Source organism: Stegostoma tigrinum, chromosome 5 (assembly GCF_030684315.1).
Source record: "Stegostoma tigrinum isolate sSteTig4 chromosome 5, sSteTig4.hap1, whole genome shotgun sequence".
NCBI lineage: Eukaryota > Metazoa > Chordata > Chondrichthyes > Orectolobiformes > Stegostomatidae > Stegostoma > Stegostoma tigrinum.
In genome coordinates this window covers 97,167,849-97,312,027 of record NC_081358.1, presented here as the reverse complement: position 1 = coordinate 97,312,027, position 144,179 = coordinate 97,167,849, and the positions used below count along the sequence as shown (strand labels likewise).

General features: G+C 40.4%; 1 protein-coding gene across 1 annotated transcript; it reads left to right on the top strand.

The window, feature by feature from the left end:
- The first annotated feature begins 103,197 nt into the window (after positions 1-103,197).
- wnt3a (wingless-type MMTV integration site family, member 3A) lies at positions 103,198-135,009 on the top strand. Its single transcript, XM_048529441.2, has 4 exons — positions 103,198-103,293; positions 129,427-129,668; positions 131,004-131,269; positions 132,299-135,009. The coding sequence occupies exons 2-4, from the start codon at positions 129,533-129,535 to the stop codon at positions 132,776-132,778; spliced, it is 882 nt and encodes a 293-aa protein (XP_048385398.1). The 5' UTR covers positions 103,198-103,293; positions 129,427-129,532; the 3' UTR covers positions 132,779-135,009.
- The last annotated feature ends 9,170 nt before the right edge of the window (positions 135,010-144,179 follow it).

Here is a 144,179-nt window from a genome sequence, read left to right as displayed (position 1 = left end):
AGCAATCCCCCCACAGTCCCACGGCACTTTACCCTGTAACCGGCGAAGGTGCAACACCTGCACATTTATCTCCTTCCTCCCCAGTAACCAAGGATCTAAACATATCTTCTGGGTGAAGCAACACTTCACCTGCATTTCCCAGAATCTAGTCTACTCTATTTGCTGCTCACAATGTAGTCTCTACACTGGGGAAACAAAGTGTAGGCTGGGTGACCGCTTTACAGAATATCTATGTTTTGCTCATAAAAAAGATCCTGAACTACCTATTGCCTGCCACTTTAATTCACCATTCTGGCCAATATCGCTGTCTCTGGCTTGCTGCAGTGTTCCAGTGAAGCTCAACGCAAACTGGAAGAACAACAGTGATAATGGGAACTGCAGATGCCGGAGAATCCAAGATAACAAAGTGTGAAGCTGGATGAACACAGCAGGCCAGGCAGCATCAGAGGAGCACAAAAGCTGACGTTTCAGAAGGGTCTAGGCCCGAAATGTCAGCTTTTGTGCTCCTGAGATGCTGCTTGGCCTGCTGTGTTCATCCAGCTCTACACTGGAAGAACAACATCTCATTTCCTGCTTGGGGACCCTGTAGTCTTCCGGACTCAATATCGAGCTCAATAATTTTAGGGCCTAACTCTTCAATGTCCTAGACCCCTACTCCACACACCAGGCCTTGCTACCTCATAGCCTGCCATTACACACTACCTATTGTTTGTCACTAACCGTCCCCATTAACAGCTCCTAGCCAGATCGTCATCAACTCCTTTGTCTATCCCTCTGCTCTTTTCTCTCTTTGGGCTCCGTCCTATCAGTTCTTTCTTTTTTTTCTATTAAGTTATGATTACTCACTTTGGACAGAAAAGATTAGGGGAAGGTTTAATAGAGGTGATAAAAATGATGAGCAGCCTCAATGCAACGGGCCGAGGAAAATTATTTACACTGGCAGAGTACCAATGAAAATATCAACTCATGAACTGCGATGAAGGGCTTTAAGAAAACAGTGAAGAGGATGCCTGCACAGAGCCCAATAAGAGGAGAAATTCCAGCAAAGTAGTTATGGTATCTACATCCACAAAGAGATCAGGAAGGTTGGCCCTGACTCTGGTATCTCCTCCAAGGCCATGAGCATAATAAACTTGTTCACCAACAATATTTTTGAGCGTATCACACCCTGTCTCACCCCTTACAAGCCCAGCATCATCAGCTTCTGGGAGATCAAAGCTGCTGTGAGCCTGCTGCTGCTGAGGGAGCTGGCCAAGCAAGCCACGTCCGAGGGGTCAAGGGTGATGACCATGTGCATCAGCTCCAAGTGAAATACCACACGGTACTGAAAACTAAAAACAATAATTAGCAATAAAATTCGGGAGGAGTTGTTAGGGGGAGACATTTTCTCATGCAATGAGTTGTTGTAGTATGCAATGCACTCTCTGAAAGTTTGGGAATGCAGTTTTAATAGGATCTTGCAAACGGGAACTGAATATATACTGAGAAAGGAAATAATTGCAGACGTTTGTGCGAAGTGAATATGGTCGGGAATAAAAACAGAAAGTGCCTGAGAAGTTCAGTGGGTCAGGCAGCATCTGAGGAAACAGATACAGAGGAATGAATCTTATAGGAGGCTGAGCAAAGTGGGCAATGGCAAGATTTGTGCAGAATTAGGCTAGAAGCCCAGAGAGCATCTCACTGTATCTTTTATATTTTTGCCAAATGGCAAGAAGAATATCTTGGAAGGCAGCAGTGAGTTGCCAATTAAGAAGGATTATAGCTTGTTAAACTCTGGCACAACTCACCATTGAAATATTGAGCCTACCAAATACAACAAAGAAACTAGACATAGAGAATTGTTGGCATGGAAGCCAGAGTGGGGCTTGGCCATTTCAGCTGTGACCAATCTCCTTGGTACTCAGCACCAAATAGCATCCATGGGCACCAACTACATGCACATTCATGGACATTGGCATTTAACATTTACCAGCTTGCCTGATCATTATTGCGCCTCTCTGATACACTTGCAGGCTATATAGGAAACACAGATTTACATTGCATGACATAGTAGCAACTAATATTGTAAGATTGCATGCAGGGACAGGCACCGAGCTCGTGGGTCAGACCAGGTTTTGTCTCACAGCAATCTTGCTCTCCTGAGACCAGCTCATTTACCACCAACCTGCTTGTTCACAGCATCCATACCTTGCCTTGTTTTGCCATGCCTATTACTGCATGGACACTTCTGAAGGAACTAAAGGCTATCAGTGCTGATGTATTAACGTGCTCTGTAATGCAGACACAAAAATAGTCATGGGATTCAAAATGTGAACATAAACTCAGTTTCTGTCTCTTCAGATGCTGCCAGGCCTGCTATACTTCTCCATCACCTTCTGTTTTAATTGCAGATTTCCAGCAGCCACAGTACTTTACTTTTATATGAATGGAGCAAATTGGATAGTTCTTTCAAAAAACTGGCACAGATATGACAGGCTGAATGGCATCCTCTGATACGTAAGATTAGATTATTTTGCATCTGTACCTGTGGTTTTGCTGCTTTCCTGCCAAGGCAATGATGGCTAACTAAGAGTATTCCAAGGCAATTCCCAATATTTTAAATATGTCGCTGACCAGTAATCCTGGACCTCTTGACTGGGCTTCATGGTAACATCAGCAGAGACCTGCAAAACATTTGTAGTACAGTTCACAATTCATATCATTTGTTGCACCAGCACTTTTTAAAATCCCCAACTCATACCATTTCATACTTCCCATGCCTTTCGTTGCATGCTTATCTTGTTCCCTGTCCTTCCATGATATTCAATCTGTAACTGAGTTTTCAAATAATGCCGCAGGATTTGTATTAAGTAAATGAGTGAAGGAAACTGCCTGAAACTGGGCATCATGTGTACAGCCAACTGCACATTCAGAGAATGGAACCTCTTTACGTAATGCTGGAGGGGTATATCTTTGTGCCTGCTCTTTCAGAATTTACAAGCAGACAGTAAAAGTGCAAGGAAATCCCAAGTGGGGAAATTTACTGGTATAAAAAAAGCAAGCATCTCTGGCATAGAAACTGAATTTCCTGAAAATGCACAGGAGGTCAGGCATTATCTTTGGAGGCAGAAACAAAGGTAACATTTCAGGTCTATGACCTTTCATGGTTATGTATTCCTTCATAGTCCAGGTTGCTAGATTTAGCAGATATTCTCCAATGTTCATCAGCAGGCAGAATTAGACATGCATTTGCAAATCCAAGGTATACAAGACTTTGAGTAGAATGCTGGAAATTGGAATTAGAATAATTAGATGGTTGTTTTTGACCAGTGCAGACTTGATGGGTCAAAGAGCCTATTTCCATGCCGCAGACCTCTATTGTTCTTTAGCACCACAATGTACTAATGACAGTTTGCTCAGCAGCAAGTTGTCAAAGCACCTTTGACAGCAATCTCACTACCTGGATCAACAAAAGGTATCAGGTTGAATGGTAACTTCCTTCCCTTCCCCAAACAGCGTTAGCAAATTAGTTGGGTCTACAGGTGAGCCTCATTACCGACTCTCAAGAGATTTGACCAAGGAGGTAAAGAACAGTTGTGTCCAATCACATCATCAGCCACTCGGTCTCTCCACAATGTGGGCCAACCCGTCCCCCTGTGGAGGGTAAGTTCAAACACAGGATCCCTCTCGGCCTCTTCCCAGCTGAGACAAGCTAACTCAGCAGAACTTGGGAAAATTAGTTTAAATGACTGAGAATATCAAAGTTCTTTCCTCATGAGCTCATTTGATCACATCAACTACAGCGGAATAGGAGGATGTTTCTGAAAAATCCACAGGTCTTTTCATTTGGAAAAAGAGTTATCAATGTTTTACTATGCTTTACATTCTGGAACGGTTATTGTGTGTTGGGGAAAGTCATGACAGTTACCCCTGACCTGATCTGATTTTTCATCCTTACAACAGACTATCCAGGAAGAGAGACTGAATTAAGATCAAGGGTGTGAATTCCAGTTGATTTTGTTGTATTCCTTAACCCTGGGATACTGAAACCAATCACTTCTCCCCTTCATTGTGAAGTATAAGAATAGCTGTCTCAGAAAAGAAAGACTTGGATTTATATAGCAACTTTCAGCATTTCAGGATGCCCCAAAGCATTTTATAATGAAGTGTTTTGACATGTAGTCCCAGCTGTCCATAAGACCAAAAGACATAAGAGCAGAAGCAGACTATAAAGCCCATCATTCTGCCCCACTATTCAATGAGATCATGGTTGATCTGGTAATTCTCAACTCCTCTTTCCTGTCTCTTCCCCATAATCCTTGATTCACTTACTGATTAAACACCCTTCTATCTCAGCCTTAAATATACTGAATGATGCAGTTTTGATAGCCAACTGCAAGTATTTCACATATTCACTAGCTTCTGAGTGAAGAAATTTCTCCTCATCTCGGTCTTCAATGTGTGACCTCTTATTATGTCCCTCTGGTGCTAAACTCTCATCTACCCTGTCAAGTCGCTAATAATCCTATATGTTGCAATAAGGTTACCTCTCAATCTTTTATATTCTGAAGACAAGGCCAAACCTACTCAACCTCTCCTCATAAGTCAGTCCCTTCATACCCGTTATTAACCTAGTGAGCCTACTTTAGACTGTCTCCAATGCAAGTGTATCTTTCCTTAGATAAGGGGTCCAAAGCAGTTCACAGTATTCCAGCTGTGGTGTGACTAGTACTTTGTACAGTTTCAGTTATACCACCACCCGAACCCCTCCAGCACCCCCAACCTTTTACATTCCACTCCCTTTGAAATGCAGGCTAACATTTCATTTGTCTTCCTGATCACTTGATGCACTTTAATTGCTAGCTTTCTTGTGATTTGTGGACAAGACTCCCAAATCCCTCTGTTCCATAGTTTTCTGCACTCTTCTTCCATTTAAATGATAACCAGCTCCTCTGTTCTCCCTGCCTAAGTGCATAACCTCACATTTTCCCACATGATATTTAATTTGTCAAGCTCTTTCCCATTTGCTTATCATATCTATATCCCTCTGCATGTTCTTTGTGTCATCCAAACGAATATGTTTGTGTCATCCACAAACTTGGCTTTATATAAATGATAGATAAGTGTCGATGCAGAACTGATCCCTGTGGCATACCTCTAGTTACAGTTTGCCATCTTGAAAATGTGCCCCTTAACCTAATTTATTGTCTTCTATTAGTTAACTGAAACTCTATCCATGCTAATATACTACCTCCAACACTATAGGCTCTTATTTTATTCAGTAGCCTAATGCGTGGTACCTTATTAAATTCTTTCTGATAATACAATTATAATGCATACATGGCATTCCCTTTATCTCTCCTGCTTGTTATTTCCTCAAAAAATGTAAATTTGACAGATATGATTTCCCCCACATGAAACCATGTTAACTCTGTTTAATCATATTATATTCTAAATGCTCTTTAATTCTCCTTCATAATAGACTCTCTTATTTTCCCAATAACAGATGTTAATTGAATTGGTATGTTGTAACCCTTTTTTATAGTCTCCTTCCCTTTTTAAATAAAGGTGTTACATTGAGCTTTCCGATTGTCTGAGACTTGTTTGGGATCTAAGGATTCCTGGAAAATTACTACCAGTTTATCCACTACCTTTGCATCTACTTCCCTTGATATCCTAGAATGTATCACATCAAGTTCATGGGACATATTGGTCTTGAAACTTATTAGCTTTCACAGCACATTTCTTGAGTGATAGTTATTGTGTTTATTTTCCTTCTTCCTCTAGCCCCTTGAATATTTAGTAATTTTGGAATGTATTAGTGCCTTCTACTGAAGACTATTGCAAAGTATTTATTCGACTCCTCTTGACTTGTGGGTACCCCATTATTATTTCCCCAGCCTTATTCTCTAAAGAGCCAATGTTCACTTTGTCTTCTCTCTTCCTCTTCATATATTTAAAGATGCTCTGGCTGACCAGCTTAATATTACTTGCAAGTTTACCCTCAAAGTTTATCTTCGGCCTTTCTTTTCGTCTTTTTTTTTTAATTATTAAAATATTCCCAAACCTTTGGCTCATCACAAGTCTTTATCAGATTGAGGATTTTTCTTTCAATTTGCTGTTATCCTTAACTTCCCTGCTGATCATAGCTGGCTGATCACTTACCTGCAATCCTTCTTCCTCGCTTGAATATTTTTGCAGTGAGCCATAAACTATTTTCTTGAAGGTTTTGCCATTGTTTCTCAACTGTCTTTGCTGTTAATAGGGCTTAGTTTGTCAGTTTGTTCATGTTCTGAAGAAGGGTCTAGGCCCAAAACGTCAGCTTTCCTGCTCCTCTGATGCTGCTTGGCCTGCTGTGTTCATCCAGCTCCACACCTTGTTATCTCAGATTGTTAGGCGACTGGTTTGCAATGCAAAATGGTATGGGTTCAGTTCCCTGATAGCAAAGTGTGGAGCTGGATGAACAAAGCAGGCCAAGCAGCATCTTAGGACCACAAAAGCTGATGTTTCGGGCCTAGACCCTTCATCAGAAAAAATTTTATGCTCCTAAGATGCTGCTTGGCCTGCTGTGTTCATCCAGCTCCACACTTTGTTATCTCGGATTCTCCAGCATCTGTAGTTCCCATTATCTCTGGGATAGGGTTAGGGTTAGGGTTCATAGCCCTCTTAGCATTTAGTGTCAAGACCCGCAATACTTCCAGTGTTTCAGTACTTCAGACTAGTGATTTAAGAAGAAGACTGACAATTCCTCAGGAGAACAAAAGATGAAGAATAAGTATCAGGCTTGCCAATTGCACCCACACTTATAAAAGGAATGATTAAAGAATAAAAACTGAAAAATCGCAGAAATACCAATATCTAGCACATTTAAAATAGGAGCAACATGATGTAATTCTTCACAAGCCCTTCGTCAGATAGAAAATTGACACCTAGACAAAAAGGGAGACTTTAGGGTTGGTGATGTCATCAAAGAGGTAGGTTTTAAGAAAAGCTTCAAAGGAGACAGAGGGACAGAAATGTTGAGGGAGAAAATTCTAGAATTTAGGTTCTGTTGAATGCGCTTTCAGTCATATCTTCTAAGTATGGGTATTGTTTAGGGGCTTGGTCTCACAATGTGGGAGTAGTGACCTTCTGGTCTAATGAGTAGAGTGCGGCTGAGTCATCTATGTATAGTTTATTGCATCTCTGCAAGTATTTACAGTTTACAGGAACAAGCTGTCTTTAATTACAGAGATTGTTAGGGAGGACTTGGTTTCAGATCTAACTTTTCCAAACGTCTTGATTATTCTTCCCACCAGTTCTCATTACATCAACTCAGTGGGTGATGTGTATAGTAATTGGTCTGTATTAACCCTTTCAGACCATAGGTAACAAGACCCAGGAGGCTGAAGGCATTGTCACTGCAGGGAGCAGCAAGAGTTTGAGGGATTTTAGATGATGATTGGTTCAAATGTCAATAACTGGTCTTCGCAGGAATTTGTGACAGAGGCAACATTCAGTGGGCCAGATGTGAACATGCCAAAATTGGCACAATGCTTTAACATATGGGTCCACTGTATTCACACAAGCAGGTGGTCTAGACATTTCATCCTATAGTCACAGTTATAGATGTTCAGCTCCTTATGCATGTTCCAAAATTTGGGTAGATTTTCTTTTTTAGTCACTCGTGTCCAGGCCAGCATTTATTTTCAATCCCCATTGGGAGTGACAGTTGCCTCTTGAACTAATATAGTTCATGTGCTGTAGGCAAACCCACAATGCCCTTAGGGAAAAATTCCAGGAGTTTTCCCAAACAGAACAGAAGGGAATACAATATATTTCCAAATCAGCATGTTCAGTGACAGGAGAGCAACTTGCAGGTAGTAGTGTTCCCATATCCCTGCTGCCCTTGACCTTCTAGATGGAAGAGATTTTGGGTTTTGAAGGTGCTGTCTAATGATATTTGGTGAATTTCTACAGTGCATCTTGTATGTAGTACACACTGCTGCTAGTGAGCATCAGAAGTGGATGGAGTGGATGTTTGTGAATGCAGCGCCAATCAAGCAGGCTGCTTTGTCTTGGATCGTGTGAAGCTTTTTGAGTTTTGTTGGAGCTGCACTCATCCAGTTAAGTGGGAGTATTCCATCACACTCCTTGTGTCTTGTACAGGCTTTAGGGTGTCAGGAGGTGAGTTACTCTCTGCAATATTCCTAGCCTCTTACCTGTTTTTGTAACCATTGTAATTATCTGGCAAATCCAGTTTAGCTTCTAGTCATTAACAATCCCCAGAAAGTTAATAGAGGAAGATTCATTTCTGGTAATACCATTGAAGGTCAAGGGTGATGGGTGGATGGCTTCTTTTTGCAGATGGTCATTACCTGGCATTTGTGTTATTTGCTACTCTTCAGTCCAAGCCTGGATAATGTCCTGGTCTTGCTGCACGTGAACATGGGCTGCTTCTGTATCTGAGAGTACTGAATGATGCTGAACATTGTGCAATCATCAGTAAACATGCCCACTTCTGACCTTATGATGAAAGGAAAGTCACTGATGAAGCTGCTGAAGATGGTTGGGCCTACGACAATACCCTGAGGAACTCCTGCAGAGATGTCTGAAGTTGAGGTGACTAACCTCTAACACCCACAACCATCTTCCTATGTGCCAGTTATGACTCCAACACTCCGTCAAATGTGGCCTTGATGTCAAGGTCCATCACTCTTATTTCATCAGACTATGGCTAATCTGTACTTTACTTCCATTATTTGGCTTTGATCCACCTTAAGTATTCATTGCATGAACCATTCAGAACAGTAGCAGTGTACTATCCATAAGATGCACTACAGCAGCTCAGGAAGTCTCCTCTATTAACTTTCTGGGGATTGTTAATGACTGGAAGCTGAACTTGATTTGCCAGATAATTACAGTGGCTACAAAAGCAGGTTAGAGGCTAGGAATATTGCAGAGAGTAACTCACCTCCTGACACCCTAAAGTCTGTACAAGAAGTAAGTCAGGAGTGTGGTGGAATATTCTCCACTTGACTGGCTGAGTGCACCTCCAGCAAAACTCAAGAAGCTTCACACAATCCAAAAGCAGCCCAATTGATTGACACTACATCCACTCCTTTCACTTCCAATGCTCAGGAGCGGCAGTGTGTACTATCTACAGAATGTACACACTACCAGTCATAGAGAGTCATAGAGTTATACAGCATGGAAACAGACCCTTTGGCCCAACTTGTCCATGCCGACCAGGTGTCCTAAACTGAACTAGTCCCATTTGCCTGCATTTGGTCCATATCCCTCTCAACCTTTCCTATCCATGCATCTGTCAAAATGTTTTTTAAATGTTGCAATTGTACCGGCCTCCACCACTTCCTCTGGCAGCTCAGCTCTGGGTGGCATGGTGGCTCAGTGTTTAGCCCTGTAGCCTCACAGCACCAGGGAACCCAGGTTTGATTCCAGCCTCAGGCGACTGTCTGGTGGAGTTTGCACATTCTCCCCGTGTCTGCGTGGGTTTCCTCCAGGTGCTCCGGTTTCCTCCCACAGTCCAAAGATGTGCAGGCTAGGTGGATTGGCCATGCTAAATTGCCCATAGTGTTCAGGGGGTGTGTGGGTTATAGGAGGATGGGTCTAGGTGGGATGCTTCAAGGGGCGGTGTGGACTTGTTGGGCCGAAGGTCCTGTTTCCACACTGTAGGGAATCTAATCTAATCTCATTCCATACATGGAACAACCCTCTGTGTGAAGAAGTTGCCCTTCAGGTCCCTTTTAAATGTTCCCCTCTGAAACCTATGCCCTCTAATTTTGGACTCTCCTACCCTGAGGAAGATACTTTGACTATTAACCCTATACATGGTCCTCATGATTCTATAAGGTCACCCTTCAGCCTCCGATGTTCCTTGGATAACAGCACCAATCTATTCCGCCTGTCCCTCTAGCTCAAACCCTCCAATCCCGGCAACATCCTTGTAAATCTCTTTTGCACCTTTTCCAGTTTAATAACATTCTTCCTGTAGCAGCCTGAACAGAATTGTAGCAGTACGTAAAAAGTGGCCTCCCCAATGTCTTGTACGGCTGTAACATGATGTCCCAACTCCTGTGCTCAACATTCTGAGCAATGAAGGCAAGCATGCAAAACACTTTGTTAATCACCCAGTCTACTGCTGATGCTACTTTCATGGATGCTACTCATCAAGCAACTATGTATCTCTCCTCTAGGACTCTCTGCTGTTCAACCACACTCTCTCCAGGGCCCTACCATTATCTGTGTGAGTCCCCTGTTCCTTACATCTTATTTTTCTGAATTAAACTTCATCTGCCACTCCTTGAACATTCAACACAAGAAGGAGAATTGAAGCAGGTACACAGGAACACCAATACCTGCATGTCACCCTTCAAGCTGAACACCACCCTGATTGGGGAAGTTTAACAATGAATCTTTATTATCACTAGGTCAAAATCCTCGAATTCATTTACCTGTACCAGATCAACTGCAGTGATTCAAAAGGTAGCTCACTACCAGCTTCTCAAGGATAATTAGTGGTGGATTTTTAAAATCTCACTCTGCCAATGCTGTCCACATCATAGGCCCGAAACGTCGGCTTTTGTGCTCCTAAGATGCTGCTTGGCCAGCTCCACGCTTTGTTATCTGAATTCTCCAGCATCTGCAGTTCCCATTATCTCTCTCGCATGACTGATTTTTTAAGAAAACTTCCTTCAGACCCTGAGTAACCATTGATGATCATCCTCAGTCCTAAAAGTTCCAACTGACCCACTGTGAACGGCCCTTGGTGGGAGAGAGTTCCAAGTTTCCGCTGTCATTTGAGTGAGTAAATGTTTCCCAATTTCCCTCATAAATACTAATTTTAAGATGAGGCTCTTTTGTTCTGAATTTTCCCTGCCAGAGGAAATAGCTTTCTCCATCTACCTAAACACCTTCTGACTCAGGGGTGAAAGTGCTGTGAGTGAGCCAAGCTGACACTTATCTGGAAGGTGCTAATGTGCTGAAAAGCTTGTCAGCTCACAGCTGCTGCTGACTTTAACTGACTTCAGGCCATGAACTGACGCTGTTGAGTGCACTGGGACCCATGGAACAGGACTAATTGGGAAAAATGTTATCCTTGGAGCCACATTATACATCGAGGGATGTTTTTCCTGGACGCTGCAATCAACATATTGAGTGTGAATGGGAAGTGATGTGCTGGATGGGAATGTTATGGTTAGGTCAAGTTGTATGTGGGGTTAAACGGACACTTGAAGTCATTCTCTGAGCACATTGCAGGTGTCCTGCCTCTCAACTTAACAGCGTCACAGATCAAGCAGAGAGCTCTCTTGCTTCACTCTAGCCTTTCAGTGTTCGCTCCAGTGGGTAGCACCCTCACTTCTAAATCAGATGATTGTCAGGGTTCATTTTCTTGAGACAATATTGAGACACAGCAATGAGCTAGTGCAGCACAGTCAAAGCTGTTGTCTTTGGGCCAAGTTGTTAAGGTAAAGTTCTGTCTCTCCTAGCAAGTGATTGTAAAAGACCTTATGGAATTTTTTTTGAAGAAGACCATGGGACTCCTTGACAAGGCTTGTTTTTCAACCGACATCATAGAGGAAGGGTCACCAGATCCGAAACGTTAACTGATTTCTCTTCACAGATGCTGCCAGATCTGCTGAGCTTTTCCAGCAAGTTCTATCTTTGTCACTAAAAACAGATTATCTCGTTATTATCTCATTACTGTTTGTGGGAGTTTGCTGTGCACAAACTGACTGATTTATTTCCGAAATTACAATAATGCTTCATTTCAAAAATATCTCATTGGTTATAATGTGCTGAGGTTGTGAAAGGCACTTTAAAAAGGCAAGTCTCTCTCTTAACATCCATTTGCAGAGAATCTTCATTCTCCAGTTGAACTAGAATACAAGAGCATTGAGATAGGAGAAGCATGCATAACTTTGAGCCTCCTCCATCACTCAATATCATCATGGCTGTTGCTGGGCTTCAAATCCACTGGCCCACCTGCTCCACATATCACTTGATTCCCAGAATGCCTGAAAATCTGTTAATGACTACTGTAATGGAATGCCTACAACTCTAGGATAGAAAATTCCAAAAAATCTTACAACTGTTTGATTGCAGCAATTTGTCTTTATCTCAGTCTCAAACAATTCCTCCTTTTCCTGAGACTGTATCTAGAATGGAAGAGTTCTGTCAGTATTTGTGTTAGGACATGTTGTAAGGACTATGACATTTTGTTTTGTGTTTTTAAAAACTGAGGACTGAAATCAGAAAGAAAAAGCCAGTGTTTGAATGAGCAGCTGCAGCTCTGAAAAGCATGGGACCTGACACAATTCAGGCATCATGTAAACAACTGCTTGAACAAGCAGTAAGCAGAAGTTGAGTTGAAATTGATTTGGAACCAAGAGGATGTACAGTTTTTTTCTGGCAACAAGAGTTGATTGGTCCATGGCCTAGTGACCAGTTATTAATATAACAGACCTTTTTGCCTGCCAATGACTGTGTGGTAGGCACTTGTAACTGAAGAACTTGGAGCGGGGAACATGTTACAGTGAGAGAGAGAGGTCATTAGGTCTTTCCTAGCAATGAAGTGATCTCTCTGTTCTCTGCAGTTGAAACTTGTTGTAAACCTGAAGAAAACCAGTTTATCATTCCTGCAAAAGTTGATGTCAGCTGTGACATTCAACTGATAGTTAAGTGGAGAAAAATTATTGAATCTTGGAACCCCTACAGTGTGGAACCAGGCTACTCAGCCCATCAAGTCCACACCTCCGAAGATCATCCCACCCAGATCCACCCTATTCCCTGTAGCCTTGCATTTCCCATGAATAATCCACCTATCCAGGACATTGCTGGATATTATGGACAATTTAGAATGGTCATCCGCCTAACTCGCATGTCTTTTGACAGACTTTATTCCCTCTAGCAGGGGATCTCCAGAACGAAAGAGCCTAAGGGAGCCAGCAACTTTATGTCTCTCATGAACGAGTGGAAGCAACCAGAGAAAAAAAAAACTGAAGAATGTGCTGACCAGCAGAAGAGTCAGAAAAATAATCTCAGCCTGGGAACAAAGACTATTGAGCAGCATTTCCAGTCTTTTATGCCTGTGCATAACCTACTTTATCCCATCTATTTCATATGTGTATAAGGAGATTAGAACTTTAACTAGTAGTGTGAAATGCTGACAGTTTGTAACTATTTACCTGTGGCTACTGCAAAATATTGTAATTTGTATTCTGTACAGAAACAAGACTTTCTATCAACCTGGGTCTGAAAATCATTGGAGAATTTGGTGAATTTCATTAAATCTTTAACTTCTGTGACAACTCTGGGAATAGCAGGTTTAATTTCCAGTGAGCTACACAGGTGAGTCATAACAAAATACTAAATGACAATATCTTATCAAGGGGACTCTATGTGAGGATTCCTATTGAAGTTCCAATTTAAGTACCTATTATAAGAAAAATCCCTTGGATTGAGGTGGTCTCATCTCACCCTTCTTTTAAAAAAGGGTATTGTTGGCATCAGGACCTTATCCATTCAGAGAGTCCCATCATTGCAATTCTTAAAGACTTCTCTTACACAGATCCTGATTGAAAGAGAGTGGGAAAGTTTTGAGCTTGATCCTTCGTCGGTGTTAAGCTAAATAGCCTCAGGCATTTCATTGCTCATGATGCTGCAACTGTCTCAGGGAAATTGGTCAGTGAATTCATTCATGTTCACTATTCTTTGGCGCACAAATGGAAAACCAATGATGTCATAAGACGACCAGTATCTGCTACTCAGAACTTCACCTGCTGTTACTACCTCAACTCGAATGAACTTGAAACGCTTTGTTCAGGGTCAGGCAGATGACAGCAAAGTGAGGTGGGGGTAGACAGTTACAGTGGGTTTTCTCCCCTGTGCTTTCCAGCATAACAAACCAAATACCAGCACACTCAGATCTGTTGCTGTATTGTCAGTTTTCGTTCTCTTTGCATGACTACAATAAATGTTCTGGTGGCCTCAGTGGATTTTGGTAATCCAATTTTAATCCATTCAGTTGATCGAGGGCAGAGTGACTTTTACAAACACATGCTTTAATTCGCACAAACCATCTGGGATGATTGCTAATGGGCTCTGTCAACAGTTTTGCCACAGCACGCCCCCCCCCCAACAAAGTGAGTCAGCGGAACCAAATGGGCTCATTCTGCCTGAATGTCCAGTTCACTGCACCTGTTCCCTCCAAAGCAGTGAAGATTTTTCTATGTGAAGCTTCTGCCACCTAGTGGCCTGGGTTAACATTCTGTAATACAACCGGAATCTGAGGAGCAGGAATCATAAGCATTTTGCTGAAGAAGGGTCTAGGCCCGAAATGTCAGCTTTCCTGCTCCTCTGATGCTGCTTGGCCTGCTGTGTTCATCCAGCTCTACACCTTGTTATCTCAGATTCTCCAGCATCTGCAGTTCCTACTATCTCAGAATCAAAAGCTGATGTTTTTAAGCATCTGGTCAAGCCCAGGTAGAATCAAAAGTACGTGGACTTCACTTTCCATTTAATATATTACAACTTCTCTGGAATTTCCTTTCCTAAGTGCCTTGGCTTTCTCATCATTTTTCCTGCATGCCAAAACATCAGAGAAATGTTTCTCTTTTACTTCAATATACTTCTATTTAAGAACACTTCTTAGAAAGGAAGATTAGAAATTTTTTAGGGGAGCAGTCACAGAGATATACCATAGTTTTAAGGGCAGGCTAGTTTAAAATTCATTTACTGCTCTAGGTAAAAAGTACAGGTCTCATTTAAATCCTGTCAGCCTGTTTCCTGTCAAGTCACAAATTCGCTGTCCAAGCTTTTTTTTTCCTAAAAATACCTCAAGACACATAAACATTTGTAAACTTGTATTGGTTTAAGTTATCAATCTTTCCTTCTTTCTGCCAGGTCAGGTCACAGCCGGAAACTTCCTTCAAATGTCCTGTTACGAATTGTCTGACTTGGTGACTGCAGCGGCTATTATTGTCCCTACCTCTCCTGGCATTCTTTGCCCCCTCCCCCCCCCCCCAACCCATTCCTCAAATTCGCCCTCCCCCTGCATTGCCCTCAATGTAACCCCACATGACCCACCAGCTTCTGCTCCCATTTGCTTGTCAGCACCATCATGGGACACAGCAAAGACATGGGACCACTCGGAGGTGCCTGACCTGAGGCATTCCGCCTTGCCAGGTAACCGTTAATGCTGGTGATTCTCTGACTAGCTCTTAAAACTTCAGAGGAAACCTCAAAGATTTCACACAAACACTGATGCAACTACAGTTACAAATTGCTGAGCATGAAGACTCCTTCCTTGACGGTATTCCAAGTGCACACCTTTAGACATAACAGAGAATTGTGTAATTTTCATTAATGACGACTTCTTTCACAGGATGTGGCTGTCTCTGGCTAAGCCAGTATTTACAGGCCATTCTTAATTGCCCTTGAGAAATTAGTGGTTAACCACATTCTTGAACCTCTGCAGTTTCTGTGGTGTAAGGACACCCACAGTGCTTCTCCTTTCTGACACCATCCAGAACCTACGCATCCACTATTTGTCGACTTCAGCTTTTCAACTGTGTCCAGAATTGGCTACAAGATAAAACTTCAAATTAATAGGATACACGCACCAGAAAAGTTACATCCACAAAGACGAGCCAAGACTTAACACAGAGGTGATGACCACTTCCCACTGTTTCAAATGCCAGGCGTGGGGTGGAGTTGGCGAACTCTCCTCCACTCAGCCTGGAAGCCAGGATAATATTTTACTTTGCTCAAGCAATTGCTTCCTGTAGTTCAGCGCCAGAATGCTACCAGGAGTGGCGCAGTGTCTGGAGCACATGTATCACTGGAGCTCCAGTGTGCTGCAAAGTGGGACACGTTTGCCACAATTCAGTCTCTAGCCAAGCTCTGAGGGAGACAGATCAAGAGGCTGGTCAGAGTTCTTATGTGGCTGGCAGCCCCTGCCTGTTTGATGGGAAGGAGAGGACCTTTCTGAGGCCAAGTGTTTCCAAGCCCTCCCTGAGCTTTGAGCTCTGGCAGCCTCCCCATGTGACCAGTTGCTTCTAAAATACCATCGGTGAAGTGACCCTGAGCACAGCAGCATACATACAAACACATGAATTCGGGTCAGGATTAGGCCATTCACCTCCTCAAGCCTGTTCCACCACTCAATAAGAAATGGCTGACCTGATTACAATCTCAAATCTCATTCTAGCTTATCCTGATAACCTAATTTAACCTCCAATATTTATCTCTCTGTCTTAATTGTATTCAACATTCCATCAGTTTTTCAGGAAGCAAGTTCCAAAGACTCTCAATATTCTGAGAGAAGGAAAGTATCATCTCATCTTTACTTTAACTGAACATTGTCTGATTAGGAATGGCCCGGTGGCTTGCACTGCTGCCTCACAATGCCAGGGACCCGGATTCAATTCCAACTTCAGGTAACTGTCTGTATGCAGTTTGCACATTCTTCCTGTGTCTGCATGGGTTTCATCCGCGTGCTCTGGTTTCCTCCCACAGTACAAAGATGATAGACGCGTGGTTATGGGATAGGGAACTGGGTCTGGGTGGGATGCTCTTTGGTGCCCTGTAGGGGTTCGATGCTTCTAAAATAATGACCCTTAGTTCTACTTTCTTCCATTAGAGGAAGTATCATCTTCACTTTTACCTGTAAGACCCATCAGGATATTAGATTGAGATTTTTATTGTCATTTTACCTGTTTCAATCAAGTCATCTCTTACTGCTCTATATTTCAGCAAAAGCAAATCTGGCCTTTCCAACCTGAAATAACTGTATAAGGACCACCCAGCTTGGAGTCAGTCCCCTGAACTGAGGAGATTCTGAATCCCCTGTTAATATCGGGCAGACAGAACTTCCTGATTGGCCCAGGTTAACAATCCCAATTAAGGATCTCATATTCAACAAGATCCTCCTATTTCCAATCACTTCACAACCTTTCCTCATAAGACAACCCACCCATTTCAGGTATTAATCTAGTAAACATTCTCTGGAATGCCTCCAATGCATTTACATCCTTCCTGAAATAATTTAATCAACACTGTACACAGTACTCCAAATGTGGTCTTACCAGACCCCTATAAAACTGATGCATAATCTCTCTATTTTTTCCTAATTACATGCTGAACCTGTATACTAACCTGTTATGACTGATTCATGAGTTCACCTAGATCCCTCTGTATTCTCAGCGCTCTGCAATCTCTAACCATTTAGATCATAGGCTTCTTTTTTAATTCTTTGTAGCAAAATGGATACTTGTGTTTTTTTTCCCTACATTATGTTCCATTCGCCACAACTTTGTCTACTCATTAAATCCTCTTCATAGCCTCCTAATGTCCTCCTTAAGTGTACATTAATTTGTTACTTTAGGGCTTCAGTGGACCCAGAGTGACCCTAGTCTCCATCTTCCCAATATCAGTGGGGATGGAAAGACGATGGTCATGATATCTCCACGACCCCAACTAATTTTATGATAACACTGTCACACCGGCATGCCACTGGCACCTAGTGGATGGAGCAGCTGAGGGGAGGAGATAAATGCTCAAAGAAACAAGAACAGGAAGACATGGATTTAAAATGATCTGCAAAAGAAGCAAGGGTGACACTTTTCTCACTCTTGCGTAGGTAGGACATGGAATGCACTGCCTAGAAGTCAAGGTAGATTTAACTGAAGTATTCAAGAAGGCATTGGATGATAATTTGGATGAAAATAATGTGCAAGCATATGGAGAAAAAGCAAGAGATTGGCACTAAGCAAAAATGCTCATCTGACAAACAATTCTTCAGAAAGGCCTAGGCCCGAAACATCAGCTGTCCTGCTCCTCCATTGCTGCTTGGCCTGCTGTATTCATCCAGCTCCACACTTTGTTATCTCAGATCCTCCAGCATCTGCAGCTCCTACTATGTCTGAACCGAATACTAACAGTCATTTTCAGCACCATGGGGCTAGGAAACCTCACAGGCAGAGGCAGTACACAGCTATTAAAAATATAATGCTTTGTTTCTAAAATGTTTCGAAGTACGACACAGTCACAGAGCAGCAAGAAGTCAAATAGCCACTCCAATAATTAATATTGTGAGGTAGAACAGTCCAAAATGGGAGAGAAACCAAAGGCATTCCTTGAGGAAACAGTGATCCAGGACTAGCTTTTCGAAAAAAGATATTTATGTCAATGGACTTCTCACTACTGTTAGACTTGATACTTAGGGGCAAGCATCACTAAATTATTAGATGATGTCCCATGGTTGAAGAACTCCTGGTTATAGTCAATAGCAGTGCAGCTACAGTAACTCCAAGATACAGCACTTAAGATTTAAAGAATGCTGCCAGAAACTCTCCAACACAAAAGATATTAAATATTGACAAATTTATTTTTACATCACAATCAACAATTCTCGTTCTTGAGTATGAATGCACGTTATGACCTCAATTTCCTTCAAAAGGCAGAAGCCATCAACCTAATTAAAGTCAATAAACCACTGGTCAGGTAACAGCCAGTCATAGAATAACAGGTCAAAGAACATTCGGTTAAGGAACAGCTGATCTTAGAGAAAAGAAAAGGACCTAGTAGAAGATTTCACAGGCTGCCTAGAATCATTATATAATCCAAACTGAAGACAGAGTATTTCAAGATTATCTATGATGGCAGAAGAAACTTGTTTCATAATATCTGGAAGTTAGAAGCCTGTGACTATACTAGATTGGCATGAATATTTTCCACTGTTATCAACAATGAAAATAATTCTGATTGCAAAAATCAACAAAGCTTGTGAGAAGAGTCAAGAAATTAGATAGCCTATGAGCAGTATATTCCACTTGAGTTAACTGACAAATATTTAATCAATGTAACTCAGAGTGCAAGAAATCTTGGTGAATAGTGATGATAGATTTAAGTCTGATGTCAGATGCTGAGAAGATATAGATTCTATTGGATCACTCTATTTCTTCATCTTGCCTGAAAGAACCCTCAGTGACAGACGTTATGTCAAACAAGAAACAATAGTTGACGGGGTAAATGAAATAACTACTCAAGGGCTAATATCCCATTACCAAGTCACCCTTTATTTACACATGCATAATACTTGGCACTGCTCTAGCTTCATCACAGCCAGCTCTCAGAGTAAGCAGAACTTGTGACACTCCTGTTGATATCTATCAGACAGGGCTCCCTGATTGGACCAGGTTAACAGCCCCAATTCGGGAACTCATATTCTATGAGGTTTACCTGGCTGACCTTGCTACAACAGTTTCACCAGTAATGCAATCATGACAGCAAATGATCAAGTTGAAGAGGCTATGCATTTCAACACAGATTTACCAGCAGATCAAATATAAAAATCTTCTCACACAGATTGATGATGCAGTGCATGTAACTCCGTAGAAACCACCACTGAGAAGGGATGACCAATACCCATAAATTCAAGACACCATAAAAATGCAATTGCCTGGTTCAGAGATCCAAGGTACTTCCAAAAAGAGAAAACTGTCTGGTACAGTGATCCAGGATATTACAAAGAAGGAAGTATTGTTTCAACAACCATCAGCCATCTGCTGTGAAGGAAATTTGTGACCTTAAAAGTTCACCAGATATTATAATGGAGCAATTATAAATTATTTGGTTGTTATCTCATTTCTATTTGTGGGACTTCATGATGTAAAAATTTTGTGTTCCTTTATAACAGTGACTACACTTTAAAAATTAATTCATTAGTTTATTTGTTTATCGCTTTAAGAGGTCCTGAAGTCATGAAAGGTGCTACAAAATTTAATTTTATTTACATTGAATCCAAGTCCTTTAACGCTTCAAGGTTCAAATTTTATCCTTACATTTAATTCCATGCAAGGCCTTGGTTTTGGTACTTTCTAAAAATATGCCCTTGGAATGGGTACGGAGAGTTGGCTGCAGGATTTAAGCACTATATTTTCATCCTCTGTCATTCAATGTAAGATTTCTTTAACCCTAACCCCAACACTTACCCAGCCAGTTGTCAGCAGTAACCTTGATGTAACCCCATGTTATCTCACCAAAGATCCTGTCATGGCTTGAGTAATGTCACCTGTGATGGTTTCATTTAAAAGCAGAGGAAAACTAGCAGCTACACCCTGTGAGTGAGTCAGAGGGATGATGTCATTTCCTCCGAAAGAGATGGGTACGTTATACAATTTCATTTAGGGCTGCATGTGGGGCTTATAAATTGCGGCTGTACTAGTGTGTGTGTGTGTGTGTATGTGTGTGTGTGTGTGTGTGAGAGAGTGTGAGTGTGAGAGAGTGTGAGTGAGTGCTTGTTTGTGTAGATACACTATATATATATATAGATATAGATATAGATGTATGTAAGTATGTTTTTAAAAATTCTTTTATGGGATGTGAGTGTCATTAGCAAGACCAACATTTATTGCCCAGTCCTAATTGTCCATGAGACAGTGGAACTGAGCTGCCATTTTGAACCATTGGAATACATGGGCTGTAGATGGAGCCAAGTGCTGTCAGGGAATGTTGTCTAAGGTAATGGCTCTGAAAGAGGAAATGTTGAAGCCACATTTAGCTCCACCCAATCTGATGAGGCCACACAACTATTGGTTGTAAAAGAGCAATCTAGCATGAGATTCCGCTGGAGACAGGTGTGTTGTCCCTGGATTCTGGTCTTTTTTGTTATAACCATTTCCAACTAGTCAATGTATCTTGCAATAAGCTATAATGTGTTACAAAGATGTCCCTTTTCTCATTGAGATTCAATAGTGGTTTTACCTTGACTGTTGCTAATTTATACAGGTCCTTAGATGTATCATAGGACCTCTTGTGATAAAAATTCTTTCTCTGGACCAGAAGATCTAAGTTCAACTCCCTCCTGCCCCATAGGTGTGTAAGTACATGAATGAATAACTTGATTTTAAAATATTTAAAGATTTGTTATGGAGCAGTGGTTGTGGCCCTCCCTCTGGGCTAGAAGGTCTAGGTTCAAGTCCACCTGCTTTGGAGATGTGTCATACCATGTCCAAGCATGCTGATTAAATATTTTCAGAAGTGGGTATTTATGGCTGCATTCCGCTCAAATCTCAAGATGTTAGTGGTTTGTACTAGAACAGAGTATGGGATGCGAGCTCCAGGCACCCAGTAACAGTGATGGAGTGGTGATACAAGGATGATGTATGGCTCGGAGGAGTGATGGTTTTGTCAAGCATTTACTTTCCCAGTCCTTACAGATAGTACAAATTGTGGTTTTAGAAACTTCTTTTGAAAGGAGCTTGGTAAGTTGCTGCAGCGCACCTTGTAGATGGTAGGCAATACTGATACTGCTCATTGCTGGAATAGGAACTGAACCTTAAAGGTCCAAGATTGGGTGACAATCAAGTGGGCTGGATGGTGTTGAGTTTTTTGAGTATAGTTAAAGCTACATTCATCCATCACACTTCTGAATTTTGTTTTGTAAATGGTAGCGAGGAAAGTCAGGAGGAGACATATTCTAGCACATACTAGCTACATTTGCTACTATTTACTATGTGTGGTCAACAAGGTCACTGGTGGAGAGGTCGGAGTTGGAGAACGATGCTGTTATCTGTCTTTCTGAGAGGCAACAGTATGCTCACGTTCCATGAAGCTACTGCCACTCTCCTCGTGATGGTGCCTCAGAAATCCAAGGAATCTTTTATGCAAAGACTATTGAACAGCTGTGGTGCAGCGCAATCACTTTACACTCTGTGATCCACAGGCATGAGGCCGGAGTCTGAACTGGCAATACAGTAAGCTAGCCTTCCATCAGAATTGTCTGACCTTCCAGTGCTACACTCAAATATTAGACGGATTCTGCCAGTGCTGAAAAGGAAGCTGCGAGGTCACCGATCAGAAGCTGCTTCAAAGCCAAATTTGCTAATGGAGTGATGAAACATTTCCGCTTTAAAAAGGATGGTTCCCAAGCTCTGTGTGAAGTCCTATGCCAAGGTGTGCCGGACACCTCTCCTGGACATTGCTCACAGACTTTGTGTAAGGCCTGCCAATACATTGGCATTTTAGGATATATACCAATTATATTTTTTTTAGCCCGGCTATCAATATTTATTCTGTTAATTGGCATCACAAATGCAGGAATGGATTGATTATCTGATTATTTCCACACTGCTGTTTGTGGGATTTTGCTATGTATATATTGGTTGCCGCAGTCCCTATATTCTAACAGTGACTACACTTCAAAAAGACTATGTTGACTGAAGAGTACTGTATGCAATCTGCCAATCATGTAAAGTACTACATGAATATCAGTCTTTATTTCTCTCCCACTCCAGCATAATAGATTTCCTCTCATTCTTATACTGCTATGGTGAGACTTGAATTTACATAATGACATTGCTGGTCCAGCACCATCACTGCTGCAATGTTACCTTTTCAGACGTTGGAGATAAAATGGGCATCTCATGGTATGTGAAGCACTTGATGATGTTTTTGAGAGCAAAAGCAATGCAGAAGCTTTGTTTTGTCTTCCAGTGCTAAACAGCTTAAACTATACCTTTCTGAGGCCCTGCCCGTCACCACCCCCACAGTCCATCACCATCCTCCTCTCTTTAATCTTGTATTCTGGCTGGTTTGCAAGTGATTTACATAATGTTATTAAAGAGTTTTCTTCTGCATGCTGTTTCATCAGGTGAGAGGGTTTATTGTCTGAAGTTTAGGTTGTGAATTGTGTGCCAAGTTTTTTTTTCCTGGATTCTTAGCCAAAAGCAATAGGATCAAACGTATCAGAAGACTTGTTTCGTTTAACAGCACACTTTTGAAGTCTCAAAAAATGCACTTCCTTTGTTCAGATCTCACCAGAGGCCAGTTTAAAACCCAATGTAAGAGGCTCTGCCAAGACCCCAGCTACACGTGGTGCTTCCACAGAACACTTGAGCCACCCCTGGGAGTTTGGTCGCCCTTCCTTAGGGCCGTAGGGACAGGGCTGGTTCTCAGAAGAGCTATGCAAAGTTTGAGGAACAATAGCTGGCCTTCTGGTGATGCGTGGTGGATCATTGTTCTGACCCTGTTTGACAAGAGGAAATATTGCCATGAGCACACTGTGGAAACCTGAGAAGAGGAAAATGGGGCTGAAAGCTCGGGTCAATGTTCTTACAGAGCAGTTGGCTGGATTCCTTCCTCGCACATTGTTTCTCTGTTTCACAATGTGCCTTTGCTCTAGTTTCAAGTTGATACCATTTCTTGTTTCTCATTGCTGCCCTGTCTCATTCATTCCAAGCTTCCAGAAGTTAGGGATGCTAATTTCGTTCAGCTCAGGAGGGCTCCCCTTCCACTCTACTGGTTGTAATGACCTTCACCTCAGCTTCATCAACCTGCCTTTGCTCCATATTCCCTTGATAACCTTAGCTCGTAAAAAATATCAATATTCTTATTTATGCTCAACTGAAGCTCCAAAGAGGAGAGATATTCCTTAAATGTTAAGACAGATTTACAATACCGTCAGATGAGCTAATATCTTTACTAACACAAACCTGGCCTTATGGGAGAAATCAATCTCTCCCTGAATGCCAAGAGCACTAATGGGAGAGACAGCAGGTTTTTACAATTTTATGCCTCTAAGTGTCCCCAGGGAATTGTGCAGATAGTCTAGGTGATCTAGTGCAGTAATGCGCTGTCAAATGCTGCATATGCCTCTTCAGCCGGACATAAATGATCCAATGTTTGATGAAGACTAGAGGAGTTATCTCTCATCATCTTGGCTCATATTTATCCCTCCAACATCACTAAACCAGATGATAAAGTCACTGCAGCATAGAGGATTTGTTTTTCCTGTACAAATTGGCTGTTGCAGTTCCTCCATTAATACAGGACCCAATCTTGCAAAGTACTCTGTAGGCTGTGATTTTAGATGCCCTGAACAAGTGAGTGCGAGTTGGTATATAAATGCAAGGCTTTGCTCCTTTATTCTTGCCATCGGCTTCAACATAAAGTTGAGACCACTGAGAACAAGGTACTCTCGCAACTACACAAGGAACAATCTGAAACGGTCACACTGGTAGAATGTGTACATCGCCACGTTCACAGTGGTATCATGTCTACATCGCATGGTCTCAACGGTATTAATGTGTACATCCCCACGAGGCCCTTTTAATACGTTCAATGATCTATCCTCCATAATGTGGAACAGGAACTTCAGACATTTGCTACCCTCTGGGAGAAGAAATTCCTTTGCATCTTAGTTTTAAATGAATGTCACCTTATTGTATGACTATGTTCCTTAGTTTGAGACTTCCCCACTAGCGAAAACATCTTCTTACTATCTACTCTGTCAAGTCCCCTTAGAATCCTATGTTTCAATAAGATCATCCTTCATTCATCTAAACTCCAATGAATAAAAGCATAACCTGTCCTTGATAAGTCAATGTCTGCATCTCAGAAGTCAGCTCAGTAAATCTCTTTAGAACTGCCTCCAACAGCAGTATATTCTTAAATATGGGGACAAAAACCGAACACAGGATTCCAGGTACAACCTCACTAATAACATGTACAGTTGTGACAAGATTTACATATTTTTTAAACTCCACCCCACCCCTTCATGCTACCACCCCCAACAAGGAAGATCAAAATTCCCTTTTCCTTCTTAATTATTTGCCGCAGCTGCGTGATAACTTTGTGTGTTTCAAGAACCTACAGGATACACAAGAACACACAAATTCCTCAGTTTTGGAGTCTCTCTGTTTTGGCACTTTTCTGGAGTCTCTCTCTATATAAATAATTGTTTACTTTTTGATTCTTGCTGTTAAAAAGACTTCACATTTTCCTTTGTTAAAGTCCATCTATCAATGTTTTGCCCACTTCCTCAACTTATCTGTGGCTCCTTTGTAAATTCACAATGTCCTCACCTCAACATATCTTCCCATTAATTTCTGTATCATCAGTAAATTTGGACACATTACTCTCTGCCTGGAAATGGTTCTGGGGTGGCAAGGGACATCAGAATAGTTGTTGAAATATTTTCATATTAGTGTCTGATCACCTCAACTGGTATTTTGACCTCCAAGTCAGGAAATAGGTTCAAACCTGTAGTGCCGAACTGAGGAGTGTTGGGATGTTCACTTTGATGTTATGACTCATAAGAACAGCAGCAAATTCTATGTGTGAACCTTCTTAAATCAACTTCAGAACATAATCAGCTTAATTGGCAGTATATCCCAAGGGTCAATTCTGTCTATAAAATCAATGGCACATTTTGGCTATGATTCCAGAATGGAAATCATGCCAGATGAGACTCTATGCAGATGACTCTGTAGTCACAGAAGCGTTACTGAAGCACCAAATAAGGTTCGCCTCCAGGAAAATCTAAATAATATCATTATGGGCTGATACTTCCGAATGAAGTTCAACAATTGCGAATTTGCAATATCATGCAAATCAATAATACTCTGTGCCTATCAGCACCCAAATACACATGCATGTTTCACCTCCCTCCACACCTCCATCACTTGAAGTTATTTAGGAAGCCACATCCAAAGTAATTTAAACTAGAATGTACAAAGCCAACAAACAGTTTCCAAAGGAGCCAAGGTGCTTAGATTTAAATAACAGAACTTTCATCACTTTTCACATACCATGAGGGGAGCATATTGTGTTAAATCCCACAGTCAGTATGTCTATATATCAACATCTTGGGGCATCCCACTGACCAGAAACTCAACTAGACTCACCACTTAAATGCAGTGCCCACAAAAACAGGTCAGACAGAGGCTAGGAATAATCTGGCAAGTAACTCATCTCTTGAACACCCCCTCCAAAAAAAAGCCTGTCCACCATCTGCAAGGCACAAGTTAGGAGCACAATGGAATACTCCCCACTTAGCTGGATGGGTGCAGTTCTAACAACATTCATAAAGCTTAACACTATCTAGGACAAAGCAGCTGGCTTGATTGGCACCACATCCACTCCCTCAACACTGATGGCCAGTCGCAGCAGTGTGTACTATCCAAAAGTGCGCTGTAGAAGTTCAGCAAAGATCATCAGACACCTTCCAAACCCATGACCACTTGCATCCAGAAGGACAAAGGAAGCAGATACAAGGGAACACCACTACCTGCAAGTTTCCCTCCAAGCCAAGCTGCCCTCCCTTCCAGTCTAACATGTCAGTAGAGTAGGGCTCCTGTGCTGGACCTTGTTTGTTTTTCTTTTCCTTTTCTTCTTTTTTTTCTCTTCTATCTCTTTTTACATGCCTTGACCTGAGCATGGACAACATCGGTGACGGTGAGAGTCCAGTGTATGGACCAGGAGCAGTCTCGAGCCAAGCCCAAAGCACTGAACTTGAGTGGACCCAGTGCAGAGGAGAGTGAACCTCCACTCACCTTTTCCGGAGCAAGCATAGGACCCGGGACCGGCGGCTGCTACATCCGTCGAGGCAACATCAGCAAGGTAGGCCCTGTGGAAAAAATGATGGCGCCTGAGGATAGGTGAGGCAAGGCATTTGATAAGGTTCCCCATGGCAGGCTCATTCATAAAGTCAGGAGGTATGGGATACAGGGAGATTTGGCTGTCTGGATTCAGAATTGGTTGGCTGACAGGAGGCAGAGAGTGACTGTAGATGGTAAGTATTCTACCTGGAGGTCAGTGCTGAGTGATGTCCTGCAGGGGTCTGTTCTTGGGCCTCTGCTCTTTGTAGCTTTTATAAATGACTTGGATGAGGAGGTTGTGGGGTGGGTTAGTATGTTTGCTGATGACACAAAGGTTGGAGGTGCCGTTGATAGTATCGAGGGCTATTGCAGGCTTCAGCTTAAATGCTGAATATAGGATTAAAGGCAGGATTCTCGGTAGTGTGGAGGAACAGCGGGATCTTGGTGTTCAAGTGCATAGCTCCCTCAAAGTTGCCACCCAAGTGGATAAGGTTGTTAAGAAAGCATATGATGTTTTGGCTTTCATTAACAGGGGGATCGAGTTTAAGAGCCGTGAGGTTATGCTGCAGCTCTACAAAACCCTGGTGAGACCACACTTCGAATACTGTGTCCAGTTCTGGTCACCCTATTATAGGAAAGATGTGGAGGCTTTGGAGAGGGTGCAAAGGAGGTTTACCAGGATGCTGCCTGGACTGGAGGGCTTGTCTTACGAGGAGAGGTTGACTGAGCTCAGAGTTTTCTCTCTGGAGAGAAGGAGGAAGAGAGGTGACCTGATTGAGGTGTACAAGGTAATGAGAGGCATTGATAGAGTTGATAGCCAGAGACTTTTCTCCAGGGCAGGATTAACTGCCACGAGGGGTCATAGTTTTAAGGTGTTAGGAGGAAGGTATAGAGGAGATGTCAGAGGGAGGTTCTTCACCCAGAGAGTTGTGAGCGCATGCAATAGTTTACCAGTGGTAGTCGTGGAAGCAGAGTCATTAGTGACATTTAAGCGACTGCTGGACATGCACATGGACAGCAGTGAATTGAGGGGAATGTAGGTTAGGTTATTTTATTTTTGGATTAGGAATATTCCACGGCACAACATCGTGGGCCGAAGGGCCTGTACTGTGCTGTACTTTTCTATGTTCTCTGTTCTATGTTCTATGTGACTTTGTCGTTGGTTGGGTCTAGCACTGGTGGTGGCAAAGCAGTGACGGAAGGCAACATTGATGAGGTCGGCCCAGCAGCAAGAGACATGACTCTGACGCTGGTTGATGAGCGCAGACAGCAGCAAGACAGCATCAGCTCAGTGGCCAAAATGGTGCCTTGGGATCAATGACATCAGCATTAGTGGTTCCAGTCTAGATAGTGGTGAGGTGCTAGCAGAGGAACAGCAGTGCCGGTGTCACTAACAGTGATTAGCTGGCCCAGGACTGACGAACTCTCTTCAAACTATATCTTTTTCTTTTTGTTCCTAATTCTTAAATTATTCAAAATGGTGCCATTGTGTTTTATTGTATTCTTACTGTAAAATACACATGACAATAAAATCAAAAACAAGACACTCACCATCCTGACTTGGAAATTTACCACTGTTCATTCACTATTGCTGGGTCAAAATCCTGGAATTCCCACCACAATGGCATTTGGGGCCAACCGTAGGAGGTGAATTGCAACAGTTCAGCAGCTCATCACCACCTTCTCAAGGGCAGCTAGGGACAGGCAAGAAATGCTTCCCAGCCAGTGACCCCCCACATCCAACCAAGATGGATGATTTAAAAAAATTAAAACTGGCAGCACAAAATGTGATCTTTTGACCAGTAATAACAGCAGCTGGGTTCATGCTAATATATTGCCCAGGGATGAATCAGGATAGTCACCGACTCCTAAATGCACATGAAGCATGCCTAATATATCAAGCCTAGAAGTGGACATAGTCTGTACATGTCCATTGTGTTCCATCCACTCATTAGATAACAGACATAACAAACCTATTCACAGAGCACAGGGTAGATTACATCATTGTGATGGATTACTTCTCCAAATTTCCCATTGTTTTGATTGTTTGGCAGCAAAAATGAGCATAACTATTACAGTCACGAAGAGCACTGTTCTCAGAAAATGATATCGAATTAGCTTTTCAAAATGGATAGGGTATGACAACAGCCTGCAATTCACTGGCAAACTGCAGCGAGATATGTGTAGTAACTGACCCATGTCATAATGTCATCCCACTTTTACGTAAACAGTCTATCAGAACTAATTGCATATACTAGTAAATCAATGGTCACTAAGTGTCAAGAAATAAAGCAAAACACTTGAATTGTACTGTTGTATTTTTATGGAACACCAGTGGAGAAAGAATTGCTGTCCCGAGCACACTCGTAGTTGTAAGGCAAGTGTGAGCAACCTTGTCCAGAAACCAACAGTCTAACGACTCACCTTCAAACATAGAGGAAAACACAATGGATACACAACAAGTGAGTGGATAGAGAACTACCGACACTCTGCACTGGGCAGTGAGTGAGTTAGAATTCCAAACACCAATACTTGGATACCAGCAAAGGTTTCTAGAATATACAACCAGCCCAGATTATGTAGTCATTACTGATCAGCCTCTACTCAAAGGGCTGCAAGTCAGCTCAGATCAATGTACATGCACAAACTGAACGAGGAGGAATTTTCTGAAGGTGATGATTGTGCAGTGACATTGAGTGACAGAAACCAGAAGCAGAACAACATGGTGTCAAATAAGGTGCAACAAACGAGTATACGTTCACAGATCAGGCCAAGCCTTCAAAGCATTACACTGAAGTTTCAAATGTTAGTGGTATAAACTCTGACACATAAACTGGTTTTACTTGCTTGTATAATTATTGAATTGACACACGTAACACCATGTACATTTGTTTGGGACAAGTTTTCATCTTTTCAGAAATGATATATTGTGTTGTAGCTCCCAATCAGTATGTCAGCATACCTATTAGAGACATGCTCATAGCATCATCACTGCAGCGATAGGAAATAACCCAATTTCACAAGGGTCATATACTCCATCTTAGCCCTGAATCATTTGAAGTATAACACTCTAAAAGAAACATAGTCCTGTGTTATAAACAAATAGCTGAATGTAAGCTGATACACTCATTTACCTGTGAACATAATGTTTGTACATTAGAGTTAGCTGCAATGTATGTTTGTCAGTTTCTTCAAAGCCATAAAATCCACACCCATGTTTTGTTATGAGGTATAAGATAAACATTTCCGATTAGGTAAAACACGCTGCTGGAAGCAAACTTACACCACAGCATAACCCCTTGAGACTCCTATGCTGCTAAAAACATCGCCCGCTTCGAGAAGGCTCAGTGCCATGTGTATCCCAAGGCAATTTCTTTTTGTCTGGAGACCACTATATGACTACTTCCAGTATTCCTGTCCTGCTGATGGACATGACATACCCAGGAGGATGCCTGGAACATTGTCTGTGAGATTCTATTCCCGAGAATGTTTAGAGATAATGGGAACTGCAGATGCTGGAGATTCCAAGATAATAAAATGTGAGGCTGGATGAACACAGCAGGCCAAGCAGCATCTCAGGAGCACAAAAGCTGACGTTTCGGGCCTAGACCCTTCATCAGAGAGCTCTCTGATGAAGGGTCTAGGCCCGAAACGTCAGCTTTTGTGCTCCTGAGATGCTGCTTGGCCTGCTGTGTTCATCCAGCCTCACATTTTATTATCTTAACCCGAGAATGTTTACTTTGTTTCACCTGTCTGTGGGTAACTCTCCCCTCTTTTTTTTACAACCCCCCTGATATTGGTAAGGAAAACTTTGCAGGCTTGATGGTACTATGTTTACAGCTGTCATTTCTAGTGCCTTCCTTGATGCTGGACAGTTTACCTGCTTTTATTCCTTTGTTCAGACTTCATAGTGTTTGGTTTTGAATGGCTTGGTGAGCCATTTCAGTGGGTAGTTAAAAGGCACTTGTTGTGGGTTTGGAGTCATTCATTCTTCATAGAGCTCCCTTCATTTTAGCATTCAATTGTTCCTTAAACAAAACTATGGGTCACAGTGTAAAAGTATAGGGTAGGCCATTTAAGACTGAGGTGAGGAGAAGTTTCTTCACCCATAGGGTGATGAGCATCTGGAATTGTCTGACACATAAACTGGTTGAGACCAAAATATTGACTGGTTTCAAGAAGGAATTAGATATAATTCTTAGGGCTAAGGGTATCAAAGAATATGGGGAGAAAGTAGGAGCAGGAACTGAGTTGGATGATCGGCCATGATCATGTTGAATGATGGGCTGAATGACCTGTTCCTATTTTCTATTCTATCTACATTCAAAATGTACTTTTAAAACCTACTTTCATTTAATGTGCCTAAATTAGGTGCCTAAATGATGCCTTAGACTTTAATTTGTACACTATGCTATTAACAGTTAAAGCCGAGCTGAAAGGAAGATGGCATGTATTAACAATGACCATGCATTAATATAGTACCTTTCACAAAGCCATAGAATAGTAAAACACTGAATGAAGCCATTCAGCGTATCAACACTGACTTCTTTCCAATTTTTCCATTTTTTTTCCTCTTTCAAGAATTCAATCCAAAATTACTTTGTGTCTGTATCTATTGGTAATGTATTGCAAACTCTTGTTACTATTGTAAAAAGGTGTTATGTCTTCAGGATTTCGCAAAGAACTTTGCAGCTATTAGGTACAAGTGAAATGGCCAAATATCGGCGAGGACATAGGCATTGGGAGAACTACATTACACATCTTCAAATAGTGCTGTATGATCTTTGACATGTAGCTGGGGAGACTAGGACAGCATTGATTTAATGTCTCATCTTCCAACAAAATGGGTCTCCCTTGTGCTGCATTGATATAGATTATTTATTCAGCTTTCTGAAATGGTTGATACGTTCTGACTCAGAGGCTGGATTGCTATCTATAAGAGTCAAAGTTAGTTAGCTCCAGGCAATGTTTCTTTTAGAAACAACAATTCCCCTGGGCAAATTCCCACTCGATCTATGCTAGCATTTGACGACATAATTCCCAAAACACTTGGGTGTAAATTACTGTTCGCAAAATTGCTATAAAAACGAATGCAGCTTTTGGCATCATTTTCTGCATGAGCCAGTTTCAAGAAATTATCTTTTTGATCATGGTAGAAGGGGTTTTGGGCAAGATAGGAAATTTTAAATGAAAATAACAATTTAGTGTAAAATTTAAATATAGAAGATTAGTGACTCCTGCCCACACCTCCATTCTTAAATTATGTGTAATTTAACATAAATCTCAAAGTTCAGATGCCTCCTACTGGTGATTCTCAGTCATTTGAATTTTCCTGAAACTAAATAGAATGAAGTTGTATTTATTGTAGTCTCTTCAAAACATCGTAAAATGCTTCACACAATTAATTACTTTGATGTTATGATGGTCTGGTATGCACCCCTGTAAAGATGATGGAAGCAGACTCAGTAGTAACTTTCAGAACAAAATTAGTTATATACTTGTTTAGGAAAATGTTACTTGCCATGTGGTAAGAGTGGGAAAATGACACTAAATTAATACTTCTTTCAAACAGCTGACATGGGAACAATATGCCAAATGGCCTGACTGAGTAAGATTTTGTGTTTCTGAGCAGAGATGCTTGGTAATCAGTAAGGGCTTGGCCTGTAGCTTTTTTTAATAGAGAATTTTCACAGGAAGAGCACAATGAGTACAGGTGATGGTCACATTCATCAAAAATTTCAGCAGATTTATCTAAAATGAGTCGCTGGGGGGCATGAAGGTTTGAGAATAGTCACTCCAGTCTTTAATTAATGACCAAGTAGGAGGTAGTAGGACCTCTCAAGTGTTTGGAATAAAGTTTGACTCCAGGCGATATGAAGTGCCATAGCGTCTGGTCGACTGTGGGTAAAGAACCTTTCTGTTGATTACCAGCTATCATTTTCCCCAACCAAACATCCACTCAGCTGGTAAATCTGCACTCATCCATGTTGAACACCACTTGCAGGAAGCACTGATGATGGCAAGAGTCCATCATGTAATCTGTTTGGGGATGTCCAACACACAGAGTAACTCAGCAGCATTATGATTGGTCAAGCTGGCTAAATCCTATAGAACATACCATCTAGACTGGGACTGCTAAAGTTGGTGTAGGTAGCAAAAAGAAAGAAAAATCTGCTTAAACTAGTACTCATCAATCATCTGTCACAGATCCATGGCAGAATAGGTAGGAGTGAGCACTATACAGTCATTACGAAGATGAAGTCCTGTTATGCTGTGTGGCATTATCGCCATGCTAAATGGGACAGATTTCAAACAGATCCAGCAAGTCAAACTTGGAATTTGTGAGTGGCTGTCAGACATTATCATCACTGAAACCTTTTGCTTCTATCAGGGGACTTACTGTTGATCAGAAACTGAACTTGGTCAGCCATATAAATACTGTGTCTACAAGAACAGTCAGAAACCAGGAATTCTAAAGCAAGTAAATAACCTTCTATCTCCCAATGTCTATCCACCATTTACAAGGTACAAGTCAGGAGAGTGATGAAATATTCTCCACTTCCCTGGATGGGTGAAGCTCTGACAAAACTCAAGAACTCTACTCCATTCATAACAACAGTCCACTTGATTGGCACCCCTATCTAACAGTTTCAACACTGACTGCCTTCACCACTGATACATACCATCTACAAGATCCATTGCAGAAATGCACCAAAGATCCTTAGACAAGAAAGTTCCAAACCTGAGGCCTCTACCACATAGTAGGACAAGAGCTAGACGTACATCCTGCCTGCGGTCTATTTTGCTGTTCCTCCACTGTCACAGGGTCAAAATTCTGGAACTCCTCTCCTGACAGTGTTGGGACTACCTCTACATCCACAGGACTGAAGCAGTTCAAAAAGATACCTCGCCACCGAATTCTCCAGGATATCTAGGGGTGCAGGTCTAGCCAGCAATTCCCATAATCCCGTGTACAAGTGTAGCACCTTTTGAAAATTGGTCAGAATGCTAGCCCAACTAGTGACACCTGCATCCCAGAAATGAATGAAACATATCTCCTCAGACCTGTCTGAAAAGCTACTTTCCCTTGGCCATGCGGGGGCATTGCAGTTCCATTGAATCAATTCAGTCTAGAAGCTTATAAAGAGTTTTGATGGGAGCAGAGAGTAAAGATGGAGGGTGAACTGATTCTGGGCTGGTTCAGAAAGGAGAGCTACTTCTATATAAAAAAGCTGTTTCTGTTTTGAATGTAATATTGATTGAGTGTCGAATTAAAGTTTTACAACTGCACCATAATTACATATGAGGCTCTAAGTAATGAATATACAACTGTTGAACAGGTCTGTGTCAAGCTCCTCATTTTATTTTTGTGAAGTCAGTTTATTTCAATTTTAAATTTGAAATAATATGATGACCATATCACTGACAATAAATTACAACACCAAATAAAACCACCGACTAAAGCCAAAGATAACTATACCACTCCTCATTATTTGGGTAGAAACTAAACCCTTTAATGAAAATTAAATGTTTCTTCCTCACCAGTTGAAATCAACACTAATCTTATAATTTAGCTCTCTACCTCCTTCTGCACCATTCTCTAACACTACATTTCAGTGTTTTTTTTAATTCATACTGTCTCTCTGATATCCTCCACTTTTTTACCTAGGATTATTCACCTTCTTATCCCCATAATAACTAACAAACCAGATCTCAGCTTTCATCCTAAGCGACCCTCACTTAGGCATTCTGCAATCACAATCTTTGATTTTATCCACTTTTGAAAAGTTCCACCAAATGTACTCCTTCAATCCATTTTCTGACATCCTTTCTTTCCCCCACACCATTCCGAAACATTAAGACACACTGTCATTCAAAGACACTTTCTCTCTTTTCAGATATTATGCTTTAAAAGAGCCTTAACAAAGTTATCAGCAATGTACTGTATTAAGTTCATTGCCGTTCGCAGATAGTTCACTAGAAGTAATTCCCATTCTTAGTGTCTTCCATTAGAACATAGAACAATACAGCACAGAACAGGACCTTCAGTCCTCGATGTTGCGCCGACCTGTGAACTAATCTAAGCCCCTCCCCGACACTATCCCATCATCATCCATATGCTTATCCAAGGACTGTTTAAATGCCCCTAATGTGGCTGAGTTAACTACATTGGCAGGCAGGGCGTTCCACACCCTTACCACTCCCTGAGTAAAGAACCTGCCTCTGACATCTGTCTTAAATCTATCACCCCTCAATTTGTAGCTATGCCCCCTTGTACAAGGTGAAGTCATCATCCTCGGAAAAAGACTCTCACTGTCCACCCTATCTAATCCTCTGATCATCTTGTATGTCTCTATTAAATCCCCCCTTAGCCTCCTTCTCTCCAATGAGAACAGAACCAAGTCCCTCAGCCTTTCTTCATAGGGCCTGCGCTCCGGACCAGGCAACATCCTGGTAAATCTCCTCTGCACCTTTTCCAATGCTTCCACACCATTCCTGTAATGGGGCGACCAGAAATGCACGCAATATTCCAAATGAGGCCGCACTAGCATTTTGTACAGTTGCAGCATGACATTATGGCTCCAGAACTCAATCCCTCTACCAATAAAACCTAACACACCATAAACCTTCCCAACAGCACTACCAACCTGGGTGGCAACTTTCAGAGATCTATGTACGTGGACACCAAGATCCCTCTGCACATCCACACTACCAAGAATCTTTCCATTGGCCCAATATTCTGCCTTCCTATTATTCCTCCCAAAGTGAATCACCTCACATTTATCCACATTGAACTCCATTTGCCACCTTTCAGCCCAATTTTGCAATTTATCCAAGTCTCCCTGCAACCTGCAACATTCTTCAACACTAAGATAATAAAGTGTGTAGCTGGATGAACACAGCAGGCCAAGCAGCATCTCAGGAGCACAAAAGCTGACGTTTCGGGCATAGACCCTTCATCAGAGGCCCGAAGCGTAAGCTTTTGTGTTCCTGAGATGCTGCTTGGCCTGCTGTGTTCATCCAGCTTCACACTTTATTATCTTGGATTCTCCAGCATCTGCAGTTCCCATTATCTCTGATACATTCTTCCACACTGTCCACCACTCCACGACTTTAGTGTTATCTGCAAACTTACTAACCCATCCACCTATGCCTGCATCCAAATCATTTATAAAAATTACAAACAGCAGTGGTCCCAAAACAGATCCTTGAGGCACACCACTAGTGACCTGACTCCAGGCTGAATATTTTCCATCAACCACCACTCGTTGCCTTCTAACAGAAAGCCAGTTTCTAATCCAAACTGTTAAATCTCCCTCAATGCCGTGCCTCTGTACTTTTTCCAATAGCCTACAATGTGGAACCTTATCAAAGACTTTACTGAAGTCCATGTACACCACGTCAACAGCCCTACCCTCATCCACATGCTTGGTCACCTTCTCAAAAAACTCAATGAGGTTTGTGAGACACGACCTGCCCTTGACGAATCCATGCTGACTATCTCCAATCAAATTGTTGCTTGCTAGATGATTATAAAAAATCCTTTCCAAAACCTTTCCTACAACAGATGTAAGGCTCACAGGTCTGTAATTACCTTGGTCGAACATTAGCATATGTTTGTAGGATTCACAAGCTGATAGTCAAGCTGCTTGGCCTCCTCATTTGGAATGTAACTGTCTTGACCATCAAGTCCTGGAGCGGGACTTAAACCTGGTGTTTTTGACCCCAAGACACTACCAAAAACCCAAGAAACACTTTTTTTTAAGTTAAAGGTGCAATAGGGGTCATTTAGTACAATTGTGGAATTGTTCATTCAATTAAATAATTACTTTTTTTTCATTTAAAATATATATATTTTATATCTATGTCAGCTGTGCAGTTACGTTATGCAAGCTGTAAAAATAAGAATCTTTTGAAATTTATGATGAATTTCATCATCGACAAAATACTGTAGGATTATGAACACTGTTTTAAGTGCCCGAAAGCATAATTTAACAAGAAGACAACAAATCCTAATCATAAGCAGAAAAATTATTAAATTGAAGCCACAGAAACAGAAGCCTGGAAATTTGACAACACAATGGCTGTTTTTGTTACAAGATAGACACATGATATGGTGGAGGCATATTAAGGCTCAATGTGTGTAGAAAGATGTTCTCTGCATCTCGTTGGATCAGACTGCGCAGTAATTGTCCAGGGCAAGTGCTTGCAGCATGGGTTAGTACCTGGGACAACTTGCAGCATGGGTTAGTACCTGGGACAGCTTGCAGCATGGGTTAGTACCTGGGACTACTTGCAGCATGGGTTAGTACCTGGGATTTCGATGTTGTGGCCATTTCGGAGACATGGATAGAGCAGGGACAGGAATGGTTGTTGCAGGTTCCGGGATTTAGATGTTTCAGAAAGAACAGAGAAGATGGTAAAAGGGGCAGAGGTGTGGCATTGTTGGTCAAGGACAGTATTACAGTTGCAGAAAGGATGTTTGGGGACTCGTCAACTGAGGTAGTATGGGCTGAGGTTAGAAAGAGGAAAGGAGAGGTCACCCTGTTGGGAGTTTTCTATAGGCCTCCAAATGGTTCCAGAGATGTAGAGGAAAGGATAGCAAAGATGATTCTCAATAGGAGTGAGAGGGACAGGGTAGGTGTCATGGGGGACTTCAACTTTCCAAATATTAACTGGGAACACGATAGTTCAAGTACTATAGATGGATCAGTTTTTGTCCAGTGTGTGCAGGAGGGCTTCCTGACACAGTATGTAGACAGGCCAACAAGGGGCGAAGCCACATTAGATTTGGTACTGGGTAATGAGCCCGGCCAGGAGTTAGATTTGGAAGTAGGTGAGCACTTTGGTGATAGCGATCACAATTCTGTTATGTTTACTTTAGTGATGGAAAGGGATAGGTGTATACCACTGGGCAAGAGTTATGGCTGGGGGAAAGGCAATTACAATGAGATTAGGCAAGATTTAGGGAGCATAGGATGGGGAAGGAAACTGCAGGGGATGGGCACATTAGAAATGTAAATTGCGGAGGAATGGAATTGTGGGAGATATAGCAGTTTGGATCGGAAATTGGCTTGCTGAAAGAAGACAGAGGGTGGTAGTTGATGGGAAATGTTCATCCTGGAGACCAGTTACTAGTGTTGTACCGCAAGGGTCGGTGTTGGGTCCACTGCTGTTTGTCATTTTTATAAATGACCTGGATGAGGGCGTAGAAGGATGGGTTAGTAAATTTGCAGACGACACTAAGGTTAGTGGGGTTGTGGATAGTGCCGAAGGATGCTGTAGGTTGCAGAGAGACATATATAAGCTGCAGAGCTGGGCTGAGAGGTGGCAAATGGAGTTTAATGCAGACAAGTGTGAGGTGATGCACTTTGGTAGGAGTAACTGGAAGGCAAAGTACTGGGCTAATGGTAAGATTCTTAGCAGTGTAGATGAGCAGAGCGATCTCGGTGTACATGTACACAGATCCTTGAAAGTTGCCACCCAGGTTGACAGGGCTGTTAAGAAGGCATACAGTGTTTTAGCTTTTATTAATAGAGGGATCGAGTTCCGGAACCAAGAGGTTATGGTGAAGCTGTACAAAACTCTGGTGCGGCCGCATTTGGAATATTGTGTACAATTCTGGTCACCGCATTATAAGAAGGATGTGGAAGCTTTGGAAAGGGTGCAGAGGAGTTTTACTAGGATGTTGCCTGGTATGGAGGGAAGGTCTTACAAGGAAAGGCTGAGGGACTTGAGGCTGTTTTCATTAGAGAGAAGAAGGTTGAGAGGTGACTTAATTGAAACATATAAAATAATCAGAGGGTTAGATAGGGTGGACAGAGAGAGCCTTTTTCCTAGGATGGTGACGGCGAGCACGAGGGGGCATAGCTTTAAATTGAGGGGTGACAGATATAGGACAGATATCAGAGGTAGTTTCTTTATTCAGAGAGTAGTAAGTGAATGGAAAGCTTTGCGTGCAATGGTAGTAGATTCGCCAACTTTAGGTACATTTAAGTCGTCATTGGATAAGCATATGAACGTACATGGAATAGTGTAGGTTAGATGGGCTTGAGATCGGTATGACAGGTCGGCACAACATCGAGGGCCAAAGGGCCTGTACTGTGCTGTAATGTTCTATTTTCTATGTTCTATGTTCTAAGTGTTCAGGCTTTGAATGTAATATTAAATCAGTCTGTCCAGAGCCTGGTTTGATACTTGATAAACTCAGCCAGAAACTCACATCAATGAAAAGTAAGACTGTTCCTTTTGTATCAACACTCTAGAACATAATGTTCCAGATTTCTGTACTGCTCCAACCTTTCATTCTAGTGGTTGGGATGTCATGTTGATGTTGTATTGGACACTGAGGAGGTCTCTTCTGGAATACTGTGTGCTGTTCTGGTTGCCCTGCTATTGGAAAGATCATATTAAATTGGAGACGGTTCAGAAAAGATTTACCAAGATGATGCCAGGAATGGAGAATTTTAGTTATAAAATAGGTTGGATAGACCGGAACCTTTTTCACTGTAGCGTAGGAGGTTGATTTGTGACCTTGTCAAGGTTTATAAAATCATGAAAGGAATAGTTAAGGTGAAGAACAGCGGCTTTTTCCCTAGGGTCGAGAAGTTCAAAACTAGGAGCATAGTTTTAATGTGAGATGAAAATGTTTTTAAAAATAACATAAAGGATAACTTTTTTACAGAGAGTGGTCATGCATGGAATGAACTGCCAGAGGAAGTGTGAATGCAGATACAGTTACAACAATTAAAAGGCATTTGAATTAATACATGAATAGGAAAGGTTTGGAGGGATGTGGGCCAAACAGAGGCAAGTGGGACTAGTTTAATTTGGGAACATGGTTGGCATGGACTAGTTGGATCAAAGGGTCTGTTTCCATGCTGTATCACTCTATGACTCTATGGCTGTATGCACTGCAGTGATGTTATGTGCCTTTTCACCTCCTATGCACAGGCTTTGTGATCCAGCTCAAGAGTTCACTGAAACCTTTTGATTTATTTTTATGTGAGGTTTAAAAATCCTTTTAGCTTTCAAGAATTTACCTTCTGATCAAAAGGAAATTAGCTTTGTTTTCTTAAAAAAAGACCTGAAAGAACTGCGGATGCTCTAAGTCAGAAACAAAAACAGAAGTTGCTGGAAAAACTCAGCAGGTCTGGCAGCATCTGTGGCGAGGAATCAGAGTTAATGTTTTGGGTTCAGTGACCCTTCCTCAGATGTATTGAGCTTTTCCAGAAACTTCAGCTTTGTTTTCTTGATGGTCAGTGCCCGATCTACAAATCCGCATACTTGTCAATACTTATAGAAATGGATGACACTCTCCCAATGTGCTTAGCTGTTGGCTGGTTCATCTTTTCCAAATATTTGCCACCCACAATTTTACGGTCCTTTAGGGATGGTCACCACTGTAACCATGCATGAATTTGCCTCCAACAGATCATTTTAACTGATGGGGCAATACCCACATTATTTCATGTAACAAAAGAAACTGGGCATGCATAGATTGGTATTGAAGAATCAAACAGTCATTTATTACAACTAGCTCTTATGTTCAAACATTACACTTCTGAGCCGCAGAAGTGTTGCCAATAACATAAACTATTATGTCACAGCACAGCAGAGCAGCATGCTTCCAGTAGAGTGACATGCTTCAAGGAACTGATGTTAAATAGCGTATGAGATCTTTATACTTTCAAGTCATATGCTTTGATACAGGTGATAATGTGATAAATATGTCTCGTGAAGATATTCTGACATGCTGCCTATGAGATCTCATTCACAATGCAGGACCAAAGTTTGTGGATACAGGACAAGTAAAGAAACAAAACAAGCCTCCACCAGAAATTTGAACTACAAAATCAGCTTCCATCCAAAAGATAAGAGACAAACAAGAGAGTTAAAGCAAAACCAGCAAAGAAATAGGCAAAACAATAGGGATGGTGATTATGTTCTGAAATTATTGAACAGTGAGAAAGACTGAAGTAAAATGGCAAATGTTAGATCTTCTGCATTTACATGGAATATTACCAATGGAAGGGGAAGGGGTTTGGGAGCTGACCCAAGGTATTGCAAAAGCGCTATCTGTTTTACAAGGTAATGGATATGAAAGGGCTAATATGTGACCTAAGGCAAAACTCTGCTCTGATTGGATTACACAGCCTGGAGCAGCAGATAGTTCAGAACAGCTAGAGCGAGTCGCTATTGCACTCTGGCATGGTCTTATGTAAATCTCTTCAGCCATAGTTAATATGTCTAAGAGTTAATGTAATCTGGATATATTTACTGAGATGTGATAAACTACATCCTGTTATCTAAGACAAGAGCCTCTTCTGCTCCGACTTATTAATAGTGTATCCTCCACTACACACTGTTGAACAGCTGTTAGGATTAGCATAAGAAGGAGGATCGGTGCCAGCACTTTATCCCAATCACCAGTGCTTGGCATCACAACATATTATAACAATGTAATAACGATGGTCTGTGCATCACTATTATAACATGCTTGCATTTGTTTGGATCAGAGGATGAGAAAACATCCAGAGGGTCTGAAGGGAAAGAAGGAACATTTTATTGAAGAAAGACTCAGTTAGTTAGGTAGCAGCTGAAAGAATGTAAAGGTACATCAATCGACAAAGACAAGTGGAAACATCAGCTAGAACTGAGGTAAAAGAAAGTGCAGAAAAAGCCAGCCTGGATGACAGATAATTATTTTTGGTAGTTAGGGAGCAGATCTGAGCGAGGAATCTGCCAAAGTGAAATCGGACATAGGAACTCTGGGAAAAGACTAGAGAATTTACATCCACAGCAAAGAAAAATCAGGCACATAATTCTTTGAAAATGCACCACATATAGACTAGTCCCACCTGCCTTTTCCTGACCTACACCTCTCCAAACCATTCCTTTTTCCTGCACTTATCCAAATGTCTTTTAAACGTCGTAATTTTGCCCACATCCGCCACTTCCTAGGGAAGGTTGTTCCACATGCGAACTACCCTTTAGCACATTTGCCTTCATTTGCGTAGTCCTTTCAGTATAGTTAAGACGTCATGTGGAGGTTGTACAGTACATTGGTGAGGCCGTTTCTGCAGTACTGTATCCAATTCTGGTCACCCAATTAAATGAAGGATATTATTGAGCTGGAGAGGGTTTGGAAGAGATTTACCAGGATGTTGCTGGCTTTAGAAGGTTTGAGTTACATGGATGGGAATTTCAAGACTAGAGGGCGCACTTTTAACATGAGAGGAGAGATATTTTAAAAAAATACATGAGGCACAAATATTTTATACAGAGGGTAGTTCGCATGTGGAACAACCTTCCCTAGGAAGTGGTGGATGTGGGCAAAATTACGACGTTTAAAAGACATTTGGTTAAGTGCAGGAAAAAGGAATGGTTTGGAGAGGTGTAGGTCAGGAAAAGGCAGGTGGGACTAGTTTAGTTTGGGAACATGGTCAGCACAGGCTTATTTGACTGAAGGGTCTGTGTCCATGTTATTAGACCCTTTGACTCTAAGCTGGAATGAGGTACAGCTGCAAACTTTAAAATGGGGCAATTATTTTCAATATTCTAATATAATTTAATGTTGGAGTATTCAAAATATAATATAAAGACCGCAAGTCCACAGTAGAAGTTTAAGGTCACTAAAGCATTTTAGAGGCAAAATAATTGTTATTTATGACAAAATTTGAATATTTCCTTTTGGAATATTTTCCAGAAATGATGAAATATACCAATTTATCAGAGAAAAAAAATATGAGTCATTGCACATAAGGGAAGAGGGAACCTACAATTTTATGCAAAAAAGAAATTTCAAAGAAGAATCAGCAAAAGGCTGGGATCCTCCATTATGATTCCTAAAACCAAAAATGTCAGAATAAAGTATTTAACATAATTTATAAGGTTTGAACCTAGGTACAGGAGTAGGCTATTCAGACCCTCAAGTCTGTTGAATTTTTAAAAGAATTTTAAAAATTACATGAATATTTTCAGGTTTTAAAAAATTCAAGTGCTTTAAAGAAAAAAGTTCAATTACTCCAAGCAGTAGATCATTTCGGAATAATCAGTGAACACAACTTAATTTTTTGTTGCTGCTCAGTGATACATAATTACCAGAGACTGTTATATTAAGTAACTGAGAAGACACTAGCAAACTTTACCACATATAATTTAAAATAAATTGGGCTCCTGAATCTAAGAAGACAAGCTTGCAGAACATCAGATATAAAAAAGATATCAAAAGTACACAGATTTAAAAGACTTCTGCGTAATCAGTATGAGGAGAAATCAAGGAGTAATGGTAAAACAAAATTCCTGGCAAATTCGACATAAGCAATGGTCCTAACAGAACACATCATTTTAATTCATGGAGGACATTGTTTCTAAGATATAGAATGGTTTATAATCAGAAGCAAAACAAATTAATACACCAAAATACTCAATAGGTCCAAAAGTTCATGATGTTATAAATCACCAGAAATAAAAAGAATATGGGAACAGCTTCATTGATTGTTATGGAAGTGCTCAACAAATACTTTAATGTAAAATTAAACAGAATTCTTCAATGAGGCTTAGTTTATCAGAAAAGTTCAACATACAGGAGAATCCATAGATGACTTCATTACGGATCCCTACAAATCAATTGAAACTTGTGAATATGGAGACTTGTAACCATAATTCAGAAGAGTCAGAATTGTTCTCTGAATTTTTGATTTGGTTTTAATAGATCATTTACATTCCATGGATGGTTTGACTTTAGAAAAATCTATCCATATTGGCTTAGAAACAGAAACAAGGAAAAATGACAAACTCTGAGAGGGAAAGAACAACTTTACCATGGATGAGCAAGGGAGCCTATTAACCTCATAAGGTTCAAACACTCTAGACATAAAGGAAGTAAAAATATTAAATAATGAGAGTCATTTTCAGCACTGTGAATAAAAAAAAGCCTCGTAGCAAAGGTAGTGTTCAGCTATACCAAAAGTATGTCAATATTGTCACAAAATGGGTCACTTTCAAAAGATGCACTTAAGTCAGAAACAGTGGAATCACTAATGTGTACACACTTCAAAAGACCTGCACTGTAGGTCATCCAATTTCCATTGCAGAAATATATCGGAAAATATATGTCCATTGGAAGAGATATGGAATTGTGAATCACACAACCTTGTGCACAGGTGGAAATGCTAATTCGTACATCTTTACATCCTCAACTAGTGGTTCTTGTACTGCAGTGGTAATGTTCCTACCTCTGAGCCAGGAGACATAGGTTCAAGTCCCATCAGCTCCAGAGCTGTGTAAAGATATCTCTGATCAAATTGGCTCGAAAATACCCAGATTCTCAAAGCCACTCTACCTGGAATTAAATAGACAGTTTAAAACATAGCCATTGATAAAACTTGACATTTCTAACGCTATTAGACATTAAGTTAAGCAGTCTACCAACAGCCAGCTCTTGACACTGTCTGCATGTGTGGACACCTTTCACCTTCTCAACATGTTTCTTTGATTGGAGTCTTCTGGGTCAATTGAATCACAGCCATTGAACCCATCAGGCTTGATGTTAGTCAGAATTCACAGCAGGTCACTTATAGGGTTGGCAAAACTCCAGATTTGGCCAGGAGTCAACTGAAATTGGTGTCTTTCACTTAATGCTATTAGAAGTAATCTGAGAGATTTTAAAATGATGTTCTAGCGTTGCATCAATAATATGAACCTAATTTGTACAGAAGCTGACCATTCATTGAAAAACAGTGATCTGTTTGCATATTTTTCTTTCTTATGTTCCCTTGAAACAGCTTATGCTCCACTGCCCTTTTGCATGACACTGCTTCTGCTGGCTTTTCACAACAATACTTCCGCCAACATCTCCTGGAATATATCCAGCCAGAGATGGCAACCTGAGACTGATGACCCATTTCATTCCTTCATTTTATCTTAAAGAGATAGCTCCAAAACATGACAACTTTATTAGCTTTATATTTGTGAAAACCAGTTTGGAAGAAGTGCTGGAGAAATGTTCAGAACTAAAGTTCAACAAATTCCCCAGATTTGACGACCTACATCCTAAGGTTCATCAAAGAGATACAGTAACTGCAGACGTAGTGAATACCTATTTATGTAAGAATCCCAGCAGTTTGCAAGTTAGCAAATGTCAGAACAATTCAACAATTCAAGAAAGGATGGTGAGAAAAATCCCAGAGCAACAGTCATGCTGTTTGGACATAAGTTATTGGAAAAACGCTGAAATTTATTGCTACGTCTTAACAATGTACAAAGAACAATCAGATACAGTCAACAAGAGGAACATTGTATTTTATAAACTTAACAGATTTTTTTGAAGAGGTAACTAGTAGAGTTGATAAAGGGAAACTGGTCAGCATGCTTGGATTTCCAAGAGACTTCGATAAGTTGCCACATGAATGATTAATATTTTGTTCACTCATGGGACATGGATGTCGCTGGCTGGCCAGCATTTATCGCCTGTCCCTTGTTGCCCCAAAGAAGATCGTGAAGAGCTGCCCACTTGAACCACTGCAGCCCACGTGCTGGAGGTGAACCCACAATGTCCTTAGGGAGGGAATTCCAGAACTTGGCCCAGCAATATTGAAGGAATGGTGATATATTTCAAAGTCAGGATGATAATAGACTTGGTGGGGAACTTACAGGAAGTGGTGTTCCTGTATATCTGCTGCCCCTGTCCATCCACATGAAAATGGTCTTAGGTTTGGAAGGAGCTATCTAAGGATATTTGGTGAATTTCTGCAGTGCATCTTGTAGATAGTACACACTGCTGCTTAAGGGTATCGATGTTGGAGGGAATGGGTGCTTGTGGATGTGGCGCCAATCAAGCCAGCTGCTTTGTCCTAGACAGTGTTAAGCTCTTTGAGTGTTGTTTGAGGTGTACTCATCCAGGCAAGTAAGGAATATTCCATTACACTCCTAAAATGTGCATTACAGACGATGGACAGACTTTGGGGAGTCAGGAGGTGAATTAATTGCCACCGTATTCCTAGCCTCCAGCCTGCTCTTGTAGCCACTGTGTTTATGTGGTGAGTCCAGTTGAATTTCTGGTCAATGGTAACCCCCAGGCTGTTGATAGTGGGAAATTCAGTGAGGTATCACCCCTTAATGTCAAACAGTAATGGCTAAATCATCTCTAACTGGAGATGGTCACTGCCTAGCATTTTTGTAGCACAAATGTTGCTTGCCACTTTTCAGCTGAAACCTGGATATTGTCCAGATCCAGGTGCATTTTAACATGGAATGTTCCAGTATCTGAGGAGTCATGAATAGTGATGAACATTGTGCAACCATCAGTGAACATTCCCACTTCTGACCTTATGGATAGAGGGTAGGTCATTGAAGTATCTGAAGATGGTTGGGTCAAAGACACTACCCTGAGGAACTCCTGCAGAGATGTCCTGGAGCTGAGATGACTGACCTCCATGAGGAACTCCTGCAGAGATGTCCTGGAGCTGAGATGACTGACCTCCACCAACCACAACTATATTCTAATGTACCAAATATGAATCCTACCAGGGGAGAGTGTCTCCTGATACTTATTGATTCCAGTTTTGCTACAGCTCCTTGATGCCATACTCTGTCAAAAGCAGGCTTGATGTGAAGGGTCGTCACTTGCACCTCGCCTCTGGAATTCAGCTGTTTTTCCCATGTTTGAATAGGGCTGTAATGAACTCATGATCAGATTTTCTTGGCTGAACCCAAACTGGCATCACTGAGCAGATTATTGATGAGGAGATGCTGCTTCATAGGATTGTTGATGACTCCTTCCATCACTTTACTGATAATCGAGAGTAGACTGATGGAGTGGTAATTGTCAGGTCGAGTTTGTCCTGCTTTTTGAGTATAGGACATACCTGTGTAATTTTCCACATTGTCAGGTAGATGTCAGTGTTGCAACTACACCAGAACAGCTTGGCTAGGGGAGCTGCAGATTCTGAAGCACAAGTTTTCAGTATTATTGGTGGAATGTTGCCAGGACTTATAGCCTTTGCAATATCCAATGTTTCTGATCATTTCCTCCTATCACATGGAGTGAATCATGATTGCTGAAGACTGGCATCTGTAATGCTGGGGACAACTGGAGAAGGTCGTGATGGATCATCCACTCAGCACTTCTGGCTGAAGTTTGCTGCTAATGCTTCAGCCTCATCCTTTGCATTGATGTGCTGGGCTCTTCCATCATTGAGGCTAGGGATATTTGTGAAGCCTCCTCCTCCAGCGAGTTGTCTAATTATCCACCACCATTCCTGACTGGGTGTGGCAGGACTGCAGAGATTAGATCTGATCTGTTGGCTGTGCGATCGCTTAGCTCTGTCTATCACTTTCTGCTTATGTTGTTTGGTGTGCAAGTAGTCCTGTTTGATAGTTTTTCCAAGTTGATAACTCATCTTCAGGTATGCCTAGTGCTGCTCCTGGCATGACCTCCTGCACCCTCTATTGAACCCGGGTTGATCCCCTGGCTTGAGGGTAATGGTTAAGTGGGGGATATGCCGGGCCATTCGGCTGCAGATTGTGCTGGAGTACAATTTTGCTGCTGTTGATGGCCCATAGTGCCTCATGGATGCCCAGCCTTGAGTTGTATATCCATTCAAAGATTGTCTCATTTAGCACAGTGATTGTGCCACACAATATGATATAGATTATTCACAATGTGAAGGCAGGACTTTATCTCCATATGGACTGTGCAATGGTCATTCTTACTAATCCTGTCATGCACAGATGCATCTGCAATCAGCAGGTTGGAAAGGATGGAGTCACGTATGTCTTTCCATCTTGTTAGTTCCCTCACTACCTGCCGCAAGTCCAGTCTAGCAGCCATGTCCTTTAGGACCCGACCAGTCCGGTCAGTAGTGCTGCTGCCCAGCCACACTTAGTAGTGGAGATTGAAGCTCCCCACCTAGAGTATATTTTGCACCCTTGACACCCTCAATGCTTCTTCAAAGTGCTGATCAACATGGAGGACCACTGTTTCATCAGCCGATGGGGACGACTGTACAGAATAATCAGCAGGAGGTTTCCTTGCCCCTGTTTAGCCTCAATCCATGAGATTTCATAGGGTCCAGAGTCAATGGTGAGGACTCCCAGAGCAACTCCCTCCTGACTATACAGCACAGTGCCACCAGCTTTGCCAGGTCTGCCTTGCTGGTGTGACAGGACATATCCAGAGGTATTGATAGTGGTGTCTGGGACATTGACTGTAAGGTATGGCTCTGTGGGTATGGCTACATCAGGTTGTTGCCTGAATAGTCTGAGGCAGCTCTGCCAATTTTGGAACTAGCCCTCAGATGTTAGTAAGGAGGACTTTTCAGGGTTGGCAGGGCTGTTTCTGCTGTTGTCTTTTCCAGTGCCCAGGATAATGCCAGATGGTCCACGAGGTTTCATTTCTTTGTTGAGAATTTGTAGAGATTAATGCAATTTACTGGCCTGCTAAATCTTTTCAGAGGGCAGTTGAGAACGTACCAAATGTAAGCCAGACCAGGTGAGGGTGACAGATTTCATTCCCTAAAGTAAGTTAGTGACCCTGTTGGGTATTTTTCCAACAATCAGCAATGGCTTAACGTCATCAGTATATTCTTATTTCATTTTTTTTAATAAATTCAAGTTTCACATCGTCTGTGGTGGCATTTGAACCTGAGTCCCCAGAACATCAGCTGAGTTTTTGGATTAATAGTCTAGTGATAAGACCACCAGGCTTTCACCCTACCCTACTGGAAATAAAGGTCCATGGAATTGGGCATGAATTATAGACAGGGATAGAGAGTTGGTGAATAGAGAGGAAGCAAATGGTATGGTTAACTGAGGCATTGTTGAGTTCACAGAGTGTGACAAATGGAGGGCACAAAGGTCAGTGCTGGAGACTCAATTAGCTCTAATATAGAGACAGAACAGACATGATAAACAGAAAAAGACTCTTACACCATAAGACCATAAGGCAAAGGAGTGGAAGTAAGGCCATTCAGCCCATTGAGTCCACTCCGCCATTTAATCATGGCTGATGGGCATTTCAACTCCACTTCTCTGCAGTCTCCCCGCAGCCCTTGATTCCTTGTGAGATCAAGAATTTATCAATCTCTGCCTTGAAGACATTTAATGTCCTGGCCTCCACTGCGCTCCATGGCAATGAATTCCACAGGCCCACCACTCTCTGGCTGAAGAAATGTCGTCTCATTTCCATTTTAAACTTACCCCCTCTAATTCTAGGGCTGTGCCCATGGGTCCTAGTCTCCCCGCCTAACGGAAACAACTTCCCAGTATCCACCCTTTCTAAGCCATACATTATCTTGTAAGTTTCTACTAGATCTCCCTTCAACCTTCTAAACTCAAATGAATACAATCCCAGGATCCTCAGCTGTTCATCATACGTTAAACCTACCATTCCAGGGATCATCCGTGTTAATGTCTGCTGGACACGCTCCAGGGTCAGTATATCCTTCCTGAGGTATGGGGCCCAAAATTGGACACAGTATTCTAAATGGGGCCTGACTAGAGCTTTATAAAGCCTCAGAAGCACATCACTGCTTTTATATTCCAACCCTCTTGAGATAAAGGACAACATTACGTTCGCTTTCTTAATCACGGACTCTACCTGCAAGTTAACCTTTAGAGAATCCTGGACCAACACTCCCAGATCCCCTTGTACTTCTGCTTTACGAATTTTCTCACCGTTTAGAAAATAGTCCATGCCTGTACTCTTTTTTCCAAAGTGCAAAACCTCGCATTTGCTCACATTGAATTTCATCAGCCATTTCCTGGACCACTCTCCTAAACTGTCTAAATCTTTCTGCAGCCTCCCCACCTCCTCAGTACTACCTGCCTGTCCACCAATCTTTGTATCATCGGCAAACTTCGCCAGAATGCACCCAGTCCCTTCATCCAGATCATTAATATATAAGATGAACAGCTGCGACCCCAACACTGAACCCTGCGGGACACCACCCGTCACCAGTTGCCATTCTGAAAAAGAGCCTTTTATCCCAACTCTCTGCCTTCTGTCAGACAGCCAATCCTCAATCCAAGCCAGTAGCTCACCTCGAACACCATGGGCCTTCGCCTTACTCAGCAGCCTTCCGTGAGGCACTTTATCAAAGGCCTTTTGGAAGTCTAGATAGATAACATCTACTGGGTTTCCCTGGTCTAACCTACTTGTTACCTCTTCAAAGAATTCTAACAAGTTTTTCAGGCATGACCTCCCCTTACTAAATCCACGCTGACTTGTTTGAACAGGACCCTGCACTTCCAAGAATTTAGAAATCTCATCCTTTACAACAGGTTCTAGAATTTTACCAACAACCGAGTTTGGGTTAATCGGCCTGTAATTTTCCATCTTTTGTCTTGATCCTTTCTTAAACGGGGGGTTACAACAGCAATTTTCCAATCATCTGGGACTTTCCCTGACTCCAGTGACTTTTGAAAGATCACAACCAAAGCCTCCACTATTTCCTCAGCCACCTCCCTCAGAACTCTAGGATGTAGCCCATCGGGGCCAGAAGTTTTATCAATTTTTAGACCTTTTAGCTTTTCTAGCACTTTCTCTTTTGTAATGCCTACCATACTCAACTCTGCCCCCAACTCTCCTTAATTGTTGGGATTCTACTCATGTCTTCCACTGTGAAGATTGACACAAAGTACTTACTCATTTCTTCAGCTATTTCCTTATCTCCCATCACTAGCCTTCCAGCATCAATTTGGAGCAGCCCAATGTCTATTTTTGCCTCTTGTTTGTTTCTTATGTATTGAAAGAAGCTTTTACTATCATTTCTAATATTACTAGCTAGCCTACCTTCATATTTGATCCCCTCCTTCCTTATTGTTCTGTTTGTTATCCTCTGTTTGTTTTTGTAGCCTTCCCAATCTTCTGATTTCCCACTGCTCTTGGCCACTTTATAGGCTGTCTCTTTTTCTTTGATACATTTCCTGACTTCCTTTGTCAGCCATGGCTGTCTAATCCCACCCCGGATAATCTTTCTTTTCTTTGGGATGAACCTCTGTACTCTGTCCTCAATTACACCCAGAAACTCCTGCCATTGTTGCTCTACTGTCTTCCCCGCTAGGCTCTGCTTCCAGTCGATTTTCGTCAATTCCTCTCTCATGCCCCTGTAATTACCTTTATTTAACTGTAACACCATTACATTCGATTTTGCCTTCTCTCTTTCAAACTGCAGACTGAATTCTACCATATTATGATCGCTGCCTCCTAAGTGTTCCCTTACTTTAAGGTCGTTTATAAAGTCATTACAAAGAACTAAGTCCAGAATAGCCTGCTCCCTTGTGGGCTCCATCACAAGCTGTTCCAAAAAGCCATCCTGTAAACATTCCATAAATTCCCTTTCTTTAGATCCACCGGCAACATTATTCACCCAATCCACCTGCATATTGAAGTCCCCCATGATCACCGAGACCTTGCCTTTCTGACATGCCCTATCTATTTCTCGATGCATCTTGCGCCCCTGGTCCTGATCACTGTTAGGAGGTCTGTACATAACTCCCATTATGGATTTTTTGCCTTTGTGGTTCCTCAACTCCACCCACACAGACTCCACATCCTCTGACCCTATGTCATTCAGTGCCGTTTATTTAATTTCATTCTTAACTAAAAAGGCAACCCCGCCCCCTCTGCCCACCTCCCTGTCTTTTCGATATGTTGTGAAGCCTTGGATGTTAAACTGCCAGTCCTGAACTCCCTGCAACCATGTCTCTGTGATACCTACCACATCATAATCATTCAAGATGATTTGTGCTGTTAATTCATCTACTTTGTTATGAATACTACGAGCGTTTAGGTAAAGTGCCTTAATGCTAACTTTCTTATCATTAGTGAGTTTTGAGAAGATTTGTAGCTCAGGTTGAGGTTCTGGATGTGAGTTTGCTCACTGGGCTGGAAGGTTCGTTTTCAGACGTTTCGTCACCATTCTAGGTAACAAAACTAGAAAGCGGGACATAACACCAGCACTTCGTCGGAGGCTCATCTGACAAAAATAGAAAGTGGGACATAACACCAGCGCTTTGTCGGAGGCTCACTGATGATGTTATCTAGAATGGTGACAAAATGTCTGAAAACGAACCTTCCAGCTGAGCGAGCAAACTCACATCCATTTCTTATCATTATTAGAGATATTGGAAATCCTAAGATGTCTTAAGCTATCCTTCCTTTTTGCTGTATTCCTAGTCTGCCTAGAGCTTAAACCCACCTGTACAAATGCTATCCTGCTGCTTATCTTTCCATTTAACTCCATACTCCCTGTCACATTCGCTTTCCCTTCCCCCCAACTCAGAAGTTTAAAGTCCTACTGACCATCCCATTTATCCTTTTCGCTAGAACACTGGTTCCAAATTGGTGCAGAAGGAGACCGTCCCAACGGTACAGATCCCCCCCGGTTCCAAAACTGATGCCAATGCCCCATGAAATGGAATCCCTCTTTCCCACACCAATCCCTTAGCCACGTGTTTACTTCCCTAGCTTTCTAATCCCTATGCCAATTGGCACGTGGCTCAGGCAGTAATCCGGAAATAATGACCCTTGAGGACCTGTATTTCAATTCCTTTCCTAGTGCTTGATAATCCCCGAATGGGTCCCCTACCCTAGCTTTGTCTATGTTGTTAGTCCCAATGTGGACCATAACAACTGGATCCTCCCCCTCCGGCCCCAATATCCTTTCAAGCCGGTCGGAGATGTCCGGGCAGGCAACACATCATGCGGGACTCCCGATCCGGCTTGCATAGGATACTATCTGTCCCCCTAATAATAGAATCCCCTATAACAACTACCTGTCTTTTTGCTCCCCCCTCTTGAATGGCCTTCTGCACCATGGTGCCGTGGTCAGCTGGCTCATCCTGTCCACAGTCCTTTCCCTCTTTCTGCACCTTAACAATTATGCAAATCTGTGAACTCAACTAAAAAGTCAGAATAAAGTTTTTAGTTCTGAAGAAGGGTCACTGGACCCAAAATGTTAATTCTGCTTTGCCTCCACAGACTTTGTTTCCAGACTTTCTGAATTTTTCCAGTAATTCCCGTTTTTGTTTCCAATTTCAAGCATCTGCAGTTCTTTATGTTTTATTTGAATAAAATATACAAGTTTGCGACAATAAAATGCTAAATGAAAATGTATGGTGAGCACAGACAGGCTGCAAAGTTATGTAGACAGGCTGACTGAGGGGGTAATAGGATTGGTCAAAAAATACAAAAACAGAATACTTTTTAAGACATGTGAAATTTGTCAATGCAAGTGTTTGGAGACTTGAATGTGCTCTTATAATGAACACAGAAAGTTAACATGCTGAGGAATATTAGTCTTTGAAATTCTCTTCCACAGTAAGCAGTAAAGGATGAGCCATTGATTATATTTAAGGGCGAGTTGGACACATGTTTGATTGACAAGTTCAACAAAGATTATGGTGGGCAGACAGGAAAGTGGGCTCGAGGCCATAATCAGACCAGCCATGTTGTTGACTGATGGGAGTAGATTTGATGGGATGAATAGCCTAGTCAGGCTTTTATTTCCTACAAATGATCTCGCTCAACTGTGTCTCACCACCCTTCAGCCTTGAAACGAAGTGCAAAATAATGTGACACTCTGAAAGACCTTGACATGCCCTGACAGCTATGGTGGCAACTGTCTGAACTTTGGTAGCAGGTACCATGGCAGCTGTCAGCAGGGATGCCATCATGGTGGATGCCACTACCATCTTCATAGGCTTGAGCATTGTGGAGTGTTTGGTCTGTGTGTTCCATGTTGAGCGTGGACTTTTCCATACTTTGCTATATTTTGGACACGATTCCTGGCTGGCTGCCTCATGTATTCATTCAATTCCTAATAGTTATTTTTGCTAATCTGACAGCTCGATGTCAGTATCTGAGTCCTCTGTGGCATTGGTTTTGTGCAATCTTTGTCTCTGGCAAACTGGCAGTTATGGCATCCAACCAGGGTACCTTTAGCTCCTGTGTATTCTATCCAATGAGTCATTGTGAGAAGACCTATCGCCTTGCCTGTAGTTGAAAGAATGTATGGTGTTAGTGTCTGAGCTGGTAGTTACGAGGGCTGGAATGCTTGATGCTGCATCCTCCAGAAGGCTGATCTCTTCTACCTGAAGTTGTATAAGGCCTCAACTTTATTAATTTGAAATGAAATGGTAGAACAAGTGTTATCTTTTAATATGAAGGGAGCAAAGAGAGAAATGGTTAATCAAAGCAGCTGCAGGTTGTCATAGTGAGTGTGTAGGGTGAAGTAGAATTACAAAAGAAAAATAGAGATACAGAAGTCATAGGGTCACAGAAGTCTGCAGCACAGAAAAGGGCCCCTTGGCCTATTGAGTCTCCACCAGGCAAAATAAACTGCCCAACTATTCTAGCACTTGGTTCATAGCCTTATATGCCTTGGCATTGCAAGTGTACATCTGAATGCTTTTTAAATATTCTGAGGGTTTCTGTCTCTCCTACCCTTGCAAGTAATGAGTTCAGGTGCCCACCATCCTCTGAGTGAAACTTTATTTCCTTACATCTCCTCGAAAGTTTGTGCCCCTTATCATGTATCTATGCCCCTGATCATTGAACCCTTCACTGAGCGGAAAGTTTTCTCTCTGTCAACCCTGTCAATGCTCCTCATAATTTTATACAATTCAGTTATCCCCTAACCACCACCCCCCCCCACTCCCCACCTCCTCTGTCTCCTCTGTTCTCAGGAAAGCAACGCCATTCTGTCCAACTCTCTTCATAACTAAAACTCTCCAGCCCAAGCAACATCCTGGTAAATCTCCTTTGCACCCTCTCCAATGCAGTCATACCCCTCTAATAATAAGGATTCCAGAATTCCACAAAATACAATTGCGACCAAACCAACTTTTTATGCAGTTCCAGGATAACTTTCCTGTTCTTAAACTCTATTCTTGGCTAATAAAGGCAGGTATCCCAGGTGCTTCTTAACGACTTTATCTACTTGTGGTACTATCTTAAAGGACCAGTGAACATGCAGACCAAGTCTCTCTCATGCTTGGTGCTTCCCAGGGTCTTATGATTCATCATGTATTTCCTTGCCTTTTTTGCCTCGCCTAGTATGAGGTAACCTCATGTGCATGATAAATCATTCAGTGGTGTCACTTAGTGAAAGTATGGCTATGCCCAAATATATAAAGGCTCAGATGCTTTCTTCCACAGTTCACAGCCTGCTTTGTTGCAGTATCCTGACTCAGATTGCAATATGACCTTCTCCTGTATGAAAGAAGATAGTGTACTGACGACAGTGATGAAGTGTTTGGAGAATGTACATGTTATGATTAATTAGTGGCATGCATTTTGTAACATGTGAGCTATTGTGAGGTGAGGGTTGCTATAATGGTGAGTGGATGACTCTGCGGAGTGAACTGTGTAGAAATGTGAAACAAAGTGGGGGAAGAAATTTGTGAGGATGTTAATGTAGAGGTGTGGGCAAGGTTTAAAAGAGAAAGATTCTTATCTTGGAAGTTCTGCCAAGATCATTAAATTCTTATCAGGATTGTACCCATAAAGGGTCTGGTGACATCGTGATGATGTCCCTACCTCTGAGTCAAAAAGTCAAGACACACTTACTGCAGATGTGTGCCATAGCATGCCTAACCAAAAGTAACCATCTGGGAGAAAAACTCTTCACATTGAACACCTATGCAATTGACTCCCATTGATGTGAAGCTGTTGCTTGGAGGGCTGTTTGGGTCAGAGCAGATTCAATAACCCCTTCTAGACCAGTGCCTCCAACATGACAGAGAACATTTTTCCTGATTCAGACCTTTTCTAGTCACCTTTTTTATATGGGTAGATTTTTGACCGTTTCAACTTTTGGAATGCACTTCATATTTAAGTGCTCCTGTCTGCCTTTATGGATTATTGGAGATTCCTGATGTCCAACAGACAGCCTCTCCTCCAACTCAGAAAAGTGACACTTGCAGTGTATGCAGATCATTTAAATCATTTAATACCAGCACAAATTTAATGTGATGCCTGCGATTGTATTCAGATGCATGCAGCATGTAGCTTTCCTTCCCTAGCATAATCAGATGTCTAGGCCTGGAACTTGCAGCGTGCTAGAACGCGGGCACTCTAGTAGCACCTAAAACCAACTGGTCTTTCTCTCAGAATGAGAACCACATTCTGTCGTGATAAATGTTCTTAGTTATTAACTTTTCTAATTCCTTCATTGGATGTGGTCATTGCTAGCTGGCCAATATTTATTGTTCACCCCTAGTTGCCCTTGTGAAGGTGGTGCTGATTTATTGAAGTGGCTTACTGGATCCGTTCAAGATAATTAAGAACCAGTCATATGGAATGGACCAAGGGTCTGGTTCAAACCAATGAAGGGCAACCTATCTGGTCTGAGAGACAAACAGACTTAAAAGACCAAAGTCATGAAACATTCTATCAAGTTAGCAATCACATGATATAATAGTTTTAGAGTTGTTGATTAATCAGAGCAATCAGTCTCTAGCAGTTGGACTACAGATCCAAACATAGTGTAAGGAAAACCATAGAGGTGTAAGATTTTGAGAACCTTAGGAACAAAGTCACCTTGGTCCTCCAAAACATGTTACACTAACCACATGTCATGGCTCAAATTACACATATTGTGTATCCAAAGATATTATTTCCTGAAAGTAATCTATCTAATTTGCACTTCTATGTATCAACACTAACTGCTTCCACATCACAGTCAGGTTTTCTTTTTGCTTTGCTGTCAACTTACCAATTTTATTGAATTCACCGTCACAACAAGCCATGGTGGGATTTGAACTCCCTACCCTGAGGCATTGAGAGTGTCTTGTTTTACAGATCATGATTAAGATGACAAAGGATAGAAAACATTGGGCTGGGTTTTGTTATGGAGCTGATAATCCTGTTGTAATCTCCAATTTTCTGATGACAATCTCGGTTTAGGGGCCTCATAACATGATGTCATGTCAAGGGTGTAAATCAGGCAGAAAACAAGACAATGTTATTCCTGAGTCAGCATCTGGATGGCACTCCAGCACAATACTAAGGCATCACTGCACTGGTGGAATTGCTGTCTTTTGGATCAGTTGTGAAAATGAGGTCCTGATTCCAGTGTCAGGTGGAAGTAAAAGATGCTATGACACTACTTAAAGAGAAACAACACTTTCTCCAGTATCATGGCCTATATGTTTCCTCAATTACTCCAAAAAAATGATAATTTCTATTTCTGGATCTTAACATGCAGAGATTTGCTGCCATGTTTCTTGATTACTTAGTTATGAAACATTTTGGGATGTCCTGAGGACAAGAAAGTTATTCCATAAATGTAAGCTATTTCATTCATTTAATAACAGAGGAATTGAAGGATCTTTGAGTGGTGAAAGGCTGTTAGTTTTAAACAAATAATATGTGTAAAGGTTTGTAAAACTGTGAATATGCTGTGTTTTAATCATAAGTTGATTTTCTCAGCATTCCCATTTTGAGACACTCAAGGCTGCTGTCTGCCCTATCACTAATCTACAATGGGTCAACCCTTTAGTACCAGCCAATTGTCCCTAATTGGAAGGAGCCACTGTTAATTGGACATCTCCTATAGGATTTGGCCCAAGGAACATTGCTACAATGAATGGATCAGGACATGGAATTGGTCCCAATGTTCAAAAATGTTCTCTAAGTGAGGGAAGTCCTATTTTGCACTTTCCCCATTGCCCTGCAAGTTTATTATGGACGTATATTTAGAGCACAGGACCAAAAGATATAGGAGCATAAATAGGCTATTCAGCCCATTGGGTCCGCTCCACCATTCAATCATGGCAATATGTTTCTCAACCACATTCTCCAGCCTTCTCTCTATAACCTTTGGTCTCCTTACTAACTGAGAACTTATCTATCCCTGTCTTAAATACATTCAATGACTTGACCTCCGCAGACTTCTGTGGCAATGAGTTCCACAGATTAACCACTCTCTGGCTTAAGAAGTTCCTCCTCATTTCAATTGTAAAGGGTTGTCCCCTTACTTTGAGGCTGTGCTACCTGGTCCTAGTCTCTCCAACTAGTGTAAATATCTTCTCTATGTTTATTCTATCCATGACTCTGAATATTCATAAGTTTCAATGCGATTTCCAAAGCCCCCCCATATCCTTCTAAACTCCATCAAGTACAGTCCCAGAATCCTCAACGCTCTTCATCTTTGAGATAATTCTTGCCAACCTCCTTTGACCTCCTCCAAGGCCACCATATCCTTCCCTAGATGCACAGCTTGAAACTGCTCACAATAATCCAAATGTGTTCTGACCAGAAACTTTTAAAGTCTCAGCAGAACATTCCCCTCTCGTATGTTCCAACCCTCTTGAAATGAATGCTAACATTGCAGTTGCCTTCCTAACTGCCAACTGATCCTGTACATCACCCTTAAGAGAATCCTGAACTGGCACTCCTAAGTCGTTTTGTGATTTTCAGACTTCCAAAGCCTTTTCTATTTAGAAAATAGTCTACATCTTTATTCTTCCTACCACAGTGTATAACCTTGCACTTTCTCACATTGTATTTGATCTGCTGCTTTTTATTTGCCCATTCTACTAGCCTGTCCAAGTCCTTCTGCAGCCTCCCCATTTCCTCAACACTACCTGAGTCTTTCAGGCATTCTGTTGCAGATTATAATTTGCCGCATAAAATCAATTCTTCAGACCTCACCTTGGTTCTTTTTCTAGTTAACACAAAATTAGAATTTTTAGAAGCTTTTCATTAGAGCATCTGCGGCATTTTTGCTGGATATATAATGAATGAGGGGGAGGTTCTTTGACATGATCCATACTCACATACATTGGAATTAAATATTTGATGAGATACTTAAGAATTCCCACATCCCCACATTTTTAGTGGTAAATGCTTTTGTAAACCTGTAATACTATTTGTTTCATCCTGCAATTGGTAGCAGAGCAGTATTTTCACTCACAAATAGGTCAATTAAACCAGAACAGCCTTCCTAGGTACTGCTTATTATTAATGTATGCAAAGGAATTGTGATAGAAATATAAGTTTGATGACAGAACATCAAAATAACTAATAAAGGTACCTTATTTTTAAAGCAACTTGTTCAGTTACACACTGCTGTAGCAGGTGGGATTGAACAGAGCTGAGAGGTAGGGACACTACCATTACCCGACAATGCCCTTCCATTGTAACACCACAATCCAAAGACTGACCTTTGTTCAGGCTCCCTCACTGTATGTTTATCTGTGAAGGAAGCAACAAACGCTTCGTAGTTATGTCTGATTAGTGCAACTGGTATTTGGTATTAGGACTTGAGGAGAGATATTAATTTCCCACATTCTACAATTTTAAGAGTTATATTTAAATCAACATAAAAAGGGGCTGCTAATGCCGCAGAGCGAAATACGCAGGATACAAAATAAATATAAACGATAGAGGGATTGTAAAACGCAGGACACCTTGCCTTTAACCACACCGAAAGATACCATCGCTGTGCTCACTCTCCTTTCCCACTTGGGTAAAGCTTGCTAATTTCACTAATACAGTTCAAACTGATGGTGGCCCGGGACAGGCTGGAATGAATCTGAAAATATTTTTTTTTCTCTCTGGTTAGTCAGTCTAGTGACGAGCATTCTTCTGATTGACAGTTGCTCACTGTATAATCATCCTGCTCCCTGTGGCAATGGATCCTGATTGGACACCTTTCGTCAACTCTCCTTTTTTTTGGGTTACAATTTTGCTCTGGTATAATTTAGTTTCTATTGTTGTATTCTGTGCTTTGCGAATCCCTGGCCACCTAGAGTGTATTATTTCAACTTTGAATGGGATTTACTGGACGCTCACGAAAAGAAACAAGATTAGCTCCGGTTCAAAGAGGTTTGTTTTAACCTAATAAAGAAGAAGATTCAAATCGCTGACTAGTTCTGGAAATGCTTCTGTTTGGGTATTACCTGGTTCTATTGAACGTGAAACAAGTCATGACAGGTTACCCAGTTTGGTGGTAAGTTCCGAAAAGTTTCACAACGTTTATGTTTAAACTGCTTTTACTTGGGGTTAATCACTCACTATGTTTTTTCCTTGTAGATTTTCTGCTGGACTATGTTAACGTGCTATGTACGTAAAGAGAGCGCTTGTTCTTTAATTCTGAGCATCTTCCAGCTATGTTGGTTAGAGGAACAGTATCAGGTGCTTTAAACTGCACTCGGCACTTTTTTTTGGGAAGTAGAGAAGGAAGAGCGGAGGAGGCGATAGACACTGACACTTGGTGCTTCCCAGTCGATTTTTTTTCGTGTGTATATATGATTCTGCATATGTATATATCTGTATTTCTGTGTGCGTATGTATGTATCCGTACGTCAGTGTATATGTGTGTATGTATCTGTACGCGTGTATCTGTGTATGTATGTGTGTATCTATCTTTATGTCAGAGTGTGAATGAATGTGTCACTATGTTTGTCAGTTTTTAGAACTATTTGCTCGGAGCAAGAAAAGAGAAACTGCAGGTAAGCTCAGATCTGACTCCCAGGAGAACTGAGAGCAGGTGAAAGGAGAAAGGAAGAGAACTGCGATCGGGCCAGTAAACTATGCAGTGGGGATTGTGAAGCCGGCTTGACTCTCCCCAATATTACCGATTGATAAATAGACGATATCGGTTGCAGCTAGAAATACAATGTGGAATGATGCTGGGATCTTTCTGAATCGTGAGGTCGCTCTGAAAGATAGAAGATTGCGCCTGTTATAAAGAGGAGGTTTCGGAGTGGAGAATGAGTTGATTTCGGGTTTTGGGGGTGGGTGGTGGTGAGCGGGAGCAGGCTGCATGAACGGACGTTATGTGTGCGTCTCCCTTCTAGTCTCCGCAAAGGTACACCCTGGATTCTTTCCATTTCTCTCCACATTTCTTCACACCACACATTTATTTTCGCTCTTCCTATCTGGAGTGGGGGGTGGGGTGGTTGCCGGATGTAGGGAGAGTGTGTGTAGGGGTTTGTGCTGGGTGTGTGGGGCAGTGGGGGGTTCTGTGTGTAGGGGGCTGTGTGTGGGGAGGTGGTGAGTATTGAGGGCTGTGTGTGGGGGTGTGTGGGGGCGGAAGTGTGAAGGGGGCTATGTGTGGACGTGTGGGGGGGGGAAGTGTATGTTGGGGAGTGTGTTTGTGGGGTGGGGAATGTGTGTGGGGATTGTGTCTGTGGGGTGGGAGTGTGTTTTTTTGGAGTGTGTGTGTGTGTGTGTGTGTGTGCAGGTGCATGTTTGTGGGTGTGAGGAGTGGGTGTGTTGGGTGGGGACTGTGTTTGGGAGGGTTGTGTGTGTTGGGGATGGAATGTGTGTTGGGTGGAGTGTGTTGGGGGTGGTGTTTGTGTGGAGGGATGTGTGTGGGGAGTATTTGTGGGTAGTGTGTGTAGGGGAATGTGTTGGGGACTGTGTGTGGGAGCATGTATATGGGGGATTTTGTAAGGGTCTGTGTTTGGGAGAGTGTGTGGGTGGGGGTGGATTCTGTTGGGGAAGTGTTCATTAGTGGGGGGAGTGTGTGGGGGGGCTTTGTGTAGGGGACTGTATGTAGGGGAATGTGTGGGGTAGTGTTTGTGGGGAAAGTCTGTAGGAGGGGGATTGAGGTGAGTGTGCGAGCAGTGAATGTGCAGTGTGGGAGGAGACAGGAACTTGAAGAGGCTTACGGTGTTTGTGTGGGCAGTGGTGTGGGCATCTGGGAGGGTATGTGTGGGGTTCTGATGTGTGGCTCTGTGTGAACAGTAGGACAATGGGAAGGTGTGTGAAGCTGTGTGTCGGGGGGCAATAGGAGGTGATGTGTGCGGTGGGGGGAGCTGTTTATGTAAGGAGTAGGGGTGTTGTAGCGGGTGCGGGAATTAGGTATGTGTGAGTGTGTGAGAGTGGATTGGGGTCATGGGAGTTTTTGTGTGTGAGAGTGGGATGTTGTACTGTGGGTGGGGGTTTCTGTGCATAAGAGGAGTGTGGGGTATGTGTGTGGCGAGGGGAGGTCTATCCATTTCACCTGCCTGCAACTCCCCCTCCCCGACACTTTGTGTTTTGCTTCTATTAGCTATTTTTTCATTACTTTCATTTGGTCAAACTCCATTCGATGATCTATTTGTCTGTATTGATTTCACTGACTCTCTGCATTTTCGTGCTCTCTGCTGTCCCAGATCTATGTACATCTCTCATTTCATTATGTACTTCTGGTCACGTCTATTTCAATTGCCACCGGAACACCTTGTTTCCATAACTTTGCTTGCACTGTGGTTTTGATTTTCAATGTAAGGGACGCTGTAAGGAGAAGCTGATCTCAGCATATTGAGAATAACTTTTTCCCTCCCTGAGGCAGGGAAAGAAGAAGACAGTGAAGAATGAAGGAAAAAGGCAGGATGACACTGAAACAGAGAGAGAGAGAGAGAGAGAGAGATGGTGGGAGGGGTGGTGCTAAAGGATAGAACAACACAGAGAGAGAGAGAGAGAGAGAGAGACAGAAAGAGAGAGTGAGGCTGAGAGAGAGAGATGCACACAGAGATACAGAGATTCACAGAGAGAAAGGGAAAAATACACAGATATGGAGAGACGGAAAGCAAGAGAGACAGTGAGAGTATCAGACAGACAGACAAAGAGAGAGAGAGACTGTGAGGCTGAGAGAAAGAGATGCACACAGATATGAAGAGTCACAGGGAGAAAGGGAGAAATTTGCAGATATGGAGAGACAGTAAGAGAGAGATGTCAAAAGATAGTGAGGGAGAGATACACAGAGTTATTGAGGGGCACCAGGAGAAAGGACGATACATTTTCTGAAATCAAATATAGTCCCACAGATACAGAAGTGTGTTGAGACAAGTATTCGTTCAGAGGCATGCTTCATACCCCTGACTAATATCCTCATCTTTGCAGACAATGTTATTTATATCCAGTCATAAAAGTAAAGGCATTATAGTCTTACTAGACCACTGGACTACTCTCTCATTACAGAGAAATGGCTGGTGGTAGTTTAAACTGACGGTCACCACGCCGTAAGAAAAGGAAAGAGGTTGAGAAGGAAAATCCTCCTGCTGTTGTGGTCGGAATTGAACCCATGCTGTTGGCATCAGGCTGTGTCAGAAACCAGTCTTCCAGCCAACTGAGCTAACAAATCGCAAACAGTACATAATATACATAAACATGCATGAATCTGAACGTGGGCTGAAATGCAAAATCACATACCATCCATAAATGCACAGGAGCACGTGTATAACACTTCTGATTCACAGGACCAGATTCCCATCTGGAGTGCTGCTTTCATTTTTTTTATTTGTTCATGGGATGTGGGCTTCATTTCCTCATGAACTGATTGACTTGTTGGGCCATTTCATCGGGTGGTTAAGAATCAACCAAATTTCTGAGTCACATGGAGTTACAAGGATTTCCTTCTCAAAAGGGCAGCAGTGAGCTAGCTTGGTTTATAGAACAATCAACCATGCTTACATGGTCACTTTTAGGCCAGCTTTACTGAATTCTACTGAAGTCAAATTTAACCATCTGCCACAGTGGGATTCAAGCCCATTTCGGTTTAATATTAGTCTGGATTCTGGATCTCCAGTCAAGTGACATTATCACTGCACCATTACCTCCCTGGATAGTGGACCCCAGAAATGGTAACTGGCTTTGCAGTGATTACAATGCAGTGAGCAGAGCTTACAGTTTCTCCCGCATTCTCTGTGTTTCTGAATGAGTACTGGAGAAATTACATAGGACTCAAAACATTATCTTTGTTTTTTTCTCTCCACGCATGCTGGCAGACCTGCTGAATTTTCTCAGCATTTTGTGTGTTTATTTCCAGCATCAGCAGTATTTTACTTTCATTTAAGTGCATACATTCTTTAAATCCCACTGTGTTCTTTTGAATTTAGGTGATAGAGGGGTGATGTAATTGAGTTGCTTGAAAAAATACCAGGTTCAGTAGACTAGATATTGAAAAGGTCTTCTGAGGGAAATCCAGGACAAAGTGGAGAGAACTTTAACCTTACAGGTTGGCCATTAAGCACAGGAGGGTGAAGTTGAGATAAAGACAGTTTGAAGTCTGAGGACAATAGATTATTGCTGGGAACGGGTACCAAAATATATGGAACATAGATAAAAATATTGAATTCAAGCTCAGATTAGTCATAGCCAGATTGGCCCAGAAACAAGAAGCTGAATGGCCCAGTCTTGCCTGTCTACAACATATAATAATGGAAATTCAATATGCATTTGAGAAAATTGTAGATGACCTCCCATCGCGCTACTAATCACAAGTGCAACGTATGCTGCTTTACAAAAATAGGGTTGCTGAAATGCAATGACTGCATAAATCACTGACCTATCACTCATATCACAGCATAACTTTGCCCTGTAAATAACATCTCAAAGAAATAACTGTTCTCAGTTGGTGACACCATTGTGAGAGGGTTTACAGGGCACACAGTAAATAATCATGGGTTCACAAGGAGGCAAATTGAAAGGTTGTACACATTTTGGCTTTGACAATCTGTGTTTCTGGAAAAGTTCTCCTTAATTATCTTTAGAGCTTGAGAAGGAGCCTTCAGATATGAGAGAAGTATGAAGAGTTGTGTATAAGGTTAACATTACTCAGAGAGTAGTATTCTTTACTCAGAGAGTAGTAAGGGCGTGGAATGCCCTGTCTGCAACAGTAGTAGACTCGAAACTTCAAGGGCATTTAAATGGTCATTGGTTAAACATATGGATGATAACAGAATAGTGTAGGTTAGATGGGCTTCAGATTGGTTTCACAGGTCGGCACAATATCGAGGGCCGAAGGGCCTGTACTGCGCTGTCATGTTCTATGTTCAATGTTCTAATTACAACAGTTCTAGTTGGTTTTGTGTGGTTTTGTTTCTGGGCCATTGTGTAATTTGAAGTGTAGGATTATTCAAAACAATGGAGAATGTATAATTGCTAATTAGTTTAATTCAAGTATTGACTTAAAATCAAAAAGACCAGTAAATTGTATAGCGGAATCAAAATTAATTAAATGTAATTAAAAATTCAAATGAAATTGTGCATTAGATGTTATTGAAAGGAAATGAAATAGGATACAAAAAAACATGCAAAATCCATATCATTGCACATTCCAATATATTTATGCATTTTTGCTGGAAGATCTTAATTACTTATGTTGAGTCAGAGGATAGTTTAATTTACAATAGAATGAAGTATCTTAATGAGTGAGTGTCAAACCAAATTATTATTAGCTTATGATATGGAGACACTTCACAGAGTTTTCATCATCAATTTCCATGACTCAGGTCAATATGGAAGCCATAAATGAGTAATTTTTAAAAATCTATATTCCTTTATTTATGTATAATGTTTGCTCTATTTCAAAAGCAAAGGGCATGTGACAAGGTTATAGGAAAAATGTATCAGATTGGAGATAACTACCGCATAACTGTGCAGGGGCAGGATGGGGTTAGCAATTTTGAAGTGTGGTATAACAGATGAAAGGGTCTTAAAGTTTGACACAATAGAGGTAAAGTTGTTGAGTTTGATTTTACTAACAATTAGGTGGTCTAGCTTGGCAAAATGGAGAGAAACCCTAGAGGTTTGCATGACAGTTTAGGGACAACTGATGGCTTGGCAGGACCAGGACAAGAATTTGGATTTGACTGACTGCTGGGTCTTGGCTTTTATCAACAGTTGAGAGGAGCAGTGTATGGATCTGACATTATGACCTTGCAGGATTCAAAGAGATTTCTATGAACAGTGACTGAAATGTATTGGTTTCTGGAAAATAAGTAATTGCTGTTTTCCTGCTAAAAAATGTTCTGACTGTGGAAAAAAAATACAAATTACAGTCTGTTGTTGTGACCCTGAAACACTAAATAACTACAGCATCATCAATTCCTAGAACTTTGCAGTGCAGAAAGCCCTTTTGGCCTATCACCGTTTTGCTAGCTCACTGATGAGCTGAATAGTTAACTCTGTTCCTCTCCTCACTGTTCATACATTTTATGCATTTATTTTACAAAAGACTATTCACATCTATTTTGAAGGCAACTTGTCAATCACATGTCATTTTGCACACGATCATGTTGAAAGGGCCTACTCCTGCTTTTAGTTACTATCGTTGTTTATCTCTGTGTCTCCTTGTGTTGCTTCCCATTTTTTTCACTTAGAAACATAGAATCCGTACTGTGTGGAAGCAGGCCATTTGGCCCATCGAGACTGCACCGATTCTCTGAAGAGCATCCCACCCCTTCACTAAGTCTGCACATCCGTGTACACTATGGGCAATTTAGCATGGCCAATCCGCCTGTCCTAAACTTCTTTGAACTGTGGGAAAAAACCCACTCAGACACAGGGAGAATGTGCAAACTCCACACAGAGAGTCACCCAAGTCTAGAATCAGACCTGGGCCTCTGGTGCAGTGAAGCTGCAGTGCTAACCACTGAGCCACTGTGCCACCCTCTTCTTGGATTTATGTCTCACTCTGTTACTCCTCTTACCACAACTTTTCTGTTTCTGTCTTGGTGACTTTCTTGCCTGATGTAATGCGGCAGGGAAAGGAGCCATTAAATGGCTGCTGGTGCTGCATTTTTGGGAAATGTTATTCAATTGCTGAATGACTGTTTTGTCACCAACCCCCACATCTAATGAAGAGCACTGTTTCTTTTCATTTGCTATTACTCTTTGCTCAGCCTAGCACTGCCATTACTCATGTTACTATTCCACTTCTGGATGGAAGGTGTAGTGATTGTGATACTGGATACAATTCAGGAAAGCAAGCTCAAATTTCCCACAAACTGTTTCAAAGTCTGAATTATAAGGCTGGTTTCTATAAAAGTGAACATAAAATTATTAGATTATCATGAAAACTTAAATCATTTAGAGAAACTGTTGCCCTACATTTTGGCTTATGTTGAATTCTAGTTCCATATCAACCTGTTTGAGTGTTGCCTGCCTCCTTGCTGTGGTATTCTCCACAACTGCCAATTTGTGGTCCCGGCCTAGTGTGGTTGGGGTTGTTTACAGCTATTACTTTTCCTTTGTCTATAAGATGTCCAGAGCGTATCTAGTTATCACTGATAGACCATTTGTGACTATAAACAGAAGAGGCACGAGTTTTCGTTAAGGAGTTGGTTTCTTGTAAGATTGCAATAATACAACTTCCATCACTAAATACTCTTAGGAATTGTGCTACAATTGCACTGCTCCCTCCACAGGCAATTGTAGAACACACTCTGTCCATTCAAAGTCTGTTGACATCACCAACAGATTTAATATGGCGCCGAGACAGGGTGACTGTTTGCAAGCTCTCTATAGCAGATCTTATTTGAAACTAGGACAAGAGAGCATCGCCTCAAAATAAATGGAAGGAGACGTAGGACTCAGGTCAGAAGGAACTTCTTCACCCAAAGGATTGTGAATCTGTGGAATTCCCTGCCCAATGAAGCGGTTGAAGCTACCTCGCTGAATGTTTTTAAGGCAAGACTAGATAAATTTTTGAAAAGTGAAGGAATTAAGGGTTATGGTGAATGGGCGGGTAAGTGGAGCTGAGTCTCAAAAAGATCAGCCATGATCCTATTAAATGGTGGGGCAGGCTCGAGGGGCCAGATGGCCTACTCCTGCTCCTAGTTCTTATGTTCTTATGTTTTTATTCTCACATTTCTTACAAGCATTCTGCACTTTTACACCTTCTTTCAGCCATAACTTTGTATTCCTTGCTCTGTTCTATCACCACGTGATCTTTGTGTGGTGTGATCTGCCTGTACTGCATGTGAAACAAAATGTTACATTGTACCTAGGTACATGTGACTATAATAAATCAAATCAAAAAACAATTCAGTGAATTCCGTGTATCATGAACATGAACTCCTTCACATGAAGCATTACATTAAACAACACTGACCTTTGCATGCACTAATTGAGGAACATCATCTTCTTAACCCAGCCTTGCCAGTGAGACTGAAATAAATTTAGACAAAGCAATGAGAGTAAGCAACCAGTGAGTAAACAGTTTAGCCTTCTCTGAGTTTGTGCTTGCCTCATCCTTCGTCACCATAGGCAGAGAGTACAAGTAATAATTATCCCCTCAGTCAACATGAAAGATCACTTTAAAAATAAATAAATGTTCTTAGGCTACAGAGAGTGTTGAAGAATCCTAACTGGTACTGGCCCAGAGTCTATTGCCTTCATCAGAATCTAATTTATTACAGAGAAGTAAAAATAATTGTCAGAATTTTCATTGACTGACATGAGAAGTCTACCATCACTTTTAGTATATTACTATATGATGTGACATAGCTGCACATCAGTGGGTATTAATAGCGCAGTGTGGATAGAGTTAGATCATCCCAAACCAAAGGTGAGGCAGTTGTCTCTGTGAAAGGCTCACATATGTCCATGAAAACATGAAGAAGATTGGTTATTCCTTTACTAATATAACAAAAAGATTGAAATCTAGTATATTTTTGATTACCACACATGGAAATATTTAGTAATAATGTATCACAAAATGTATGAACAAAGGTCTTGACTTTGCCTTCCCTTCAATCAGTCTGCCTTCTATCCAAACTTATAATGTAGCATTAATGATGTAGCATTGATGAAAGAACCCCCATTCAGTGGGAAGCAAATGAAAACGATCTGCATGCTCGCCTTCGGATGCCCGAAGAGTAGGCCATGGCCTTTAGGGCATAGACATTGCTCGCAGGTGGGGTAGAGAGATATGGACCATGTGCAGGCAGATGGGATTCATTTAGAATGGCATCGTGGTTGGCCAGACATGGTGGGCCAAAGGGCCTGTTCCTATGCTGTGATAAATAGAGCTCTTAAAGATAACGGAATCAAGGGTTATAGGGATAAGGTAGGAACAGGATACTGATTGTGGATGATCAGCCATGATCATGATGAATGGTGGTGCTGGCTCGAAGGGCCAAATGGCCTACTCCAGCACCTATTGTCTATTGTCTATTGTCTGTTCAATGCTCAATGTTTTATGTTGGATCAGAAATTGGCTAGCTATAAGAAGACAGAAGGTGGTGGTTGATGGGAAATGTTCACCCTGGAGCCCAGCTACTAGTGGTGTACCACTAGGATCTGTTTTGGGGCCACTGCTGTTTATCATTTTTATAAATGACCTGGATGAGGGTGTAGAACGATGGGTTAGTAAATTTGCGCATGACACTAAAGTCGGTGGAGTTGTGGATAGTGCGGAAGGATGTTGCAGGTTACAGAGGGACATAGATAAGTTGCAGAGATGGGCTGAGAGGTGGCAAATGGAGTTTAATGTGGAAAAGTGTGAAGTGATTTACTTTGGAAGGAGTAACAGGAATACAGAGTACTGGGCTAATGGTAAGATCCTTGGTAGTGTGTATGAGCAGAGAGATCTCGGTGCCCATGTGCATAAATCCCTGAAAGTTGCCACCCAGGTTGATAGGGTTGTTAAGAAGGCATACGGTGTGTTAGGTTTTATTGGTAGAGGGATTGAGTTTCGGAGCCATGAGGTCATGTTGCAGCTATACAAAACTCTGGTGCAGCCACTCTTGGAGTATTGCATACAGTTCTGGTCGCTGCATTATAGGAAGGATGTGGAATAATTGAAAAGGGTGCAGAGGAGATTTACCAGGATGTTAGATAACAAAGTGTGGAGCTGGATGAACACAGCAGGCCAAGCAGCATCTCAGGAGCACAAAAGCTGACATTTCGGGCCTAGACCCTTCATCAGAGAGGGTCTAGGCCCGAAACATCAGCTTTTGTGCTCCTAAGATGCTGCTTGGCCTGCTGTGTTCATCCAGCTCCACACTTTGTTATCTTGGATTCTCCAGCATCTGCAGGTCCCATTATCTCCTTTACCAGGATGTTGTGTGGTATGGAGGGGAGGTCTTATGAGGAAAGGCTGAGGGACTCGAGGCTGTTTTCATTAGAGAGAAGAAGGTTAAGAAGTGACTTAACAGTGACATGCAAGATGATTGGAGGATTAGATAGGGTTGTCAGTGAGGTGCTAATCTAATCTAATCTAATCAAAGATAAATTTGTATTTGGGTTTTAAAGCTTCTAGATGGTAGGAGAAATGATGGCTGACGGAAATTAGCAGTTTCGTGCTGACATCCTAAGAAAGAATGTTTTTTTAAAAAAAGGTTCTGTACCTTGAAATTCAGCTGTTTGAAATCTTAAGACACTTGCATGCAACTGTTTTGTCAATATTTGTCTCAAGTAAATGGATTAAGTCGCACTTGAGTGATTATAGTTGCGTTTCACTGGAGTAGAAATATTGTTACATAGTGACATTGTAACATAGTTACAATGGAGTAAGAATTAATAAAGAATGTTGGCCATCATCTTTCATTACCTCAGGACACCTCGAAGCATGCTACAGCCAATGAAGTATTCCTGAGGTGAAACCACTTTTGTAAAGTGGGTAATTGATAGGCCAAGTTGCATTTAGCAATGTCCCACAGCAAAAATAGGCTAACGACCAGAAACTCCTACTTTTGCTGATGTTAATTGCAAGATAGATTTTCATCAGGACACCTCTCAAGATCAACACTCCCTCAGTTCTACATTGTCTTATTTTGATGGTCTTCAAGTTTCTGGAGTGCGACTTGACACAAAATCTCCTGACCCAGAGGTACAAAAGCTATCCCTCAGCTGAGGCTGGCATGATTAACTTCAACAAAATTAAACAACCAGGTTTATTTCTTAACACTGCATTCAAAATTAATATGCAGCAAAAGTGTGCAACATAGTGAATTGGTCACATGTCCAATTTTGTTCTCCATCAAAATCAATGACCATGCTGTAAATTGGGCTGCTGATTTGTCCATTATATGTTTTCACCAAAGGTCAATGTCACACTCTGTTTTAATACATAATTGACAGTTTTCAGTTTATGGAACTTTAGGGCTGGGGAATAGAACATTTTCTATGCCAAATATCCAGTATCAGGACAAACACACTTAAGTTAGATATAGCATAATTGTTTTATCAAGTCCTCTCTACTTCAGATAAACAGTGTGAGGTGCGCAGAACATTTCTGCTATACAACCAGCAGTTTAGACCAGGGCAACTCTCTAAAGAGAGCTTGCATTAGTGTGACACTTCTTTCTTCTGCGCCAGCCACATGCAATCTATCTCTCTCTCAACGAAACTACCAACAGACAATTTTGTCAATGAAGTTTCAGGATGCACTGAGCCAAAAATGCCTAAACTCATTTCATGCAGGATTTTTATAACAAAGACAAACTTTTATCTATTACTCTATTACTATTGTGCAAGTCCAGATCTCTATATGGAAAGTTAGTGCTGAAAATACTGTTTTATGCAATTTGTCAAAGACTGCATTTATGTCCAATTTACCCTTCAAACCCCTTGAAAGATTTTAGTGTGTACCTCATTCCCTTTTAACCATATTGCTGCATATACAGCATCTAAGAGTTTTGCTTGCATTTCAGCCTCCTATTGTTTTGTAAATTTTTAACAGTTAACTGGTCATTCTCTGTTACTGTGTGCCTATAACCTGTATTTTCTAAACTGAGTCATTGCATGAGTTTACATTCCTGTAAACCACAGTGGAGAGAATTGAGTAGTTAACTGAAAACTGAAAGAACTGTGGCAGCTGTAAATCAGAAGCAAAAGTAGAAATTGCTGGAAAAGCTCAGTAGGTCTGGTAGCAGCTGTTCTGAAGAAGAGTCACTTGACTCAAAACGTTAACTCTCATTTCTCACCACAGATGCTGCCACACTTGCTGAGTGTTTCCTGAAATTTCCCAGCGGTTAACTGTTTGGACTTCTGCCCAAAATAAAGTACAGTCAAGGCTCACGTGTTGTCTGTAAATTTGAAGGAAGCATCTTAAAAAAAAATTCTGCGTGCATCTGCATGTTTGGGGTCACTCACACATGTGTAGAACATGCGCATAGTATATCTGCATTATAACCATCCCTATACTTATCAGTAATGGGGGGAACTTGAAGAGAGGCCAAGAATTTGATTTGCTGGGAAACAGAGAACCAATAGACTAAACATGAACCTAAAATTCTCCTCATCACCTCATCTTGCAGTTTAACTTCTAATGATTCCACGGTTCTTGTCTGCTCTATCATAACACATGTTTTCTACTTTGACATACAACAGCCTGACACCAGTCCTACATTAACCTTAAATTTGGCCTGAACATATGTATTCTTGCTTCCCCTCATATTCAGTTTGAGGTGCTTGAGCTCTGTGCAGTTTAAGTGTGTCTTACTCCAAGATGACTGTGATGAATTGTAAAGCTTTAATTTCATTCAAATCTGAGTAACATGAGAGTGGTGGATGTGATAATCAGAGGTAGCAGCATTGTCCTAGAAGAAGGTAAGAAGCATTTAATTGAAAGCTTTGGAAATCCTAGAAGTTTTCTATTCACTGTTATGGTGGAGACAGTTTGTAATGACAGAGCGAAAAAAATGGAGATAAAAATACAAAGAAAAATTATACTTGTTGAGACTGAACCATGTAGATTTCCCCTTCATAGCTTACTGATGTGATAATGGAAAGGCTGGATACATCAGGATTAAACATCACACACAATTGCGAATGTCTATTAAAGGAGATTAAATGTAAAAGGAAATAGTTCATAGTCAATTACTGTTATAATTCAGAGAGATGTCAAAGCCAATTTATTTGCTGTAAAGGCCCAGAAAGACTAGTAGAATAAATGGCAATATCATCTATTTCTTATTCATGGTGTTACTTGGGGGATAAACACTGAACAAGATGAAATAGCCATATACTTCCCCAAATTCGGCTGTAGGATTTAGTTTCATATTCACTGGATCGGGTACAAAGGGACTAGATGTAACATCTCCTCTAAAAGACTACATATTGCAGTATTCTTTGTGATACCCCAAAGCTTCGGTTTAGGTAGTGTTATAGAAGCTGTGAATTGGCATAAGCAGTGAATAGTGTGCCTGAAAGATGATTAAAATACAGCCTCAAGTTTAATGCGGCTGCACTGCCTATTGGAAGTAGAATGGAATACCTGCTTATATGTGAAAATTGAGTTTCCCCCACATCATCAGTCAATTTTTAGTGGCATGGTGGCAGAAGATGTGATGAAATCCAACAGTACGGTGTGTAGTTGATGAAGATAATCCCCATTAATTGATATTCCCAATTAGTGATACACATCCCCTTCCACATCATCGTTGAATGTCCGTCCTCCCTTTCTTCCAAAAGTTCAGTAAATGTCTTGGGAAGAGGCTAGAAGCTGTCTATTGATTGACTTTGGGTTTATTTTATCTAATGATAAATAAAGAACGTCTATTAAAATATCAGTGGAAATTAAGCAAGAATCTCAGAATTCTGGGCAGGAATACTACCTCCTAAACATTGTTCAACCACCCATGTAAGTCTGTTGATCATATTCAAACTTCACAACATTGAAATATTTATTAATGTAGGTGGAGCAAAAACATGCAAAATTAAAGGTGATGCTTCAAGCGACTATATAACATAACCAATGTAATCCCTGGGATTTTTTTTCTCCACTATAAGTGATCTTCTCAAACTTTGGGGATTAATACTGCAAAATACTGGACGCTTGCCAAACCATTAAGAGGCTTGTCTGACTGAAGAAAGCTTAAGCATAGCCGTAAGATGAGAAAGAGTTTTCTTCAATCAAGTTACTTCAAAATTTATTGAGGATGCATTGTTCAACTGATTAAAATAAGTAGTAGCTAACTTTTAGAAGCCAAGAAGATTCTAATTTTGACCCCACCTCTACGGTAAGTTTATTGAACTTTGTGATAATTGATTCAAGCAGCTACAAATAAATTGAGGAAAAACGTTAGCATTCCCACTGACGATCACAAGAAAAGTTTGCATTTATATTGCACTTTTAATGTTGTAAATTATCACATGATGCTTCAAAGGAACATAATCAGACTAAAATTGACATTGAGTCAAAGAAGGCAATATTAGGTTAGGTGGTCAACGGGTTAGATGTTAAGAAGCATCTTAAAAGAGAGAGAGGAGTAAAAAGGTTTAATGAGCGGGTTTACTGCCCAAGGTCACTAATTGTGAGGCAAAGGAAGTAGGGAATGCACAATAATTGATAAATACTTCATGCCATTTGTGTTGCAATGTCCCCGGAACCAAAAACTCAAATGGGAACATCAACAGGACTTCCCTTCATTGATTATTGGGAGATGAAATATCGATGGAACATTCATTGAGAGTCAATGTTAAATCGACCATCTGCCAAGTTGAGGTTATCAGAACACAAAAGTGTAGACTGTAGGAAAACAATTCAGAGTTACATTCTTTCAGTGAGATGAAGGTGACATGAGGAAATATGGCTCATTCAATGGCTTGTACTATTATCAAAGAGAAGGTGCATTGGCTGAATTAAATGAATTCATTCTACATGATGACTCTACATGTCCACTTGTTTTTAGATAAGACAGATTTGTTTTATATATCTGGCCTAATTCTACTGAGTATTATGTCAGCCTACCCTCAAAAATGCAAACTGTTGTAATAGTTAATTAGAAGCAGAAAGTGTTGGAGAAAACTAGCAGGTCTAACAGCATCTGTGGAGAGAGAGACAGAGTTAACATTTTGAGTCTGATCTAATTCATTCCAAAGAAGACTCACACTGGACTTGAGTCGCTAATTTTGCTTCTCTCTCCACAAATGGAGTTATGCCTCCGGTACTTCTTGATTTATTTCAGGTTTCCGGCATTCACGGTATTTTGCTTTTAGGGGGGATGCTGAACTGGAACGTTTGCAAAACTTAGGAGGTCAGACCACATTAATCTTCTTACCTCCTCTCCCCTACCCATCCCTAACCAACCCTGCAACCCACCCAATTCCTGGTTATGTGATGTTAAGCAATTAGGCAATGGAGAGACAAAACCCTGCAAGTAAAATATACAGACAATTTAGCAGAATGATGAGTAACTTGCACTGTTCATACTTCTGAAAAGGTTGTACAGAAGATTTACCAAAAAGATGCCATTGATAAAGAGATTTCAGTAACGTGGTAAGACTGGAATTGTTGCGGTTGTCCTTCTTAGAACAGAATTGAAAATTTAGGAAAAATGTAATACAGATATTTAAAATTGTGAATGATTTTGAGGAAGTAAGAGAACCCGTTTCAACTATTTGGTAACCAGCAGACACAGATACTGGACAAAGTAGCCAGAATGGAGATGATAAGTTCTTAATCTAGTCAATGTGTTGATATCATCCAGAATGCACTGAAAAGTGGGTGGAAGCAGATTTAACAGCAATATGGACAATGAGTGTAAACTTTTTAAGGAAAAGATTTCAAGGCTATGGGAATAGTCTGGGGTCATGGAATAAAATGGATAGCTCAAACCTGAGGTACTAAGTGGACTTTTTTTTCCATAAGTTTTAACATGTGTGATGATGATGTGTTGCACAGTTCATTTCAGGAATATGAGTTGCTGTGGCAATCTGCACTTTGTCTTGCATGCTGTAGTCCCTGCGGCTAATGATGGTGAAGACTCTATATTCCATTCCACCGCATTGACTGACCAAAAATCTCTCTCACCACCATTGATGTTTAGTGAAAAGGATTAAGTTCTGCCACATTATGAATGTTCCTCCTTGAACATTAACATTGGGGTGGCACGGCTAAGTAGTTAGCACTGCAGCCTCACAGCGCCAGGGACCCGGGTTCAATTCCAGCCTCGGGTGACTGTCTGTGTGGAGTTTGCACATTCACCCCGTGTCTGCGTGGGTTTCCTCCAGTGCACCAGTTTCCTCCCACAGTCCAAAAATGTGCAGGCTAGGTGGATCGGCCATGCTAAATTGCCCGTAGTAGTGTTCAAGGGTGTGTGGGTTTTGGGGGATGGGTCTGGGTGGGATGCTTCAAGTTGCAGTGTGGACTTGTTGGGCCGAAGGGCCTGTTTCCACACTGTAGGGAATCTAATCTAAAAAAATAACTCCGAGGGTGGAATTTGAACCCAAGGTTTCTAGCTCAGGAGCAGGGATGCTACAGCCCTACAAGACCTCCCTCCACTGTGATGTACCATCAGAATATCTAAGGCAAGATTAAGGCTTATTTTATGGATATATATTTTACTTGTTGATGTACGTTAGTTTTAATATGTTGGCAGTAAATTTCGTATTTGTATACTGTTTGCATGTATTATGGGAACGGCAACCTAGGAATTGGATGAACAACCACAAGATCTTGAAATTGTTTCACAGCATATTAATTTGTGAAGCTGAGATCTACAATACTTAATTACTCTTTTATGTGAGTGCCGCCTATGGATTTAATAGCAATGCAATGTAACTGACACTCAGTATTCTTGATATATAATTGATAGGTTGCACTTAAGATTATTCATGAGCAGCAGGAAGAACAGGGATTCAAAACAAAACTAATGTTGAGTGCAGAATAACAGCAAGGTATGGATTCATTAAAGCTAGAAAATAGAGGTGAAGAAGGAAATTAATTGTCATCAGAAATAAGGCCACGAACGAAATTTCAGAAAGACAAAATGGAAATTAAGACAGGTTAAACTTTGGACTATCTGTCTTTGTGCCTGTCTATTTATTTATTTATCTGCTTATCTCTCTCTCTCTGTCTCTCTGTCTCTCTGTCTCTCTTTACAGGAAGATTTCCACAATGAAAATAAATCTCTCTAATTTAAACATGCATGAATTTGATATTTTCAATAGACTATAGAGATATCACAATCAGCAGGAATGCTGACATTAAGTCTGAAAGGTTGTGTTATTGTCATTGTGCCAAACATGGACAAAAATGCTTTTCTCTCATTAATTGTAACACTTTAGAATAAGGTATTGAAGCAGTAGTTGACCAATGATAATGTTAAAGAGATGTTTCTCTAAATTACATGTACGTTGGTTGTCTACTTTATTAATAATGCACAGCTGGTACATTTTATTCAGAAATAGTAAGAACTGCTGAGTCAGAGATTAGACAGCGTGGAGCTGGAGGAGCACAGCAGGCCAGGCAGCATCAGAGGAGCAGGAAAGTTGACTGTTCCGACCTGAAACGTCAACTTTCCTACTCCTCTGATGCTGCCTGGCCTGCTGTGTTCCTCCAGCTCCACACTGTGTTATATCTGGTACATTTTCTAATTGCTGCATAACTGGTGCAGTTAAATATCTCTCTGATAGTCTCGTTATTACCCACATATTGCTGTTATATTTTGCTAAGGAGTTGTTAATATATTTAAATGCTGGTGTACTATGCTATTTACATGTTTTATCATTAGTTTATGGATCATATTTTTTCGTATGTTTGTTCTCCTGCTCAGTGTATTGTGGTATCTTCCCGCAATGTGCAAGCATTGGTATGTCACTGATATATTTCAATTCAGGCATTATTTCAGGTACACCTTAATATTTGATAATAGTATATTATCTCAGTAATTGCCATTTCAGTGTAAAAGAAACCTGGGCCTCAAACTTTGCAGCTCTATCATCACGGCTGAGACATCCTTGCCATCTGCAATAAATTCCTACAACTGTATTTCCATCATTAATTCTTAAGTAAAGCTGTTACCTTGCATCAGACCATTTCGCCAGCCCCCATGATGTGAAATATCGAGAGGAAGAGAATAAAGTATAAGATTTATAATATATTTTAGATGCCTTTGCTGATATATTTTATTACTATTATGATTATTGGTGCATTACATTATTAATATGTAACTGATGTAATTTAGAATTCAGGGATTGCAAGTTTCAGGTTTACCTTTTTGATATGGTTGTTGTCTCTGCCAAATGTAGCCCTCATATATTACGTTTGGCAGTGTCCCGTATTGCTGAATATCTGATTGTACAGTGGTGTAGTCCAGAAGTAAAAGCTTTTCCTATCCCTGTCCCACCCTGTGATATGAGATGCATGTCAGTTCTGTCTTATGTATCTCTTTCATGTAGTATATCATTTTTTCCGGAGGAACGAAGAGATGCTTAGTAAGATACAAGTATAAATTGTTGGAATGTTTCATGTCATGGCGAGAGCACATACAGAGTAATAAATCTGGTTGTGAGTCAAGGAACCTCAGAAATGTTCTTGAGAAGAAGAAACATTACAATGAAATATGGAAGACAATTCCTATAAGTGAGTGCATATAACATTTCCTGGTGAGCCTTCACAATCTGTAAAGCTTTGGCCTTGAAATGAACACTTCTCTACATTGGGATAAGCTTATTCCATATTTAGTTGGTTGACTGAGTGCCTGTGTTCTTTCAAATTGCAGGCCAGCCCATGGGAGGACTGGCCTTCTAATTATTTTCATCATCAGTAATTCAATGGTTGTTATATAGCAGTTTAGCTTTGAGTTGCAATTGAATAAGTGCATTTCCCTAATCAATTTTACTATGATGTAAATAAATAGAGTTGGCTTCTTGCAAAAATTTGGTGCTATTGGAGATTGTGCTGGAATGATTTGACTTGTTATTGCAGACACAGAAAATGACAGTGTGCTTGGAAAATGCATATGGGAGTGGATCCTTAATGAATCAAGGGAAGTAAATACACTTGAGTCACAATCTATGCTAACACCTCTGTGCAATAGAATGAGAACTTTACACTGCCAGAAATGCCAAATTACATATATTTGGTAACTGAAGGTAGATAGGTTGATTGGTTGTTCAGTTCATCAATAAGTCAATCATGTGTTCAGCCACTTGCCCATCCATTAATCTATCCTTTATAGTTTCATCTTTCCATCCTTGTTCCCTCTCTTTGGAATACTGTAGAGGAGAATGGTTAACCTTCCATAAAGACAAATTAGGACACGATAAGATTGACAAGTCGCCAGGCCCGGATCAGATTTGTCCTCGGCTGCTTTGGGAAGCGAGAAATGCAATTGCTTCGCCACTTGCGAAGATCTTTGCATCCTCGCTCTCCACTGGAGTCGTACCTGAGGACTGGAGAGAGGCAAATGTAATTCCTCTCTTCAAGAAAGGAAATAGGGAAATCCCCGGCAATTATAGACCGGTAAGTCTCACGTCTGTCGTCTGCAAGGTGCTAGAAAGGATTCTGAGGGATAAGATTTATGACCATCTGGAAGAGCATGGCTTGATCAAATACAGTCAACACAGCTTTGTGAGGGGTAGGTCATGCCTTACAAACCTTATCGAGTTTTTTGAGGATGTGACTAGAAAAGTTGATGAGGGTCGAGCTGTGGATGTGGTGTATATGGACTTCAGTAAGGCATTTGATAAGGTTCCCCATGGTAGGCTCATTCAGAAGGTCAGGAGGAATGGGATACAGGGGAACTTAGCTGCTTGGATACAGAATTGGCTGGCCAACAGAAGACAGCGAGTGGTAGTAGAAGGAAAATATTCTGCCTGGAAGTCAGTGGTGAGTGGAGTTCCACAGGGCTCTGTCCTTGGGCCTCTACTGTTTGTAATTTTTATTAATGACTTGGACGAGGGAATTGAAGGATGGGTCAGCAAGTTTGCAGACGACACAAAGGTCGGAGGTGTCGTTGACAGTGTAGAGGGCTGTTGTAGGCTGCAGCGGGACATTGACAGGATGCGGAGATGGGCTGAGAGGTGGCAGATGGAGTTCAACCTGGATAAATGCGAGGTGATGCATTTTGGAAGGTCGAATTTGAAAGCTGAGTACAGGATTAAGGATAGGATTCTTGGCAGCGTGGAGGAACAGAGGGATCTTGGTGTGCAGATTCATAGATCCCTTAAAATGGCCACCCAAGTGGACAGGGTTGTTAAGAAAGCATATGGTGTTTTGGCTTTCATTAACAGGGGGATTGAGTTTAAGAGTCGTGAGATCTTGTTGCAGCTCTATAAAACTTTGGTTAGACCGCACTTGGAATACTGCGTCCAGTTCTGGGCGCCCTATTATAGGAAAGATGTGGATGCTTTGGAGAGGGTTCAGAGGAGGTTTACCAGGATGCTGCCTAGACTGGAGGGCTTATCTTATGAAGAGAGGTTGACTGAGCTCGGTCTCTTTTCATTGGAGAAAAGGAGGAGGAGAGGGGACCTAATTGAGGTATACAAGATAATGAGAGGCATAGATAGAGTTGATAGCCAGAGACTATTTCCCAGGGCAGAAATGGCTAGCACGAGGGGTCATAGTTTTAAGCTGGTTGGTGGAAAGTATCGAGGGGATGTCAGAGGCAGGTTCTTTACGCAGAGAGTTGTGAGAGCATGGAATGCGTTGCCAGCAGCAGTTGTGGAAGCAAGATCATTGGGGTCATTTAAGAGACTGCTGGACATGTATATGGTCACAGAAATTTGAGGGTGCATACATGAGGATCAATGGTCGGCACAACATTGTGGGCTGAAGGGCCTGTTCTGTGCTGTACTGTTCTATGTTCTATGTTCTATGTTCTAAGTAGAATATCTTTAACATGCTGGATTCGTACATCATGTGGGTAAGTGTGTGATGAAGAAACATAGAGGGCAGAATTTTCCCCTCTGTGTGGTGACATGAGTAATGGTGAAAAAAGTGAGAAAAAATGGAGAGAATGAAAAAGATTAAATCCCCATGTCAAGAAAACATTTTATGAATTTCCCCTCAAGCATTAAATGGAAACTTCAGAATCTCTCCACCAAGCAGCAGCTATCTTATTTCCGTGAATTTGTATCCCATTAAAGTGCAGCTCCTGTTATTTAGCTGGCATTTTCAATTCTCCTCCTTCTCTGAGAAACTAAATGGCACAAGTTCCCAACATGAAAATTAGGGCAGGTACCTGCAGCTGCAGATCAATGAATACTTGCCCCATTACAGCCATTTATGTAACTGTTTCTTCATATCAACATCCCTGCATGCTCCATGGACACCATCCTTCTTAACCCTTCATCCAAGCAAGTTGGCATTGGCAAACCACCAGCCTTAGTGCCTGCTCTTGAACCAACTCCCAAATTACTTCAGTGTTTCAGCATTTTATTCTGGAGCTCAAGGTCACCTATAAGTTCAGGTTACTTCACACACAGGGGAACATATACATCCCTTACATCTACACACGATGCAGCTTATGGCCCTAAGGTTGTTTTCTTAGTACTTACTCACCATCCACTTACTTGTAGTCTACTAGACTGCATATAATTCACTTTGTTTGGCACATGCTAACCAACTTTATCATTAACTTATGGGCTCGCAGCATCAATGTAGCACAGGGTCTTTCAGTGTATTTCAAACTGTTCATACACTTCCAGCATTTTAAGTTACAAATAGGAAACATGAAGTTGAGATATCATGGCTAGAAATGGCTAGGATTCAGTTTAAAATGAAATAAAACATGAGATAGAGGAAAAGAGCGAAGGACAAATGCAAAAAAAAGGAGAATGAAGACAAAGGGTTATTGGGAATCAAGTTTGAAATGGCAGTCCATCAGGGTGCCACATGCCTCACAGTGTCAGGAACCTAGGTTCAGTTCCAGCTGTGGGCAACAACCTGTTTGGAGTTTGCACATTTTTGCTGTGCCTGTGTGGGTTCCCTTCCACAGCCCAAAGATGTGCAGGTTAGGTGGATTGGCCATGCTAAGTTGCCCACAGTGCCCAGGGATGTGTAAGTGAAGTGGATTAATCACGGGAAGTACAGGGTTGCAGGGATAGGTTGGGGGGGCTGAATCTCTGTGGGATGCTCTTCAGACAATGTGTGGACCTGTTGGGCCGAATGGCCTGTTTCCACACTCTAGGGGTTCTGTGAAAAAGGTAGAGAAATCAGACGAGATGACCTGAAGCAAAAGTAGGGAAAGAAATAAGAAGCAGTAGCTGAGATGATGTTTCTGATTCCAAAAGAGGGATTTGAGATAATCTACACTTAGTAGCTAAGTGTGGGTGGGGTTGGAAGATATTTCAACTAATTTGAAAAGGTAGCTGGGCCAATGAATTAGATGAGAGATGTTTGCACTATCATGTTAGAGTATTTTTGCATGTAGAGCTATGACTGTGCTAGTTTGTCAGAAGAATAATCTGCAAACCATGAAATTACTAAAACAAAAATATCAATGTTTATGAGCTTACCCTGAAGCTTATCAATTAAAATTTAGGCTGCTAAGACAGATGCAAGAGAAAAAGAAATGTTTGGGAATAGTGGTTTTGAGCACTTAAATTAGAGAAAGATTTTGAGAATATGAGTGCAATCATGATTATGGAAAAATTCCTAAGTGGTACTCCAGTGAACCTGAATTTAGATGAGGGGCAAGTCTCAATGATCGAAGAAGCTGTGGCAGATACTTATGATAACACACACACAAAGAGTTTAATATAAACAGATGACCAAATGGGAACCCAGACAGAAATTGGAGGAATAGAAAATCTAGGGATGGAAAAGGGATAAGTATTATGGAATGAACAGAAGTATACAACTTGATCCAAGACAACAGTGGAGTAGATCTTCTGAATTGGATCTCGTCCAGTCCAATCACCTTCCTTTTCTTTCTTTGCTCTTTTCCTGGTTTTTATTTTCTCTGCTTTCCTTTACTCACCTGAGTTTAGATGTTATTGGTGGTAGCGAGAGCTGTACAGGGTCCGCTGTGCGGTGTAGGCTGCGGTAAGGTAGTGGAGAAGGGATTGTGGTGCAGGTGTCATTGATCATGATGAGCTGGCTCTGGACTCTCTTTCTGTTTTTCCCTTGTTCTTAAATGATTCAAAATAACGTCAGATTGTGGCGACATTGGAAAAGCTTTTCACGGTATTTTACTGCTATTGTCGCTGCAAAATACATGAGACAATAAAATCATTCATATATCACTCAGAGTAATAAAATAGACAGACTAGAAGTGATAAAAATAAAATACCTTGCTATCATTGTGATAAAAATTGACATATTAAGGTCAATTGCTGGAAATTAAATCAGAGATCATTTGCAGAAACAGGAATGCCTAAGGAATCCTCATTCCTCAGAAAGAAAATGGGAATCTAAAATTATAGCTGTAATACAAAGGGAACAAGCTTCGTTAAAATCCATTAAGAAGGGAGGGGTTACTCAGAACAGTCAAGAAAATTCTTCTTCCATTACAGGTAATGAGAATCAGATCATAGGAGGTTCCAGTTATTTTATCACAAAGATACAGGTATTTCCTTATTCTTCAAATCAAGAAGCTAAACCAGTAAAGATATTGAAATCCTCAGGTTAGGATCCAAAGCAAGTCAGTTGCTGATTTGCTCATGATATAATTTGTCTTCCAGGCAGAAAGTATTAAAAAATACAAAACAATTACATATGGTATTGAAAAGTTTGTCAAATTTTATTTTACAAGGTATGGATTACCCCAAAGAAATGCAATCAGATCAAGGTTTAAATTTCATCTCTCAAAATATTCAAGAAAGCTTGGGAATAAAACGGCTTATTTCTTTTGTTTATCATCCATATTTTCAAGAAGCATTGGAGAGATGTCAGCAAATTTTAAAGATCACAATTAGAACTTATGATCAGGAATAATATTAGGATATTCAAATTAGAGATAACAAGGTATAGATCTGGATGAACACAGCAGACCAAGCAGTGTCAGAGGAGCAGGAAGGCTGACGTTTCGAGCCTAGACCTATATTCAAATCTCCTAGTTACTGTTTGCCATTCAGAATGCACCTAATGGGTCTACAGGATTCAGTCCTTTTGATCTGCTGAATGTGAGGTGAGAGAATCCTTTAACAAAACTCGAAGATTACACTTCTGACCAATGTTTCAAGTTACAGAGAGAAACTAACCAAAGCATATGTGCTGGCCAAAAACCATTTGAAAAGTGCTGAACAAACAATAAAAATGAAAAAGTAAAATTTGAAATTTTGTTGCTGGAGACAAAGTTCTTGATGTATTATTTTAAATGCAGGATTCTCTGAACTTTACCAAATTAAAAAGAGACTCAATGTTTTGAATTGTAGTGTGTGTACTCCAGACAGGAGGAAAAAAAATCAACAAGTATGCCATGTTCATATATGACAGAGTGGTTTTTCAGGAGAAAGTATATTTATATGAAAGAAGTAGAGAGTGAATGAATCAGAAGTAGAAAATTCAAAAATCACCCTCCAGTAATCAGGTTGGATAATAAGATATGCTTAAAATGTTAGATAGAATATTATGCTTTTGTTCAGAAAAATATGACTTACATTTATAGCTGTTACAGACTCATAAATCAACTTGTGTGAATAAGCCATGAAAAAAATCTTTCACTATACATGATGTTAATATAGGGGATGCATAACACATTAAACAACATCCTTACAAATTAAATCCAGAGAAGTTAGCTCAAGTGAAGAAAGAGATTAAGTTCAAAGTAATGACAGTACATCTATCATGAACGTGTCTCCTTTGATAAATCTGTTGGCATAAGGCAAAATATTTGAAGAGACAAAAGAAGTTGAGGAGTACGTTTGACAACTTAAAAACTTTGCTGATTTAGCTGTGCCAAATTACGAGAAATCATCCAATTGGGCTGATAAAGTCACAGATATCAGTGTGGGCTCTATTTTACTACAAGAAGACGATATAAGGATTGAGTTGCCAGTGACTTGTTTCTCTCAAAAAACTAACCCATTGAGTTGCCCTCTTCACAATTCTAATCTCTTTTGCATCCCAGCATTCTGACTTCAATACCCATAATTAAGTTGCCCAGCCTTCATCCTGCAACACTGACTCTAATCACCCCTTTCCCTAACTTTTAATGGACGGATGCCTGGATTGACTCTGGTCCTCCCCTTTGAGTAAATTAACCAGACGGTCCTGAGCAATGATCAAACCCCCGACTGATATCTATACAGCTCACTGACTGTGTTCACTGCAACTAAAGGACTGACTGTCACCCACTCACCAGCCTATGAAGGTCCAGATCCCTCTACCATGACTAGCCCGACAGGCTTCTAAACATGCCGTAGAGCAAGAAATCATATCAGAGGCTGACTTTCACCTACTGTGCCAGGATGGTCTGACCAAACGGGTCCTGGTTTTCAGTGTGATTACTTCCCTCAGACTTTGAAACAAGATTATTTTCTTGCAGAATGTGCAGCGTGTTTGCAGTGTGAGCCAATGGCCAATCATTAAAGTGTCCATCCCCTTGACTCTAGTCTGCTGACCAGCACTACAAGCTGCCTGGCTTTGTAACTGTAATGAGAGGCCAGGCAAGCAGCCCAGAGATGCATCTGGTCTAATCTGTGAGCTGAATGCCTATCTCTGCAACATTGTAATGATAGTAGCTGGTTCACCCCGAAGCAGCATTGTAATGCAGATGTGTACTGCAGTGGACAGGAGATATGCCATGGTGCTGCAGAGAGCCTGGTTATGTGTAGCCACTGCCCACTGAATGTTCCCTGAGATATTTGTGCCAGCCCAAGATGCGGTTTTAGGCCAGTAAGTGGCAAGTTGGAGCTACCAGATACCTGCTATAACTTGCAGCATCTAATTTTTATCTGGCACACAGAAGAAAGGGAAACAGCGTATTCATTGGCAATATTTGGTGCTAATGAGGTTTGATAATGAAAAATAATATCCTAATAGCCATCTCACTGCTCCCTGGCAAGAATCTTATTTTGACATCTGGAACTCTGCTGGAAAATATGACATTTTGCTCTGATAGCAGAAAACCTCACTAGGCTTCTCGCATGATTCTTCTAAATTTCTTATACTTCCCACAACATTTAAGACACTATAGGATTAAGCCTGAGACTATGTTGCTTTTACAAAAAAGTGGAATTGACATTGGTGAAGGTATTGGATAAACTTAGAAAATTTATAGTTGTCAAGGAACCAGAATCAGATCCGGATGAAATACATCCAAGAATATTGAAGGAAGTACTAATGGAAATTGCAAAGGCTGTGGCATAACCATTCGGTTTTCCCTGAACTCGAGTGGTGCCAGAGGACTAGAGAATTGAAACATTATGTTCTTGTTCAATAAAAAGGATACGCCTAGAAATCACAGACTAATCAGTTTAATTTTGGTAGTGGGAAAACATTTAGAATCAATCATTTCGGTTAGTCACATGGACAAATACGGGCTAATTAGGGAGAGCCAACAGCATGGTAAGACTATACTTTACTAACAGGCTACAGTTCTTTCAAGTGTTACAAAGTGAGTTGATTAAGGCAGTGCTATTTTTGTAGTGCATCTGGATTTCTAAAATGTGTTCAATACAGTCCCTTTGTAACAGACTTTGAGAAAAGTTATAGATCATGGAATATAAGAGAGACCAGCAGTGTGAATAATAGAAAGTGATGATTTGGGTATTTTCAAATGGGAGTAAAGTTGGTAATGAAGTTCCCCAATGATAGATTTTGGGATCCTTGCTTTTCATGATTTATACTAATGATCTAGTTCTCAGAGTGCAGGGGATAGCTTCAAAGTTAGTGGACATTACAAAGTTTGGAAGTATTGTAAACAGAGAGAAAAACAATGTAGAACTTCAAGAGAACATTGACAATTTAGTGGAGTGGACCGATAACTGGCAGATGAAGTTCAATGCAGATAAGTGTAAGATGATACAGCTTGCTCAATAGATCATGGAGAGACAGTACGTATAAAGATTCCTGCTCTAAAAGGTGTGTAGGAGTAGAGAGAATTAAGTGTAGACATGCATAAGTCTTGCCACTTTTAATGACATATGAACATATACACCTAGTCCTCTCTGCTCTTCCACACCCTTTAGAGAGGAATTAAACATGAAACTAATAATGTTATGTGATACAGGCATTGGTGAATCCACAACTTGAATACTCTGTGCAGTTTTGATTTCCTTATTTAAGTAAAGATATAAATGTTTTGGAGGATTTGACAGGGCTGGATTGATAGTGTTGTCCTCTGGTTAGGGAAAGATGACTGGTGGTTGTTTTGACTTGAGGGTCACCACATCTCAGGAGAGAGGTTGAGAAGGTGGAACCTTCATGGTAACCTCAGCCAGAGTACAAACTGAACTCTCAATGTTGACATTATTCTAGATCACAAACCAGCCATGGAGCCAACTGAGATAACCAGCTGCCATCCAGGAGAATCTGCATATGCACAAACTTGGCAGTATCAAAAGAATAAGCACCCTGAAAATAAACACAACTGATGGTGGATAATTAAACAACTCACTGGAGGAGGAGGCTCCACAAATATCCTCAGTAATAGAGGAGCCCACCACATCAATGTAAAACCCAAGTATGAAGCATTTTCAAGCATCTTGAGCCAGAAGTGCCAAGTGGATGATCTATGTTAACCTCCTCCAATGGACCTCAGTATTCCAGGTGCCAGTCTTCAGCCAATTTGACTGACTTTACATGATAGCAAGAAAAGATCAGGGAGGCTAATCCAAGTGAAACTAAAGGATCAACCAATTGATTTTCCTGTCTATTATATAATATATTTCACAAACAAATATCCAAATAAAGTTGCAACTTAAATGTATTGGAAAAACTTAAGATTAATTAAAGAAGGGAGGAACAAATCCTATTTGATGATTCTGGAAGATGAGAATAATATTTTTGGAGAAGAATGTGAGGACAAATAAGTAGGATCATATGTAAGTAGAAAAAAGAAATGATCTGGTCAAAGATGCGTGGATTTTTGCAGATAAATAGAACTCATAAGAACAAATATGTGGTTTAGACATTGCAAAAGAAAACTCTACACATGAAAGATCTTTGGTGACACAGGAATATTCTAACTGAATCATAAAATGTTGAGAAAAGGATACAGGAATAAGGGTTACAATGAAAAAGCTCAAGAGTTTGGAGCTGATGCAGACAAAGCACATAATCTTGTGAAAATGGGAACACTATTCAGACTGAAGAAGACCAAAGGTGAAATACACAGAAAATGAGTTTATAGAGCCTAAAAAGCAATAAATGAAGAATCTAGAAATGAAGCAAACAAACTACCAGCTAAAAAAGTTACAAGTACTATTAACATGAATGAGCAATGAAAGCAGATGACAGAATTTGTCAAGGAAGGAGGGACAAATAGTATAAGGTTTTTAAAGAGGAGAATAGATTAAGAAATTATGGGTCACAAACATGGAAAAATAGAGGAAAGGAAAGAATATCAATTCTGAAAAAGGCAAGATGAAGTGCTGACGTGTGAATAATGAGACAAAAGGAAAAGGCACAAGAATAATGGTTAAACTAAAGCAGCATGATATAGTTGAAGTTGGATTGGCTGAAAAGTTAAATCCTATGTGTCCAAAAGTAATGGAGATTATATTAATATTACTCAGGTTAAACGAAAGAAAACACCAACAATATAGGGTAAGGATGGCATTTTATAAGCAGATCCTGATAAAATAATTTTTAACAATCAAAGGATTTAAAGAATTGGAAACCTGAAATGTTTGAGCCATAAGAAGAGTGATGTTGACATTAAGACATTGATTTCATCGGAACAGAACTGCTGCAGAGTGATATCACAGCAACACTAAAGATATAAGAACAAGGAATTTTGGTTGAAAAGGAGGAAATAATGCACAGTTGACTAAAAACAGAGGAAGAAACATAACATCAAAAGTGTACAAAATTATTCACTTATCTGGAGAATGGCCACAGAAGTTCACACAGACAACAGTGATGACCCTTAGAAAGAAGCCAAATGCAAGCTGATGTTCTGAACTTAATACAATTAGTCTCATTGTTCATGCATTGAAGATTTTATTAAGAATTGGAGCAAAAAACATGAGTGGCAATGTGTAGAACTACGTTGGAAATGACCTGGTTGGATTGCAGGGTGGAAGATGGAAAAAAAATTAACAAGTACCATCTCAAGGTAATACATCAATGCCGTTTAGAGTTTGAACAGTAAAATATGTGTTTTATTTTTGAAGATTTTAAACCAGAAAGAGATTGGCTAAACAAGATTAAGTCCTTGACACTGCTGAAAAAGACTGGATAGATAGACAATATGTAAGAATCTGTATATGGAACAACAGCAGAAGTGAGAGTAGGTAATAAAATGTGAGGCTGGATGAACACAGCAGGCCAAGCAGCATCTCAGGAGCACAAAAGCTGACGTTTCGGGCCTAGACCCTTCATCAGAGAGATTTTATTATCTTGGAATTCTCCAGCATCTGCAGTTCCCATTATCAGTGAGAATAGGTGACAGGTGGTTGAAATCATGAGTAGTTGAAGGAAGAGTTTGAAAGGGTGTTCGTTATGTCTGGTCTTCTTAAATATCTATGAAGAATAAATGATGAATGAAGCAGTCACTAAGGTGTACAGAACTGGAATATTGCTGAAAAGAAAGGCATGTTGCCAAAACCTTCCATATTACACTCATGTGGACAAACCCAAGAATGCCAAATTTCAATCACAGTGACTTATACTTTGGGAAAAAGAAAGGCACTGATTGGTTAGCAAGGATACTAAAAGTTCAGCTCAGGAATTGCCGTTGAGATAGCATCATGGAGTTATTGACTTCCAAAAGCCCGTGGAGTTCAATAAAGGCGCAAGGGGTTTGCAGATAATCTATTTTTTTTTGCAAATAATTTGTCCTTGCATTTCTTGCTTCCAAAAAGCGTAAATGAGCCATGTTACAAGTTTGACTATTTACCTTAATTTAGTTGTTAATTTAGCCATTAATGCAATCAAGACTGTCCAGCAAATGCCATCCAACCACATCTAACAGCAAACATTTTGTTTTGGATTTTTTATGTGCTGGCTGTTTGAGCACTGTTTTTTACCCTGCACTGTAACTGCCATGAACAACCATAGGAACATGTTATACGATTCAAATTGCCAATCACTAGGATTTTACAGTCTGTGTGCCTGTCATTACACTCATACATTCATACATGATGCTGTCTAATGTTTGGTAGGAAGAATGAGTTTTTTGACTGATGAAAGCATCCTGTTAGAGGGAAATACTACTGCCTAACAGCAGCATGAAATGGTTTACATAACCTATCTTTCATTTTTTGAGGTATTTTGCCCATCCAGGGGAATTTGAGGTAGGACAGACACAATTAGATCAAATGTATGATGTTTCTCCCACTTATGAATTTGTATAGTACATAGTAAACAATGGTCTGATTTGGATTACCCATGCATATTTCTGTTATGTTGACATTTTGTTTGCAATCTTTAAATCTACAGCTCATCTTACATTCTTGCGTGGTTTATTTTTATATGCATTTATCTGGTTTATTCTAGTATTGTTTTTTATTTTTAATGTTTTGTCATCTTATATCAAAATATTTCTGATAGACTTTATTTCTGGTATATTTGGCATTTTAATATCTCTGTGGTGCTGTACAATTGTTATCAATGAGTTGTTGATCAGCTTGTATTTTAGTATTTGAATGGCGTACCTTAATATTTAATGTTGAATTTAATACTGAAGCATTTACTACAACATCTAGATGTTGGCATTTAGTACTTATTTTAGTAATGCATCATCTATTTAATATGGAATGGTGGTTGCACACCATTTTTAATAAGTCAGCAGATATTCGTTGAGCTTGGTATGGTTGGTATGGATTAATATTTATATCAAGAGGATACTTTAATAGTATTTGACCAATATAGTTTCAGTATTACTAGTTTAGAAATGTCAAGGGACATTTACACCACTGAAAGAGGCTCTTTGGCCCTTTGAGTATTTTAACATTGGCATGCTTTTTTCCTTATTCTTGCATGGGCTGTGGGCATCACTGGCAAGGCCCGCATTCTTTTCCCATCCTTAATTACCCTTGAACTGATTGCCACTATAGACTATTTCAGAGTCCACCACATTACTATGTGGTCTGGAATTACATGTAGATTAAACTGGATGCAGAAGGCGCAAATACCTGATTCCTAAAATATATTAGTGCACCAGAAGACGTTTTTAACAACAATGGACATTGCCACATGGTTGCTGAGTGACAAGTTTTATTTTTAATTCCAGATTTTTGCTCGCTGAATTCACATTTCAATACCTACCATGGTGAGATTTGAACGCATGTCTTCAAAAATTAGTCTGAAACTCTAGATTGCTGACCCAGTAATAGTACTGCAATGCCACCACCTCCACTATGTTATGGTCAGTTTTAGTGTTGCTATGTTGCAGATAATATATTAGAACGTTATACTGGTAAATGTGAGGATTCCTATGCTACAGCAGGTGTTAATGTTGGTATCTTGGTGGTAGCTTTCCTCATTCATTCATGAGATATGAGCATTGCTGGCAAGACTGCAGTTTGTTTCCCATCTCTCATTACCTTGGAGAAGCTGGCAGTGAGCCATCATGTTGAAGCCACATTGAACCACTGCACTGTGTCTAGTATAGCTGCATTAAATTGCTATCAGGGAGAGAGTTCAGGTTTTCAATCCAGTGACAGTGAAGGAATGCCAGTACAGTTCCACTTGGGATTAAGGCAGTTTGGAATTGAACTTGCAGGTTATAGTATTCACATTCATCTGTTGTCACCATTCTGTTAGGTGTTAGAGCCTATGTGTCTGGAATTTGCAATCAAAGGAAGCTTGGTGAATTGCTATTTCACAAGTTATAAATGACAGGTAATGCTCTCATTTTGTGCTGGTGATGGAGAGAGTGAATGCTTAAAGTGTTGGATGGGGTATCAATCAAATAGGCTAGCGAGTTTTGAGAAGATTTGTAGCTCAGGTTGAGGTTCTGGATGTGAGTTTGCTCGCTGAGCTGGAAGGTTAGTTTTCAGACGTTTCGTCACCATTCTAGGTAACATCATCAGTGAGCCTCCAACGAAGCGCTGGTGTTATGTCCCGCTTTCTATTTATCTGGTTAGGTTTCCTTGGGTTGGTGATGTCATTTCCTGCGTTCATGATGTCATTTAAAAAACAGGAAATGACATCGCCAACACAGGAAATGACATCACCAATCCAAGGAAACCTAACCAGATAAATAGAAAGCGGGACATAACACCAGCGCTTTGTCGGAGGCACACTGATGATGTTACCTAGAATGGTGACGAAACGTCTGAAAACTAACCTTCCAGCTCAGCGAGCAAACTCACATCCAGAATCAAATAGGCTGTTTTCTCCTGCATGATGTTGAGATCTGGAGTAATAGACATTCAGACAAGCAGAGGCTCCTGAATTTTACCTCAGAAATAATGTGCAGGATTGGGATATACAGAAAATAAGCTACTTGCCACAGAATTTCCAGCCTCTAACCTGCTATTTTAATCACAATATTTATGGGGCAATCAATTAAATGGTTCAAACACATTAAAACACGCTTCTGGGGAAAGTGGTACTTGAACCTGGACTTTCTGGCCCTGAGTAAGGACACTACCAAAGGACCCTTTCACCACAGTGCTGTTATGGTTGAGCCACTTTGGTTTCTGATCAATGATAAACTACAAGGCTATTGATGATGGAAGATTTAGCAAAAGTAAAGATATCGAATGCCAAGGAAAGATGATTAGAGTCCCTCTCATTGTTGGCCATTGCTTGGTACATGTATGGTACAATTCTAACCTACCATATATCGGTTCCAATCTGAATTTTGTTCAAGGTCTTGATGCAGATTGGAATGGACTGCTCTGGTGCTTGAGGAATTGCAAATGGTAATGAACATGGTGCAACCATCATTGACAATCCTTTCCTCTGATCCTGTGATGGAGGGAAAATCATAGATAAAGTAGCTAAAGATGTTTACACCTTAGACATTGCCCTGAGGAACGCTGGCAATCATTCTCTTTGATGAAGATGTTTGGTGTCCAAATATCATAACCATCTTCCTTAGTGTTAGCTAAGATCAACCACTGGAGACTTTTCCAACTAATTTCCACTGGCTTCAATTTTGGTACTTTTCTTTAATAATGCCGTCAAATGCTGCCTTAATGTTAAAGGCAGAAACCCTCATCTCATCTCTGGAATTAACGCTTCTGTCCATGTTTCAACCAAGCTGTAATGAGTTCAGGATAGCTCCTGTAGAACCAAAACTGAATGTCTGTGAGCCGGTTATTATTGAGCAAGTATTGTTGGCAGCAGGTTGTAGTAAGTAAAGTCTGTTTGGTAGCAGCATCAATAATGCCTTGCATAACTTTGCTCATGATCAGAGTAGACTGATGGAAGTTGGCCAAATAAAACGCATTCAGTTTTTTTGATAGGATAAATTTGGGCAACTTTCCATATTGTTGGGTAATTTGCCACTGTTGTAGCTGTACCGGAATAGCTTGGTTAGGGACATGGCTCATTCTATAGATTAAATCTGCTGAATTACAGCCAAGCTCACAGCTCTTGCAATATCCAGTGCCTTCAGTCATTCCTTTCTATTATATTGAAAGAATTTAATTGGCTGAAAACTAGCATCTGTGATGCTGGGGATTTCAGGAAGAGGCCAAGATGGATCATTTGTCAGTATACCTGGCTGAAGAAGGTTGCAAATGCCTTTGTAGGTACTGATCTCCTGTAACCTTATGAATGAGGAGGTTTGTAGAGGCTTCTCCCTTAGTTAGTAGTTTATTTGTGAATACAATTCAAAACTGATGTGACACAATAACAGAACATTGGTCTGGTCTGTTCGTTATCACAGCACTTATCTCTGCCTATTGTATGCTGCTCTATGACTTAGCATCTTGTGTTATGAGGGTTGGCATCTTATTTTAGGAAAGTTTGATGCTGCTCCAGATATCTTTCCTGCATTTCTGATTGAACTAGATTGTATCCCTGATTTGGTGGTATTGGAAAATGAGGAAATTGCCAGGCTGTGAAGCTAGAGACTGTTTAAATACAGTTCTGCTGTTGATGGAACAGAGTACCTGTAGATATATGGTTTTGAGCTGCTGGATCAATTCTAACTCAATCCCATTTAGTATGGTTATAATGGCATATTACATAATGGAGGGTGTCCTCAGTACAAAGATATCTCTTTATCACTATAAGATCTACATATGCCAGCTATAATATGTTTTATAGTGCATACCTCTTCATATTAATATATGTTAATTCAATGTCATGTAGTTAATGTGACTATTAATATATTTTTGGCTTACACCAGTGTTGATGTCCTGCTAGTTCATGTTGAATGGTATTAATTGATTTAAGCCAGTATTGATGTGTTGCTAAAAGTAAATTGTTGCTCACAGTTTACATGAACAGATTTGGGTTCAAGAATTGGAAGTAATAGTTTAGAAATTGCGATGACACCACATTGGGGATGTAAGTAGTAAATACAAAAGTGGCCTACAGCTTGATACTCAAAAATATTTCTGAATTTACAAAATGGTCATGCAATTAGCAAATGAACATATATAGTCACACATTTCCATAGCAATCATAAAGCTATCCCATAGTCCTCGGAAAATATGTGCTTAAATGGTCTAGAGATTCAGATGGGTCTGGGTTGCAGATTCATTAAATGTAGTGATGGAGGTCAGTACAGGCTTAAACAAAACAAAGTGCTGGAGGATAATATTTGATAATAGAGAAACTATGTCGAACTTGTAAGAAACTAGCTTATACCACACTAGAATTTTACAGCCCCCACTGATGAGTTTGAAAGCAAGAGATCCTGTAAAGTGACAGAATCACAAAAGTATTGCAACCCAGAAAGACGTCATTCAGTCCACCATATCTGCACCAATTCTCCAAGTGAGCGTTATAACTTAATGTCATTCTTCTGCCTTTTAAACCTTGCATTTTCCTGTTTAAAAAATGATTCATCAATGAAACCTTCCTCTATCACACATCAAGACAATGCATTCCAAACTCAAGTTACTCATTGTGTGAATTACTTTAAATCTAAACCCTCTCGTTCTTGATCCTTTCATGTGCAGGAACCACTTCTCCCTGTCTATTCTAATCAGAACACTCATTGTTTTTAAAATGTCTATCAGATCACTTCTTAGCCTTCTTCTCTGCAAGAAGAACAGTGCCAACATCTCCAACAATATTCATAACTGAAGTTCCTCAGTCCTGGAACTGTTCTTTGAAATCTCTTCACACCCTTTCCAATGCATTCACAATCTTCCAGAGTTCTACCAAAAACTATACAACATAGATCAACTGAAGCCCAACAAGTGCCTTATATATATTCAGCGTAACCTCCTTGCTTTTGTACTCTATGCTCCTATCGATAAAGCCCAGGATAAAGTATGCATTATTAATTGCTCTCTCCATTTATTTTGCCACTTCCTATGATCTGTGCACATATACATTCAGGACCCTCTGCTCCTGTATGCCCTTTAAAATTGTACTTTCAATTTTATATTGTCTTTCAATGCTCTTTCAACAAAAGTGCAGTACCTCAAACATCCCTGCATTGAAACTCATCTGCCATTTCTCTGCCCACTCCAAAAACTTGTCTATGTCATTTTGCAGTTCTGTACTGTCCTCCCACACTTTGCAAAGTTTCTAAGTTTGGTATTATCTGTAAGCTTTGAAATTGCCTCCTGAACATCAAGATTTACATCATTAACATCTATCAGAAAAAGAAGGTGCTTCAGTGTCAATCCTTGGGGAAGTCTATCAGAAACCCTACATCAGCCAACAAACTATCCATTGACCATTGCGCTTTGTTGCCTATCATTTACCTAATTTTATATCTATGTTGCTACTGTCTTTTCTCCCATGACCAATAACTTTGTTCACAAGTCTGTTATGTGGCATTGTATCAAATTTCTTTTGAAAGTTCATATACACCACATGAACAGCCTTACCCCCTTCTACTTTTCTGTTATCTTGTCAATAAACTCCAACAAGCTGGTTAAACATTATTTCCTGTTTAGAAATCAGTGGCATTAGAAATGGTGGCTTTTCATTATCAATCCAACTTTTCAATGTCACCACTAATTCTAGCCTGAATAATGGTTTCTAGAAGCTTCTCCGCCTCTGAGGTTTTGGAACAAGGGCTTCTTCTAGCATCGGTCCAAACATGCGTAGACTATATGATTATAGCCAGTGCCCTTCTCTCTTTCTTCAATGCTTTTTACGCATCTTATCTGGTCCTGGTGCCTTGCCAATTTTAACTACCAAAACTCCAACAAGGACTTTCTTCTTATCAAGTTGAACCCGTGTAGAGGCAGAGTATCCTCCTCTGTCACCATGTCTTGGGTAGCACCAACCTCCATGTTGAAAATGGCTGTCCTGTAAGTTGGGACTTTCCCTTCCAGTGAGGACAGAAATTCACCCTTGGCCAATGAATGGCTCACTCAATATGAAATGGATGTTAGGAAGCCAATATCAGGAGGTCCATGCTCTCCTTGGTTGCTGTGGCATAGTAAACATCTGCCCGTGGTGTTGAATGAGCAATTCTGCTACCCATATCATAAAAACAATACAATATCATTGAAGAAGGTAGATTTACAGGACTAATATCAGAACCAAAAGGCTATACCTATTTTGAACAGTCTAGGGGACTTTTTTTAGAAAAGAGAAGGCTGAACGGTGTCCTAACAGAGATAAGATTATGAAAGGATTTAGTAAGATAGCCATAGAGAAGATATTACAGATAAGACCAAAACTGAAGCCATCAATATAAGAAAATTACTCTAAAATGGAGAGGAAATTCAGGACAAACTTATTTACTGAAGGAATGGTTAAGATTGTTGAGCTCACTATCAAAAAGAAATGACAGTAGGAAGCTCAGAGGAACAAAAGGATCTTGGGATACTTGTCTATAGATACCTGAAGGCAGGAGGACAGATTAATAGAGTAGTTAAGAAGATATATGGGCCTTTATCAACCATGGCACAGATTATAAGAGCAGGGAGGTCATGTTGAAGCCGTACAGAACTTTGGTTAGATCGCAGGTAGAGTACTGTGTGCAGTCTAGTCACTGCAGTATAGAAAGGATTTGATGGAACTGGAAGAGGAAACAAACATATTTACTTGGATGTTGCTTGGAATGGAGCATTTCAGCTATGAAGAGAGGCTGGATAAGCTCAGGTTATTTTCTTTAGCACAGAGAGGACCGAAGGGGCTTTAATAAGGGTGTATAAAATTATGAGGGACATGGACAAGGTGAGTAAAAAGCAGCAGGAAGGGTCAATAACAAGGTGGCTTAATTTTAAAGTGAAGGGCAAGATGTTTAGAGGAGATTTTAAGATCAACTTGCACCCAGAGTGTTTTGGGGGTCTGAAATGCAATGTTTGGGAGGGTAGTTGAGGCAGAAACTTCACAACTTTTGGAAAGTATTTGGATGAGCACTTGCAGGGTTGCAACTTTTAAAGCTATGGGCCTAGTGTGGGAAATTGGGACCAGTATAGGTAGCAGTGTGGTTTTAGAACATAGAACATAGAACAGTACAGCACAGAACAGGCCCTTCAGCCCACAATGTTGTGCCGACCATTGATCCTCATGTATGCACCCTCAAATTTCTGTGACCATATACATGTCCAGCAGTCTCTTAAATGACCCCAATGACCTTGCTTCCACAACTGCTGCTGGCAACGCATTCCATGCTCTCACAAATCTCTGCGTAAAGAACCTGCCTCTGACATCCCCTCGATACTTTCCACCAACCAGCTTAAAACTATGACCCCTCGTGCTAGCCATTTCTGCCCTGGGAAATAGTCTCTGGCTATCAACTCTATCTATGCCTCTCATTATCTTGTATACCTCAATTAGGTCCCCTCTCCTCCTCCTTTTCTCCAATGAAAAGAGACCGAGCTCAGTCAACCTCTCTTCATAAGATAAGCCCTCCAGTCCAGGCAGCATCCTGGTAAACCTCCTCTGAACCCTCTCCAAAGCATCCACATCTTTCTTATAATAGGGCGCCCAGAACTGGACGCAGTATTCCAAGTGCGGTCTAACCAAAGTTTTATAGAGCTGCAACAAGATCTCACGACTCTTAAACTCAATCCCCCTGTTAATGAAAGCCAAAACACCATATGATTTCTTAACAACCCTGTCCACTTGGGTGGCCATTTTAAGGGATCTATGTATCTGCACACCAAGATCCCTCTGTTCCTCCACGCTGCCAAGAATCCTATCCTTAATCCTGTACTCAGCTTTCAAATTCGACCTTCCAAAATGCATCACCTCGCATTTATCCAGGTTGAACTCCATCTGCCACCTCTCAGCCCATCTCTGCATCCTGTCAATGTCCCGCTGCAGCCTACAACAGCCCTCTACACTGTCAACGACACCTCCGACCTTTGTGTCGTCTGCAAACTTGCTGACCCATCCTTCAATTCCCTCGTCCAAGTCATTAATAAAAATTACAAACAGTAGAGGCCCAAGGACAGAGCCCTGTGGAACTCCACTCACCACTGACTTCCAGGCAGAATATTTTCCTTCTACTACCATTCGCTGTCTTCTGTTGGCCAGCCAATTCTGTATCCAAGCAGCTAAGTTCCCCTGTATCCCATTCCTCCTGACCTTCTGAATGAGCCTACCATGGGGAACCTTATCAAATGCCTTACTGAAGTCCATATACACCACATCCACAGCTCGACCCTCATCAACCTTTCTAGTCACATCCTCAAAAAACTCGATAAGGTTTGTAAGGCATGACCTACCCCTCACAAAGCCGTGTTGACTGTATTTGATCAAGCCATGCTCTTCCAGATGGTCATAAATCTTATCCCTCAGAATCCTTTCTAACACCTTGCAGACGACAGACGTGAGACTTACTGGTCTATAATTGCCGGGGATTTCCCTATTTCCTTTCTTGAAGAGAGGAATTACATTTGCCTCTCTCCAGTCCTCAGGTATGACTCCAGTGGAGAGCGAGGATGCAAAGATCTTCGCAAGTGGCGAAGCAATTGCATTTCTCGCTTCCCAAAGCAGCCGAGGACAAATCTGATCCGGGCCTGGCGACTCGTCAATCTTAATGTTTGACAAAATTTTCAGCACATCAGCTTCCTCTATCTCTATCCATTCCAGCATGCACACCTGCTCTTCAAAGGGTTCATTCACTACAAAGTTGGTTTCTTTCGTAAAGACAGAAGCAAAAAACTCATTTAGGGCTTCCCCTACCTCCTCAGGCTCCACACACAAGTTCTCTATGCTATCCCTGATCGGCCCTACTCTTTCTTTGACCATTCTCTTATTCCTCACGTAAGTGTAAAATGCCTTTGTGTTTTCCCGGATTCCTTCTGCCAAGCCTTTCTCGTGCCCCCTCCTGGCTCTCCTCAGACCATTTTTGAGCTCCTTCCTTGCCTGCATGTAATCCTCTCTAGCTGAACTTGACCCTAGCTCCTCCACCTTATGTAAGCTACCTTCTTCCTTTTCACTAGAAGCTCCACCGCTCTCGTCATCCAAGGTTCCTTAATCTTACCCCTTCTTGCCTGTCTCAGAGGGACATATTTACTCATCACTCCCAACAACTGTTCCTTAAACCGTCTCCACATGTCTATAGTTCCCTTACCATGGAACAACTGCTCCCAGTCCATGCTTCCTAACTCATGTCTAATCGCATCATAGTTTCCTCTTCCCCAATTAAATATCCTCCCATTCTGCCTAATCCTCTCCTTCTCCATAGCTATGTAGAATGTGAGGCAGTTATGGTCACTATCACCAAAATGCTCTCCCACCACAAGATCTGATACCTGCCCCGGCTCGTTTCCGAGCACCAAGTCTAGAATGGCCTCTCCCCTCGTCGGCCTGTCAACGTACTGCGTTAGGAAACCCTCCTGAACACACCTTACAAAAACAGCTCCATTCAAATCTTCTGCTCGAAGGAGGTTCCAATCAATATTAGGAAAGTTAAAGTCACCCATTACAACAACCCTACTGCGTGCACACTTCTCCAAAATCTATCGACCTATGCTTTCTTCAATCTCCCTGCTGCTATTGGGGGGCCTGTAGTAAACCCCTAACGAGGTGACTACTCCCTTGCTGTTCCTAATTTCCACCCATACTGACTCAGTAGGTAGATCTTCCTCGACAATGGAAGCTTCTGTAGCTGTGATACCGTCTCTGATTAGTAGTGCTACACCCCCTCCTCTTTTTCCCCCCTCCCTATTCTTTTTAAATGTTCTAAACCCTGGAACATCCAGCAACCATTCCTGCCCATGAGAAACCCATGTCTCTGTTATGGCCACAACATCATAGCACCAGGTACTGATCCATGCTCTAAGTTCATCACTTTTATTCCTGATACTCCTTGCATTAAAGCAAACACACTTTAACCGATCCCTTGGTTCCTTCCCAGGAAAATCCTTCCCACTAGCTGGTCTACCTCTTGCTACTGCCTCACCTGCATCAACGCTCATCAGCATGTATACTGCATCAGCTGTATACCTGTCTGGTATACAGCTCAGGTTCCCAGCCCCCTGCCATACTAGTTTAAACCCTCTCGAACTACTTGAGCAAACCTTCCACCCAGGACATTGGTCCCCTTCCAGTTCAGATGCAACCCGTCCTTCTTGTACAGGTCCCACCTTCCCCAGAAGGCATCCCAATTATCAACATATCTGAAGCCCTCCCTCCTACACCAGCTGCGTAGCCACGTGTTCAGCTGTGCCCGCTCCCTGTTCCTCACCTCGCTATCTCGTGGCACCGGTAGTAAACCAGAGAACACTACTCTGTTCGTCCTGCTCTGCAGCTTCCATCCTAACTCCCTGAAATCACTTTTTATATCCTCAAACCTATTTCTGGCTATATCATTTGTGCCAATATGTAACACGATGGTTTTGATGGTACAGACTTGCTGGGCTGAAGAGCTTCTTCTCTATGTAAGATTCTATGATTGAGGTGAATTGTGTAAATGCATTTGGGGAATCTAGATAAATGCATGTGTGAGAAAAGAAGGATATGTTGATGGGGTTCAATGAAGAAAGAGTAAGGAGAACAATGGGCATGTTGGCTTGAATGACCTGCTTCTTGGGTGTAACTGTGATGTATTGTAGTGTATGTTTCAGTACTGGTATATTTCTAGTATGTCTTAGAATTGAGATGCCATTGAGATATTACTGGTACATTGGAGTGTTCCACTTATACATTAGAATTGGTTCACAATATTGTTATATTCTGGTGAAGTGCCATTTGTAAGTTAGTACCCTGTAGTTATATTTTTGTTGATCTGTTGAAGGCATTTTAATGGTAATATGATTGGCGGATGTATTTTACTATTGCTATTACATTATTATAGGTCAGGATTGATATATCCTAATATGTATTTGCAGTATTTTTTCCACACAGACTTTTATAATTGATACTTTGTTGGATATCTCAATGGTGATGTGTTGTGGATGTAACATTGGTACATTGCTGGTGTTCTTTCACATTGCTTGTTACAGGAGTTACAAGTGAGAGAGGATATTTTACCTTGTCCCCTCTGATTTGTGTGAGGATATTCTGCATTATATTTTTGTGGTGCTTTAACTTCCCAATCTTTTCCATCTCATTTAGCCACAGAATTGAACTCAGTGTAAATTAAAACAAGTTTTACTCACCATCAATGTGGTTTTCTTGAGTGGATATAATTTTTAATGTTGACAAATTATTACATTTCAAGAAAATAAAATATGGAGAAATTTTGGCAACAAAAATAGTCAGATAGTTCTTCCAAATAGACAGGAATAATAAGCAAATGGCTTTCCACTGTACTTATGGTTATTAGAATTTTTTTCGGCAAATGCGTTCCCCAAACTATCTTTCCATGATTCTCAAGTTATCAATCTATAAAATGTGAAGTTCTAAAAAAAAATGAAATCTGACATCTTTGAGAGAGAGAATTTCATTTTGGACTTATCCATAATCATCAAATAACCAAATTATTTGATCATATAAAGAAGACAGATACCCCAACCTCTGGGTTGTTTTAGCCAGATATGCACAGTTTCCACTCTATCTTTGCAAATATCTGAGTCCTGACTCTATTGTACCACCCTATTGATGAGAATTTCTGAGATAAATATCTAGGTTCAAGTCCTACTCCAGAAGGCGAACATTTTATGCTACACTCTGTGGGGTGTTATGCTGTTATTTTTCAGGTGAGACTTTTAACCCCATCTGGCCTTTCAAGGTGACCAAAATTTCCCACAGGTTTTACGTGAAGAGGAGCAATGATGCCCTGGCCAATATTTATCCCTCAAGCAATACCATCCTGCAGATTGTTCATTCATAACCACGTTCCCGAATGTGGAACCTTGCTGTATGCAAACTGCTGTAATTCTGTACAATTCAATAGTGACTGCATTTTTTTAAAAAAGCCTTCATTTCCATTACATGTAAAGTGCTCTTTATATCAGGAAAAAATGCAATATCAGTACAAGTTATTTATTTGTTTGTTTATTTATTTCCATAAAAGCCCAGATTTCCCCTACCTATATGAAGGGTGGTTCAGTCCTTCCATGATTTCCCTCTTTTAAAATAATGCATTCTACGCTATTATTGTTGTTCACATTCTCACCCAGAGCCAATAAAAAATCAATTGTCCTAAACCTTGCAGAAAACACTTCAAAATACAAATGGAAAACTTCAGTTGCAGACTTTTCTTTCTCATATATTTTATATTATAGATATTGGGATGTTTAAATTTTAGTGTGTTGCTTCTACAAAGTTGATTTGTTGCTGTTATACTGTTAAGATAGTGCTTTGATAATATGTGTTATTAACTGATAGATCTCTTGAAGTATTGCTTGCAGCTAATCCTGAAGCTGGATTGTTTTTGCTTGTGTTTAGCACAATTACATAACAGGTTGATCACAGATTAGCTGTACTATAAATAAACTTTATTCACACACTTGACATATTGAAACATGTTACAACAGCTAAGAGATACAAGTCTCATTGATATAATATTTACACATGATTTACAGATCTCTTTCCAAAACTTTGTTCTTCTTTTTCCAAAATCTTGGCCTCAATTATATTTACTGTATTTATATTCCTGCTTTACCTATTAGTTAATAGGACTTATCAAAGCTACAACTATTTTTATTTATTTTGTTTACCCATTCTCCCTCTCTGGGATATTTTTTCTCTTAAGGATTATATTTCACCTTCTTTTGATTCCCATTTAATAATCATTAGTTCTTGCTAAAACTGTTCTTGGCCTACAATTAAAAAGAAAACATATAGTGGTCCTTATGTAGTGCAATGGTATTGTCCCCACTTCTGGACTGAGAGACCGGAGTTCAAGTCCCAACTGCTCCAGAGGTGTGTAATAATATCTCTGAACAGGTTGATTAGAAATTAGGGTAAAAAGTCTGTACAAAAACCATACTCTTGAATTTGGCAATGAAAATTTGGACAATTAACTCAAATCAACCAAAGAATCATAAGCCAGCATCACAGTAACACATAAACATGCTTTTCAGATTCTACACTGCATTGGTGAGACCGTACCTGGAGTAGTGTGTACAACTTAGGCACCTTAATTAAGTTGGCATATACTTACATTAGTAGCAGTTCAGAGAAGAGTTACTACATTGATCCAAGGGAATGATTGAGGAGTATTCAATGAAAATAGAAGAACAAGAGGTGAATTAAAAAGAATGTGTAGTGGATTCTAAAGGAGCTTGATAGGGTAGATGCTGAATAGATGTTTCCTCTAGAAATAGGGTGCACAGCTTCAAAATAAAGCATATGACGCTTAATGCAATGATTCGGCAGAATTTCTTTTCTCAGAGAGAATTGTATTCTTTGGAATTCTCTTCCCTAGACAGCTGTTGAATATATTCAAGTCTGAGTAATGTGGACTTTTGACCTCCAGGGGACTTGAGGGTTATTGGGGAAGGGTAGGAAAATGGAGTAAAGGCCACAATCCGATCAGTCATCATCTTATTAACTGTTACAGCAAGCTCAAGTGCCTGAATACGTGTTAATGACCCTATTTCTGATGTCCTATTCTTATTAAACCAACAGTCTTTCTCAACAACATCAAGAATTGCTATTTAAACTCTACAAAATAGTTAAAACCATGGCCCACACTTTCATATTTTGCCACTATTTGTGAGTTTTCTCTTGTGACACCATTTTCTGGTGTACTCTGGGTATTGTCATTCCACATAAGCAGGGTAAAAAACAACTCCCATGATGCATCTCTCTCTCACATACAGAAGTTATCCACAGAAGCTTGAATTCCCCAGCACCCAAGGCCCGGGTGAAATTTCCAACTCTGGGACTGAAGCAGAACTCAAGCCCTAGGCCACAGAAAAAGGGGCAGGCCTCTGTGGAGGGACCATCTAACAGGGATTTCTAACATTAAGTGATTAATTTTATTGGTAAGTTTAATTATTTTAGTGTGAATTATTTAACCTTATCTTGATCTAAATATTATGTTACAGATGTCAATATATAGAACAAAATACTCAGCTGGGTTAGCAATCCTAAGCATCAATAGAACCGTTCTGCCCAGAACAAATCGAATAATGTGGTTTCTAATGATTTTTTTTAATATGTAGGCTTGATATGAGACTTTTATTTCAAAGAATTGTTCTTTTAAAGTTTCCCGTTTTATCAAAAAAGTATATCCTTCAATTTTTAATCTTTAATATTATTTCAGTGCACAAATCCTGATCATGCCTAACTCAAAATTGTGTTCCAAGCGTATTCCAAAGTTGGCAAACTGCAGATATATTTTAATATTAGCCATGAAGCTGGTAGGTTTTAATCAAAGCTTTGGTGTTCCTAGGATGTTTCAATGCAGACTTGTATCTATTTAAAACTGGGATTAAATTGGAGCAAAATATTTAATACTGATGTATTGTAGAAATGCATTACTGCTGGTAATTGCAGGAATTGGCTAGGTTCCAGTGCATCTCCATAGTTCAGTGTTTATGTACGGACTGGTATATTTGACTATTGGTGTACTTTTATATTGCTTTGTTTTCTGCACACTTCATATTTGGTCCATTATTGGCATATTGTAATGTTGACAAGTTTAAAAATATATATATCAGCACTCTGTGGTTGGTAGGGAAGATTTTAGCACAGAAGAAGGCTAATCTTAGCCACTCTTCACTTGGTGGTTTAAGCCAACATGCTTGCAAATATTTAACCTTGTCTTTCGCACTTGCCACATCATAAGTGTATGACTTCGACCCAACAACTTTAGTGAAAAGTGTCATGCTAATTATCTTACTTTACCAAATTCTGGAATTCCCCTTATAATTTTGGACGATTGTGGTTAATGTTATGACCAAGTACGGATAGGAATTCCTCTTTTTGCTACTGAGGTCAGTTAAAATAATGTTTGAATTTTTAAAACTTGTGTTTTTTCAATTCAGTTGACTATGTGAAGAAATAACAAATTAGATATTTTGAGTTAACAAAACTAAAGGCAGAATTTTCCCAGTTGCTGAACAACATAGTCGATAGTGACAAACTTGGGGAAATCAAGTGAGATGTCAAGCAAGTCAATTTTAGATATCAACTCTAAAATGTTACATGTTCTAACTAAATTTACGTTGTGAGATGAGATTCTCACTAGTGAACGCATCATTGACTGTAAGAAGCATTTTGGTTTGGATATGGGGATGGTGGTGCACAGGGAGGGTGGTGATAGTGGATTACTTAATCTGGTAAATTTATTCAATATCCTGGAGTTAAAGTTGTAAAGTGGTCAGACACAGATTTAGATAAATAGGTTATGTGGGGACTGATAGGTTTTGAACTATGGGATTGAGGGGAAGGGCTACCAAGAAAGGAATATTACATTTGGGGTTCACCAATAGTAAGAAGCTGAGACTAAAATTTTCTGCAACTGGTGTTGTAAATCATCATGATGTAAATAACAAGTTCAAATAAAGATGAAAATAGCTGCGACCACACATTCTGTGAGACAGGGGGCTTCAATTTCTTATGATGTGAGGTCCTTCAAAAGGTAGTAGCGTTACACAGTCATGCATACACTAAAGCTGAAACTTACTTATGGACACCACATACTGTAAGTGAACATCAGGGATTAACTCACTCTATTGCAGTCCATATCCTGGCCCCAAGCACTCCCCACTACAAACCAATCCCACCAATAGCTGTGATGCAACAGCAAAGCTTGGTTGCTTGGAAAGATTGACCGTAGTCGCTGAAACAGCAAATACGCAGATTTTTCCAGAGTCTGCACGTAGTGAAGGAGCTGCTCAATTCCCACCTTCTATCAAGCATCTTGTACTGCTAACAATGGCTGAGCTCTGTACTTTCAATGCTGTAATTATGGCTAAGCATTCAAAAGCAGAGGATGAAGAAAAGTGAACATGTATTTATGTTACAACATGTTACAATATAAAGAGAGACAACCAAATTGAATCAGACTCCCTATGCCTGTATTCACAACACAGTAAAATTAAATAATTCACTAACCCTAAAATTGACCCCAGTTGTTCCTAACCACACATTTTGAATAACAGGCTTTGTGAAAAGCCAATATCAGATATCAGGTTTATAACAGGTGTCACTGACCAGTTCACTTAAGCAGAATCTACAACCTATGATATCACAGGCACATGGGATTGTATCTTAGATAACAAAGTGTAGAGCTGGATGAACACAGCAGGCGAGGCAGCATCAGTGGAGCAGGAAAGCTGACATTTCGGGACTGGACCCTTCTGTAGATTCTCCAGCATCGGTAGTTCCTACTACCTTGGGATTGTATCTTAGTTGGTTTCTGAAGGCAGTGATGCATGCAAGTAGCTTCCAGTAGACTCTGAAGAATATTCGTTAAATTCACATAACTAAGATCCCATTCTCTGAATTTTCAATATAAATAATGGGAGGACAACCAGGAAGCAATCAAACCTTTGTCTTGGAGCTTTGTCAGGCACAATTCTTGCGACTTAAAAGCTGTTCAAAAACCAGTTCAAATTGTGGTTTCTCTTTGTTAGATTTGTCTCTGTGTGAGACCCCAGTTAGCAGTCATCTGCCACCTGTTTGAGAACAATGCATCTCCAAAACTAAAACATCTAATGCATTCTTTGAACAAGAATCAGCCTACAATTAAATTACAAGCCTGGCTTCGTAAGCAAATATTGGCTTCTTATTCATTTTCTTTAACAAGCTGTTACTCAGTTCAAAATATAACCTTTAGCTCTCAGTGCACAGTTCACGACTCCAAACCAAAATTATAAAAAAAATCAAATAATGAAGATCTCAACACTTAAAAACACAATGTATTTACAGTGACTTGTCACTCATGTCACCTCTGTGACCTCGGGAGGCCTTCATATTTCTTTCTCTCCCAATATGTCTCCGTGCTGTCCCAGGTTCCACAGTTAGGGTGGAGCGAGTTTGTACTACAATGGGGCCCTCGAAAGTCTGATCAGATGATGCTGGATGTGCTTTTGTCCAGAGGGACTAGACACACTGAGTGTGCCCTGAACAATGGCAGGACACATATTCTTGGCTTGGACTGCCAATGGTTTGAGGGTGGAGGTAGAGGAGCCAACCACATCTGTCATACTCTGAGTAGAACCTGTACGTGGTACCTCCTCTGGCTTGATTCCCAGTAGTGCTGCTCTGTCTCATTGTGAGGAAAGATATTTGGAGTGAGCTGAAGGACCCTCATTCTCTTGTACACGGAGTAATAGAATGCAGGACCATGGACATCTCAAGCAGACTCTGTGACAGCTAGACCTGGTGCTCCTGGAGGCAGTCAGACACTCATATACCAAAGGCAACAGGTTTCAAACAAAATTGTGCAGTCCTGTTTCAGATTGTTGACTGCTCCCAACAGACCTGCCTGCTGCTCCTGTGTCTGCTCATGCAGGTCTATAAAGTCCTGCATTGCTGACACCATGAGGGTCCTTTTGTGCCTTGAGCTGAGCTAGTGCCTGGTCTACAACAGATGTCCAAGTGCCAGCTGCCTGGGGCATTTCTCCCTTGACTTGCTGCGGAGAAATGGCAGTGATGTGCTCACTAAGAGACTTTCCTGATGCCAGTGTAGCTAACATTCCCGCGAAGCTGCCAGTATCTGAGCTGGTGGTGGGTGCAGGAGGCAGCCTCGTTGGTGTTTTCTCTGACAGAGTTCAGAGGTGGAAAAGGGCATGTCTTTCAGGGCAAGACTTGTGACAGTAGTCACACTGGACATCCCAGGCAAAAGAGAGAATGCATTGTGCCAAAGGGGTAGAAGTTGTGGCATGTTAATTATACATTCATAATGGGGGTAATGGAAGAGTTGTACTACACTGAATAATGATTTGTGCTTTGTTGCTGGGTCATGGATGTTTCACAATCTGCACAGGACCTACCCCAGGTATTGCTGAGATCATAGATCTCAGAGGGTGTGAGGATCTGAATACCAGGCACTCATCAGCCCTCCTGGCTCTCAGTCCTATTGTGGATGTTTTCTCCTTGAATGAAAGAAAAAGAGGGATTGAGTGGAATGAAATTGGGAGCACAGTTTTTAGTGCTGGTGCAGGCGAGGGAGAAGTGGTGATATGCCCCAAGTGCGTGAGTAGTTTGTGCAGTAATGAGTAGTAATGACACTTAGCTAATTTCTGGTAAAATCCAACCTGATGAGTTGTAAAGCCCTCTCAGCTATTATGTAAAACTAATTAAGAAGTTAAAACCCGTCCTGAATTCATTGATGTGTATATACTAGCATGCAAAAGGAAACAGTTCAAATTGTAGCTTAGTGGTGGTGAAGGTGATACAAGTTAAAATTCATAAGAGAAGAAGAAACCTACACTCCTTCAGTAATTCTGAACCTCTCATTGGGTTGGGCCTGATGCCAGCTGTCAGTTTTCCTGGGGATTATCTTCTAAACTATTCATTTTGCAGAGTGGATGTTGTGGCACTGCAAGTTCCTTTCGGGTGATTGTTATCGTCTTTGTGTAAGTCAGAAATGTAACAAAGATGGTATGTAAACTTGGGAATTAGCAAGCGCAAGTCATGCTGTATTTTGCAAGGCGATCTGATGTTATTGTTGCGTTCTGTAGATTCTTCTCAGTGATGCAAGCAGATAAAGCTTTTAATGTTAGTTTTCCCGAGGTGAGATTTTAATTGTGGGACAATCAGCTGGTGGCAGGCAATGGAGGCAATCTACTTTAACGAAGAGGCTTTGGTTGCCCTAAGTGAAAGCTACCGAGATGCTATTGAAATAGTCCTCCTTGCATAATGAGTTTCAGTAGACCTTCTTCATTCTTGGCATTTAAGACGCTTCATAACTTGCTTCCCTTATATTTTTATCATAAGTGTTCAATAAATGACAGTTGTGAAGTTCTGCAGGTAAGCTGCCCAGGCTTGTCTCCTGGTAATTCAATTTCAGAGGGTTTGAGAAACATGACAACCAATAGAGTAATTGATTTCAGCCATTTAAGTGTCTTTGCAGCTCAAGTTACTTAACATCAACAGGTGAAACTAAAGATTAACACTCCATATGACATTTACGATTAATCAAATTAGTTTATTCTTTGTGATAAGAAACAGCTGATTACATTGGGTATGGTAAAAGACAAAATTTAGGCTACAGTGTTGAAGAACATCATGTCAGAGCTAAGCATGCATTTAGCCAAACTCTTCTAATGAACTGTCAAACAAGGATATACATCTCCAAATTTGTTCATGGGATATGACCATTGCTAGCTAGAAGCCAGGCAATAACAGCAGAAGGAGTGACCTTCCCACTAAATGTAACACAGCCTCCAGTAGCTGCATTGTTCTGTATGCATCTACAGACTCACCCTGAGAGTAGAAGAGTCATCCTCATCTGCAAGGGACCACCAATGGTGATGATATATTGCCCATCTCTAAATACTCAGGACAACTATGAATCAACCAGATTGTCTGGCTTACATTTGACTTCAGACCCAGAGCAATGTGAGAATGTCAGAAATAGCAAATGTGCTAAAGGCCATCTTCCAAAATTCTATGTACTGGATTGGTTCCTATGGATCGGAGGATAGCTGATGTAACCCCACTATTTAAGAAGGGAGGGAGACAGAAAACAACAAATGATGGACTGGTTAACTTGGCATCAGCAGTGGAAAAATGCTAGCGTTTATTTGGAAGATAGTGGCAGAATCGATGAGTCAGTTTGGATTTACAAAGGCAAAATTGTGCTTTGTAAATCTGTTGGAATTCTCTGAGAATGTAGCTATTAACTTGGTTAAGGGGGAGCCATGAGATGTACGTTACTTGGATTTTCAGAAGGCTGTTGATAAGCTTCCACATAAGAGTAGGATGCAAAATTAAATCAAATGGGATTGGAGTGTATTGGAAAGAATTCAAAACTTGTTGGCAGACAAGGAAACAAAGAATAGGAATAAATGAAACATTTTCCAAGTGGCAGGAGTGACTAAGGTGGGGTAGTCCAGGAATCAGTGGTTGGACTTCAACTCTTCACAGTATTTATTAATGATTTAGATGAGGAAAGTATGTGTCATATCTCCCAGTTTGCACATGACATAAAAGCTGGGTGGGAGCGTGAGCTGTGAGGAGAATGTAGAGATGTTTCAATGTGATTTGAACAAGTCAGTACATGGACAGACAGACAGTTATTATCCGACTGATGATAAATTGGAGAAGGAGGTGGTGCAGTGAGATCTAGGTGTTGCCAAAGGTAAGCAGGTGCAGCAGCCATTGAAGTAGGCAAATGGCATTTTGGCCTTCATAGCAAGAAGATTCAAGTACTGAAGCGGGGATGTCCTGCTGAAATTGTGCATGGTGAGACCACACTTAGTGCAGTTTTGGCCTCCCTATCGGAAGAAGGATATTCTTGTTATTAAGGGACTACAAAGAAGGTTTACCAGACTGATTTTTGGGATGACAGGACTAAGGGGAAGAGACTGGATCAGGTACTTATTAAAGTTCAGAAGAATGAGGGACAGTATAAAATTCTAACAGGATTAAACAAGGTAGATGCAGAAAGGGTGTTCCCAATGATGAGATAGTTCAGAACCAGGAGTCACAGCCTAAGACTAAGGGGTAGGCTTTAGGACAGGAATGACTGGAATTCTCTTCATGCAGAGAGTAATAACCCACTGGGATTCTCTGCCACAAGAAACTAAGGCCAAAACATTGAAAACTTTCAAGAAAGGTGTAGATAGAGTTCTTCGGATGAAAGGCATCAAAAGATACGGGAAGAAAGGGGAACAGGGTACGGAGTTGGATGATTAGCCATTGCGGAACGGGGCCTACTCTTACTCCTATATTTGATGCTTCTATGTTCTGAGAACTTTAGCCTGAGGTTCTGGATCACTATCCCAGTGAAATTCCCACTAAACCACCAACTATTCACAGAATTGAATAATTTGGGCAATTACCGGTGTAATTTTTATCCCTGTGCTTCCTCCATGGCATGATGGAATGTGGCCATGTACTCTGGAACTATCAGAGATGCTTTATGTAGAATCACTGACACCATTCCTTCTTCTTTGTATCTGTCTGGGTTACTGATACCAAATGGGGAAGAATGCCCACACAAAGACTGTAGATAGGTTCAAACTTGATAAACAGGAAAGGTTCATTACATATACCCTAACAGCTAGTTACATTATATCTGCAATGCATTCCGTCATCAGACATCGGACTGAACTTAAAAGTAAGTACATATTACTCCTACTGAAACAATGTTGTATTCTCAGCAAGTTGTACATCAGAGAAGATAGTTAAATTTCAGAGAGAAGCAAACTTTTCCTTTTTAGTTGTGTATTGAGGTAGACTCTGTCCTTTCATTTCCATATACACATAAGAAATAGGAGCAGAAGTAGGCCATTCAACCCACAAATCTGGCCTGCCATTCAATAGGATAATACCCAATCTGCTTCAGGCCTCAGTTCTTCTTTTGTACCAGTTCATGCGAGTGTTCCATTCCCAGATAGTTCAAAAATCTGTCTTCCTTCTTTTTGAATAAGTTATTATTTAGATCCCACAATTCTCTCCGGTAGAAAATTCCAGACATTCTTTTCTTGACATTTCAGTTTTAAATGAGTCTTCCCTTCTTATAGTACCATAAGTAGTCAAGCTGACTGAGCTGTTTTGGTGCTGACTCAAACAGCTGAATTGGCTGTATCAAGCTTCTACTGTTAACTCCTGATGGTTGTGGCGTCAAGGATGCCTGATGATCAGATTTCAAAATTTACATGACAATTGGACATTTCCTCCAAATCTGTGAATTCAGGAGTATCTTCTGACCTCAGTCATGAATAGTTGTTGGATACCATTAATGTTCAGTGGTGCATTTTTTTCTCTGTGGACCAATAAATATTTTTCTGAAACCTATGAAGTCTTCATCCTGTTAAGTCAAGTTATATTGATCAATGGTATTTTGCCTCTAAGCTGGTTGAGGGTTTTCCAAATACTGTGGAATTTTAAAAGCAAAGCATGCTTTTCTGCTGAGAAGTGTTGGTTTCTGATGACGTACTCTTGTTCCAATTGTACTGATTTCTGTATTTTAAGAGTGCTGTCAGCATTTCTTTGATTTTGAGCCCTGTTTTACTTGTGCCATGCCATTCTCCTTCAGGGTTGGTATAGTCTCATTTTCTGTAACCAAGTGATTTGATCAGATAAGAAAGGAGCACTTGTTTGGCAAATTTCACATTTAGGTGGATGATTTTTAACCTGTACAATCTTTGTCATGTTAAGTTCGCATGAATCACCTATTACCCAAAGTTGACTCACATCTTCACATCATGTAGGTCTACATGTTCCAATGAAGTAATGTTTTGGTAGTCTGGGTTTTCCTTCAAAGATACTTGCTCTCAGTGTAAGTAATTTCTCTGTGTAAGTAATTATTGCTAATTCAGAGGTGCTATGATTGCTTTTGATTTTTGCTTTTTTTGTCTAATAAAAATGGACTTTGTGAGTTTATTTTAGCTCCAAATCTAGAACAGTAACTTCTAATATTAGAGGATTTAAAGAGTCTATCCTATGGCATTGTGCCTCTGATAGTTCGCAGTATCTGATAAGCTTCTAAAGAAAGGGTGGCTTTCAGTTCCTATCATTCACTTATGCTGGTTTTGAATTTCGGCATCTTCCACCATCTGAATAAATCGCTCCAATGTGAGATCACCTGTGATAATCATATGTTTAAAAGAAATGTTCAGATAACAATTCTATCTCAGATTAGTTCAGCTTGTGAATCACCAAAGTCTCAAAATTCTAAGAATGTGTAAATGTAATTAACAACATTTTCAACTGGTTCTCTTAGAAACTATATTCTTCTATTAAATCTTGCCCTTCTGGTTTGTAATGTTGGCACTGAAGGAGAGTAATTGTCAAATTGTTAAAATCAAAGACATCAAAAGGCATCCAGATGGGTACATGAATAGGAAGGGTTTCGAGGGATGTGGGCCAAATGGGACTAGATTAATTTAGGATATCTAATCAACATGGACGAGTTGGACCAAAAATCTGTTTCCATGATATAATACTCTATGGGTCTAACTCTTATATTAACAAAGGTGATATTTGTCAAACCTTTTGCATTCTGAAATTTTAAAACACGATCTGCTAAGTGATGAAGAATAAAGAAATATGTTCACTGTTTCTATCTGGGTGTTTTTATCCTGAAGCAATTCTGTATTGTCTGAATGGTCTCTTCCATATAATCCAGTTTAATTCATTGTTTGAAGGATTTGTGATTTTATATTTGCTTAGAATTGTATTATTTTTATCAGTCTGCACTAACCATTCAATATTTGTTACTATTTCAGTTGTTTTGTGCGTCTGGAGATGTCTTTGTGCTGTTCCTTGTTTTTAACTGCTGCCTGTTGCATCCAGAGATTGACTGGTTCTGTGTTCTTTCTGCTGCAGAATATTTAAAGACACTCAGTTTTCTGACTAGATATTTTTTCTTCTTTTTTATTTTTGGATGGCTGGGGCTTTCTTTCAGATCTGAAGATTTCTTCAGAAGATGAGCAGTGCTAACATATTGTATGGGACTATAATAGTCACCTCTGCTCCTGCGGTATAATATCAGACACCTGCACTTCCTGTAGAGTATAATGCAATGTGGTCATGTTCTCTGGAGTCATCTAAGATGCTTCTTAGCCTTCTATAGATTCACTGTCATCAATCCTTTTCCTTGTTGATAAAAAATGGGGAACAATGCCTGCACCAAATCTTTTGCAGAAACTAGGTGCAATCATGATGAAAAGTATAGAGGTATTACATGTCACTTAATACTCCGCGATTTGACACCCCAAGATATATGATTATCTCTTGTGAGACATCAGGCTTAAGTTTAAATGTGTGCACATGTTACTGCTAATGAAACATTTGATAGTGACAGTGCATCAGTGAACAGATATGACACACCTTTTGGTTCCTCCCAGAAACAATCTAAATGCATGTGATTATCACATAATGTCAAGTAATTGCTTCTTATAACAATTACCACCCTTTGAATAATCTACCATGATAGATGCCATAGACCAATCAGCGAAACATAAATTGTGACTCAATGTTTGGCAACCATATTACAGAATAAAATTAATATTCACAAGACAGGTATGAACCTATTAGGACAGTGAACGTGAACATCTAAAAGGCAAATTATGCCTGCCATATTAATAGAGCTCATTGAAATAAAACATATATGAATGAAAGGAATTCAGTAGATGTCTGTTTAGATTTTAAAGGTCCTTGGATGCCATGTGGGAGGCTTAATCATGTTAAGCACCTAATATTAAAACAGGGAGTTGAAGATATTTCTCAAACATTTATGCAGTGGGTAATATTTAAAAGAGATGATGGGAGTCTCACCCTGCAGCCAGCAAGAACCCTAAATTATCACTTTTCAGATAGGTCTGTCAAATCAAATGCCAGTCAGCACTTGACTGGGTAGTGGCGTGCATTCCTCAGGATCAAGAACCTGAGGCAAAGGTTCCACTCCTAAGAACGCCTGGCAAATCAAACAGCTCTTCTTTGTTTGGCAGTGCCACTGTAGTGGTGATGGTTGTTGTCAGTACTATACTCACCCAAGGCCTTAGGTCACCATGGATTCATGCCACACATGTGTGATGGCATGATGTGGTCCTTAGACTAGGATGGGAGTGGGACATAGGTTGGACGCTCAGCACCCCACCCCTTCCCAATGCAATATTCTTTGAGTAGGCACTGATTGTCTTTGATTGAGGGACAGCATCTATTGTTCAAATGCTGGAGTTCACAAGGAATGCCAACAGTTTGCTTCACAAGCTCCCCACATTGCATGTTCATTCCCTGATGCTGGGTGAATTCCAACAACAGCACAATGAGGCCTGGAGTGGGATTGAAATTGCCTACTTGATTATAATTGGTAGGTGGGAAGGCCATCCATGAGAATTGACACCATGGACATAATCAGGGCAGAGGTGGGAAGGCAACCAAACCTTCCTCCCCAATATGTCACCCTCACATCCAATTAAATGTCCTCACACCACCAAATATGCCATGTAGGAGGGTATTAAATTCCACCCAATAAATTGTTGTGAATTCACCACCTAAAAGAATAGCGGAAGCCAATTCAATAACTTCCAAAGGAATTAGATAATTACTTAAAAATAACAAAATTGTGGAGCAGAGGAAAAAGGCCAGGAAATGGTACTAATTGGACAACATGCCAAGCCAGGAAATGTATAATGGGCCAAATGGCCTCCCTATAGGCTTTATCATCCTATAATCTGTGAACAAGAAAATGCAAACCTCTGAGACAATTGTTTGGACTGTTATACTTCTTGAAACACATTGTTCCACAGTAGATTATTTATGACATTAATATTTCATAAATGGCACAAAAATTATGAAGAATGAAAACCATGAAGAGGACAGAAAACAATTTCGGTTGAACATAGATGAGGTAGATAAGGTGACTTGTGAAACTTATTGCAGGAAAATGCAAGGTAGTAAAGTTTTGAGAGAAAAGGTGTTCATATACACCGATCTTTAAAAGAGGATATGAGGACAAAGTAATTAATTAAGTAAGTAACTAAGTTTCAAACCATTCAGTATAGGAGTTGAGACAGCATGTTGAGGTTGTACAGGATGTTGGTGAGGCTACTTTGGAGCACTGAGTAAATATCTGGTTGCCTGCTTGAAGAAGATTATTTCTAAACGGTTCAGAAATGATTTACCGGGATGTTGCTGGGCCTGAAGAGCTTGAATTATTGGGAGAAGCTGGATAGCCTGGGACTTTTTTCATTAGAGCATAGGACGTTGAGAGATGATCTTATAAAGGTTTATAAAATCATGAGAGGCATTGATATGGTTAATAGCAAAGGTCTTTTCCTGAGGGTGGGTGGGTTCAAAACTAGAGGCCATATGTTTAAGGTGACGAGAGAAGGTTTTCAAAGGGACCAGAGGGGATCTCTTTCACGCAGAGAATGGCTCATATGCAGAATGGACTTCCAGAGGAAGTGGTCGATGCAGGTACATTTACAAAATTTAAAAGATATTTGGACAGTTACAAGAATAGGAGAGATTTGAGAGATATAGGCCAAATGCAGGCAAGTGGGACTAATTTTGGGAAACTTGGTCGGGATCTGTATCTCTGCTGTATAACTCTATGATTCTTTGAAAATTACAAGGCCCTGTGTAAACTTGATGCAGTGGATGCTGGAAGGAAATTTCCTCTTGCTGGGATGTCTAGATTTGGGGACAGTTGAAAAATAAGCAATCTCCCTTTTAAAATGGAGACAAGCAGAATTTATTTTCTCCTAGACAGTTGTTAGACTGTGGGATTCTCTTTCCAAGAAACTAATGAAAGCTTTGTAATTAAATTTATGCAAGGTAGAATTAGATTTTTGTTTGAGGTGAGAAGGTGCCACATGCTCTGGTGGGCAGCTGGGAGAGCAGAATTGAGACCATAACCCAAACAGACATGACCTTATTGAATAATGGAGTCAACTTAAAGGGTTCAATGGCTTAATTCTGCTACATTAGTTTGGTCCCATTCTTCTCTCTCTTAAACTAAATGTAAAATTTGATCATGCCATGATCACTGTTATCCAGAATCTCCTTGAATACATAACTTAAAGCTGTCTACATGGTTTAAAAGTGATTTTGGGTCATTGGCAATCTTGATGCGATACTTTCTAATGTCTCACAACTTGTTCCTAAATATGGTGAATAGTTGAGACCTCAACATTTGATCTTTGTCAGCGATTCCTTTATTTAATCTCCAGCCTGAGAAAACCGCAAAATTATTTATTTTTGTGAGCCATTTAGCCTCAATGGGAATATTTTTGATTTCTGTCCTAACAATAACCGAACAACAGATCACTTCCCTTTGTATAATCCAACTAACTTTCAGTATATCATAATTAAAAATGAATTCAATATTTCAGGATGGTCTTTGTCATTTGTTTGCAAGAGATCATTTCTTAGCCCCAATTTGAAGGGCCCCTCGACTTCTATCTTTACCCTCGAAAGTATTAAGTATTTATTCAAAATATAGCTATATCTAACTTGCGGTGGTTTGTGTAAATACTCATAAATTAAGGATTTTTAAAAATTTTTCTAGGTTATGGTATCTAATGATTAGATTTTATACAATAAAGATAAATGGCTTGTTTTAAGAGCCAGTGAATCTACCCCTGAGAGAAACCATTGATGTTGCCCCTCAATCTATCTGTATAGACCAGTGCTGTTTAAACAAAACCACTGACAAGCCACAGATGTGGTGAATTTGTCATTCTTCTAGCCACATTGCATTTACTTTGGTTCAATAAAAAACCTATTGTATGCATTTTCAAAACGTGAATCTGCACTTTTTGTTTAAAATGGAAGGACTTGATTGCTTCAATCCATATCCTCTTGTCTCTGGATAGTAAGAGAGCAGATATGCAATCAGAGTTCCCTTTGGGATTCCTTGGAAGCCTTGGTCTGTGAGTTGCCTGGGAAGTTTGAATTTTGATGGCTACTCCCCTGCCCCCTTGGATCCTTTGAAAATGTCTCTAATTCTAAATTAGAGCCAGAGACTCTGGACAGTCCTGGCTCACTTACCTACACAGTTATCCGGGAAATATTGAATGATAAAATCCTAATCTAAGTGTTTGGTAACTTATACAACTGAATACCAACTTTTTCCCTTGCTCTCTCCTCAAATGCTGCCATCTACCCTCAATCTGATGACTCAGTTCATCTACTGGACACCCCCTCATACAGCTCACAATGGCTCATTCAGTCATACCACTTATCACTGAAGAGCTGTTTGAAATTCTTAATTCTTTTCTAATGTTATTGAACAACTTCTTACCAGAATGTGACCTAGTGCTGGAAAAAGGTGGCATGATTTTTCTTCCCCCGATGATTTGGTGTTATGAGGGAAGACTTTGATTTAAAGCACACTATGGATTTCCGAAGAGGTTGGAAAATGGCCAGAAGTACAAAGCTTGATCCTATCAGAGAAAAGTAGGAGCAACATCTGACATTGTCTGCCATTGCTCAGATCAACTCATCATGTCTGACAGGATCTCAGAGCATCCCCAAGTGCTTTACTGTCAATGAAGTGCCTTTTGAAGCATATTCAGCACCATAATGAAGGAAATGCAGTTGTTTGTAAGTTTTGCGAATAGGTTAGTTTCACATGTAGCAATGAAGTAATGGCAAGATCATCTGAAATTTGGTGATCTTGATTGAAGGATAAATGTTGACTAGACCTCCTTCCTTCAAAATGCAGGACCTTTAACAGCACTTAAAAGGTCTTGTATCAACTTCTCATCTGAAAGGAAGCACCTCCAACATTGTGCAGCACCTTCTCAGTCATGCAGTGAAATGTCGACCTAGATTTTTGTATTCATCAAAACCTTATGACTCAGAGTTAGAAGATGCTACTGAGCTACAATTACTTAACAAACATCTACAACCATTCAGTAACCAACAAATAATGCAGTTAAGTCAATTGATTATAAATTCATTTGATTTATCTGTTTATAATTTCAGTAATTTAACACATAATTTACCATTTACAAAAATTTAAAGGATGAATGCATGTCCTGTATAAATGATTTTGTTTGAATAATTTGATGTATTGTTGTCGCATGTACTGAGATACCATGAGAAGTGTTGTTTTGCATGCTCTACAGGTAGATCATATGATACAGCATGCATCAGGTAGCAGAACGAAGTGCAGAATACAGTATTTACAGCCACAGAGAAGGTGCAGGAATAGAGATCAACATTAATATTTGAGAGGTCCGTTCACAAGTATGAATATTGAAATCAAATACAAAAAATGGTACCAATTAGTCATAACTGTGTCCTTCTAATCCATATGTGGCCCATCGTGTTGGACAATGTAGACCCAAAATTTAGAACCAAGGGCATTTTGTTGCTTGTGGCTGATCTGGTTTAATAGTGATATGCTTGTTGGGATTATTTAATTTTTGATATGTTTTTATAACATTTCATTATTGTGTTTTGATGTGTTTCTGGTACATATTGTTGCTATGCAGTTTGTGTATTTTAAAATCAGCCTAGTTTTCATGTATTTTAATGTTACTTTTACTGGTATATTTATATTCAAGAGTTAAAATCTTTATTTTTGCGATGGTGTACTTTAGTATTAGTCTATAGCTGATCTATTGATATTAAGATATCAATATAATTTAATATTGCAGTGTGACTTTTCTGCATGAGGGACAGTATGGTAATTTTATGAGTTCTATTTTATAATACCAAGAAATGGGATGTGGGCCTGGTGATATTTTATCTTAAGGTGTTGATGTAAAACTAATATAAAGTTGGTTGTTCATTGTACAACCTACCTCAATCTTGCCTTCCACTGACTGTGATAGAGGGGAAAATTGGGTCGGGTGTGAGAGCTGGCCATTTTGTTATTGCTTATTTTACACAATTTTTCAAAGTTAAAATTATAACTGAAGTGTTTCTGAATGAAGCAATCTTTTCCAAGAATTAGCTTGTTGATCAGATTGACGGGTTACTGAAGGCTAGACAGTGCCAATATGTTGGAAAAAGTGCATAAAAGTCATAGAGTCACACAGCATGGAAGTAGACCCTATGGCCTAACTAGTCCATGCTGGCCATGTTCCCAAACCAAACTAGCCCCACTTCCTGCGTGGGGCATATATCCCTCCAAACCTTTCCTATTCATGTACTTATCCAAATGCATCTTTAAGTTGTAACTGTATCTGCATCCACCACTTCCTCTGGCAGTTCACTTCACAGATGAACTGCCCTCTGTGTTATAAAAAGTTTACCCTCATGTTCCTTTTAAAGCTTTCTCCTCTCGCCTTAAAAGTATGCTCCCCTAGTTTTGAACACCTCCACCCTAGCGAACGTGTTCTTGCTATTCATCTTATCTATGGCTGTCATGATTTTATATAGTCTATAGATCATCCGGTACGATCTATAAAGTCACGCTCAACCTCCTATGCAGCAGTGAAAATAACCCCAGTCTATCTAGCTTATCCTTATAATTCAAACTTTCCATTTCTGACAATATCCTAAACCCTTCCAGATTTAATAAAGCCTTCCTATAACGGAGTGACCAGAACTGGACACAGTACTCCAGAAAAGGTCTCAGCAATGTCCTGCACAACCTCAACATGACGTTCCAACTTCTGTACTCAAAGATCTGTACAATGAAGGCAAATGTGCTAAATGCCTTCTTAACTACCCTGTCTACATGGGACACAAATTTAAATGAATTATGCATCCAAACTACTAGGTCTCTCTATTTGATGACACTATCCAGGGTTCTATCATTAATTGTGTAAGTCCCGTCCTTGTTTGTCTCACCAAAATGCAATACCTCACGTTTATCCAAATGAAACTACATTTGCCACTCCTCAGTGCATTGACCCAACTGGTCAGATCTCTTTGTTAGCTTAGATAACCATCTTCACTATCAACTATACCACCAATCATCTGCCAACTTACTGACCATATCTCCTAAATTCTCATCCAACTTATTTATATAGATGATGAAAAAAAGTGCTAACTGATATAATTCACCATTGATTAAACCTTACACAAGGAACAAGATAACAAAGTGTAAAGCTGGATGAACACAGCAGGCCAAGCAGCATCTCAGGAGCACAAAAGCTGACGTTTCGGGCCTAGACCCTTATCAGAGAGCCTCGCTGATGAAGGGTCTAGGCCCGAAACGTCAGCTTTTGAGCTCCTAAGATGCTGCTTGGCCTGCTGTGTTCATCCAGCTTCACACTTTGTTATCTCGGATTCTCCAGCATCTGCAGTTCCCATTATCTCTGATACACAGGGAACAATATGTGTTGATAGCTGGGCTAAGCTGGAGTGGATGATTTCGGTGGGAGCAGGGCATGCTACAGAGTTTTTGAAGGGGGGGGTTGCAAGGGTTGGGAGGGAGTGCGAGAGGTGGAGGGGTGTAATGTGTATTATGTGGTTTTTTTTGAGTCTATATGCGTTAGCGGTGAGGGTGAGCGGCATGATATAGCAACCAAAGGAGCAGGTGGGCGAGAGAGGATGAAAGATAGGAAAGAAGTGTAAGTGTGTTGAGAGTGAGAGCTGCAATGCAGAAACAGTTTTAAAAAGAGCAAGGAGGTAATGAATAGAGAAGTTAGTAAGTGGACGTTTGAGTACTCATGGGTAAGTCATTAAGAACGAGTGATGTATGAATGCAGTGCCAATAATGTTACATGAGAATTGCAGAGAGTTTGTGGGAGAAGAGACTCAGAAATTGAATCACTTCTAACTAGAAAAAGGACAGATACTCCCTGGTGACTTATTCTTCTCCTCTAATTCTGAAACCACTACTAACATTTTTCTCTACCTATGAGGCAATCCACAGATCATTAAACGATAGTGTGCCATTATCCTAACCACAAATGAGTACTGGGATCCTGGTGTAGCAGGTGTCCATGTGTAATGTGGGCTGGAAGTGTGTAACCTGACCCTTTCTGAAATCTATCGCCTTCACAGGAACCTGGATCAAAGAAACCAGAAAAATAATATGCAGCAGAAAGAAACGAGTGAAGCTGTCTGTTTGTGCAAATTTCTTATGTCTCAAAGATTTCTGAGTTTTTTTTATAAATAACAGAGTGAAACAAAAGGTACAGAGACTGAAGACAGGCAAATCAGTGTTAACGTTTTGAGTCCGGTGACCCTTCAGACCCTTCAGAGGAAGGGTCACCGGACCCGAAACATTTACTCTGTTTTCTCCTTCACAGATGCTGCCAGACCTGCTGAGCTTTTCCAGAAACTTTGTTTTTGCTCCTGATTTACAGCATCTGCAGTTCTTTTGGTTTTTATAGGCTAATCAGTAATAGGTCAGGACAGAAATGGAGAAATGCCCCATCTTGCCCAATCATAGGCCAAAGTTCAAATACAGCACAGTTTAAATCCAGACTATACTTCACTTTAAATCCTTTTATAAAACCTACTAAGAGATAGACAGCACAGATTAAATGTAATGATCTGTCTACCCTGATTCAACTTTAACTCATAGCAGAAAGACACAGTTAAGAGTGCCAAATATACTCAGTGAAAATATGTGAAGTGCTGCATATCTTGCCTCTTAAACCTTATAATATAAATCAAAGAGTATGGGCAGAAACCTTTTTAATCCATTCAAAGAAGGAAAGATGGGAACGAGATGAGAATATTTAGTTGAATTGATGAAAGCTTGCTGCCAGGATACTTAGCAGAAGTAAATCCATGTGTATTGCCTGTCATTCAGTTGCAAAAGTACATAATGCATAAAGTGTTGAAGACAATTTAGAAAAATCTTAACGCTGCAAAATGAGGTTTTCAACCTATTTGGCAATGCCATCAATGTAAAGTGATTCAAGTCCTGAGAAAATACTCCTTCCCCACCATATCAAATATTTAAGTGCAACTTAACGCTTTTCCCCAGTTTCTGAACCATGAGTTGTCGAGTCAACTTACATGACTACTCTCAAAACTGAGTATGTTTTCAGCTTCTAATGAACTACAAACTTCTAAACATTCAATCCTGGTTTGGATGTAGTACAAACGTTAACTTTTCCACTGAGGTAACTGTTTTTTGTTCTCTTTTAACGAGTTCAGGAGAAACACTTGTTTTTGATCCCAGTCAGGTCTCCTCTGAACTACTCTAAAAGCTTCGATTTCTAGTTTTCTAAACTTAAATCAGTCTTTGATTATTATGAACAGAAGCCAAACTAAAGGCTTTCATTGTGTAACCACCCTGTCGTAAACCTCCACAAGTTAGTTAAATTTCCTCTCACGCTCTAAAGGGGCAATAATCACTTGCTTCCGAAGCAATGCTGCATTAGAACAGTGTTCTGGAAGGACTTTTTGACAGTTAGTTTTGTTTTAAAGAAAATCTTCCACAAAAATAACCAGCACTCATCTGTCACTATTTTGAAATCAGACACTAAACGTGATTTTAATATATTTAAATCGTGGCATTGTGTATCTACTAACAGCAAATGGACTGTAGCAGTTCAGGAAGGCAGGTTACCATCACCTTGAGGGTAGCTAGGGATAAGTAATAAATTCTGGTTAGGCCAGCAACACCCACATCCCATGAATGAACGAAAGAAAAATTATGCATCTTTTATCACATTGCTTGACTATCAAATCCTGTTGTTAGAGTTGAACTTTGTTGAAAGGACATGTTCCTATACTAGTTGTTTTAGATTTTTCTCTGGTTATTGAAATGACATGCAAATGATACATAATCTCTTTATACTATTACTTGGTGCTTTTTAATGAGCTCACAATTTCCCAGATACTGGTTATTTGACATTCCTATGGGCTACAATCAGACTTGAAATGGTCAGTCTTTGACAACACCCCAATGCATCTTTTTAGCACCTGACCAAACTATGCCCCCACTGTAGGAGAAACCTGGCTAGCAAAATGATCTGTTCGAGATCTTTCTTTATTCTCTTTCCTGACCATGGCTCTTAGCATAAAAGGCAATATCTTAAATTGGATCACGCATTTGGGTTACTAACCTCACCATGGCCATCCAGGACCACCCCTGCATAGTCACATCCTGCTCTCAGCAGGATTCTCTGCACAATTCTTGAGGTGTAAATTGGCTTTTGTGTCTTTAATAATTGACAGTGCACCTAAAGTGGACTTTTCTGACTGTAAGCAACTTTAAGGCATCCTGAGTTTGTTATCTAAGTTCTTTCTGTTCCTTGTCTTCTAAAATTGTCCAGAGTAACATGCCCTTGAATGTATTACCAAGTTTATCCCTTTGACTTTTAGATTTGTGTTTCTGTGCCTGTCTCTAATTCAAGTCCATAAATGTCATGCACATTTATCTTGGCCATTCTCCACTGGCAATCTGTTAAAAGTGCTGTCAGTTTGTGATAGCTTTCTAGGTTGGTATGTAAAGGTGTTGAATAATGGGCCAAAGACACATCAAACTGAAGATAGCTGAGAGCTCCTTGTGCATTATTTATTGCAGAAGTTAGTATGCATTACAGCGCTGGTTGACCTGCAGCCTATAGTCCAACCATTTACTTTTGGAAGTATGTACATAAATGTTATTTCCTCTTGTAAAAAATGTACAAAACTTTGAAAAGAAAACATTACGTTTGGTACTGCCCACAGATCTCAGAAACATCTGAAAAGACTATCTGCAATGTATTAGTCAAAGTATATTTACTGTGTTTTAGACAACATGGCAGCTTTCAGTTTAATGGAATATGATCACAAAGAAGCAACACTGTAATGAATTTCCAAAGAATACGGTTTTTTTTTAGTGGTAGAAATCTAGGATTGAGTATTGGTCAGAACATAGGCCCTAGAACTGGTGTTATTGTTGGAGAAACTGTGCAGGAAAATAGGAATTATGATGGGACAATAGATGACAGTAGGAAAGACAGGAGAGATTAAATATCAATAGGTTATTTAGGTCATCTGCCAATAATGACAGATGTTTGTGCCTCACCACTTTCCATTAAATGCACCTTCACAGCCTCAGTAACATAGACAAAGAGGTTGCTGACATTTTGAAAGAGTGAGATTATTATATGAATATGTTGTATCCACATACTTCAGACTGTAGGCCTTTTTAAAAAAAAAGAATATTGGGCTCCTGGAACCCAAATTGTCATTGTAGTTCAGAGTGGCACAGAACATGCCCTGGGGACATTGGACCAGGTCATGAATGCCTATAGCATCCGGAGCTAACGTTGTCTGTCATGCCATTTTGTTCTTTGCCCCCTCAGTCAGAGATACCAGGCAAATATTACTTCACTTTTGCTTTGTGGTTTAGTTCTGACACAAAGCAGGGTGCAGTTGGGTATGGCTTTCAGCTGAACTTGGTTGCTAGTATTTTGTCAAGGACCCCACGTCTCTTTGTTGTGTTATTTTTTAGTGTAGTCTCCAATATTTCCCAGTGGTGCATGTTAAGCTAACTGGCCTATAAACACTTTTTTTTTAGTTTCCCTCTCTTTTTGAGTAAGGGTGTTACATTTCATATTGGCCTGTAAGAATTGTTGGAGATTACTGCTAATGTATCCACTATCTCAATAGCTACTTCCTTAAATATCCTAGAATGTAACCCATCAGATCCAGAATACTCATTGACCTTTAGCTGTTTTTTGTTTTTTTCTTCTCTAGGAAGTAAATTTTATTCAGTGTAGTTAATGTATTAATTTCCTCACTCCTTTTTCTCCTGGATTATTTAGTATTTTTTGGAATACCATTAATATCTTCTACTGTGAGACTGATGCAAAGTATTTATTCAACTCCTCTATCATTTCCTGATTCTGCATTATTATTTCCCTAGCCTCATTCTCTAAGGACCCTTTGATTCACTTTGGTCACTCTCTTGCTTTTATCACTTGTTTTAAAAAGCTCTGACTGTCTATTTTATATCTCTTGCTAGTTTATCCTCATAGCTTGATTTCAGAAAGTTTCCAATTGTCTGGCTTACCTCTAATATTTGCTACGTCGTTTGTTTTTAATTTTGAGTCCATGTTATCCTCAACTTCCTTGATTAACTGTAGTTGGTTTATTCCCTTTCTACAATCCTTCATCCTCATTAGAAAACATTTTTGTTGTGAGTCATGAATTATTTTCTTAACCTCTGCCATTGTTCATCAACTTTTGTTTCTACTAAACCCATTTCCCAGTGCCCTCCACCCAACTTCATCCTCACTCTAGTTAATTACCCTTACTTAAGTTTAGCACAATTATTTCTGACCCAAGCTTATTACTCTCAGATGGAATGTTAAGTTCGACCATGTTATAGTCGGTACTTCCTCGGGACACTTTTACTCTGACATCATTTATTAAACACACCTCATACATTACTAGACCCAAAATAACCTGCTGTTTGTTTGGATCCACGACATATTGCTCGAGGAAACTGGCTACAATATATTCTAATCTTCATTGTAGATTGGGAAAATCAATTTAGCAATGGAAACAAGGAAAGAATTTGTAAAGTCATCCATTATTAAAGTATTGCCTTTTTAAATGCCCTCATTATGCCCTGACTATTCTCTGACCTATGGCACAGCTACTATTAGAGGGTCTTTTGATTACTTCCACAGCGTAGTCTTCACCTTGTTATGTCTTAATTTCACCCCAAATGGATTCTACATCCTCCAATCCAAGATCATTTCTCATTACCTTATGCATCCCATTTTGTAGTAACCATCATAATTTACTTACTGCCTGTCCTTTCAAAAAGTTAGATCCCCCTGAATATTTAGTTCCCCACTTTGATCTCTTCATAGGCATGGCTCCATAATGGCTATAAGATTATACTCATTAATGTCTACTTGCGTCTTTACCTAATTTGTTAGTTTATTTCCTGCTTACATGCCATCATAATTTCCCTCATTTAAGTTCAAGATGCTAGTTTGGATTCATTCCTGTAGCCATCAACCTGAGAGTGCAGGGAAGTGGAGTTGAAATGCCCATTAGCCATGATTAAATGGCAAAGCGGACTTGATGGGCCGAATGGCCTTACTTCCACTCCTATGTCTTATGGTCTTATGGTAACTTTCAGTCATATTATGAATTCTGCTATATAGGAGCACCTTCACAAAGTGGCCAATTAGTTAAATCTTTCATTGCACTGTACTAGGTCATTTTTAGCCAGCTCTTTAATTGGCCCCAGAATGGGGCATTCGAAGAAGCTAATCTGAAAACATTCAATGAAATCCTCTTAAAGGCTACTTTCATTGATTTTGACTTTTCAGTTTATACATAGATTAAAAGTTCTCATGATCATTGCCGTACAGACTCCCATTAGTTCTTTCTCTACTACCCCACCCTACTGTACGGTTACAGTTAGGGAGCCTGAACACCACTCCCACAAGTAACTTCTTGCATTCATCATTTCTCATCCAAATACAAATTGTTTCTGCTCCTTAATCTTCTAAACTTGGGTCTTCCCTCCCTATTGTGCTAATAATTGACTGATGTAGATACTCCTGTACCTTTTCTGAACTGCCTGTCTTCCTAAATGTCATGTACTTTCAATATTTTGGTCCCAATCTATATCATCCTGCAGTCAGATTTCTGCAATAGCTATCAGATCATATTTATTTATTTCTGTTAGTGCTATTAGTCTATTTGTTTTGTACTTCTATTATTTTTGTAACCTCTAAGCTTATCTGTGATTTACTCTCAGATATGCAATCTTCTTACTGTCCTGGCCTGTTTACCATTCCCCATGTTAACACCAATCTGTCTTGCCTTTTCTTCACACTTTGATTTACATCTTCCTAAATTTGATCCATTCCCCTCAATGATTACTTTCAAGCCCTCTCTACTTTCCTAGTTGTGTGGTTCATGAGAACATCAGCCCTAGCACGGTCAAGTGTACATTACCCCAATGGTACAGATCTTGCATTCACCAGGGCTGATGCCAGTGTTTCAGAACTGGAACTCATTTCTCTTGCACCAATGTTAAACATTTCTTTGTTGAATTGTATTTGTCCAATGCCAGTTTGCTCAAAGCTGATTTATTACTCTAGAGGTTATGACTTTTTAATTCATACCTCACTCCTCATACTATCTTTCAGAGCACCTTTCCTTGTCCCGCCTCTTTTTTTTAACCTACATGAATCATGATGTTTTGGATTCTCCCTTTCCCATTGTGAACTTCTCTGCAACCCTAACACCATGTTGTCTAAGTGTTCCACCTCCCACATATGTTGAAGGATAGACTTCAGAATATATTGAGCATTTTTGCCTAGTCTAGTTTTGCAAGCTGCTCAACTGAATAGAGTTATAACAGCAAGCCTAATTCTATAGCTCAGTCTCAAAAAAGTTTACCATTGACACATAGCATCAACACCAGACCACCTGATCCAGCTTAGCATTCTACAATTTACAGCAGCATGTGCTTGGCAAAAAAAAACTTCCTTACGTCAACAAAGTTCTGTGGCATGGTATACAAAGAAAATTTATGAGGATGTTGCCAGGATTAACAGGCCTAGTTTATAGCGAGAGGTTGGCCAGGATAGGACTTTATTCCTTGGAATGTAGGAGAATGAGGGGTGACCTTATTGAGGTATATAAAATCTTGAAGGCCACAGATAGGATGAATGCATATAGTATTTTAGGGATGGGGAAATTGAAAACTAGAGGGCATAGGTTTAAGCAAGAGGGGAAAGATTCAAGAAGGACCTGAGGGGCAACTTCACACAGAGAGTGGTGCGTATAGGGAATGGGCAACTCAAGAAAGTGCTTGAGGTAGCTACAATAACATTTTAAAAATGTTTGGAAAGGAACATGGATGGGCAGGGTTTACAGGAAAATGGACCAAATGCGAGCAATTGGAGCTGTCTGAATGGGCACCATGATCAGCATGGACCGGATTGGGCTGAAGGACCTGTTTCCATGCTGTATTACTCCATGACTCTATGATATCACCACACCCCTGTCATATAGTGGGACCTGAACTATGTATCGATGACTTGGAGGAGATTGGGACAAAAACCATCAACAATAAGTCTGCTGCAATCCACAAAATGTGTTGGACTCTTGATATCCTCAGGGAACCTAATGAAGGGCAATAGATGTTGCCTTGTCTGTGTAGCCCACATTGCAGAAGTCTAGTCTTGCAAGCTGCTCAACTGAATAGCGTTACCACAGCAAGCCGAGTTCTATAACCCTCAACATCCATGTGGATTCATATTTTAGAGCACAGGAGAGGTAGAGAATCACCGACATTTGACTTGACTTTTTTTTCCACACCAACTAAAATAGAGCTTCTGAGGCCAGATTTTGAGCCTGTTCCTATTTGATGGCTCACAATAATGACCTTACATCAACTTTACAAAATAAGGATTTAAATGGCAAAAGCTGAAAGAGGGTGGAAAAAGAGTTAAATGGTTGTCCATTGTCGATCATTTTTGTTGCATTTTTAATTTCTTGGAGCCAGTCCCAAATACATTGAATTAAACGTGAACAAAGGATTGGAGCACAGAATGAGATACTTGCATGGTAACAATGGGCAGTATTCAGTTCAGATGACTAGGCAAAGATGATACAGCTGTCAGTGTCACAGGTAAAGAATAGAAGTATGTAAAGCAATGCTAAAGAATTCTACTTAAGCATCAAAGAGCATGGGTGTGTGAGGCAAGATGTCAAGTGTAATGTAATTTGGAGAGGCAGAGTAAAGTGTTGATGGGGGAGTACAGAATGATGCTTATTCTGTTTTATACACCAGTCTGCACCTGTGTGTAGATGTTTGCGCTGGAGGACATTATGGACCAGAGGGAGACTGTAGTTTTAATTTCTGTAAAAAAAAAAGGCAGACCTGGTAAATTTTCCATAATGATTTGGTTTTGATTTGTATACAAGGTGACTAATGGAAAACAAGATTGGAGGAAACTTTACTTCACATTGTGACCTAGTGGCTTGATTCCATATGTATATTGTGACAATTGGCACAGCAAACTTTTGAATAGTTAGTGTTAACCTTTTGCCATTGGAAATTGACGAGAGAGAGATGTATTAGTGAAAATACTGGCAATAGACTGTAAAAGTTCACATTTAGGAGAGTATGCACATGCTTATGCGAATTTGTCCCTGCATATTCTCTATGAGGATGAGATTCAGAGGTAGGACAAAAGCAACCTCGTATTTGACCAATGCATAATCTTGGTACTGCATTATTTAACAGGTTAGTCATTATACATACTATTCTGGCCAATATTGATTCTCAACCAAGGTCTTTTCTTATAAGAAAATTATCTAGTTATGACAATGCTGTTTGTGGGATCTTGCTGTGTACAAAATGGGTACTATGTGTTCTGTATTGTAACAATGATTAAACAATGACTGTAAATTACTTTGGGATATCCTAAGGTCATGAAATGTACTCTATAAATGCATGCTCTTTGATTTATTTTAATCTATTGGTACCAAAGTTGATGCTGCTGATTTCCCCCTTAACAGGTCACCATGCAATCGCCCATTCTCACCATTATATTAAACCTCAAAAGAATACCTGGAAGGAAATGACATTTTGAAAATGTTGTCTACTGGCTTCCTCTAATCTCTGATTAAGAGTACCTTCCTTTTAATTTCAGGTCGTTGGCAGTTGGTCATCAGTACTCAACATTGGCAACTCAGCCAATCCTGTGCGGAAGTATCCCTGGGCTTGTACCAAAGCAGTTGCGGTTTTGCCGGAATTACATGGAGATTATGCCAAGTGTGGCGGAAGGAGTGAAAATCGGGATACAGGAATGCCAGCATCAATTTCGAGGGAGGAGATGGAACTGCACAACAGTTGAAGATAATTTGGCAATCTTTGGACCTGTTTTGGATAAAGGTAATTAAGATATGTATTCGTCCCAAGAAAGGGTACCTCCTCTATTACAATGAGACAGTGGATACCAACTTGACCAATCTATTTTATTATTGAAAGTAATAAAAGGTCACTCTCTAACTATGCACTCCTGTTTGGAAGCCTCATCTATTGGAGATCACAGCCGGGTACCCTGCAAATGATTTTCCAAAATATAGTCCACAGAAGTGAGGCTTTACTGAATGAACATAAAATATTCTTTATTGTCGAACTGTATTTTGACTGTTGTTTCTCAGGCTACACAACATAACTGCATGATGGGCCTGTGGTTACTTTGTTTTGGGACCACGAGAGATTTGCATTGAGGTCTAGTCTTGAGCCTCAGTGTTCACCATATTTATCGTTTGGATGAAGATTTCGAGAATTGTCTGTCCAAATTTGCAGATTACCCAGGAGGAACAATAAGAAATAGAGGTGCATTGGTTTTTAGATAGAATCGGGAAGCAGAGTCAACACTGGGAAAGGCAAGCTTTAAAATGGGCATTAGTGAATATCTTCTTTACGCAGTGCCAACAATTGTTGGAATGCTTGGAAGAATTTAAAGTAGTTCTTATTTATCCTCATGATGTGGGTGCTGCCAGCAGGTGCTCGTCCCTAATTACATTGAGAACGTAGAGGTAGCTTCTCTTGAACAAATGGGAACAACGTCTTACTGGAACCTTCCTGAGGGCACTTAAGAGTCAACCACTTTGAAGGGGGACTGGCATTTGACATAGACTACACTGGGTTATAGGCTAAATCAATTAAACAGCATTGGTATAAAACAGGTTAGTAATCTGGCAGCTTCACACTTATTTTCTTCAGATTCTTTTGCAGTTGGTTATTGGCACTTGGCTTGAATGAGGAAGAGAGCACATCACATGATGTGACATCTTTAGTGTTGACAACACTCAACATAATACTACCTTTAGGAGTAATATAGTAGAGTTTCCATAAACCCAGAGGGCAGTAGGTCTGCACTTTCATTAGAGAGAGAGAGAGAGAGAGAGAGAGAAGACTGATGGTGGTTAACTTGAGGATCACCATGCCTCAGCCAATGTAGTGGTTGAAAGGAGGGGCCTTCATGGTGACCTGGAACCCACAATGCTGGCTTCACTCGGCATTGCAAACCAGCTGTTCATCTAGAAAACGCTCTACAGGAGTAATAAATATTGCTCATACTTCCCTACTAAATTTTCAGGGATTTCTGTGCATCGCATGTTAGATTTAATATAGAATAATTTTTTGCCATCTCCATCCAACACTGGTCTTAGTTTTTGAACTTATGAATAGATAACGCTTTTATGTGTCTTGTTGCAGCAACAAGGGAATCTGCTTTTGTTCATGCCATCGCCTCAGCAGGTGTCGCCTTTGCCATTACTCGCTCATGTGCCGAGGGCACTGCTAACATCTGTGGCTGTGACAACCAGCATAAGGGCAAGCCGGGCGAAGGCTGGAAGTGGGGAGGATGCAGTGAGGATGTGGAGTTCGGGAGCATGGTGTCACGAGAGTTTGCAGATGCGCGAGAGAACAGACCAGATGCACGTTCCGCCATGAATCGGCACAACAATGAGGCAGGCCGCATGGTCAGTATTCGATAAGTTTGGGAGTGGGAAAACTCAGTAAAACAAGCACTATCCATAACGTGATTGGAAAGGCGCATGCGATTGAGAACACCCAACAATCACCGTCTTTCAAAGAAAGAAGTAGTCATTTTGTGACAAATGCACCTGTGGTATGATACTAAACTACACACAGAAGTGAAATCTGGGGTTATATCCCTTAACTCTGATAACTCAGTCGTTCTCATTCCTATTCTTCTGACATATATTGATCTCTGGTTAAGGAACACTTTGAGCTCCACAACCTTAAGAGCTACTTGGCTTCTGTTCCTATTAAAATTTCTCCTCCATTGGCTTTTCCTTCAGTTGCCTGGGCCATAAACTCCAGACTTCCCACAGTAAACCCCACTCCCTCTCTGCTTCTCTCTCTCTCTCACCTCCTTCTTCCTTGAGGATGCTTTTTGAAAATCTATGTCTTCAACCATGTTTTGGCCTATCCGAGCTAAATTTTGCTTTACAATGCTCTTGTGAAGTGCCTTAGGAAACTTGGTTACGCCAAAGGCATTACTGAAGCACATTAGATTTTTTTCATTGCTTAATGCCCAAGTTTATTTGACCCAAGGGCATTGAAAGCCAGTATAAGTTGCAGTCCTGTGCCCAAGGTAGGTTTCCTTTCCTGAAGAACATGAGTTAATCAGTTGAGTTTTTGTGGTGATTCTACCTGGTTATTGCCCTTTAAATACCCATTAATGCATTCAGTTTTCCAACTTTCCATCATTTGATTGGGCTACTAACCGATACAGATTATTCCTGGTTGCCTGATGGGACCTGTGGGACTCTAATACCATAGTAAGTGCTTTCAGAAGAAGGAGGGAAATTGCTCAGGGAATTATTTTCCTTCCTTCATTCAATAGGGGCAGCATCAGAATTTGAAATATGTCCTGCGCTCTGTCAGGTCATTGTTTCCTAAGTCAATGTGAATTGACTGTACTGTTTTGATTGGTGGTTTGGGATGGCCTCAATAATAAAAGCACTGTCCTATTTCCTTCTCAGGCTATTTTGGATCACATGCATCTGAAGTGCAAGTGTCATGGACTATCAGGGAGCTGTGAGGTGAAGACATGCTGGTGGTCACAGCCTGACTTCCGTGTGATTGGAGATTACTTAAAAGATAAGTATGATAGTGCCTCTGAGATGATCGTGGAGAAACATCGAGAGTCCAGAGGTTGGGTGGAGACCCTTCGTCCCAAGTATGCTTTGTTCAAAGCTCCAACAGAGAGAGATTTGGTCTACTATGACACATCACCAAATTTCTGCAACCCTGACCCTTTGACTGGCTCATTTGGCACGCGACACCGGAAGTGCAACATCACATCACATGGAATTGATGGATGTGAATTACTATGCTGTGGCCGTGGACATGACACAAGGACTGAGAAACGTAGGGAGAAGTGTCACTGTGTCTTTCACTGGTGTTGTCATGTGAGCTGCCAAGAATGCACACGCATCCACAATGTTCATACTTGCAAATAGAGAAAGGAAGAGGCTTTCAGGGAAATTGGTGATGGTCCTGAGCTGAAACATGTAGAAGATCAAGATCTTAAGCCAAGGCTCATCTTTGTGCCCATGGATCGATCTTACTTTGCGGACAATGCCTTTTATGCACTCATATAGAAAAACAAGAGCTGACCAAACCTTCACACAGTTTAAACTTGCAGCCTGATCACAAAAAGTGACAAAATCAGGATTGTAACCTTTATAGCATTGGAAAGCCTTCAGACCATCTGACACAAAGAAGCCAATACTGAAAGAACAAGAGTGGATCCTAAGCTCTGCTATCTAACATTTACATCAAAGAAATAGAAAAACTATTTGCTCGAGGTCTGAAAGGGAATTCTAGAAGTGAGAGACAGGCTACCAATGAACGTTCTGAGTGAAAATAAAGATCAGAATGACAAGGCCCACTGGGCAGATGTGGTAGTGTAATTACTGTGGACCTATTAAAGCTTTTGAATAAATTCTAACATGGTAGGCTTTCTAAGAAATTCTGTTTATGCAAGTGTCTGCTTACTCATGTTTCTTGATGGTTTTGTTCAATTTGTTCATTTTCAAGAGCAGATTGTCTACGGATGTACTAACGTTGCTCAATATCTAAACCATTTATTCAGTCAAATATGTTGCTTGGCTATAAAATGTCCTTCTTTATTAAGTCTGACTAGTTTACAATGAGAACATCCACGAAAGGCATCCTACAATTGATGTGACCTCCAGCTATTCAGTAATGCAAGCGTTTTCATTTTATATTTGCAAACAAAACAAGCCTCTCCCATCTTTGACATTCTAACCTTTTAAAGTCTAAATGAACATTATTTTTCATAGCAACAAGCTTTTTCAGGTCTTGATAAATCATCAAGTTACCAAGATCTCAAGACAATGCCTTGATCAATCATAGCCAACCTGCCTGGTTTAAAATTCAAAGCTTGTCAGCTGATTTTCAATTATTATTAACTTGTGCAGTCTCCATTGTAATGCCAATCAGAATCTACTTGCCAAACATTTGGTGCCCTCTCCACTTGCAAAATGGTTTTGTGGATTATTCAAATGAGTATAAGATGAAAAGCTTTGACAAAATGTATCTTTATCAGCAATACTAAAGTAAGTTACCGTAATAAAACAAGTAATCAAAAATGGAGAATAATAATGAATTTTAGACGCTTGACTCTGTTTAGAAAATAATTGAGCTGCGCAAAGTGGGTACCCTGTCAATGTGTTAGTCCATCAGTCCAATTTTTTTGATATATATTAATCACATCATGTGTTAAATATCTAAAAGGAATGTTGGACATCGGTAATCCTCCTCCTCCTCCTCCTCCTGCTCCTCTGATGCTGCTTGGCCTGCTGTGTTCATCCCTCTCTACACTTTGTTATCTCAGATTCTCTGGTATCAGCAGTGCCTACTATCTCTCCGTTAATTTCTTTTTTTTCACGACATTGACACTGTGGCCTGAATATTGCCACAAGCTTTGAAATCCTGACATTATGTAAAATTGATCTCCAAGCCTGTATTTATTGGCAGCAGGATTGCTTCAGCGGTTTTGTCACAGGCATATCTCCTAGTCCACACACATGCTGTCCTGTTGAAGATGGGGGGGTGGCTCCTGGCACTGCAGGCCTAGTTACCCTTCGGAGGAGCCAAGAGAACTCCGTCCCTGCTCATGGCTCCCTCTTTGGCCATGAAGCCACTGGTGCCAATGCTGCAGGCTAACTTAGGGAGGCCACCTTTGGTTAGCTCTTCAGGGTAACAGACTCACCCCACCATTGGCAAAATGTTGATGGCCCCACAAGGGAATTCCCAGTAAGATCATTGATTATACTAATAGCGGTCCGCCTCCTGGAGTGTCTATCAAGCCCTCCTGTGGGTAAAATTCTCCAATGGGGAAATGACATCAACCCCCCCACAATTGTACAGGTACCTGATTGCCAGGGAATGTAAAATCCTTGTCCATGAACTCAATATTAGAAACATTCAGTATGGCTATCACCAGCATTCTGTCACCATTTTCAGAATTAACAGCAATAATTCTGGCTTCAAGGGGACTGCAACGATAAATTTACAGGCAGCAACTTTTTTAAAAAAGGCGAGGCAACAGTGAGTTTGATTATTTCAAAGAAGCCTTGCTGAGTTACTGTGGTGTATTCTGCAAATAGTACACACTCCCGCCATGGTGCTTCTATGGTGAAGGGATTCAATTGTTAATGTTTGAGACAAGCTGCTGATCATTCTTTATCCTGGATGCTGTTGAGCTTCTTAAATTGCTTTTCTACCATCTAGGCAGTCTTATTATAAACTGAAACTGATCATATAAATTTATGCTCTCTTTGCTGCTGTGACTTTCCCTGGCTAGCTTCCTGCCCAGCAGTACAAGCTGGAGGAGAAAGGGAGGAACCCTGAACTGAAGTTCCCAATTACTTTCTAACTGTCTGCTGATCAAGTAGTAAAAATCCTAACAACACTCTAGGTAACAAGTGATCAATCTCCAAAGATGATATAAGCACCTGGTATTGATCCAGTTAGATGCACAACAGATACTTTCTAAAAGAAACAGAACACTGTCATACAGTTATTTAAATAATTTGCATCATATAATTGTCAGTATAATATACTATAAAGGGACAAGTGTCTTGGAACTATGATTCCCAAATGTTTCCGCTAATGGTTTCCTACTATTTGCTGTGAACACACTGCTAAAATTTGGACAAATTCCGATATCATAATATCAAGCAACAAAGTTCGCATCGTTCAACTTTCTGCACTGTTTTCGTTTGGAGATTCTACGCCCTAAAACCTTCTGTGTAAATAAATAAATCTTCAAAGTTAAATAAAAACAGAAAGAACTGTGGATGCTGTTAATCAGGAACAAAAACAAAGTTGCTGGAAAAGCTCAGCAGGTCTGGCAGCATCTGTGAAGGAAAAACAGAGTTAATGTTTCAGGTCTGGTGGCGCTTCCTCGGAACATGTTCTGAGGAAGGGTCACCAGACCTGAAACGTTAACTCTGTTTTTTTCTTCACAGATGCTGCCAGACCTGCTGAGCTTTTCCAGCAACTTTGTTTTTGTTCCAAATCTCCAAAGTTGTCTCTTCAAAGTTGCCTCTCGTTGTTGACTGCAAATTTATCCGCTCTGATTGCCAGCAGATTGCCCAGTTGAAAATTCTCTTCTTCAAACTTCTCATTGATTTAAAGTTTAGCCCTCTTTGTTTGAAAAGGAGTTTGCAGCTTTTCTAGTGTCTTCTGATTTTGATGCATTAGACATGCTTTGGAAATAACCAGGTTAAATGACACAAGTTCAGTTTAATTATAGCCCTTCTCCCAGCGACCACAACCAACTCTCCTCCGGTCTAACAGCCTCCCAAAACTATGTTCTTTTGTGTCTGATCTCATCAGTCCCTCGCTTTCTACATTCCCAGTTCAGTGGCTGTGACTTCAGTTGCCTGGGAATCACATTCACAGATTTCCTCCAAGAATCTATCCACCTCTCACCTCGTTTCTCCTCTAGGTTACTCATTCAAACCTACCTCTTTGATCAAGGTTTTAATTGTCTGTTCTAATATCTTCTTTGGATTGGTGTCAACTTTTGTCTGATAACACTCCTGTGAAGTTCCTTGAGGTGTTTTCCTATTTTAATGTGTTGTGCTATATAAATGCAAGGTATTGATGAATGGCTATTTGGGTGAGATATTACTAGCACCAATGCAATTATAGCCAATAAGAGACAGAATTTTCAGCAAAACCTGGGGAGAGTGGTTTGGGCCCTTTAAACTTTCAATTCCCAACTTTTGTACAAGTACTTTTGAATTTCTTAAGATCAATTTTTTAATAATTTATTTCAAGAAAAAAATGTATATATTAGTAATTATGAATATATATTTTGTTGGGACATTGCGTTTTTTTTTTGCTTTGTGACTGTCTCGGTGACCTCAGACAACTGGTAATACTTTCCACTGATAATCTCTAGATGTGTTCTCAGTGACAGTATTACATGCTCAGTGTAAACACAACACTAATAATGAATAAAAACACTTATTTCTCAACTGAAAGTGCTGGCTTATTGTTGCATGGATCTGGGGTTTAAATCTGAGGATGCGCCAATGTATCTACTTGCGTGTAGGTGTGGGTGCCCAGTGGAATTCATGGAATCTGATTGCTATAGTGCCAAAAGAGGCCATTCAGCCCATTGTGAAAACAGCACTGGTTATATTATGTGGTGCCAATCTCCTGCATTTTAACATGTACCTGCACGTCACCCAATGCCATCTTGAAAAACTTACTCAGTTGAACCTGTAACCACCACATTTCTATGCAGTACATTCCGTGCCCAAATTACTGGAAGTTTGGAAGTTTTTATTTCTTGATTCACTTTTGCTTTATTTGCACATCACTTTTTAAATATATGCCCTCTTGTTGTTTTTGTTGTCTTTTGTGAGCAGGGACAGCTTCTCCCCATTTACCTTGTGTGTGCCTGCTCATGATTTTGCCTCTCAGCACTCTTTTCTCTCTGAGTTTCATCCCTGGAACCATTCATGTAAATCCCTTCTGCACACTCTCCAGTGTATTCACATCTTTCCCATAATATGGTACTCACATTGTGGACAATATTCTAGCTGAGGTCTAAGTAGTGTGTTGTATGAGTTCAACATCACCTCTATGCTCATTTGATCTCTGTCCCTATTAATAAAGCTGAGAAATCTGTACACTTTATTAGCTCCTCTCTCTGCCATCTTCAATGTTTTGCGCACGCATACATCCAGGTCCCTCTGCTCTTGGACTCTTTTTAGAATTGCACCCTCAATTTTACATTGTCTTTTGATGTTCTTCCAACCAAAATGCATCACCTCACACTAGTCTGCACTGAAGCCATTTTCTGCCATCTCTCCTCACACTTCAACCAGTTGTCTATATTCTTCTGGAGTTCTGCATTGTAATTCTGACAGTTTACAATTCTTCTAAGTTTATTGTCATCTGCATACTTTGAAATTGTCCCTTCCATGCCAAGATTCGAGTCATTAAAATATATCAGGAAGAGCAAGGATCCCAATAACAACCCCTGGGAACTCCATAAGCCTTCCATGATCTTCCAGCCCAAAATTTTCCATTTGGCCATTGCCCTGTTCCTTGTCAATCAGCCAATTTTATATCTACTTTGTTATTGTCCTTTTTGTTATGAGACCTACAATCAGAGTTCCATCGGCCCATTCAGTCTGCACTGACAAAGTTACTTTAAGTTTACATGAATCCCTTTTTCCAAGGCTCATAATCTTGAAAGTTATGAAATTTCAGGTGATTATCAAATTACTTTTTAAAAGTTGGGGCTTCCTACCTCAATTACCATCCAAGGCATGCATTCAGATTCCACCAGCTTCAGGGTGAAAAAAAAGTCTGCAAATCTGCAAATCCCCTCCAAATGTTCTTTCCTTCACATTTGAAATGTGCCCCTTATTATTGACACTTCAACAAATGTGAACAACTGCTTTCCATCTACCTTGTACGTGCCTCTCACAATCTTATACACTGTAATCAGGTCTCCTCTCAGTCTTCTTTGCTCTTAAGAAAACAACCTGAGCTTATCCAGCTTCTCTTTGCAGCTGAATTGCTCTGTCCCAGGCAGCTTCTTGGTAAATCTCATTTGCACTCCCTCCAGTGTAATCACCTCCTATAGTGTGGTGACCAGAACTGCATGCAGTACTCCAGCTTTGGCCTAACCAAAGTCCTATACAATTCTCACATAACATCTCTGCTCTTATTCACTGAGTACTCCCTTGTCTTGTTACTTCTTCCAAAGTGGATCATCTCACTTTTCAGCATTCAATTCCATCTGCCAATCTGACCAACTCATTTATATCCTCCTTCTTGCTGTCAACCATCCAACCAATCTTCAGGTCATCTGCAAATCTATTTATCATTCCCCCACCCCCCGATTCACACCAGTATCATTTATATTTATTGTATCACAAACAAAAGCAGAGGTGAAGGCCTGGTGGTATAATTGCAAGACTATTAATCCAATGAACCTGGCAATGTTTTGGGGATCAGGATTCAAATTCCTCCATGGCAGAGGGTAGATATTGAAGTCATTTACAAAATTGGAATCAAAAGTCTGTTGATGATAGTGAAACCATTGTCAATTGTTAGTGAAAAAAAACGTCAACTGTTTACTGATATCCTTACCAGGTCTAACTTACATGTGACTCCCATGATAATGTAGTTGACTTTTGACTGCTCTCTGAAAAATTAGGGCTGTGCACTCAATGATGACACTCACATCCCGTGAATGAATTTTAAAAAAAGGGAACAAACATTCTTTCTTGTGATACACTGCTGGATGCTGGCCTCCAGTCACACAAATAGCCTTCTACAACCTCCCTCTGTCTCCTGCCACTAAGCCAATTTTTAGATCAAATTTGAAAAGGAACACTGGATCCTCTGAGCTTTTACTTCTTTAGCAGGATGCCATATGCTTTGCTTCGACTCCATATAAAGTATATAAACCGCATTACTCTCATCTATATACCCGGTCACCTCCTCAAAATGTGCAAACTGGTTAGGTGTCACCTTTCTTTGACAAAGCCATGCTGACTATCCCTGATCAATACTTACTTCTCCAACTTGAGATTAATTCTGTCCTCCAGAACTTTCTCCAATTGTTTCCCTAACACTGATAGGACACCCACTGCTCATAATCCCCTGGTTTATCTCTACCACCTTTCTCAAAAAGTGAATTCACCTTCGCTTTCACATTAGCTGTCCTCCAATCCTCTGACACCACTCCTGCTCCAATCACAACACCACTCTACCCCACACAACACCCTCATGGCCAGAGAGGAATTAAAAATTTGGGCCAGAGCTCCTAGAACTTCTTCCCTCATCTCCCACTGCAGCCTGGGGTACAACTTATCTGGAGCTCAGGATTTGTTCACCTATAAGCCTGCCAGAACCTCCAATACCTGCTCACTTTCTATGTCAATCTGCTCAAGAACCTTACAGGCCCTCATCCTGTGTTCTAAACCTATATCTTCCTTTTCCCAAGTGAAGACCAATGTGAAGCGTTAGTTTAACATCCTACCAATGTCCTTTGGCTCCATGCACAGATTGCCCCTTGCACCTTAATGGTCTTTACTCTTTCCCTAGTTATCCTTTTAAGTTTATATATCTAAGAAAGCAAGTAGGAGAACAAAGAGGGGGAGATGTGAAAATATTAACAGGGAAGATTAGGAAGCAATCAAAATGTTTCCTAAATACTTTTCAAGAAATCAATGTCCTTCAAGCACTCTCCCATGTAAGCAGGTAATAAGGAAGGCCAATTTTGTCACTTAATGCTAAAGAAATAGAAGACAAATTTGCTTTAACTCTACAAAGCATTCATGAGATTGCAACTGAAGTGCTGTAGAGTTTTGGTCCCTTACTTGAGGAGTGGTGTGGTTGCATTAGAGACAGTTTGAGGATTAGTTCCAGAAATGAATTGTCTTCTGAAAAGACATTGAGACGTTTAGGCTTATTCTTTTGGAGTTTTTAAGAATGAGAAACAAACTAATGAGGTATATTAGATGCTGAAGAGGATTGACAAAGTAGACATAAAGAGGATATTTCCTGGTGTGGAACAATCTGGAATGAGAGGTCACAGTTTTAGGAGAAGGGGTAACAAGTTTAAAACAGCGATAAAGAGAAATCCCTCAAATGTTTATGAACCTGTGGAATTCACTTAGCCAGAGCAAAGCAGATGCCCATAATTGAGTAAATTCAAGGAGGACATATGCAGATTTTTAAGTTATAATGAGTCTAAGGGTTATGAAGAGTGGGCAGGAAAGTGAAGTTGAGGCTGAGATGAGATCAGCCACAATCATATTGAAGGTGGAGCCAGCTTGATGGGTTGATTGCCTACTGCTGCTCCTAGTCGTTAGGTTCTTACATTCTGATGAAATTTCCTAACATCATTACCATAGTATTACTTTTACATACCTCATTGTCTAAATTGTCTACATATGTGCCCTTCTGTTGCCCAATGTCTGTTTGGGAGCCTATAATACACTTGTAGCAGTATGAATTTTTGTTTTCTAAACTCTACCTACACAGCCCCATTAGAAGACCTATTCAACCAAGCTTTCAACCCTCCTCAGTACAGTAACTGACTCCTTAATAATGCAGCAACATCTTCTCTTGTCCACACTCCCCTTACCTGCGCAAACATCGTATACACTAGAATATTGAGTTACGAGTTCCTACCATTCCATCACCCACATCTTTGTGATGGTGACAACACTGCAATTCCATGTCTGAAAACCTGCCCTTAACTCACCTGTTTTACCTATAATACACCCAGCATTAAAACAAAGGCCATCCAGCCACACTTTACTCCATTGAAACTTAACATGGCTGAACTCCCTTTGCCCAGGTTCCTTTACTACAGTTTGCTGTGTCCCTAGTCATAGAATCCCTACAGTGTAGAAGCAGGCCACTCCTCTCACCAAGTCCACACTACCCCTCCAAAACTTTAGCTATACCTTTCCCCCCAAGTCCGTTGTGCGGCAGCATGTCAAACATCTTCTGGAAATCAATTTATTCCACATCAACAGCATTACCCTCATTGACCCATTCTGCTACCTTCTCAAAAATCTCCAGCTGGTAAGGTAAACTCGACTTCACTTTTAGAATTCAGCCCTGACTCTTCCAGACTAATCTACTTTTATCCACGTGACTACTAATTCTCTCCTGAATAATTATATCTAGAAAGGTCTCTACCACTGAACAACTGGTTTGCACTAAATTATAAAATCCTTTTGAGTCCAGTTTTTTCCTACTTTGTAAGATCTGATCTGACACTTGTAATGATGGAGACCTGCTCTATCAGAGGTGAGGTGTCTTCGCATGCAACATTAAACTAAGGCCCCATCTTCTTTCTCACATTGAAGTAAACAATTTCATGATTTATACAAGATTAGTGGAGTTCTCTTAATGTCCTTCCCAATACACAGACCCAGAATCAAAACATAAAAATATGATCCTGTCATTAAATTTTTTTGGAAGCTTTCTATATGCAAATTGCTTACTGCAATTCCTACATTTCAAAAATCACATGTTTCTAAAGTATTTTATTGAATCAATGTCCTTTGGGTCATTTAGATGTTGAGAAATTAACTGCAAAACTCAGCTCTTTCCTTCCAGTACAGTTAGACATGGGTTTAAACTGCACCTGCTCTGTGCTCCAACAGCTTGCAGCAAACCCTTTTCTGATGTCTCAAAGCCCATTAAAATGAGATGTACTTACAAGATGCTCTAAGATATCTGGAAGAATTTTAACTCTTGCCATTAATTGGTAGGCCCCCAAAAGGAACAGAAGAATGATTTGTTGTTTCATTATGCAAATGACTTAGGAGGATGTTTTCCAGGGATTGGGGAGACAGGCATGTATTCCTTACCCAGTTCCTTACATGTCTTTGTCGCTGCCTGAGCACTACATGGACTTTAAATCTAGCAGTCTCACATTGATAATACACTGAGGGGACTGGGCATTAGCGAGGAGAAAGTGGGGTCTCTGCCCCTAAAAGACAGGAGTTCCTACCCTGGAGAGCTGCCAGCTGTACTTGTCAAGCCTGCAGCATCAGGATATATTGGTGCCACTGCTGGTACTGCAAGGAATCTCGAGACGAACCAGGAATGGATATGGTTACTTCAGATAGACCTGGGCATTTTGGTTGGCCACACTTTTATTGACCCAGAACATCAGGTTTTCAATGGCCAGGAAATGGGGTTGGAGTGAGGGGAGTACTTCCATCAGACACGGGGACCCTTTAAAAGAGATAAACTCAGTCCTTCTCACCTTTGATCTGAGATGTCAAAGTTTGAGGCAAGCCTCCTATCTTCCATCTTGGCAGAATTAGACTGTGTAAGCGGCTGTTAAATTTGTAAGTTGACATCCTCCAATATATCTACGAATGGGCAAGCTTTTGGGTGCCTTATCCAACTCCGTACATCTCATTGTATTGAGAGGGCCAGGTGAGGCATGGGCAAGAGAGTGATGGGCAAATCACCCTATTGATTATACACATCCCCAAACCACCTTCAAATATGATGAGGGGAATCTCTGAACTCACTCCTAGCTCTCTGCAATGGGGTTGGAACTCACAGCATTCTAATATTCTTACGCAGAACGTAAAAGCTCCTTTGCTCTGTTTTAATTATTGCCATGGGATATTTTGAATCAATCTTAAAGACCAGACAAAGCCTTAGCCTAACATCCCACTTGATGTGCAGCATTATGTGACCAGGTATCTAGGGTGGGATTTAAATCCACAACCTTTAACACAACATCAAGACAAGCTACCTCTGAGTTAAGGCTGATAATGTCAACGAACAACTTTCCTTCTTCAAATACTACTTATTTTCAAACTCTTTAACTGAAGACAAGTGAACAAGTTGTTTTTGAAAGATTTCTTTTCCCCCAAACTGCACAGGGAGAAAAGTGTGGCACTCTGTTGGGGACAGCTTTGATTTCTACCTGTACAAATTATCTGTTCTCAGCCAAGGAGGTGGGAAACAAAAAACTGAAAGAACTGTAGATGCTGGGAATCAGAAGCAAAACCGAAATTGTTAGAGAAACTCAGCAGGTCTGGCAGCATCTATGGAGATAAATTAGAGTCAACGTTTTGGGTCCAATGACCCTTCTTCAGAACTCAAGTTCCATTCTGAAGAAGGGTCACTGGACCCAAAAGGTTGGCTCTAATTTCTCTCCACAGATGCTGCTAGACCTGCTGAGTTTCTCCACTAACTTCCATTTTTCTTGTCGACATCAAACAATACTGTTGATTGGGTTGTCCTTGAGTTGTTCAGAGGTGGAGAAACTAATTAGATTGGATACCTCCCTCTGCGTGAACATTCTGGAGAAGCGCCTGGAGTTCTACCCTTTTAATAAACTCTTCAATTTGGGGGCAAAAGCGGTCCCTTCAGCCCATCAAGTCTGCTCTGCACTCAATGAGATCATGACCTAACAATCCTCATCTCCACTTTCCTGCATTTTCCATTCACTCAACCTACCTACATCTTTTGGCAAGCTTTTGTGTCATCCTCACCATTTGCCTTTCCACCTATGATTATGTAATCTCTAAAGTTGGTCATGGTACATTCACTTTTGTCATTCAATTCATCAAATGTTAATATTTGTGAAGTGACCAATGTTCCCTGTGGCACTTCATTTGCTGCAGGTTGCTATCCTGAAAATGCTCTGTTTATTCCAATTCTCTATTGTCTAGTTAGTCAGTCCTCTATCTGTGCCAGCATACAATCACAACCCATTGGACTCATCAAGGTGCCTTATATGAGGCATCTTATTGAGTGCCTTTTGGAAGATCAAATATATTAAATCCCTTTATCTATCCTCTTTATTAC

Excerpts from the sequence above, each read along its gene's own strand:
- wnt3a (XM_048529441.2), top strand. The coding sequence starts at position 129,533 with ATGGAGATTATGCCAAGTGTGGCGGAAGGAGTGAAAATCGGGATACAG. Across the intron at positions 129,669-131,003 it reads TGGACCTGTTTTGGATAAAG|CAACAAGGGAATCTGCTTTT; the intron begins GTAATTAAGATA and ends GTCTTGTTGCAG. Across the intron at positions 131,270-132,298 it reads ACAATGAGGCAGGCCGCATG|GCTATTTTGGATCACATGCA; the intron begins GTCAGTATTCGA and ends TTTCCTTCTCAG.